We start from the raw sequence: 128,644 nt of genomic DNA on the forward strand, positions 1-128,644 counted from the left end.
TGTATTTGTCAAAACTCATTTTTCCATGCGTCATGAATACAAAGTGGGCACTTTTTGTGATATGTAACTTTGAGTTCGATAAAGTGGATTAGAAAAATGTGGAGAGGATAAAAAATGGCCTATAAATCCAACTGTGTTGAATAACAAAAGATAATAACAGTAGAGACTTTTAACTCATGTTTATATTAACTCAGAGGGTTGTTAGGGAATCCGGTATGCTTATATATAAGGTGATTACAACTGCTAGTGATACATAGGTGTTAGTAATTGATTATTATTATTAATTATCAAATTACATTCTAATTTTTGCTATCTGATAAACAACACGATAAGTTTGCATGGACACCAAAACTTAAAGTTTATTACACTAACCAAAATTTTGTACGAGCTTTTTAACACATATGCGTTGGTGTGTGAAAAACATATGAAAAAAGAGCTGAAAGCAGGGGTTCAGGGGGCGGAAATGACCGTGAGAACAAACATGCACTGTGACTCATGGGGCACCTGGGTGGCTCGGTTGGTTGAGCATCAGATTTCAGCTCAGGTCATGATCTCATGGTTCATGAGTGCAAGACTCGCGTTGGGCTCTCTGCTGTCAGCGCAAAGCCTGCTTCAGATCCTCTGTCTCCCTCTCTCTGAGCTTCCCCCACTTGCACACATGTTCTCTCTCTCTCTCTCTCTCTCTCTCAAAAATAAAAAAATAAACATCTTTAAAAAATCCACTGTGACTTGGAAATTAAAAGTACAAGAGACGAAAGAGAGAAGGACAAATGAGGGGTCCAAAATAAGCCATGTACAGTCTTAAAATTAAGACCAAGATTCCTTGCCCCCCTGGGACTGTTTCACACTTTCCCCCTAAGCATGCGCACAGCCCATAACAACACAGATGTCTTGGCAGAAACACAATCCCATTTATCGTAAGATTTTTTAAAGTCCCTCATACCCTTGTAACAGATGGGAATAACTCTCATCGCCTTGATTTCAGGGGATAAACTATCCTCCCCTCATCTTTTCTAGAGGCTCCATACGAAAAGGAAATTTCTTTGCCACATCGAGTCCGGAAACAACAACAACACGGCCCCCCCCCCAAAAAAAAAACCCCAAACAACAACAAAACTTCAGTGGATGGTGTTCATTGGTCCAGCCCTGTCACATGACCACCTGGACCAAGAGACAGGATATGGTGCATTCTCAAGGCCTCCCGTTTACTCACAAACCATCATCCTTTTTCAGGAAATCAGTATCTGTCACCAGCAAAAGGGAAGGGTTGTAGAACAACACATGGATGCTAAAGGACTTCTGAGCCACCCAGCCACACAAATCAGTGTCAAATGCAGGCTGTTTTTATTCAGACCTATGCTGCACTGCCCTCCGCTATTCAGAGCCTGCTTGGAATCTGGACTGATGCCACATTGCACATTCTGCTGGAGGGACAGCCATTTCTGTCCAGCCATCAGTCGATTAATAAGTAAATATTAGGCATCAACACCAGAAGAGCACTCGGACCCTGTGGGAGATGAAGAAATGGACAAGGTATTGTACTACAGTGTGTTCTCAGTAGAGCAGGGGATGTTGACCACCAGTAACTACCGTCTCAGGGCTAACTGAACACAGAAGGATAAGTCGCAAACATGGGGCAGCCGTGGGGAAGGGCCTTCATACAGCTATCTTTTTGATCTTTTGATATGCACACAGTCCTAGGAGGTGCATAGTTTAAGACAAAATTTTTTGTAATTTTATTTTTTTAATTTACATCCAAATTAGCATATAGCACAACAATGATTTCAGGAATAGATTCCTTAGTGCCCCTTACCCATTTAGCCCATCCCCCCCCCCCAAACCCCTCCAGCAACCCTCAGTTTGTTCTCCATATTTATGAGTCTCTTCTGTTTTGTCCCCCTCCCTGTTTTTATATTGTTTTTGTTTCCCTTCCCTTATGTTCATCTGTTCTGTGTCTTAAAGTCCTCATGTGAGGGAAGTCATATGATATTTGTCTTTCTCTGACTAATTTCACTTAGCATAATACCCTCTAGTTCTTTCCACGTAGTTGCAAATGGCAAGATTTCATTCTTTTTGATTGCCGAGTAATACTCCATTGTATATATACACCACTTCTTTATCCATTCATCCATCGATGGACATTTGGGCTCTTTCCATGCTTTGGCTATTGTTGATAGTGCTGCTATAAACATGGGGGTGCATGTGTCCCTTCGAAACAGCATACCTGTATCTCTTGGATAAATACCTAGTAGTGCAATTGCTGTGTCATAGGGTAGTTCTATTTTTAATTTTTTGAGGAACCTCCATCCTGTTTTCCAGAGTGGCTGCACCAGCTTGCATTCCCACCAGCAGTACAAAAGAGATCATCTTCCCTGCATCCTCGCCAACATCTGTCCTTGTCTGAGTTGTTCATGTTAGCCATTCTGACGGGTGTGAGGTGGTATCTCATTGTGGTTTTGATGTGTATTTCCCTGACGATGAGTGATGTTGAGCATTTTTTCATGTGTCTGTTGGCCATCTGGATCTCTTCTTTGGAGAAGTGTCTCTGCATGTCTTTTGCCCATTTCTTCACTGGATTATTTGTTTTTTGGCTGTTGAGTTTGATAAGTTCTTTATAGATTTTGGATACTAACCCTTTATCTGCTATATCGTTTGCAAATACCTTCTCCCATTCCTTCAGTTGCCTTTTAGTTTTGCTGATTGTTTCCTTCGCTGTACAGAAATTTTTACCTTGATGAGGTCCCCATAGTTCATTTTTGCTTTTGTTTCCCTTGCCTCCGGAGATGTATTGAGTAAGAAGTTGCTGCAACCAAGATCAAAGAGGTTTTTGCCAGCTTTCTCCTTGAGGATTTTGATGACTTCCTGTCTTACATTGAGGTCTTTCATTCATTTTGAGTTTATTTTTGTGTATGGTGTAAGAAAGTGGTCCGGATTCATTCTTCTGCATGTCGCTGTCCACTTTTCCCAGCACCACTTGCTGAAGAGACTGTCTTTATTCTATTGGATATTCTTTCCTGCTTTGTCAAAGATTAGTTGGCCATATGTTTGTGGGTCCATTTCTGGGTTCTCTATTCTGTTCCATTGATCTGAGTGTCTGTTCTTGTGCCAGTTCCATACTGTCTTGATGATTACAGCTTTGTAGTATAGCTTGAAGTCCAGGATTGTGATGCCTCCAGCTTTGGTTTTCTTTTTCAAGATTACTTTGGCTATTCAGGTTTTTTTCTGGTTCCATACAAATTTTAGGATTGGTTGTTCTATCTCTGTGAAGAAGGCTGGTGTTATTTTGATAGGGATTGCATTGAATATGTAGATTGCTTTGGGTAGTATTGACATTTTAACAATATTTGTTCTTATCCAGGAGCATGGAATCTTTTTCCATTTTTTTGTGTCTTCTTCAATTTCTTTCATACACTTTCTATAGTTTTCAGTGTATAGATTTTTCACCTCTTTGGTTAGATTTATTCCTAGGTATTTTATGGTTTTGGGTGCAACTGTAAATGGGATCGATTCCTTGATTTCTCTTTCTGTCGCTTCATTGTTGGTGTATAGGAATGCAACCGATTTCTGTGCATTGATTTTATATCCTGCAACTTTGCCAAATTCATTAATCAATTCTAGCAGTTTTTTTGGTGGAATCTTTAGGGTTTTCCATATAGAGTATCATGTCATCTGCGAAGAGTGAAAGTTTGACCTCCTCCTGGATGATTTGGATGCCTTTTATTTCTTGGTGTTGTCTGATTGCAAAGGCTAAGACTTCCAATACTATGTTGAATAACAGAGGCGAGAGTGGACACCCAAGTCTTGTTCCTGACCTTAGGGGAAAAGCTCTCAGTTTTTCCCCATTGAAGATGATGTTAGCATTGGGTCGTTCATATGTGGCTTTTATGATCTTGAAGTATGCTCCTTCTACCCCTACTTTCTTGAGGGTTTTTATCAAGAAAGGATGCTGTATTTTGTCAAATGTTTTCTTTGCATCTATTGAGAGGATCAGATGGTTCTTGTTCTTTCTTTTTATTGATGTGATGACCCACATTGATTGTTTTGCAGATATTGAATGAGTCCTGCATCCCAGGTATAAATCCCACTTGGTCGTGGGATAATTTTTTTAATGTATTGCTGGATCCGGTTGGCTAATACCTTGTTGAGAATTTTTGCGTCCATGTTCATCAGGGAAATTGGTCTATAGTTCTCCTTTTTAGTGGGGTCTCTGGTTTTGGAATCAAGGTAATGCTGGCTTAATAGAAAGAGTTGGGAAGTTTTCCTTCCATTTCTATTTTTTGGAACAGCTTCAAGAGGATAGGTGTGAACTCTTCCTTAAGTGTTTGGTACAATTCCCCTGGAAAGCCATCTGGCCCTGGACTCTTGTTTGGGGGGAGACAAATTTTTGATTACTAATTCAATTTCTTTGCTGGTTATGGGTCTGTTCAAATTTTCTATTTCTTCCTGTTTCAGTTTTGGTAGTGTATATATTTCTAGGAATTTGTCCATTTCTTCCAGATTGCCCATTTTATTGGCATATAATTGCTCATAATATTCTCTTATTATTGTTTTTATTTCTGCTGTGTTGGTTGTGATCTCTCCTCTTCCATTCTTGATTTTATTTATTTCCTTTTTCTTGTTGATCAAACTGGCTAGTGGTTTATCAATTTTGTTAATTCTTTCAAAGAACCAGCTTCTGGTTTCATTGATCTGTTCTCCTGTTTTTTGGGTTTTGATAGCATTAATTTCTGCTCTAATCCTTATTATTTCCTGTCTTCTGCTGGTTTGGGGTTTTATTTGCTGTTCTTTTTCCAGCTCTTTAATGCATAAAGTTAGGTTGTGTATCTGGGATCTTTCTTCCTTCTTTAGGAAGGCCTGGATTGCTATATACTTTCCTCTTACGACTGCCTTTCCCACGTCCCAGAGGTTTTGGGTTGTGGTATTATCATTTTCATTGGCTTCCATGAACTTTTTAATTTCCTCTTTAACTCCTTGCTTAAACCATTCATTCTTTAGTAGGATGTTCTTTAGTCTCCAAGTATTTGTTACCTTTCCAAATTTTTTCTTGTGGTTGATTTCAAGTTTCATAGCATTGTGGTCTGAAAATATGCACGGTATAACCTTGATCTTTTTGTGCTTGTTGAGGGCTGATTTGTGTCCCAGTATGTGGTCTATTCTTCAGAACGTTCCATGTGCACTGGAGAAGAATGTATATTCCTCTGCTTTCAGATGAAATGTTCTGAATATATCTGCTAAGTCCATCTGGTCCAGTGTGTCATTCAAAGCCATTGTTTCCTTGTTGATTTTTTGATTAGATGATCTGTCCATTGCTGTGAGTGGGGTGTTGAAGTCCCCTACTATTATGGTATTACTATCGATGAGTTTCTTTATGTTTGTGATTAACTGATTTATATATTTGGGTGCTTCCACATTTGGCTCATAAATGTTTATAACTGTTAGGTCTTCTTGGTGGATAGACCCCTTACTTATGATATAATGCCCTTCTTCATCTCTTGATACAGTCTTTATTTTAAAGTCTAGATTGTCTGATATAAGTATGGCTACTTCGGCTTTCTTTTGTTGACCATTAGCATGATAGATTGTTCTCCATCCCCTTTCTTTCAATCTGAAGGTGTCTTTAGTTCTAAAGTGGATCTCTTGTAAACAGCATATAGATTGATCTTATTTTCTTATCCATTCTGTTACCCAATGTCTTTTTATTGGAGCAGTTAGTCCATTGACATTTAGAGTACTGAAAGATATGAATTTATTGCCATTATGTTGCTTGTAGAGTTGGAGTTTCTGGGGTGTTTTCTGGTCCTTTCTAGTCTCTGTTGCTTTTGGTCTTTATTTGTATGGTTTTTTTTTTTCATTTTTTCTCCCCTCAGAGAGTCCCCCTTAAAATTTCTTGCAGGGCTGGTTTAGTGGTCACAAACTCCTTTAATTTTTGTTTGTCTGGGCATCTTTTTCTCTCTCCTTCTATTTTGAATGACAGCCTTGCTGGATAAAGAGTTCTTGGCTGCATATTTTTCTGATTCAACACATTGAATATATCCTGCCACTCCTTTCTGCCTGCCAAGTTTCTGTGGATAGGTCTGCTGCAAATCTGATCTGTCTTCCCTTGCAGGTTAAGGATTTTTTTTTCCCTTGCTGCTTTCATGATTCTCTCCTTGCCTGAGTATTTTGTGAATTTGACTTTGATATGCCTTGTTGATGGTCAGTATTTGTTGAATCTAATGGTAGTCCTGTGTTTCCTGGATTTTGATGTCTGTGTCTTTCCCCAGGTTAGGAAAGCTTTCCACTATGATTTGCTCACATAACCCTTCTACCCCTATTTCTCTCTCTTCCTCTTCTGGGACCACTATGTTTCTGATGTTGTTCCTTTTTAATGAGTCACTGATTTCTCTAATTCTTAAATTGTGCTCTTTTGCCTTAATCTCCCTCTTTTTTTCTGCTTCATTATTCTCCATAAGTTTTCCTCTATATCACTGATTTTCTGTGATGTCTCATCCATCCTTGCTGCTGTGGCATCCATTTGAGATTGCAGCTCAGTTACAACATTTTTTATTTCACCCTGACTAGCTTTTACTTCTTTTATCTCTGCAGAAAGGGATTCTAATGTATTTTTGACTCCAGCTAGTATTCTTATTGTCGTGATTCTAAATTCTGGTTTAGACATCTTGCTTGTATCTGTGTTGGTTAAGTCCCTGGCTGTCATCCTGCTCTTTCTTTTGGGGTGAATTCCTTCACTTTGTCATCTTGAAGGGAGAAAAGGAATTAATGAGGTAAAAAAATTAAAATAAAAAAATTAAAATTAAAATTAAAAAATTAAACACACACACACACACACACACTCACACAAAATCTAATAAATGATGCTAGATCCTAGGTGTGTTTTGGCCTGGGTGTAGAATGGGGCTTGATATATTGGAGAAAAAAGGGAAAGAAAAAAAGGAAATTGTTTGAAAATTTGAAAAATGAATACACTGAAGTAGACTAAAATGAAATTATGGAAGTAAAATAGAATTTGAAAAAATTTACACAAAAGTAAAAAATATAGTAGAAAAAAATTAAATAAAAATATTCTTAATAAAAATTGAAAATAAAAACGAATTTTTTCTCTTTCTGTATTCAAGAAAAAGAAAAGAAAAAGAGAAAAAAGAAAAAGAAAAAAGAGAGAAAGAAAAGTGAAGAGATGGACTGGTGAACAGACTGAAATACGACTGAAATTACTTTGTTTTCCCCTAGAAGTCAAACTATGAAGCGCTTTATAGTCCATAAACTAAGCAGGCGGTGAGACTTGTGTTCCTGAAGAGCGAGGTTGGCCCAGGTGGGCGGGGCTCAGTGTAACGGCTCCTCTCTCCACTAGATGGTGCTGCTAGCCTACTGGGGTGGATTGTTGTGGAGCTTGTAGGTGCGTATGCGCATGTACGGGACCAGTGAAAATGGCATAACCCAGGTACCCAATCTCTAATATCAGAACTCTGTTCTCCCAGATCAGCAATCGCGCACTGGTCCTTTGTCTTCGGCTTCCGTTCACCCCCTCCTTTTATACAGTCCGTGACCAAGCCCCAGGCAGCACCTCCCTCCTGAGTTTTGTCTCTGATGCAGCTGTTTTTCCTGACCCCTTACTTCTGAGGGACTGCGTCTTTGACCTGTTCTGCCCCTCTGAGGAGGGTCTGACCGAGCACTGGCCGGGTGCCGGCAGCCCCCTGGAATGTTTGCGGGTCTGTGCTGCTGCCGATGCCCAGAGACTGCGGCCAGGTGCCAGCCCGCCCCAGAAAAAGTTCACGACATAGTGTAGCAGCAGCATTTCAGGGATTATGGAATATCAGAACATACATCTGGCACCAGGCTTCACCTTAATGACCTTGTTCCAGCACCAGTGAATGTGGTTGTTCTCCCAGGTCCACTGGGGCCTTGCCTTTGGGGGCGCCACACAGCCTTTACCAGGTGTCCTCCTAGCAGGGGAACCGCCTCTCCCTGTGTGGCCTGAAAAACGCGGGACTCCATTCTGTTCCTGGGGATTCGCCTTTCCCACCAGAGCACCACCAGTATCAAGCTACAGAGTTGCAGACTCTGCACTCCCCCTGTTTACAGTCTTAATGGAATTTAAACCCTCTCCTTTCTCCCTTTCTCCCTTTTTAGTTCAGTCCCTGCAGCTGTTTCCACTTTTCCACTTTATCTCCAGCTGCTTTTGTGGGGGGAGGTGCTTTTCCCGTATTCTCCTTCCCACCCCCTTATCTCCGTCCTCTCTCTGCTCTCAAAAGCGGCTCCCTGCCCTCTGCGGCTTCTCTCTCCCCCAGTTCACCTCTCTGCGCCATGCACCTGCTGAGTTCTGTGGTTCAGGTTGTGCAGATTGTTGTGTGAATCCTCAGATCAGTTTTCTAGGTGTGCAGGATGGTTTAGTGTTGGTCTGGCTTTGTTTCATGGACGTGAGACACACAAAAAACTTCCATGCTGTTATGCCATCTTGGCTCCTCCCCTAGACAAAATTTTTGATAGGAATACGTGATGACAGGGAAAGCAGACAGGCAGACACGAGGTAATTTCAGGAAAGGCACAAAAATTACTCAGGAAGCTTTGAACGATGCGCAGGTTTCCTCTCTCCGGTTAATGTCAATTAATTGGTAGAGTCTGTTGAGTGCTGTCTTCAGAGGAATTCTCCAATTCTAACCAGACTTAGTGTGACGAGGTTCTGGGATCCATTATGTCTTTTATGGACAGGGTTTGGGAGGATGCTGCTAGAAAATAGGAGAGGGATAGTAGTAATAAATGAGGATGGAAGGGTAAGTCGAAGTCAGCATGTGAATTGCCAGAGAGCCTAGAAAGCTCATTAGACATTGTTTTCTCTAGTTGCTAGAGGTACCAAAAAAGAATTCCTATTCATTTGGCTTTGGATTACACCAAACTGTGGGACCTATCCATTCAAGTGTGTGAGACTCCCGTATCTCTAACAAGTGTCGGCCCATAGACTTCTTCTCTCTGCTCCTCCTTCTGGAAAATCTGAAGTTCAACATCACAGCAAGTGTGTGAAGAATGACTGTACTTGTCCCACAACCAGATGACTGCAGTCACACCAGAGGGAGGTGTCTTCTTCTCCTTGCAGCTCTCTGGGGGTCTCCATAAGCAAAGGGCCGAACAGCCCAGCATTGGGTCCTCCCTATAAATTTTCACCAACACAACTGTATGATAGAGATAGGGTCAATTGTTTCAATCATGCTCCCCCAGGAAGACAACTTGAAACTACCCAAAAGTCATGGCCACTACGGTCCTCAAAACAGTCCTGATGTGTGCAGATTCAGCCCGGACTGAAGAATACTATCTGTCAACAAATGGTAACTGATTGCCAAGGCTCTTCCTCTCCATGGTCTCTGTTTCATCCTCCGTGGAACAATACATTCTTCCTACTGCTGGCAGGCAAACCTCTACCATACAGACCCACAGTCTTTAGGTGAAACCCTTGGAGCCAAATATGATCCCATATGAAAGGTATCATGTGCCTCTGTGGCAACTCCATGAGCTCTTCCTGAGCAGAGGACCTGGCTGAGCCATGCCCTGACGCCTGACCCACAGAAACTCTGAGACAATAAATATGTGCCGCTTTAAGCCTCTAAATTAGTGGTAATTTGCTATGCAGCAATAGATAGGCCGGTTCAACAGGAAACTAGATATATGTGTCTGGAATTAGGAGGTTATGGTGAAGATACAAATTTGAAAACCATCAGTATACATGGGGCGCCTGGGTGGCGCAGTCGGTTAAGCGTCCGACTTCAGCCAGGTCACGATCTCGCGGTCCGTGAGTTCGAGCCCCGCGTCGGGCTCTGGGCTGATGGCTCGGAGCCTGGAGCCTGTTTCCGATTCTGTGTCTCCCTCTCTCTCTGCCCCTCCCCCGTTCATGCTCTGTCTCTCTCTGTCCCAAAAATAAATAAACATTGAAAAAAAAATTAAAAAAAAAAAAAAAGAAAACCATCAGTATACAGATGGCACATGTGGTGGCTATTGTCTACCTGCTCCAACCCCAACTGATTCTCCACCCTTCTCAGCCTTTCCCTGTGCCCCAGGAGGCTACTTACTACTGAGTATAACACACGGGCTTCCTTGGTTCAGCCAATGGGAAGCACCAGCAAGAGATCAGAAAGTAGGAGAGAGTGGTCAAAATATGTCTTACCCTGCTCCCTCCCAGCTCTGGGACGCACAGTCCTTACACTTGGATGAGAGTAGCTCCTGGTAGACCAGCAGTGCCATCTGGGAGGAGCTTCACCCTCCAACCCCCCACTCCTACCACGTGGGGGTTGGCCTTAGTAGGAATAGTGACAGTTCACCTATAGTAACAGCAGGGAAGGGATGGTTCACTTATAGTAACAAAAGGGACGAGAAGGTACATAGTTAAAGATGTTGGCAGGTGACAGATAGAGAGTTGGAACTTTGGAGAATTTCTCTTCTGATTGTTTCCATTGTCCTTCTTAAGGTCATCAGCTGACAATGAAGATGATGGAGAAGGTATCAGAGGCTTAAGGAAAGAAGAATTCACCAAACAGTCATGTAGGAACAACAGAGATGAATGGACTGGGGAGAGGTACTATTGTTGCCTGCAGCATTAAGGACTCTTTGAAGCTGTCAGTCATTTTTCTTCTTATTTATTTTTATTTTAGGGGTGGGGAGGGGCAGAGGGAGAGAGAGGGGGAGAATATCTTAAGCGGGCTCCATGCTCAGCGTGGAACCCGAAGTGGGGATCAATCTCATGACAGTGGGATCATGACCTGAGCTGAAATCAAGAGTCAGATGCCTAACTGCCTGAGCCACCCAGGCGCCCTGAAGCTGTCAGTCATTTAAAAAAAATTTTTTTTTCAACGTTTATTTATTTTGGGGACAGAGAGAGACAGAGCATGAACGGGGGAGGGGCAGAGAGAGAGGGAGACACAGAATCGGAAACAGGCTCCAGGCTCTGAGCCATCAGCCCAGAGCCCGACGCGGGGCTCGAACTCACGGAGCGCGAGATCGTGACCTGGCTGAAGTCGGACGCTTAACCGACTGCGCCACCCAGGCGCCCCTGTCAGTCATTTTTAAAGTGATACCGTTCAGTGATGTTATTCTCTAGTCATGTTCAGCTGTGAGGGAGCAGACACAAAATAAGCAGATTCAGAATTACCTATGGTTGAGGCCTGTCTGGGTATAGCAGACACTGCTGGTGACCTGTCTAGATCCCTGAAACTCTTTTTGTTGGTTTTTTTCCATCTGTCCATCCACCAGCTGGTGAAGGCGCCACTGCTAATAGCTCGACCAGCGACTTTGAGGCTTGTCCTTGGGTGAATGGAGCCACCTTACCCCGAGGTGCCTGATCAAGGGGGATCAAAGTTACAAGAGCCTCTCCTTCTTGTCTCAAGGTGATTCAGTCCCCATGTTACTCAAAGTCAAGATGAGACTTGACTTTATTATTTTTTTAACTTTATTTTTTTAATTTACATCCAAATTAGTTAGCATATAGTGCAACAAAGATTTCAGGAGTAGATTCCTTAATGCCCCTTACTCATTTAGCCCATCCCCCCTCCCACACTCCCTCCAGTAACCCTCTGTTTGTTCTCCATATTCAAGAGTCTCTTATGCTTTGTCCCCCTCCCTGTTTTTATATTCTTTTTGCTTCCCTTATGTTCATGTTTTGTATCTTAAAGACCTCATATGAGTGAAGTCACATGATATTTGTCTTTCCCTGACTAATTTTTCTTAGAGTAATACCCTCCAGCTCCATCCATGTAGTTGCAAATGGTAAAATTTCATTCTTTTTGCTTGCCGAGTAATACTCCATTGTGTATGTGTGTGTGTGTGTGTGTGTGTGTGTATATATATATCACTTCTTCTTTAACCATTCATCCATCGATGGGCATCTGGGCTCTTTCCATACTTTGGCTATTGTTGATAGTGCTGCTATAAACATGGGGGTGCATGTGTCCCTTCGAAACAGCATACCTGTATCTCTTGGATAAATACCTAGTAGTGCAATTGCTGCGTCATAGGGTAGTTCTATTTTTAATTTTTTGAGGAACCTCCATCCTGTTTTCCAGAGTGGCTGCACCAGCTTGCATTCCCACCAGCAGTACAAAAGAGATCCTCTTTCTCCGCATCCTCGCCAACATCTGTTGTTGCCTGAGTTGTTCATGTTAGCCATTCGGACAGGTGTGAGGTGGTATCTCATTGTGGCTTTGATGTGTATTTCCCTGATGATGAGTGATGTTGAGCATTTTTTCATGTGTTTGTTGGACATCTGGATGTCTTCTTTGGAGAATTGTCTATTCATGTCTTTTGCCCATTTGTTCACTGGGTTATTTGTTTTTTGGCTGTTGAGTTTGATAAGTTCTTTTAGATTTTGGATACTAATCCTTTGATATATCGTTTGCAAATATCTTCTCCCATTCCGTCAGTTGCTGATTGTTTCCTTCGCTGTGCAGAAGCTTTTTATTTTGATGAGGTCCCAATAGTTCATTTTGGCTTTTGTTTCCCTTGCCTCCGGAGACAGGTTGAGGAAGAAGTTGCTGCAGCCAAGATCAAAGAGGTTTTTGCCTGCTTTCTCCTCAAGGATTTTGATGACTTCCTGTCTTACATTGAGGTCTTTCATCCATTTTGAGTTTATTTTTGTGTATGGTGTAAGAAAGTGGTCCGGGTTCATTCTTCTTCATGTCGCTGTCCAGTTTTCCCAGCACCACTCGCTGAAGAGACTGTCTTTATTCCATTAGATATTCTTTCCTGCTTTGTCAAAGTTTAGTTGGCCATACATTTGTGGGTCCATTTCTGGGTTCTCCATTCTGTTCCATTGATATGAGTGTCTGTTTTTGTGTCAGAGACTTGACTTTACATGCAACCATTTCCATGCTCAGCTCTGCCCTTTTCTTTATTCTGCTTCCCCCATTCTTTCATGGTTTTTTTTGTGAGGACACTCCATTATCTAATCACTTGTGCAAGAATCCCCAGTTCAGGCTCCGCTCCTCAGAACAGCCCAGAGGATGCTACCTCTACCAAGGTGAAAAGGAATGAATGATGAGGGGAGTGTCAGCATGGTTGAGAAGCTCCATGGTGGCTGTCCTCTGCAAGCTGGAACTGGCAGTAGGAGATGCTGTTACAAAGCTGGGCTCTCTGGTTTCAAAAGGGATGATAGGATTTTGGAGTAGTAGAGGCCAGATGGCAGCATTAATCATCAATGACAAGATGACCTTAATCAACCATAACGGGCAGCAACATCAGAGTAGCAGCCAGGGGGGGTGCCTGACCTGAAGGAATCTATGGAGATGGAAAGTGGAGCACGGTATTCCTTGGGGCAATAAATATTTGCGGGCATCAAAGATATCACTTAATATACATAATAAAAAGAAATCAAGAGTGAATGAGCAGAAGGTTGAGGTCAGCCACCTCAACAGATTGTCATGATGCTTTATCCAGTTTTCAGACCTAAGCCAGGTCTCAGACCCAGAGCCCACCAATTGAAAAGGAGCTTGACAAGCCCATGCCAGGAGGACATCAGAGCAGAGGGGTGAGGCAGACCAGCAGAGCAAAATCAGAGCCTGCATGAGGAGGTGGTCCAAGCAGAATGCTGGCCCAGTGTGGTCAGATTATCAGTTATATGAGGGGGACTTCAGCAAATAAATATATTGAGCATAAAGGGAGTCAGATTTCTCATAGTTAGAAAAGGCAAATACAGGGAAACCTGTGAACCCTGTTGGGTTGGTGTTGCATTGGAATTGGAGGTGTAGGTGTAAGCTATTGTAAGCTAATATATTGCTAATAATATCACTATACATATATATACACATATGTAGATACAGAAATATCTATACTTATCTCTATGTATATGCACATATACACACATACATACATCCTAGGTCTGCCAAGTGGTGGCAGGATGTGGGGGCTGGAAACAGCAATATTCCAATAGATTTTAGTTTCTAAATGCCATTCTCCATTTAAAGGAAGTAAGTCTACTTAAAAAAATGGTTGATCCCAGGACTGAGGCAGGAAGAAAACAAAGATGACCTTGGAAAAGTCGTATTATTCTAGGAAGTAAGGAAGCACTCAAAGAATGACGGAGACATATAAAACAGACACAGAAATCAGGTTATGGGGACTCACGCAGGAAAAATCTGGAACAATATGAGCTTCAAAATAAGTGCTGATAGTACCAGATTATAACTCAATAAACAGTAGGAATCAGTGAGTCCACAATGACAAAAACATAGAAGTGAAAAAAAAATGGGAAACAGAAAAAGTGTTTCCTTATAGTAGAGTGCCAACTGAAAAAAGATAGATGGAAATCAACATCTGGCAACCATTGGAGTAATAGTTAAGGCAAGAAATCTCAATGGATGCTAAAACTAGAGGATTCAAATGGAATGAGGAATGGGATTTAGTATAACCTTAAAGTATTTCCTTGCAAAATCCATGCTATTTACAAAGGGAAAAAGAAGTAACTGTAAATGGAGAAACATGGCAGACACCATCTCGATCAAGTGGTCAAATTAATACCACCATTCATAGGACAAATCCACATCATGCAGGATTGCAACGAGAAGGATACAGCGTTGCTTCCGTGGTATTCTGACCAAAATGCATAACCCAGGGCTAATCATGAGGAAATAGTGGACACAACCATGTTGAGGAGTATTCTACGAAATGACTCACCTGTGATCTTCAAAAACATGTAGAAGTCATAAAAGCTGCAGACTGAAGGAGACCACAGAGACGTGACATGTGATCCTGGATTAGAGGCTAAAAAGGACATTCTTTATTTTTTTTTTTAATATTTTTTTGGGGGCGCCTGGGTGGCTCAGTCAGTTAAGCTGACCAACTTCAGCTCAGGTCATGATCTCATGGTCTGTGAGTTTGAGCCCCGCATTGGGCTCTGCACTGACAGCTCGGAGCCTGGAGCCTGCTTCCGATTCAGCGTCTCCCTCTCTCTCTGTCCTTCCCCCACTCACGCTCTCTCTCCCTCTCTCAAAAATAAATGAACATTAAAAAATTTTTTTAAATTTTTGAGAGAGAGAGAGAGAGAGAAAGGGAGAGGAAGAGAGAGAATCTTAAGCAGGCTCCATGCTCAGTGCTGAGCCCAATGCAGGACTCGATCCCACGACTGTGAGATCATGACCTGAGCCAAAATCAACTCAGATGCATGGGGTACCTGAGGGGTTCAGTGGGTTAAGTGCCCAACTCTTGATTTCGGCTCAGGTCATGATCCCAGGGTCATGGGATAGAGCCCCTGCATCTGACTCCTCGTTGAGCATGGAGCCTGCTTAAGATTCTCTCTCTCTCCCCCCCACCCTACTCTCCCCTGCTTGTGCACTGGTGTGCTCTCTCTCTCTCTCTCTAAAACTAAATTTTTAAAAAAAGAGGCAGATGCTTAATTCACTGAGCCACCCAGGTGACCCAAAAAAGGACATTCTTTTTTTTTTTTCAATGTTTATTCATTTTTTGAAAGAGAGAGAGAGACAGAGTGCAAACTCGGGAGGAACAGAAAGAGAGGGAGACACAGAATCCAGGGCAGGCTCCAAGCTCCAAGCTGTCAGCACAAAGCCCGATGCAGGGCTCGAACCCACAAACTGCAAGATCATGACCCAAGCTGAAGTCAGACGCTCAACCGACTGAGCCACCCAGGCGCCCCTAGAAAGGACATTGCTGATGAAACCTGAATGGGGTTTCTGGGAGAGGGTATACAAGATTTCTTTGTGCTATTCTTGCAACTTTTTGGTAAGCTTGAAATTGTTTCAAAATATAAAACCTCTGTAAAAAGCCATATCTTAATTTTTTTCAACGTTTTTTATTTATTTTGGGGACAGAGAGAGACAGAGCATGAACGGGGGAGGGGCAGAGAGAGAGGGAGACACAGAATCGGAAACAGGCTCCAGGCTCTGAGCCATCAGCCCAGAGCCCGACGCGGGGCTCGAACCCACGGACTGCAGGATCGTGACCTGGCTGAAGTCGGACGCTTAACCGACTGCGCCACCCAGGCGCCCCTTAATTTTTTTTTTTTTTTAAAGAAAGAAAGGCTGAGTCCCCTTGGGGAAGTGAAATACCACAGTTAAGTATGTAGAGTAGTGACTCCTCCAGTCCTTCCAAAGTAGTTGACTAACTGTCAGTACTGGGGATAGTACAATGTCTGGGTAAAGGAGAATGCCTGGATCTTTTGAGGGCTATTATGTACAGAGTCTGAGTTGACCCAGAAACCCAGGGAACCGAAGTGCCACGCTTGTCCCCTGTTAGAGAAGTAGCACATGGGAGTCAAGTTATAAATGGAATGCTAAGCCAGGTCTGTCTCACCGTGAACTCACAGAGTTCACAGACCAGCTGGTGGTCATCTCTCCAGCTCTTAAATATATATATGTATAACTGGAATGGTCTTCCTTAGCAGTTAGCAAAAGCCCCATGCTGGTTCCTTAACCTATGGAGTAAAAGCTATTGTGGATGAAAGATCATATAGTTTCAGAAGTCCCTGAAACTATACCTTTACTAGCCAAAAGAATAAAATTTTTAAAAGCTGCAATCCGGGGGAAATGGCAGAGAATGGTATTCCCTTCAAATACTTAAATGAGGCAGGAGAGCCTGGGTGGCTCAGTCGGCTGGGCCTCTGACTTCGGCTCAGGTCATGATCTCATGGTTCTTGAGTTCGAGCCCCACGTCGGGCTCTGTGCTCACAGCTCGGAGCCTGGAGCCTGCTTCAGATTCTGTGTCTCCCTCTCTCTCTGCCCCTCCCCTGCTCGCTCTCTCTCTCTCTCTCAAAAATACATAAACATTAAAAAAAAAACTTTTTAAATACTTAAATGATGCATTTAATCCACTAGTCTGGCCCCTGTACAAAGGAGATGAATATGGCGGACGACAGTGGACACTGACATCCACCAACTAGACGTGCCAAGGGCAGATGCCATGCTACGTTTGCTGTCTCTACCAGAACATAGTCACGTGGTCTCTGGTATATGGCATTGCTTTTGACCTGGCAAAGGCCTTATTTTTAATACCCATCAGGAAGGAGGACCAGAAGAAATTTGTTTCAGGGAGGATGCACAAGAGTATATACGACACTTACGCTCTCTGTCGCAAAATATTCAGAAGAGACATGAGCCACCTGGGCATTGCAGAAAATACCGTATTGGTCCATTATATTGATGCCATCATATTAATTTGACCTGCTGGTCAAGAAGTGACAAGTACTCTGGATATCTAGGAGATAAATATTTAAAAATTCAGGGCCCTGCCTGCCTTATCTGTGAAGTTTTCAGGGTTTGGTGGTTTTAGGCATGCTGGAACACCCCCTTCAAAGTCAAAGACAAGATATTGTACCTTACACCTCCTGCCCCCACGAAAGAAACGCAAGGCTGGCTAAGCCTCTTTGGGTTTTGGAAGCAGCACATTTCGCACTGGGGGATACCGCGCTGCCCCACGGTGATGTGGAAGGATGCCAGTGTTGAGGGTAACCTAAAGCCAGAAAGGGCCCCGTAGCGATTTCAATCTGCAGTATGTGTAACCCTGTCACTTGGGCCGTAGGGCCCACAGATCCCACGGTACTAGACGTATCTGTGGCAGGAAAAGAGGAACACTCATGCATTGCTGGAGGGAATGTAAGAGAGTGCAGCCACCGTGGAAAAGTTTGGCAGTTCCTCCAAATGCTAAACATAACGGTACCGTCTGACCCAGCAATTCCAGTCTTAGGAATATACCCAAAAGAAAGGAAAATACATGTCTACTCAAACACGTGCACAAACATTCACCGCAGCGTTATTCCTAATAGTGAAAAGGTGGAAACAACCTAAACCCGCGTCAGTTGATGAGTGGGCAAACAAAATGTATACCCATCCAATGGCCTATCATTTGGCAATAAAAACAAGGAGGTACTAAAACATGCTACGGCGTGGATGAATCTTGAAAACATTACATTCAGTGAAAGAAACCAGTCATAAGAGACCACGTATTATGTGATTCCGTTTATGTGAAATACCCAGAAGAGACGAATCCATAGAGACAGAAAGTAGACAAGTGGTTGCCTGGGGCTGGGGTGAAGGGAAAGGGAGAGGGGCAGAAATGGGGACTAGCTGCTAAAAGTACAGAGTTTCTTTCTGGGGCCATGAAATGTTCTAAAACTGGATTGTGGCTGGGGCGCCCAGGGGGCTCAGTCGGTTAAGCATCCGACTTTGGCTCAGGACATGATCTCGTGGTCCGTGGGTTGGAGCCCTGCTTTGTGCTCTCTGTGACTCCGTGCTGACAGTTCAGAGCCTGGAGTCTGTTTCGGATTCTGTCTCTCTGTCTCTCTCTCTCTCTCTCTCTCTCTCTCTCTGCCCTTCTCCCACTCACGTTCTGTCTCTCTCTCCCTCTCAAAAATAAAAACGCTAAAAGAAAAATATTAAAATTGGACTGTGGTGATATCTGCCCCTGCCCAACTGTGAATATACTAAAAGCCACTGAACTGTATACTTTGTATCACATGTTAATGCCCACCAGAGGGCACCCGCTGCAGAAGATGCATGAAATAACCAAGTGGACGGGATCCATTAGATAGATGCCTGCCAGCCTCTGTCCTTGGCCACCTGAATGTTGCTGAAGTGGGATCATGAGTGGAACAGCCATGGTGACAGAGTTGCAGGTTACGCCTGGGCCGTGGCAGCACCATATCCCTCTCACCAAGGTTGATCTGGCTACCGCTGCTTCTGATGTCCAATCCGTCAGCAACAAAGACCGAAACTCCAAAACTCCTGCCCCCCAAGGAGGCCAACAAGCAACCTGTTGACATGTGGGCTGTAACTGGAAGCTTCCATCCTGGAAATGGCAGCAATTCATCGTGACTAGGATTGACGCATATTCTACGTATTTCAGTTTGCCTTTCCTGCCTCCACCTGCACCGATATCCAAGGACTCACAGAGTCAGGGCCAGGACCAAGGTGAGGCAAGTGAAGCATCTGGAGTACAAAGGAGGGAGTGATATCCTAAAGTTCGCATACTAGGCACCCCTCTTGCCTCGCCCCAGTCCCATCCCTGCAGAGTATCTCATTTACCGGCATGAAAATACAGATAACATTGCTTTGGACCAAGGAACCCTATCAATGACCAAAGAAAAAAGCAGTGGGCGCGTGGAATCCCCTGCCCTTATCACACATCGGATTATCCCAGAGTGGCCAACCTGATACTGGTGAATTGGCCTCTTAAAGTTGCAGCTGAAGAGTCACATATTTTCAAACCAATGGCGGCTATAGGCAGAATGTCCTCCGTGGGTAGAATACTTGGGTCCAAGAATGAGGATATCGAAGTGAGAGTGGTCCCCCTTACCTTTACTCCCAGTGACCCACTTAAGGAATTGGTGCCTCCCATATCTACAGTTCTGGACTCTGGGAATCTAGAGGTCCCCAGAGGGAGCATGCTTATACCAGGGAACCGAGTAAGAGTCTCGTTGAACTTAAAATTATGGCTGCCTCCTAGACATTTTGAGTTCTTTGTGCCAGCACACCACCAGCCAGAGAAAGACACCATCATATTCCCAGGAGTAACTGGTCTTTATTATGAGGAGGTAGGGTTGCTACCACATACTGGGGGTAGAAAGGAATATGTTTGCCACTGGAGTGTCCCTTCTTACTCCTGTGCCAAGTTTAACTGTAAATGGGCAAAAGGTAGTAACCATGGCCTAATAAGAACATGATAAAAAGAGGTTCAGACCCGGAGTGTCTAAGTTACTCCACCAGTCAAGCCACCTGGACCGACAGAAATGCTAGAAGAGGGGCACCTGGGTGGCTCGGTCAGTTAAGCGGCCGACTCTCGATTGTGACTCAGGTCGTGATCTCACAGTAGCGGGATCAAGCCCCATGTTGGGCTCCACGCTGAACGCGGAGCTGCGGGGAGAATCCTGCTTGGGATTCTCTCTCCCCTTCTCTCTCTGCCCCTTCCCCACTCAAAATAAATAAGTAAACTTGAAAAAGAGAAATGCCAACAGAGGTAAAGAGAATCTGCCACGGGTGGTACAGAAAGGCGATGAGAAGTATTTGTGTAGCCTTGGGGCCAGCCCCAGAGCTGGGGGCTTGAAAGTCATCTTATATCCTGCAACTTTCACGACAGCTTGTGGCCATCCGGAATCCTGGAGAAGCTGAGACAAGGTGGAGAGAAGCAAGTGCCTCTAAGTGGTGCTGGGGCTGGCTGGGCAAAAGCAGATGCCGTTGGCGCCCCTGGGATCCCGTTTTCCAGTTTGCTATGCTTACCCCCCAGCTGCCAACTGAATTCCCGCTAACAGCTCACACTTGCTACTCCACCAGCCAGTTATCCTTGGCCGACTGAATGCACGTCACAGTTTACATTACCCCTGGTGCAGGCTGCCTATGACTAATGATCGCCCATTGTTGGGGGCGTACAGAAGCCCAGATCCCTTGGCTCAAGGTGGGACCACTGTGTGGTGCCATTTATACTCCAGAGCTCCCTGCAAGATGATGATGACAACCTTTGCTGACATCATACTCTGGGGCAGCTTCTTCTTCTTCCCTGACTGTCCTCGTCTCCTTACAGGTTCCTCCGGAATGCACAACTTCACGAATCATGTGCACAGGAATCCCCGCTTCTGGAGACCCTGACCTGAGATTGCAAAGGTGAGTTCAGTTTCAACGTGGGCACAAAACCGAAACGAAATCTAAACTGAAGTAATCACAAGTGCGATTTGAAGTCATCCTCTTGGGGCGCCTGGGTGGCGCAGTCGGTTGAGCGTCCGACTTCAGCCAGGTCATGATCTCGCGGTCCGTGAGTTCGAGCCCCGCGTCAGGCTCTGGGCTGATGGCTCAGAGCCTGGAGCCTGTTTCCGATTCTGTGTCTCCCTCTCTCTCTGCCCCTCCCCCGTTCATGCTCTGTCTCTCTCTGTCGCAAAAATAAATAAACGTTGAAAAAAAAAATTAAAAAAATTGAAGTCATCCTCTTGACCAGCGATTCCCAGACCTGGGATTGAAATCACATGGCAGATTTCTTCAAATGCCGTCGCCTGGGTCCTGTACAAGGCCTCCTTAACCAAAACTCCAGAAGTGTAACTGCAAAGTCTCAGTTTTCATGAAGGTCTCCTGGCAGGACTGGTTATTAAGGTTTTGGAGTCCATTAATTCAAACAGTTCATTTGTACTGATCTGTAGCGGATGGTTTTGATATACCTCTGTATGCACTTGTAGGATGTGCAAGATGAAACTTTGAGGCCTCTCCCAATAGTAGAAGTCTGTAATTCAGTTAACTGGTCATTACACATCAATATTCCTTAATAGAAACAAAAACTGACCTTGATTTTAAATCAAACGCAGGATGATTATTCACTACACATATAATTTAGTGTGAAATGTGACATAAAAATTTCTAAATATTGTACATTTCATTGATTACCATTTTACAAAATGCTAATGGTTCTTTTTACTATATACATTGGTATGCGTTACTGTATTTGGTCCTTACAGACTAGGTAACGCTGTGGTAATAAACACCACCAGAATCTCAGTGATGTAACACAGAAGAAGTTTATTTCCTTTTCTTAAAAAAAAAATTTTTTTTTAACGCTTATTTATCTTTGAGAGACAGTGAGAGACAGCATGAGCAGGGGAAGGGCAGAGAAAGAGAGAGACACAGAAACCAAAGCAGGTTCCAGGCTCTGAGCTGTCAGCACAGTGCCGGATGCGGGGCTTGAACTCACGAACTGCGAGATCATGACCTGAGCCCAAGTCAGACGCTTACCTGACTGAGCCACCCGGGTGCCCCAGTTTATTTCCTTTTCATACAAAGTCCACAACATGTCTGGGCACTTTCAGAGCCACTGTCCTCCAGGTCCACCACTCAGCAGTGCAGGAAACTTGCATCTTAAAATACTTCCCTTTCAACATGAGGCTTAGGGGTCACTGATGCTACAGAGACTTGCACTGGAGATTAAATGCTGTGGCCCTAAGGCAACCTCTGGCCATTTCCATTGATCACACAGATCATAACCTATTGGGCAGCATTAGTAATGTGATAAGTGCGAGAGCCAAGGCAGGGAAATCCCCAAGGCAGGGGAATGCTGCTGGATGCCCAGAATGAGGGAAGAACTGCCTATTGGGAAGGCTAGCAATGTCTACAACAGTTGTTAAATAAAATGCAGAAGAATCATGAACATGGAAAGAAAAAGAAAGAAATATATGTATATATATATTCCACCACTGCTATTGGGTTTAGGTTTGTTTCCCTTGAATCATTGGAAATACAAGTTCTGGGGCACCTGGGTGGCTTAGTCTGTTGAGCGTTCCATTCTTGATGTCGGCTCAGGTCATGATCCCATGGTTTGTGGGTTCAAGTCCTGAATCACGCTCTGCGCTGACAGAGCAGAACCTGCTTGGGATCCTCTCACTCCCTCTCCCTCTGCCCCCCTCCCCCAATACATAAATAAACTTAAAAAAAAATAAAAAGAAAACACAAGTTGTTTTGAATAATGTTTATTTTTTGTTTTATAATTGTGTACTCTCACTGTAGAATATTTTAAAAGTACATCAATATGTGCCAAAAAATTTTAAACCCTTGCAATCTCACCTCCAAAATATAGCATACGATTTTTTTTCTTTTCTTTCTTTTTTTTTTTTAATTTTTTTTCTTTTATTTTTTTTTTAAGTTTTTTTTTTTTTTTCAACGTTTATTTATTTTTGGGACAGAGACAGACAGAGCATGAACGGGGGAGGGGCAGAGAGAGAGGGAGACACAGAATCGGAAACAGGCTCCAGGCTCTGAGCCATCAGCCCAGAGCCCGACGCGGGGCTCGAACTCACGGACCGCGAGATCGTGACCTGGCTGAAGTCGGACGCTTAACCGACTGCGCCACCCAGGCGCCCCACTTTTTTTTTTTTTTTTTTTTTTTTTTTAAGCAGGCTTCACACCCAGTGTAGCCTGGGTTGAACTCACAACCCTGAGATCAAGACCTGAAATCAAGGGATGCCTGAGTGGCTCAGTTGGTTGAACATCTGACTCTTGATTTCAGCTCAGGTCAGGATCTCACAGTTCATAGGTTTGAGCCCTATGTCAGGTTCAGCACTGACAGGGTGGAGTCTGCTTGGGATTCTCACTCTGTATCTCTCTCTGCCCCTCTCTCACTCGCTCTTGTGCTCTCTCATAAATAACTAAATAACTAAATAACTAAATAAATAAAATATTTTTAAAAAAAAGACCTGAGTTGAGATCAAGAGTCAGAAGCTTAACTGACTGAGCCACCCAGATGTCCCATCCACATACAATTTTTAATCAAAATTGGAATCAGACTATTTACACTGATTTGTAATACGATTGTTCTCCTTATCAATACATATAAATTCAATTTTTAATTCCACTGTGCTAATGATCATCAATTGTGATTTCAGGCAAAGTACTTCTTTCTGGATCTCTGTCTCTAAAGTGGGGATATTATAAGAGATCATCTCTAAGTTGGTCTTCCAGATCTGGTGATTTGTGAATATATGCAGCTCCTGATGTCTGTATACCTTCCTCTCTCTCTCCTCTTCTCATATAACTAGGAAAATGAAGACCTTGAACCAGCCTCCCTCAGGTTCTACTTTCAGGACCCAGAATAACTTCCAAGCGTAGGGCTTCTGTCGGTCAGAACGATGCCCTGAGGCCTCAATTGCTCTCAACTGGATATACTAAATCTCCTTAGGGCCCTGAGTCCCTGGCCAAATCACTGTTAGAAATTTTTGCCAAACCAGATTACCATTACTTGGAATTGGTGAATCTCAGATAATCTCTGATTAGATAGGAGTATTGGGGCTTGTTTTCTCCCCACCCCTTACCCAATAAAATGTAAGCTCATAAAAGAAGGACTTTGTTTTGTTCGCAACTTGTACACCTGTCACTTAGGAAGTTTCTGGAACATAGTAAGTACACAATAAGTATTTGATCATTTGAATAAGTGAATCTAACCTTATCCCTACCCTTTTCTAGCAGTCCTAAGAAGGACTCTTGCGGGGCAACTGGGTGGCTCAGTCAGTTACGCGTCCGACTTCCACTCAGGTCATGAGCTCACCATTCGTGGGTTCGAGTCCCATGTCATGCTCTGTGCTGACAGCTTGGAGCCCGGATCCTGCTTTGGATTCTTTGTCTCTCTCTTTCTCTGCCCCTCCCCTGCTCATGCTCTGTCGCTTTCTCTCTCTCTCTCTCTCAAAAATAAATAAACACACACACAAAAAAAAACAAAAACAGAAGGACTCCTGCCACATGTGTTTCTACACCTGCAACAACGGAGAGAGATTATGTCCTAGAATAACCAATCCCACCGTTGCACTGAGAAACAGGCGTAACTGGAGGATAGCAGAGTGGATCTCAACACATCGGCTACCCCAACTGGTGGATACGTCAAATGGGCAAAAGTTGTCTCTGGGAGTGGACATACAACCTTCAGAAACAGTCACTATTCTATTTTTAGGCCGTATATTGCTTTACAGGACATGTATGCCCTTTTTAAAAATCTTACCTTGAGGGTTAGGCAGAGGCAAGATTCTAAATTCAGTATTTGTTGAACGCATGAGCCTTTCTGCAATTTTTACATAGGTCACCAGGGGGCGCACTTGTTGCTTAAATCATCTCCGTCATCTCTGGCTGGGGACCTGCAGAGTCTTAGGGTGACACCGGACTTGAGGAATTAAATAATCACAGATATTTAGGTCCTACAACAAAGGAACGATGCTACAAGTAAGATTACCTAGCAAGACAGATATCAGGGGCACATTACATCTACGGAGGAGGGTGGCTAGAAATCCTTCCTTTACCACCGATTAAATGCCCAGAGAGTCAGAGAGGAGCAAGTCAAAGACCTACTGCTGAGTATTATGGCTTCAAAGTGAAGAGGTATCAGGGTCTTGCTGACCCTGAAGGAGAGTCACAGAGACCTGCTGGTGCTGCCTTATTCTCTAAATCTCTGGCGGTCTCCTATGATGTTAGCGCTATAAGGAAAGGCAAGAGCGTTCAAGCATTTCCTCCAACCTTCCATTTTATAGGTGGGGAAACTGAAGCCCAGAGAAAAATAAATTTCTTACCCAAGGTGAAACGACTGTCTAATGGCAGAGCCAGAGTTAAAACTCAAGAGTTCATTTCACTGAGTATTTAATAGTTTGGCTGGGGAGGGGTGGTTCTTTAGCAATAACCTTTTGGATTCAGGAAAACCTAAACTCTACTGGTGATAAGACTGATCTTTTCAGAAGAGATTATTGATTTTGACATCTTTGCTCCAAAGAGGGAGAGAGAGAGAGAGAGAAGACAGGGAGGGAGGGATGATGGGAAGGGAAAGGAAAGGAAGGGAAAGGAGGGGTGAGAAGGGGAGGGCAAGGGAGGGGGAGGGGAGGAGCAGGGAGAGGAGAGGAGGAGAGGAGAGGGGAAGGGAAGGGAAGGGAGGGGAGAGATAGGAAGGGAAGGAAGGAGAGGGGATGGGAGAGAGAAGGGGAGGGGAGAAAAGGGAAGGGGAGAATAGGGGAGGGGAGAGGAGGGCAGGGCAGGGCAGGGAGACAAGAGTTTTCTGCTGGCCCTGTCTCCAGGCAGCCTCTGGTGCTGCTGTCTTCCTAGCAACTAAAGCTATGCTGCATTGTTTGAAGTACTCATTTTTTTTTTCAAAATCAAAAGATGAAGGATAAACTCCCAAAACAAAAGGCATTTTTCTTCTGAGGGCTTAGATAAATCATAATTCAAGGACCAAAGAGTCAAGGGTGAGCAATCCCTCAAAAACCACCTGCAGAACAATTATGCATTGTCAATAGCAGAACGCGTTTCCGAAGTGCCGACGTGGAGGGCCTTGGAATCGTCATATTCAAGGGCCTCACTTTACAAAAGAGGGACGTGTGGTTCACAGAGGGGAAGGGGTAGGGTCATAACTCAAACGCTTTCAGAGGCCAGGGAAATGAAGCCAGTTGGGGACAGACAAGAGACATTTTGGTCATGTCACAAAAAACACATCACTTTCCTCCTTAAGAAAATTACAGATGAAGGCTGTTGACAAGTGGCAAATAGCACACGCTCTGAGTAATGGGGAGAAGACTGGGGACTGCAGCAGGCTGGACATGCCCCCCTTCAGGGGAGCAGCTGCTCTCCAGCGCCACTGGTCACTGTCATGCAGGCACAGGAGGCTGAAGTTGCCAGATCTTCTGGTATTTTTTTTAAATATAGATTTGTACTGGAAATGTCTTAATCTTTTTTTTTTTTTTTAATGATGACAATTAGTTTGATTTAGTTGCAGTCCAAACAGAGCCCTTCTGGAATCTGGATTGAGCCACAAGTGTTTTTGGTGTGTGCCCTCTGGACTGGAGTACTATGGGATGGCAGGGAAGGGGCTTCTGGGAAGCCCCGTGCTCTGGGTTTAGCTCGGCCAACCACTTCCAGGAATAGCTTTTCTCTGGCCTCTGTTTTCTCATCTGAGATGTGAAGGGGATGAAGTAGGGGATTTCCAAGTTTATCTGGCAGTCTCTGGGTTTCTGAGTGGTCTTTACAGACGGAGGCTCTCACTTAGCAAGGCATTCTGGGTAGATCACAGGACCTGGAGGCAAAAGGTCCACACACGTCAATATTCCTCCCTGTCCCTGTTGTACTAGAACTTCAAACACCACACGTCTAAAACTGAGCTCTCGTGTCCCACACCCAAATGGCTCCCCAGCTAGCCTTTACCCACAATATAGAGTGCCGCACCTCACCTAGTTGCCCAAGTCAGAAACCCTGCCCTCATCCTAAAACCTTCCCTCACCGTCCACCGTCAGCCAACCAGCAAGCCCTGTCAATTCCACTTTTTTAACTGTCAACTCTGTTCACTTCCTTCCATCACCAGTGCCAACCTCCTAATCCAGGCAGCCATGCTTTTTCACCTGAATCACCCTAAAATTTTCTCCCTTCCGCCATTCTTATCTCTCCAGCCCATTCTTCATACTGGCAGTCAGAGTTGTCCTCATAAGACACAAGTTCCCAGCTTAAAATCCTTCTGTCGTTGCCCTCAAGACAAAAATCCAAACTCCTTAACACGAGCCGCTTCGTTTTGTTTTTTGTTTGTTTTGTTTTGTTTTTTCCGGGCTTGCTCATGCTCTAGACTCCTCTGGCCACTGCCCCAAATGCTCTGCCCTGGAATTGGTGAACTCCTGGAGAGAAAAACAAAACAAAACAAAACAAAACAAAACAAAACAAAACAAAACAAAACAAAACAAAACTGAGGCTTGTCAACCAAGGAGTTCCCAGAACCTAGCACAGTCCTGACCCCTGAGAGCCGCTTGCTGTTTGATGAAAGAAGGAGCCAATGGATGGATGAATGAGTAAACGGAGGGATGAATGAAGGAATGGATGGTGAATCGGCGAGTGAATATATGAATCCAAGGACTCCTCCACCTACTGTGTAACTCCAGAGCATATGCCCCCTCACTTTCCTTACCTGTAAAAATGCCTTATCTTACTTACAGGTGATTATCAGGAGCAAATTAGACAACAGGTGTAAATGACCTTTGGAACCTACAAAAGCAGAATGTAGACGTTAGTTGCTACATGCCTTCTCTGTGTTTCACTTTCCTAGCTCACTACCTACCTCAGTTCCCGCCTCATAGCCTTAAAGTATGAGTGAAATTCGCTAATGTATGTAACATGCTTTGAATAGTACCTGGCACTCTATAAATGACTAAGTGTTACTATGAAATGATGATACTGAGGAATAATCTATACAACCCTCTGAGGTGCCAGATGTAATGGACCTTTTTTGGCTGCTCTTTTGGTAACAGATGCCTGGTTTCCTCTTGGGTGAAGTCTGGAGAGGACTGTCAGTCAAGGTGTGCCCTCCTCTAGCCGGTGGGGTAAGTCTACAACCAGAACCCAGCCAATCAGATTCTCGCTTTCCCAGGACTTTGAGTCTTGAGTGGCAGGAAGGAAAGAACACCAAGTCAAGTGCATCTCCATGGTGACATCTGGATGTGACTGTGGAGACGTTCCAACCCTACAAACCTACAAACCTGACTCCCACCTTTCCAAGCATGGTCCTTCAGCCTTCTCTTCCATCCACAAGCTCCACCATGGTCTTCCAATAAACTCCCCTGTGCCTGTGTTAGCCAATAGTCACTTCTGTGGCTTGTTGCCAGAAAACCCTAGCCATCACTGCTCTGGGGTCAGGAGACAGATCAGCCATTAACACCCCGTGTGACCTCAGACAAGGAATTTCTCCTTACACTCAGTATACTCTTCCTAAGGTGGGGGGGGGTGGGTTCTTAACTGGCTGGCTATTACCAGCCAGTCAGCAGAACCATCTGGGGAACTTTCTTAAGATCAAACGTCACCCTTTCCTACTGAGTCAGACTTTAGGGGCGGGGGGTGGGGCACCCGAGAATCTATACTTTTTAAATAGATCTCCCAAATGATTCTGAGATGCAGCCAGCCTGGGAACCACTGGACTTGACATCCTCTGGGGATGAGAGCAGAGGGCCGGAATTCTCAGTGCTTCTCTGCTGCTGCTGCTGCTGCTGCTGCTGCTCTCTAGGATGCCACATTCAAGTCAAGTCCCATCACTCTCCCCAAGCAGAAGCCTCCTGTAGCTCCCAGCATATTAGAATGAGACCCAAATTCCCCCAGCCTCCTCTATCACATCATCTCTCCCTGGCCTCCCTGCTGTGCCTACAAGAGAAAGTTCTGCCTGGAAAGCTCTTCCCCTACTCTGCATGGTCAGCTCCTTCTTGTGACTCAGGTCTCTGCCCAAATGTGATTCTTCTGAGCAGCCTTCCCTGAACACCCAGTCAGAGGTGGCCCTCCCCCTGCCTTCACTCTCCATCACCTCGTCTCTTTTTCTTTTCCTTCATTGCTCTTACCACTATCCGAAATCATCCTTTTATTTGTTATTTCAACCCGGTCCATAGGCAGTGTGCTGCCACTAGAACGTACATTCCATGAGAGCAGGGAAGCTGTCTTGTTTTCTAACAGGGACCCAGCCTCTAGAATAGTGGCCAGCTCAGAGGAGGCCCTCTGTAAAACATTTGGCGAATGAATCTGCTTCCTAGGATCCCAGAGAGAGACAAAGTTCTGACTCCCACTCCTCCTGACACAAGTGTTTCTGATGTTTCTTCCTGGGATTGGCAGCCAGGTGTCCTTGGCCTTCACCTTGAGCTGACAGGCTGGTGTCTGCGGCTCCCAGAGGCTCGGCCCGGATCTGAGGCCAGCTCCTACAGCAAGATCACATCACACCCCAACCCGCATCCACCCCAGCAATTGGTCTCGGCTCAGCTTCTCCTCTGACAAACCTTGTTAACGTCCTTGGCTTTTCACTCTTCAGGCTTGCAGCCAGGAAATATGACTCCGGAGGTGAGCTCTTAGGAACACAAAGATGTCCTCTCCTTTTAAGTCAATTATTTCACACAAATGCCCCGCTTTTAATTTGCCCATCATCTCCATCCCCACAGCATTTGCTCCAAACCCCAAGTCCTTGGGAATGCTACTTGGAAACTATTCCCAGACCCCTAAATGAATTACCTTGACCAATTTAGATGTGGGATGATGCCCAGCTTTTGTCGAGAGACCTCATCAAAATCAGCTCCATGAATCTCATGTATGCATTTGCTTAACAATGACACTAAGGTCATTGGCCATGGGGTCCGTAAGAGTCTACCATCAGGAAAAGCTTCCTGAAGACTTGTTCTGAGAGCTTAGTGCTAGAGTTACCTTGAATTCTGTATGGAAATGAACAGGAGAAAAATAAAGAAGAAAAGAAAGGAGGAAGGAAGGAAAGAAAATATGAGCTAGAAAAAAAAAAGTGACCTACTTTGCCACTTTAGACATCTTGGTCTCTTTTTTCCTCTCTGAAATAATCATTCAAGCATTCAACAAAAATCTATCTATATAGCAGGCATTGTCTGTGATCCTTGGGATCTATCAAGTGTTCCAAACAGTCAACAGTGTCTGCCCATGTGGACCTTGTGTTCTAGTGGAAGAAGACGGACGATGAAACAGTGAGTACATTAAACAGTTAATCTGTCTAATTTAAAATTAAAATAAATAAAATTCTTAAATACAGGTATTAATAAAGAGTATATTAAAGAATACCTTATGGCATATCAAACATACAATTTGGTTTACAGATTACCCAGTATGTTAGAAGGTAAAATGTGCCATCCTTGAAGGAAAAGGTAAAGGGGTATGGGGGCAGCTGAAGCGGGAGGAAGAATCAGGCTCCGCTATTAAGGAGAGTGGTCAGGGTGAACCTCATCAAGGAGGTACGCCTGAGCTAAGACTTGAATGCTGGGAGGGCATTAGTTCCATGTGCTAACTATTTCCCTCTTTTTGACATCCAAGAAGATCAGAACAGGCTTTGAGGCTCCATCCCAGTACTCTAGAGGCCCCTATGGTCTGCACATTGGTGGTCTTTTGCCCCTTGGAGAGGCAGGACAGGACAGGGGTGAAGGGCATGAGTTCCAAAATCCAGCTAGATTCAAATATTGGTTCTACTGCTCACTAGCTACGTAGCTTGGAGCTTCATAGCCGATCTCCCTCGCCCTCAGTCTCCTATGCCTCAAAATGAAGACAATAGTAACACTGAGCTGACAGGGCTCTTTTAAGGATTAAATAAAATAATGTACACAAATTCCTTTGCACTCAGGAAGAGCTCGATAAGAATCAGCTGTAATTACCAAGGCTTGGTCTTCTCTCTCAAAGTTTATTTACATTTTCCTTGGTCCTGATTCTCCATCCTTATTGATATTTTAAAATTGTTTTATGGTTTCTGCTCCTGTGGTAAGCTACCTCAAATCCTTTGTGGATTGGGGTGGGTTATAAATAAGTAAGTAAATAAATAAAATCTGGATAGGGGAACATTTTCACTGAAGCAAAACATTTCATTATCAGTAGAGTGAATTCCAAGTGAGACCAAAAGCAAGAAATATTGACTCTAATCTCTAAGAGCCCATCAAAAACCACCAGGAAGACACTCTCTGGTTACTCAGACCATCTTTCTTTCCTCCTTCCCTCCTCTTTCGCAAACCTTTCTTCCTCCCTTCCTCCAGAGAGGGTAAATGAGTCACACAAAGTGACCCAATAAGCCTAAATCCTCCCAATGCCCCATCGACTTCATTGCCGTGGGACTCACAGAATTCTCCTTCTTCTCCATCAGAGAAGAGAAAGGAAATAGGTGGTCTCACTCTCCACGCCGATAGGGTTAAGACACAGACAGGTGCTGCTCAGGGCACAGAGTCAGACATCGGCCAGAATCTCACTCCAGCCATTAATTAGGGAGTACTGAGGCCATGGGGAAGCCCCTGGACCTCTCTGGGTCTCAGTTTCCCTGTTGGTAATAACAGTGCGTCCCTCCTAATGTACTCATGCACATGAAAGGGGTGAACACAGGGACATAACATGGAATATCTTGTTTTTAAAGCCTTTAATAAAAGTTAGACTTTCCTTCCTTAACTGCACCCTAGGGTACCCCTCGCTGGACAGTGGGAGTCTGAAACTCTACAACAGGAAGAGAATGCACAAGACAGAAACAAGGTAAGAAGACTAGTTTAGCTCTATCCCTATGTGATAGAAATGCCCTACGAGGAGCAAAAGAGATCATTTTTTGAGCCTCTACTAATTCGTAGGTATATTCATATAGGTATATATCATGCAAGTATATTATATATATCACCACAGTTCCTCACAGTAACCCTTTGAGATGAACATTGTCTTCTTTTTTTTTTTTTTAAATCTTTATTTATTTTTGAGAGAGAGACAGAGTGTGAGCAGGGGAGGAGCAGAGAGAGTGGGGGACACAGAATCTGAAACAGGCTCCAGGCCCCGAGCTGTCAGCACAGAGCCCGACGCGGGGCTCGAACTCATGAACCGTGAGATCATGACCTGAGCCAAAGTCGGACGCTCAACCAACTGAGCCACCCAGGCGCCCCAAGATGAACATTATTAATCACATCTGACAGCTAGGGCTGGGCTCGGAACCTAGAGCAACCAGCTGCAAATGTCTGGGAAGCAGCACTGGCCTTCTGGAGTTGTCTTTCTGAAGGGCAATGACTAGCCTCCACCACAGGACAACCCAAGCACCATTGACAGAAACCTGTGAGGTCCTGGCCCTGCTGGAGTGCCAAGCTTCTGTGACTCCTGAGCCGGGTTCAAAAAGAATCTGGGCCAGGCTGATCCTGCAGAGGCTCTCTGAGCCCTTTTCTTCCCCCACCCCCTCCATCAGCCCCCAGGGCCTTCACTGTTAAGGCACCCCTGCTCTATGAACTAGGGCTTTGGAATTAGCCAGATCTGAATTTGAAATACACACGCCCTCACATATCAACTGTGGGACCTTAGTCACTTATTCGTTCTGGTTCCTCTTCCGAAAATGGGGATATCAAAATGCCTGCCTCCCAAAGTTACCATGAAGATTAAATAGAGCAGCGCACTGAAAATACACAAAAGGGTGCCTAGAGCATACTAAGTGTTCGTTTACGGTCGCTGCTATTGTTCCATGGACGCCATCAGGGAGAATCAGCCTTATGCTGAAGGACAGAGAAGATGCTCTCGGAGGGAGAGCAAGTCCTTGAGCAGCAACTGACATGTCTACCCGCGCTTCCATACAGACCAACCATCACAGCCTGGTTATCAGACATTTGACCCTTCCCCTCACGCCACAGGCAACTACTTAAGGATAAGAAGGAGACCTAGCCTGCCTCTGTGCCCCTCCTAGGGAAAAAGACTAATCAAGATCCAGGCCTTCCAATCAATGCCTTTGTACACAAATATGTACCGATGGGAGAGATAAGAGACCCAGCCCTTTCCCAGGAGTTTCTAGTGTGCTTGGGGGGTGGGGGGTGGGGCGGGGGGAAAGACAAGGAACTGCTGTCACAGCAGACAGGAATGAGTACTGAGTATCCCTGGGGATATGAGTGAAGGCCCCATAGAGAAGGAGGTATTTGAACTGGACCTTATAAACTAGGTAAAATACAGGGGCATGGCTTTCCAGGCTGAAAGCACAGCATGAACAAAGGTTAGAAATGGGAAAAATATAGTTTGTTTAGAGAACAGAATTTCGGTGAGCCTGGATGACTGAAACGCCAAAGGACTGAGGTGAGAGCTGGAAATGAAGGGCCAGGGAGCCACAGGAAACACACAACAAAGGTCATGACTACCATGGAGAAAATAGGGGGAGTAGGCCTACAATTTAAAATAGGATGGTCACAGAAGGCCTCTTTGAGGCGACACATTGAAGAGGTAAAGGATCAAGCCATGTGACTACCTTAGAGGAAGTTTCCAGGCAGAGAAAATAGCCGTTCAAATGTCCAGAGGCCACAGAGTGGGTGCCATGTTGGTGATGCATTTAAAAAAGCCGGTGTGACTGGAATGGTGGGAAGTGAAGTTGGAGCTCAAAGGGAGCCAGATCTTGAGACGCCTTGCAGGCTGTTACAGGGGCTTTAGTTTTCGCCTGGATGAAATGAAGAGCCACTGTAGGATTTCCAGTGAAGGAGCAGACTTACGTTTTAAAAGGATGGCTCTGACTGCTGTGTAGAGAATCAACTGCAGGGGGCCAAGGGTGGAAGCAGGGAGACCAGTCAGGAGGCTATTGCAGAAATCCAGATGAAAGAGGATGGTGGCTGGAACCAGGGTAAGACCTGTGTGGTGGTGCGCCTCGGTTTCCCCATGTAGAAATGGAGCTTAGGATCCCGCTCTGCGTGCAGCCTGACGCCTCAAAAAGCCCCCATCTGGGTGGAACATCTGGAACCTCCGGCCAGCAGGGTGCCAGCCTGAGGAATGTGGGATTGTGGGGTGCGTGGGCAGCTCCTTGCGCATCCCGGCCCACGGTGCCCACGAGAAAGCCAAGACAGGTGCGCGCCCAGCGGCGAGCGTCAGGCGGGAGAGACCTGGTGGAGAACGGTCTTGCTCCCTAGAGACTGAAGAGGAAAGAGTGGGAAGGCAGGTGCCTCCTCCGAGCCCTGAAGCAGGTCCTGGGCACCCGGCGCCGTGTGCGCCCGGGTATGCAACCACTCTGTGCAGGTGTTGGCATCGTGCGGGCAACATCGGGGAGCGCCACCGCACCCTTTCCACGCATGCCCCCCCACCCCCCACGGCACTGACCCCTTTGTCTCGCTTTCCTCTACCCCCATCTGTCTGTACGTCCCGCATTGGGTTCGGTGCGCACGGCCCCGCTGGGGTCCCTCTGGCGGTCGCCGAATAGGCGCAGCCCGGGCCCGGGGCTCCCGTGAAGAGAAAATCATGAATGAAATGCATGCGGTTCTCCAGCTCCCCCGCCCTCCCTGTCCAGGCAACCTCCGCGCGGGGGCGGCGCGCACGGGGACTCCGAGCGGAGTAGGGGGGAGGGGGCTCCAGAGATCAGGGTCGGGGACTAGGGGTCCGAGATCCCGCCCCGCTTGGGCCCTGGGCGCTGCCGGAGCTCCCGCGCCCCGCCCGCCAGCCCCGCGGGCCCTGCGCAATTCCCGGGGAGAGGCGCCAGGCCGCCCGGGGGCGGGGCGGAGCCGGGGCTGGGGGGTGCCGAGCCGACCCGGCGGCTGCGCCGGCGACTCCGCAGCCCAAGCGCATTTCGTGGGGCGGCCGGGCTAGGGAGCGCGCACGGAGCGCGGGACGGAGCGCCGGGCGGACGGACCGACGGACGGACGCCCCCGCACACGCAGACGCACAGAGCTCGGCGCGGCCCCCGTCACACACACACACACACACACACACACACACACACACACACACACACACTCGCGCAGACACACACAGGAACACACGCAGACACACGCACACTCGCGCGCGCACATCCTCCCGCCAGCCTGCCCGCCCGCCCGCTCGCCGGCGCCCGGAGCCCGCTCTGGCCGGTAAGTGCGGCGCCTCCGTGGGCGCCTTTGTGTGGGGAGCCGGTAGGTGGAGGGCGTGGGGTCCCTCCCGGGCGGCCCCACGACCGAGACCTCCTCCAGTCCCCGGGGCTGAGAAGCCGGCGCCCGCCACCGCCACGCCCCCATGGGGCTCCCTGCGCCCCCGGACTGGGGGAGGGGGCCCCGCGCCGGGGAGGGGTCCCGCCGCTGGGTACCGGGGAGAGAGCAGCAGCCACTCCCCACGAAGCTCGTGCACGGCTCCCGGGAAGGATCGAGACGGTGGTCCCGGGTCCGAGCCTCGGCAACCGAGGCTGGTGCGCGGCTCTTGGCTGCATTGCCTCTCCAGGGTCTGAAGCCCCGGAGGGAGGCTGGAGATCGCAGCTAGCCTGCTGGCCTGTAAAACGCGGCTCCCAGCCTTCCCTTCGTTTCGCCTCCCCCGGACCAACCGTGTAGCTTAAACAACCCGCTCCCCACCCACCCCCAAAATAAGCGCCCAGCGCATTCCCCTCCCCCAGCATGCCCCTTTTTCCTAGATGAGGCCCAGGCTCCTGCAAAACCCGAGACTGTCCGAATCAGAGCCCTGAGAGGCTTACCTTAGTAAGGATCACTGGCTTAGAGGGTCGGGATCAGAAGAACCTTGGGAACTCATTTAATCCCCTCACTTTACAAATGGGGAAACTGAGGTCCAGTGAGGTGGCTTGACCAAGGTCACCAGAGAGTTAGTGACAAAGCCTGCATTCGAATCTAGGGTCTCTGGCTTTCATACTCATTTTCTTCCTACATAATTCAATCCTATACCCATTGAAGCCCCTGAACCCCAAAATTTATCTGAGCTTCTTTGTAATTCCAGCCCTGTCTCTACTTGGAGCGGTAGGTGCCATTCATTTGCTACCATCCTTATTGGGGGGACGGGGATGGGGGGGTGGAGGGGGAGGGTTGGCCTTTAGTTTGCCTCAGTCAGCCCCAAAGGAGAGCTCTCTCATGCAAGCAAACACTCCAGGTTTGGGATTTAATTTGGGAGAATGAAGCAGCTCCAGGCCAGAGATCAGATTCCATAGTGTTGGGTTCTCCCAGGGGTCACTGAGCTTGTGTCCTCAGTTGGACCAGTTGACGTGGCATTCAGGAGTCCACCCCTTCCCCCACCTTGACCTGACCATATGCCATCCCAGTCACTCTCTCCTCCTCCTTAAGGGCCTGGGTCTTCTACTCCAGCCGGGCCCTTTTCATCATCTCTTTGCAGAGGTCCCCAAGTCCTTGATGTCGGGCCACCCCTTCCTCCTTGATGTCTGTTCAGTATGGCCCTTGGTGTTGCTGACAAAGCTTTGGTGGAAGCTTGAGCTACAGCCTCACCAGGCTCAGGTGGTAACTCAGGGCAAGGCTCCCCTCAAGGGCAGCTGGGTGTCCCCAGAGCTGAGCCCGGTGCCTGGCGCAGACAGGGTGCCCCGAGAGGTACGTTGAAGGAGTGCAAGCTGGATGGTGAATGGATGAAGTCAGTCACTTTTGAGGAGATTTCGTTGAATGAGATGGTTGGCAAGGAGGGCAGTGTTCGGCTTCTGGGGGCCTGAGGCTCTCGTCTCAAGAGCTGCCTTCCTGAGTGGGGTGAGCAGCCTGGCACGGAGCAGAACCAGGATGACTAGGTGGCATAACTCCAAGGACCACCACCCACATTGTGGTCCACATGAATGGCTTTGTCCTCCAGAGCCGCCATTGACATATACTCTAAAATGAGTGGTACCCCTGGATGTTTGCCGAGCAGTGACTCCCACCCTGGGAGTGAGGAGATCTCGGTTCCAGGCCCAGGTTCTTCCTCACTGGCTGGACAGTTTCGGTAAATGCTCATCACCTCTCTGAGGGTCTCAGTTTCCCCATCTGAAAAATAAGATCACTGGATTGGAAATTTTCAGGATATCTTTTAGGTCTGAACTGTTGAAAGGGTGGGGTGGGGGAGGGGAGCACTTATTTATATAACTGCTGTGGGCCTGACTTTCCTCTTCTATTACTCTGTGAGGGAATAAAATGAGATGAGATAATTTATGTAGGGTACTTAGCGCAGTGCCTGGGGCACAGGAAAAGCTCCAGAATCGGTAGCTGTTAATACCATTAGGGCCCCAGCTTTGTGGATATACCCTCCACTTCTTCCCTCTTCGGATTGCCTGAGGATATGGGATTTTAGGGCCTCAGAGTCCCTCTGCCTCAGAAAATCCCTTCCCCACTGACCTATTCCTGGATTTAGGGCTCATCCAGCAAGAGACCTCCATGAAACCTCCCCGGGACAAGTCACACTTTTGTTTACCAGTGGTTTAGCTGCTGATCATGACCGAATTTAGTCATTTATTAGTGCCAAAGCTTTTTTTACGCTGTCACTTACATTTAATTCTCCTAACACACCCATGATAGTCATAGTGTGATTGTTCCCATTGCACGAATGGGGAAGTTAAGACTCAAGAGTTTAGTTTATCTAAGGGTGCATACTTTGTAAGTCTCAGACCCAGAGAGATGTGGGTCCAGCTCAGATCATCTGAACCCGGGTTCTGAACTCTTTCTTCTACATCTCATGTTGCCTGTGCTTTCTGACACCTGCCCCAAAAGAGAAACAGATGACCTTTGGGAAAGAGTTGAGAAGGATGCACTTTATATTCTTCCGGAAAATCGGGAACCGCTTCTTGGAGAAGCTGTGTAGCATTTGAGTTGGGTCTAAATGATGAGTACACTAGAAGAAAGAAGGGGAAGTATTTCAAGTATTGGAAGCAGCATGAGCAGGAAACAGGCAGTGGGGGCTTCTAAGGCACATGTAGAAACTGAAAGCGGTTCATTCCAACTGGAGCAAAAAGGAGAACCGAGGGGTTGTGAGACGGAAAGCTAGGTAGGAAGGTGGAGGCAGTTTCTGGGAGGATTGAATGCTGACCTAAGGGATTGGTCTTTAGTTTCTTTTTTTCTTAATTTTTTAAAATGTTTTTTTATTTTTGAGAGAGTGCAAGCAGGGCAGGGGCAGAGAGAGAGAGGGAGACAGAGAGCCCGAAGTAGGCTCTGTGCTGTCAGCGCAAAGCCCGATGTTGGGCTCGAACCCACGAACCGTGAGATCATGACCTGAGCTGCAGTTGCCATCCAGGCATCTGGTCTTTAGTTTCTGGGTAGGGGAGAGATGTGATCAAGCCTGGCCATGAGGAAACTCATCCTGGCTGCCCTGTGGAGAACAGACTGGAGGGGAGGACTTGCTGGGAGGGAGCCCAAGTAGGAAATAATGACAGTGGTCTAGGTGAGAGATAAGGGGGGGGGGTCGTTGTCAGAATGAAGAGAGAAAGGAGTTGATGCAGGAGGCCAGAGGGTCACCAAAATTGGCAGTTATGGGTGCTGGAGGGACGGAGGAATGAGAAGTGGTGGCAAGGTTTTGAGCCTGAGTGGGTAGGAATGTCATTCACAGAGCGAGCCCAGCAGGAGGAGGAATGGGGAAGCCTGAGTGGGGGCCATGGATCTGACGGGGAACCATAATGACTCCTGCAAAGCTGGCTCACTGAGTACCCCAGACTGTCAAGAGCCAGTTTGTTCATTCATTCATTCAGTCTCCAGATACATACAAACATCTGTTATGTGCCAGGTTGTTCTGGGCTCTGGGGATACATTGCTAGAAAAGATGAACTTCCTGCCCAAGCTCTACCAAGGGAGACAGAAAATAAAACATAAGTAAAGATATGACATTTCAGGGGGTGAGCTGTGCTCTGGAGAAAAATAAAACAGGGTGGGGAGGAGGAAGAGTGAAGGAAGACTTTTGCCTTTAGATAGAATTGCCTTTGGAGATAGTTGACCAAAGACCTAAAGGATGTGGGGAGACCAGGGGGAATAGCATTCTAAGAAGAGAAGATTGCAAGTGCAAAGGCCCTGGGGTAAGAATACCTTGGTGTTTTGAGGGGCTATAAGAGATAGGTGGAGAGGAAGTTTGGTAAGGGAAGAGGTAGGAGAGAGGGGCAGGGCCAGGTCCTGTAGATGTTTACAGGCCTGAGGAATAAGAAATCACAGTGTTAATGAGTCCCAAGAGAACCAGAGTCCTGTTCTCCTTGTATTCTTGATGACTAGCAGGCCGAGCGTGACACGCAGCAGTGGCTCACTAAATAGTTGTTGAATGAATGAATATTAGAAATGACCATTTATGTATGAAGCTTCATACCTCGGAACCATACGAACCCCTAAATAAAGATATTATGGCATAGTAAGCTGCAGTATGATCAAAATGATAACACTCAGATGATGTGAATGGGCTGTCATTCAAGTATGAGAAGTCCTCAGTTTGCAGATTTGTTCAAGAGCAAGCATCTTGGTGAAAATTTCTAACTTTGGGCTAATGTAGGGGATAAACTGTTCATGGCCAAATCTCCTTGTCACTGTGATGGCAAAAATAAAGACTCTAAATTTGTCCTTCCTTTGCATGGTGAGGTGCTTGTTGAAGTCATTAGAGAGGCTTCCACATGTCTGTCTTAAGAGTGGAAGTGTTCGTTCCCCTCTCCTGGAACTCTCTGGAAGCCACTCAGGGGGATTTGTGGATTTCATGTGGGTGTCAGTTCCAAAGATTGTATGTTTCATCATCTGCCTAAGGGTGTTGCCTGGCCTTAAAAAACGAATTGTATTGTAAAAATAACATGACCTTACTATAAAGCAAATGTAAGGTTAGCCATGGGTTTAGATGTCCCATTCTGTTTCTTCTAAAGATCAGTATTTTTTTTCTTCCTGCAGTTTGTTTTACATATTTTTTTAATTTAAATTCCGGCTAGTTAACGTAGTCTGAGTTTCAGGTGTACCATATAGTGATGCAGCACGTCCATACAATGCCAGGTGCTCCTCGTGAAAAGTGCAATCCTTAACCCCCCTCACCTGTTTCACCCACACCCCACGCCCCGCCCCTCCATTAACCGTCAGTTTGTTCTCTATCGTTAAGAGTCTGTTTCTTGGTTTGCCTCTCTCTAAAGGTCTGTATTTTTTAATAGATGAAATCAGCCCACATCTAATTGTAGTACATTGCAGTTTTCACTTAACATTGTATCATAACTTCTGTGTTCCATCATGATCTTCTTTTTAGCCTCAGTGGCTTTACTGTTTTTGCTTGACCATTTCCTCATCGGTCGATATAGAAGTGAACATCCTCAACCACAACTTTTCTGTCTCTGATTCTCAAGGCATCCATTTTAAGCATACTCAAGAGGGTAGATGATGGGACCAAGGGGGGTCTAAAGAGGGGCCCAAGGATAGGGGAAGGGGTGACTGTGGGAAAATGTGAGTTGATTTCATGGACACCAATGATGTGGCCCTGGGTCCTGGGGCAGAAAGAGAACAGGGGACACCAGAGCAAGAGCCAAGGAAAGGATGGATAGGGAGGTCATGAGTCAGGAGGCCAAAGTCAGTAGAGCATTGAGGGCATGACAGAGTGGTACCCAGCACCCTCCGATTCGAGACGGAGTCCCTCCAGCATTTTGTTGGTTCAGTTCGGGGTGCTTTTTTAAAATTATGAAGTCCATAAAGTTGGCTCTTTTAACCATTTGTGAGCATACGGTTCAGTGGGGTTACGTACATTCACAGTGTTATACAACCATCACCACTAACCATCTATAGAACTCTTTTCATCTTGCAAAACTGAAACTCTGTTCATGAAATAATAATTCCTCATTCCTTCCCAGCCTCTGGTAACCTGTATTCTACTTTCTTTCTCTGTGGATTCACCTGTTCTCGGTCCCTCATACAAGCGGAATCACGCAGTATTTTGCCCTTTTGTGTCTGGCTTATTTCACTTGGTGTGATGTTGTCAAGATTCCTCCATGTTGTAGCATGTGTCAAAATTTCCTTCTTTGTTAAGACTGAGTAATATTCCATTGTACATATATACCACATTTTGCGTCTCCATTCATCATCCATTGATGGGCACTGAGGTGGCCTCCAGCTTTCGGTTACCATGGACAGTGCTCCTATGACTATCGATGAACACGCACCTGAGCCCCTGCTTTCAGTTTTTTGGCTATGGACCTAGAAGTGGAGTTGCTGGATCGTATGGTTTAACTTTTTGAGAAGCCATGGGGGCTTTTATTAAAAAGGATTTTTGTGGGCCCACCATAAAAAAGGTCACTGAATGAAGTCTTAGGAGTTTGGAGTCTGGGAAGAAGCCATTAACATTTAAAAAGTAGATTTTTGGGGCCACCTGGGTGGCTTAGTTGTTGGGTGTCTGACTCTTGATTTTGGCTCAGGTCAGGATCTCATGGTTTGTGGGATAGAGCCCTGCATCCGGCTCTGCACTGACAGCGTGGAGCCTGCTTGGGATTCTCTCTCTCTTTCTCTCTGCCCCTCCCTTGCTCCCAATCTCTTTCTCTCTCTCTCTCTCAAAAATAAATAAACACTTGGGGCGCCTGGGTGGCTCAGTCAGTTAGGCATCCGATTTTGGCTCAGGTCACAATCTCACAGTTCATGAGTTTGAGCCCAGCGTCGGGCTCTGTGCTGACAGCTGGGAGCCTGGAGCTTGCTTTGGATTCTGTGTCTCTGTCTCTCTCCGCCCGTCCCCCACTTGCACTCTGTCTCTCTAAAAATAAGTAAACATTAAAAAAAGTTTCTTAATAAATAAATTAAAAAGTAGATTTTTGTGGATGCTGCATGGCCTTAAAGATAGCAGAGAGGAAAGAAGGCGAGAATCGAGTACAAATGAATCCAGCCTCCATTTCTGAAGAATTACTGTGATGTGGAGACATCGTGGGTGGAAAAGAAAGCTCTCAGGAGAGGTCTTAGTGGATGCAGTTCATTCATGCATGCAAGTATTTACTGTGCCAGGGAATCCACACGGCCACCAGGACCCTGCCCACAAGGAGCTTACAGCTCTTAGGTGTGCCAGAGAAGTAACCCGGTGATCGTGCTCCATACTGCTGTGTGCTATGATGATAATGATAAACACTGACTTTTTCTGAGTGCTCATATATTATCTCACTTAATCCTCATAACAGTTCAGTACAGAAGGTCTTTATTTCCCTCGGCTTACAGACTCCGAAGGCTTAAGGAACTTGCTAGGAACACACAGCAAGTCAGTGGCAGAGCCAGAATTCAGACCAAGGCAGTCGCTGTCCTCTCGTGTAGGGCCAGTGGCTGTGGGATCACAGGAGAGACACCTGCCCGGCATGGAGATCAGAGAAGGCTTCCTGAGGGAAGGGGTGAGGCAAGCATTTGAGTGTAAGTCAGCTGTGTCCTTCTTTTGCCCATGATGTCAGGAAATGGTTTTTTGTGGCAGCAGCGTCCCGCCCCACTGCCGGTGACCTGATCTCCCAGGGAGCCCCTCCTCCCTGAGACTCCATTTCAGGGGAAGATGATCATTCATCATCCGTGGTGCTTATCATGAGGCCCGGAGGCCAGACGGGGGGCATTTCCTTTTCCCTCTGACATCAGCTGTCTCTGACCACTCAGGTTGGCCTCCTTTCAGCCTCTTCTGGGTGGCCTCAGAGGGACATGCAGGGCCCCTCCTGGGCCTGAGCAGCTTCAGGACAGCAGGCTGAAGTTGACCAAACACAAAGCCCCAGAGTGGCAGTGCCGGTCATAGGTCATTCTCCGCCATTTCACTGCCCTGAGATGCCTGGACCTCATGGGCTCTCATCATGGCCAAAGCCCCATCTTCCCCAAACCCAGAAATGGGCAGTTCTCTCTGCTCTGTAAACCCCTGGTGCTGCCTGTGGCCTGCACCAATACTTCCCAGTAGGGCCCCTCTTGGCCTTTGAGTGGGAGAGCTCTTCATTGTGAAAGCATCCCTGGCCCCGTCCTCCAAATGTTGCCAGCGGCCCCCTCAGTCGTTGTGGCAACCAAGAGCGCTCACACGCATTTGTGAGATATATTTTATGGGGGGACCTTGGGTGGCTTGGTCGGTTAAGCGACCAACTCTTGGTTTCTGCTCAGGTCATGATTTCACGGTTCTTGGGTTCAAGCCCCACATCGGGCTCTGTGCTGATGGTGCGGAGCCTGCCTGGGATTCCCTTTCTTTCCCTCTCTCTCTCCCCCTCCTGTGTACTGTATCTCTCAGAATAAATGAATAAACTCAAAAAAAAAAAAAAGAGGGGCACCTGGGTGGCTCAGTCGGTTAAGCGTCCAACTTCGGCTCAGGTCACGATCTCGCGGTCCGTGATTTCAAGCCCTGCGTCGGGCTCTGGGCTGATGGCTCAGAGCCTGGAGCCTGCTTCCGATTCTGTGTCTCCCTCTCTCTCTGCCCCTCCCCCGTTCATGCTCTGTCTCTCTCTCTGTCTCAAAAATAAACGTTTAAAAAAAATTTTTTTTTTAAAAGATATATTTTATGAACAGGGAGACGTGCAGACCCTAAATGTTGCCTTCAGTGAGTCTTGACAACTGAATGAAGTTATGGAACCATCACCAGGATTAAGATGTGGCACATTTCCAGCAGCCCTGAAAGTTCCCTCTTTCTCCCTTCCAGTCAGTACCTGCCCTCGGAGGTTAACTGTTGTTCCTTGTTTTGTCATTCTGGATGTTTTATCTGTTCTTTTTTTTTTTTTTTAATTTTTAATGTTTATTTATTTTTGAGAGAGAGAGCTGGGGAGGGGCAGAGAGGGAGACAGAGGATCTGAAGCGGGCTCTGCTCTGACAGCTGCGAGCCCGAGGCGGGGCTTGAACTCACGAACCGTGAAATCATGTCCTGAGCTGAAGTTGGACACTCAACCTATTGAGCCAACCAGAACGGTTGTGTCTGTTCTCAATCTTCATATGAATCATATCATAGATGTGGTCTTTGGTGGAATACAGCAGTTTGGGGGATCCACCCATGGTGTTGCACCCCCAGCATCACTGACACGGATTTCTAAATGCCAGCTCCAGTGGCGATACCTGCCTCCATCCTACTGAGAATAAGCGACCTCCGGCTTTAAGTCCGTACGCCCTAGCCTGCTGCACACAGCCGTCTGCCGTGGCGTGTGAGTCCCCTCTGCTGCCCACTCTCCAGCTGCACCAAGGTGCCCTCTTTCTCCTGCCGCCCTGCTCTTTTCATCTCTCCTGGTCTTTGCCCCAGCAGTGTTCTCTGCCTGGAATGCCTTCCCCGCTGTTTGCCAAACTCCCACTTGTCCTGAAGATGCTCGTTGTCTTTCTGTGCAGCTTCCCAGACCCTCCCATTGTGCCCTCCTAGGCACTCCTGTAAGACAGCCTCAGTTGACATTTAGCACGTTAAAAAGAATTTTTTTTTTTTAATGTTTGTTTTTGAGAGAGAGAGAGACAGTGTGAGCGGGCAAGGGATAGAGAGCAAGGGAGACACAGAATCCAAAGCAGGCTCCAGGCTCTGAGCTGTCAGCACAGGGCCCGACGTGGGGCCTGAACTCACAAACTGTGAGATCATGACCTGAGCCATAGTTGGACGCTTCAGTGACTGAGCCACCCAGGTGCTCCTGACATTAGCACACTTTTGATTCGATGCTCTAGGCTGGAAGCTGGCTGAGGGCAGGGACTAAGTCTTAGACCCAACAGAACCTGAGAGTAAAGAAAAGGGTATACGATCACAGCAGGCTTTGTCTCAAGATTGTGTTGGAGGCAAACTGGATTCACAACAACTGTGCAAAACAAATCTCAGCCACCCTCTGAAGCTGATAAAGGAGACACGGTGAGACATCTCTGATTATAGATTATAAATGTAGAGTGAAACTCACCGCCAGTGAGGCAGAAACCTCCAGCCCTTCCGCAGAGGATCTAGCATCATGGGAAATGGCATCAGTGGGTTCAAAGTAGTGTAGCTCAGGGAGCCAGGGAAGAGACCAGAGTCAATCAGGGAAGGCTGCCTGGAGGAGGTCAAGTTCCAGCAGTTTTCAAAGAGTTACACAATCAGGGGATAATTCACCGAGAGCCTTAAAGCATGATCCAAAGCCGCCTAGATCCATCCTCTTGTGACCCTGGTCCTGAGTCTCACATGGCTGCCCTTCCCTTTCCTTTCACTTTTCACTCACTTCCTTCTTTTTCTCCCGCTTAGTCCCCCCTCCCTATCTTCCTTTCAAATCTGAGTGTACAAGGAAATGCTGGATGCACATTGCCCTGCCTCCCATCCCTCTTCCTCTGCTCTGGGCTCCCTGTCGTGGCCCAGATAGGAGGAAGCCTGTCCTTTGCCCCTTCTTAGCCTGGGCAACTCACGGAAGCCCAGGTTAAGGGCAGGAGAGCCAGGGAGCAGCCCAGGGTGGGGTGCAGGCTGTTGCCAGATTCCGAGTCACAAATCAAATCCTGGGAGAAGAATTTAGCCAGAGGAGAGGTCAGCGGGCCCTGGACTCACTGGAGAGGCTTCCTGAAGGAGGCATGGTGCTGAGGCAGGCCTTGGAAGGGCCCGAGGCCACAGCTCAGACAGGAGGAGCAGGGAGGCCTACGCAGGAAGGAGGAACAGGAGAGACAAAGGCTGAGAATCAAGAGTGAGCGTGGGAGGTGGGGCAGTTTTCATGGTGAAGGAGGATTTGGGGAATCCTGTGAAGTCAGCCTGCCAGCTCTTTGACCCACCTTCCCAAGGGTTTCTGGGGCTGACGAGGGGGACCTGGAAACAGCCCGGGGCTCTCCAGAGGGAAAAGGAGTCTGTTCTGCTGGAGAGGCCCTGCGTTGTTCTCATTAGCTCCAGAAACACCTGACAGAGCCCGAGGAAAAAGGAAACAGACCTTTGTAGCTGATGGCACCGCCTGGTACAAAGAGCTGGAGCGTCTCCTGTGCGGAGTTGACTTAGAGGGAGCCAGGAAATGAAGCTTTGAGCCAGGTCAGCCGTGATAACGAGGAGGATGTCTGCCTCGGGTGGCCTGGTACTTTCTGTACTTCAGTCACTCGCACTTTACCACCGCCCTGCAGCAGGCAGCTCTGTTGTTCCTGCGGCCCAGAGGAAGAAACTGAGGTTCAGAGAGGTTCAGACACTGGCCAGGGATCCCGTGGGGAGAAGGTGGCAAAGCGCAGAGCGTTTTCAGCCAGGTCTCTCTGCCTCTCAGTCCATCCTTCTTCCGAGTGCCACGATGGCTCTAAGGTGTGTGACCTCAGAATGGTCAGCAGTAGCACGAGGCGCTGAGAGGACTAATTATCCTTGGCCCAGGACCGGGCTCTGTCCCGTCTTCTCCATTGGCCATCTGAGCAGGACTAGAGTGACACTTACCTGCGCCCGTGTCGGTCCCTAACCCTTCCAGGTGCCGATTAGCTCCTGTACGAAGTGAGGTAACGATACCTCTTTCACCAGGTTGCTGCGAGGGTCCAATGAAAGAAAGCATTGGAAAGCACTTGGCGCATAGTAGGTATGCGGCTGATGTTTATTACATCTGAATTCAGGAGGTCCGACCCGCTTCCATCTAAACCTTGACTCCTGGTTCCATCTGGTCTCTTTCTTTCTCATTCCATTATACCCTCTGTAGTCTCTCCCGGCAAAGGAGCCTCGGACCCACCTGTTTCCAGATGCCGCCTCTGCCTTGCCTCTCTCAGGCCCTGCATCTGACTCTGTTTTCCTGAATCTTTCACCAAATCCTAAAGTACCAGGGTCTTCCCAGCCTGTGCTGTCACTGCTTGGGTCAGGCCTGAGCACAGTAGGGTTAAATCAGAGGCAGAGGTGGGGGGACTCTGGCCCTCACTGTGGGGTGTGGCAGGAACTGGAGTCCTCACTAGCTGCAGCGGGTGGGTGGGCGACGGGGGAAGGGGGGACAACCCTCCCTCACTCTGAACTCCGGCTCTCCCCTCTGGAAGTGCATACAGGCCCTCCGAGAAGTGGTTTTGTAAGTGATGAAGAACAAAGCAGATAACACACGGGACCATCATGGACGGTCCAGAGCAAGGCAGAGGCACAGCTAGTCCGGGCCAGGGGTGGGTGGGCATCAGGGACACCTAGGGCTGAAACCAGAGGTAGGTTAGATACCAGCAGCACAAAACCATTTGTGATCAGGGTGGATGTGGTGACCCGACACAGGCTAAGTGAGAATGCTGGTTCCAGGTGGGTTGGGGAGAGAGTCGCAAGAGTGGACAAGGCCTCAGTCCTAGAAGGCAAGCGACCAAGGCAGAGACTGCCTGCCAGGGCATCAGGCGAGAGGCCAGGTGCTGGGACCGGGCCAGGGTCAGAACCAGACAAGCAGCAGTGAGTGTGGTTAACGGCTCCCAACAACCATTAGATCCGCTAACTCTTCCGGAGGATACAGTGTGCCAGGCATTCCTCCAGGAGCTTTAGCGATGCTATTTCAAAGGTGAGAAAACTGAGGCACAGAGAGTTAGAGTAAAACTCCTGACCTCCTCCAAGACTGGCAGCATGACCCCTCACATTCATAGCTTGAAATCAGCCACCGTGGGATCATTTACACCAGGGAAATTGGCGAATGCCACTCATCAGGGCTTTGAAAATTCATTTATTTATTTATTTACTTTCCTGAGAACCAATTTATTAGCATAACACAAGACTTATTCTAGAGTCTCCGTGGACCTCAGCTACGTGGGGAAAGAGGGCTGTATTAACCAAGAAACAGGCAACACCTGACATGCAAGATGGTGGCAGCTGACGGTTTTGGGAGTTTACTGGGCCCCGTTCTAAGCATTTTCCGTGTATCTTGTATCAAAACTTCTGGGAGGATCAAAATTCACTTAATCTCCTTAAGAATCCTTTGAAGTACACTGGTTATTCCCATTTTACAGGTGAGAAGACTGAGGGCATAGGAAATTCAAGGATCTTGCCCAAGACTGGGCAGCTACTGAGGGATCTGGAGTTCATACTTGGGCAGTCCAATCCCAACGCCTGTATTTGTGTGTAAAGTTTATGTATTTATTTTGAGAGAGATGGAGCACTAGCAGGGGGAGGGGCAGGAAGGGGGAGAGAGAACCCCAAGCAGGCTCCACGCTGTTGATGCGGGGCTCCAACTCATGAACTGTGAGATCATGACCTGAGCTGAAACCAAGAGTCAGGCGGTTAACTGACTGAGCCATCCAGGAGCCCCTGTACTTTGTGTTTTTTAGTGAGCCATTTATTCATGCTCGGGGTCTAACCCGCTTTTAATTTATTTTTTCAAGAAACAGATCTTGAATATCTGCCTGGTGTCAGATAGAGTACAGGCACGGGAGACAGGGAGGTCCGTGTCCGAGGCCCTACGCTTAGTGGTTTAAATAAAGCCTGGGCCTCAGGTTGAGGCAAAGTGAGTTTGAAGCCTGGTTCTGCCACTTACCAACTGTGTGACCTTGAGCAATGACTCAGTCTCTTCAAGTCCCAGTCTCTCCGTGTGTAGGAGGAGGACGAGAACTGTGTCTAGTTGGTTGGGTTATACTGAGGAATCTGCACTCGTTGTAAAGCACAGGTTTGTGCACAGATACCCCGAGTGGGTTGGGGATGCGGGCACCAATAGATCAATTCTGAACAGAGACGTGAGAACCGAAGACGTGCCCAGTTCTTCCTAAGGGACTCAGGGACAGTTCTGCTGAAGAGATGGCGTTTGAACAGGATCTTAGAAGGGGCTTTCAGAGCTTTCCAAGCAGGGAAGGGAAAAGGGAGCTTTTCTAGTGAAGGGAAAAGTGTATTCCAAGGTGTTACAGGTAGGCGTGAGCATATAACTGAATGGAGATGCCAGAACACCGTCACAAGAGGTACGATCATTGCCTTCGCGCTGGTGATTGCCTGTTTTCCCCTTTAGTTTACAGCTAAACTCTGTAGCTGGGGCTGGGGAGGTGTCGAGAGAGGGCACAGAATGAGTGTTTTTCAGAGTGCTGGAAAACATGGTTAAACCAGATGACCTTTGAACTCTGAAATCTTCGACTGATTTTGGGGGGGGCGGGGGGGGCGCTCACCACACAAATAGGGCCACCCACAGCAGATACTAATCACCAGAACTGGACGTGGCCTCTGTCAGTAACTGGCTAGGGTGGGAACCGCCCCACACACCTAGAGATTGGGCCGCCTTTGCCAGGCTCCATGGACCAAGGCCTGGTTTCCCTGCTGCTGGGAGCGCCCTCTGCTGGTCCCTTGTCACTCCCCTCCATCCGCCTCATTAAATCCACCTTGACAGCCCTGAAATTGAACTCGACCTTAAGGAGAGGCCCTTCAAAGCCATTAAATTTGATTCTCTTGATTTTCAGTTGGCACTCCTGAGACTCAGAGGAAATGACTGGCCCAAAGTCACAAGGTGGTCTCGGACAAGAGCCCAGGGCTGCTGGGTCCTTGGCCAGTGAGTGCATTTGTTGCTTCCGTAATGGAACACGGCTGCCACCATCACCTACACTCTTCACCCAAACCAGTCTCTCTGGGCTGCTTCCTCACACGGGGAAACCTGAGGCCACAGGCCAGGGGAGGACTTCCGGTCACTCCCGTCATGGGGAAGGCACACAAAGCTAATGGCCCCTCAGAGTGAGCTCCTTCAGGGCCCTGGGCAGGAAGACAGGCATGCTAGGATCCACCCCTCTGGCTCCCTCACTGATTTGCCCACTGTGTGAGCCTGGAAGTCACTTGGCCCCCAAGCCTTAGTTTCTTCATCTGTAAAATGGGTTGCAGCCACATAGACCTATAATGAGGATTTTTTTTTTTAAAGAAAGTCTGCTGATGCGTTCGTGTCCACTCTCTTCCTGTTTTCAGAGCATTTTTTCAACAAAGGCTGAAAGCCAGAAGAGAAGAGAGCTTAGGAATATGGGCGGCGAGGGGCAGATCTGTCATTACTAGCTGTGTGGCCTGGGGCTGGTCACTTCACTTCTCTGAATCTCCATTTTTTCATCTAGAAAACACGGGTAATGAAAGTCTGTTCCTCCTAGGGCTGTTTGAAGAATTAAGGTCTGTCTCACCTCCCTAGAAAGAAGAGGAGGGAGATGGAAAACAAGAAGGAAGTGTTTCACAAATGAGCATCTCAGTCAGTGTCCCCGTCCCATGTCACTCTCCATTTTCACTCTCCCCTTGTCAGACAGAGTTTCTCTCCATCTCTTGTATGTGCCCTGATTTCTTTTAACTCCAGGCCTGTTCCCATGCCCTCCTTCTGCCTAGAACAGCCCATGTGCCCCTCTCACATTCCGTAGCCGTTGACCCCAGCTCCTCCTTCACATCCTAAATCCCTTCCAGGGAACCTCTCCTGATATCCCCGCCTCATTAGGGGCCTCACTGGTGCCCCCCCAGCACCCTGCACTTCTCCATCGGACTGGCCACCTATGTCACCATTGCCTTTGCTGACCTGCAGTCCCCCATTATGCCTTGAGCTACGGTTCATGCCATGGCCTGCACAGAGGAGCTGTTTAATAAACACTTGTTGAGCAAGCGAATGTTCTAGTCCCTGAATCTGACTCACACGAAAGATGGAAAACTTCATGTTGCCCGATCCCCTCCACAGGCTGGACCTCTCTAGCATCCACCTTCCCTTCCCTTCTGCCACACCCACACCCCTGTCTCCCACCAACAGAGCAGGATGGAGAAGTCATCATTTATCTGGGCACATCCCAAGCAGAGAACACTCAGACCCTGTGTTTGGGATCCAGAACACTCCAAGTTTGCAGTCTGCTCAGACGTGGGGACAGATGGCTGGACAGTGGACAGCTGGGCAGGGAGGGTAGGCAGCTTGGCAGGATGGAAATAGCAGTGAACTAAGCATTGGGAGCCCAGGGCTCAGAGCCTATCTGTTCCCCAAGTTCTCTGCACACATCAGTCTGAGTTCTTTGGTAACCAGCAACAGAAACTGACTCAGACATTTAGGCAGAAAGGTCTAACACAGAATAACAGGTAACAGACCTCTGGTCTTGGGCCCTCCTGTGGCAACGGATAAGCAGGGCACCAGGAGAAGAGAGTGGCGACTCCCGAGAGGACATTTGGACTTTCTAACTCTCTGAAAACAGCTGTCCACGCTGTGTGACGTGCCGCCAGGCACTTACCCTCTCTCGCCTCAGTCCCCCATCTGGGTGTTCTAAAGCTGGCTTCTCTCCGTTCACATCTCCAGTGTGCTTTTCTGCGGAGGAACTTCCTGCCTTGGCCCCCGATGGCGCCTTTCCCCATCCAGACACCTTGGGAATGAATTATGAGGAAGCCAGGTGAGTGATGTGTGTGGGCTTCCCTGCAGCTCAACCCGTTGAGGAGGACACGCCCTCTCCATGTGCATGCGCTGGGACGTGTGACTCATTTGCATGAATCAGTCAGCCCGATCATTTGTCTTCCATGAAAGTGGCATGTCCTTGGCCCATACGTGCTGAACACGCTGATGAACATCTCGATGGCATTATGGGCCGCTTTCTGATCATGGTCTGGCTGTCTTCTTCAGGCTGGGAAGATCCTAACTAGAGTCTGTCTTCCCAGAGCCCCCAAAGCCACTAACCCTAAGACACTGCCTTCCACTTGACCTCTAATGTGTCCAGCAATAGGCTCAGGCCCTGAACACCTGGGATGCAGAGGTGGCTGAGGGGGTGGGGATGCTCTTAAGTGACTGGAAAGCTGGTGGGGGGAGCAGATGCATAAACAGCTAACTATAGCAACAGAACAAAGTAAGAGGCAGAGAGAAGTAGTGAGCCAGGAGTGTGGGGGGGGGGGCCCGAGATGGGAGAGCTTGATTCCCCCCAGGAGATCAGGGACTGCTCCATGAAAGAAGTCATGTTGAGGATGAGTAAGACCTGGCAGGAGGGGAGAAGGAAACTTCAGGCTGAGGGAGGAGTGGGAACAAAGGCCTAGAAGTCGGAGTATACGGGGAATAGTGAGGTCTGGTGGTATCAGAGCTCTGGGAGGGTCATAGGAACTCCATGTTAACAGTGACAGGTGTCCCGGGGGCCCCGGAGCCCCAGGAGCATGAAGCCCAGGGTAGAGGCACATCTGCCTGCATTGGGTCCGGAGGTTGCTGGGGGCCCAGGAATCAGGCTTTACCATCCTAGCGCCGCCTGGCCCCTCACCCACCCAGGAAGAGGATGCAGCTCTGCCTCCCTCCCCAAACCTGTCAGCTATTTCTCTACACTAGTCCTGGGCAATGCTGGCATTTATTCCATGATACCTCCTATCGGCACCCACCCATCCCCCATCCCACCCCCACCCCCCCAGACAGAGGTGAGGTGCACCTGCCCCATCCCAGACAGGCCTCTGTTAGAATGCTGACTCACCCATCCCGCAGCAGGTACCTGTCCCGTGTCTCCCCCACCAGCCATGAGTTCCAGGAAGATGAGGTGGGCTGGTCCAGGTCCCATCTCCAGCATCCAGCAATGGTGGAATAGCTGTGGGGCACACGTTACCTTCACACACACGCACACACACACACGCACGTAAACAGAGGGCGGTGTTGCCACGCAGGCTGCGAGGGGTCTGACCACCTTATGTTATAGATGAGGCTTCAGGGGCCCAGGGTGAGAGAAGATTCCCCAAAGTCATAAGTGTGTTGGAGGCAGAGTTTAAAGGAGACGTTGGGTTCACAGCAGGCTGTTTGTGATAGCCAGGAGGTGGAAACAACCCTGATGTCGATTGCTTGATGGACGGATAAATAAAAGGTAGTGTATCCACACAGTCTCATGTTATTCAGCCATAAAAAGGAATGAAGTATTGATATGTGCTGCAACCTGGATGAACCTAGAAAACATGCTGAGTAAGAGAAGCCAGACACAAAAGACCACGTATTATATGATTCCATTTATATAAAATACCCAGAACAGGCTAATCTATAGGGACAGGAAGCAGATTAACGGGTGCCAGAGGCTGGGGGTGGGGAGGATGGGCGGGGGGGCTCCCTAATGGGTACGAGGTTTCCTTTTGGGGTGATGAAATTGCTCTGGAACTAGATAGCTGTGGTGGTTGTGCAACATTGTGACTATATTAAGTGCCACTGAATTGTACACTTCCAAATTGGCTAAAAGAGTGAATTTTATCTTATGTGTGTTTTACCATAATTTTAAAAAGGAGTCGATTGGGACTGGATCAGATACCACCGGCCAGGTCGGATGTCCCTTCCTCAACCACATGCTACTGGTCCCCTGTCCTATTATAGACCTCCCCTGCCCAGGCTAGGGGTGGGGGAGTCCATGGCACCTCTCGGGTCAAGGGAAGCCCCATGGTCAAGTGGAAGGCTGCCTCACCAGGAAGGCAGGATTCCTGGTGGTGAGGCCTGCTCCTTAGTCACGTGCCTCTGCCTGGGGCCTAGCCCCCATCACCTACCCATCCCGCTGACCATCTGGCTCCCAGCTAGTGCCCGATGTTTCTCACGTCTCAGACCTCTGTGTCTTACTCTTGCCGTCTGTGCCATGAAAGAAGTTCTTTCCCTCGTGACCCCTCTTCCATGTAGAAACATCCTTTAAAAAGAAAAAAAAAAAAAGTCTTATTTATTTGAGGGAGAGAGAACATGAGGAGGGGAGGGACAGAGAGAGGGAGGCAGAGAATCTGAAACAGGCTCTGTGCTGACAGCAGAGATCCCGATGCAGGGCTGGAACTCGTGAACCGTGAGCTCGTGACCTGAGCCAAAGTCGGACACTCAATCGACTGAGCCACCCAGGTGCCTCTAGAAGCATCCTTTAAGAACCTGCTGCTATCTTCCCCTTGCAGAAGACTGCCCCCCACACAGCCTGCCCCCTCACCGCAGGCCGGGCTCCCCAGGGTATCTAGTGAATAGGTCATCCTCGATTAAAGCAGGTGTGGGTGCGGTCGGTCGTGTTTGTGTGTGTGTCTCCCAGAGATGACTGGGAGCTCCGTTGGGAGGGGCCTGGCTTGTTCGTCACTGTATTCCTAGGACAGCTCTGGTGCCTTGCTCACAGGCCATGCTTGTTGAATGAGGCAGTGGCTTTGGGAAGGTTCTGTCCCCACCCAGTTACTCTCCATCAATGAAGGAAGGACAGGCTGGGTAATCTCTAAGTCCTTTTCTCTCTGGGGCTGTCTGGCTGTAAGGGCAGCGGTGCGGGGCCAGCCCAGCAAGTTGCCGCCTGTTGTCGCAGGAGGCCAGTTTTCTGCTCCTTTTGCCCAGCTCCTAGAAATGGAAGAGGAGAGAGAAGGAGCCTGCAGTAATCTTACTGCAAGCAGCTATTTCTGCTCTTGGCAGGGGTGGGGGGGGGGGGAGAGAGGGCAGTGTCCAGAGACTGGGCTTCTCCATCCTCCCTGAATGGACCATCTCTTCTCTTCAGAAATCTCATTAAAACCCTTCCCCGAACAGCCTAGCCACGCAGGCTCTGGCCGAGGTCGCCCGGAGTCCTTCAGCGACAAGGCCGAGCAGCGGGCTTTTGCTCCATTTTCCTCTACAGATGAGAGGTGCTACTCTTTCTGCTTTTCTGATTATGAAATTAGTCATTTTCTAGGAAGCTTATTTATAGAGTCCGCTGCATACATGCAGCCCTGAGCTATTCTGAACGCGGCTTGGGGCCTGGGAGGCTTAAGGTGTGAAAACAGCTGTGAGTCACACATGGGTCCCCTTCCAGAGGTTTCTAGATACCTTGGTTACCTTTCTGCACCCAGCCGGGAGCCAACCCTCATGCTCCTGGTGCTCTTTACTCTAAAGAGAGAAGAGCCTCAGGATCCCAATCCCCCTGGCCACCAGCTTGATATATTACCCGGACCGAGTCAGACCCGGATTCTGTGCTCCATTTTCCTTCTCTTCTGAATGAGGGGCTTTCTGGATGTGTGATTCTGTGCCTGCTCTGGACAACAGCTGTGGAGGGGGGTTCCAGGTGGCTTCACAAAGACCTGCCCACAAGGCAGCTCAGATAATGGCCGTGTTTGAGGTTCCTGATGGCTTTTTCCAAGAAGGTCAGGGCAACATACACTTACTCAACAAGTGATTATTTACTTATTTATTGAATGCCTATGATGAGCCAGACACTGTGCAAGACTTTGAAGACACAGTGGTGAATAAAACAGAAATGGTGGCCCCTGTCCTCATATAGCTTACAGTCTAACTAATGCTAATCTCATAATGGCATAACTTAAAATGAAATTTCAAACAGTGTCAAGTTCTAGGAGTAAAAAGTACCAGGAAGTAGAGCCGGGGCAGCTCTCTAGGCAGAGAGAAAAGCATGTGCAGAGGCCCTGTGGAGAAAAGAGCCTGTCCAGTGCAGCTTAAGTGCAGAGGACAAAGGGAAAAAGAGGGTATAAAATAAGGCTGGAGGGATAAATAGGGGTCAAATCATGCAAGACCTAGTAAAGCATGTTAAAGGATTTCTGTATTTTTTCTTAGTACAATACATTAATGTATTTTTTAAAAAGAAGCTTAGATGATAAAAGGTTGAGTTTTAAAACAGTTGATTCTAGCTCAGGCCTGCCCCATCCAGTTGTGCGGATTGTAAACTGCACAAACTATGAAGCCATATGTATTGGAACCATATGGAGAATGTTTTAGGGGCCAGCTTGAATGAATGCCAGAGACCAGTTAAAAGACTGCCAAAGTAATCTAGGCAAGAGAAGCTGGCTTGGACCAAGATGTAGGTGGTGGAGAGGAAGAAAAGTGAGAGATTCAGGAGACATGTAAAGGGCCTTGAAGATAGCTGCCTTCTCTCTGCAGGAGGGCCAGGCTCTGAGATTTGAGATTCTCAGAGACCCTGCCGGTCAGAATGAGGAAAAGATAACGCAATGCCAGTTGAGAGCAGAAGAAGTCAGAATGAAAGGGGTCACCTTTAACCCTGTCTGTCTATCCTTAATTGTTTCAGATCTGCAGCTGGGCCTGAAACTGGCCTCAGGACCAGTCCAAGAGTCAGGATTGCAGAAACAGTGGGCAGAGAGGCAGCTGACCTCTTGGACTTCATGGAAGTATTATACCGGCAGTGCTGTATTAAAGTTTCTTTTGGCTGCCAATTTCAGAAATCAGTTCACACTGGCTTAAGCTAAAATGTTGGAATTTATTGGAAGGATCCTGGGGCATCTCATGGTTTTGGCAGACGTGTTGCCCACTCAAGACTCAGGATGGGCAGAGATGGAGCGGCCCCAAGGCCCGCAGCATTAGCGGTTTTTAGGACTTTCTCTCCAGGGCACTGTAGCTGCCATGATTTAGAGCCAGCACCTGCAGACTCCAGCCCCCCCCCCCCCCCCGCCCCCGGAATGCATTTGAAAAACACAGGGGAGAGGATCTGATCGACCCAACCTAGTTGGTGTGTCTAGCCTTGATAAATCAGCTGCTGCCAGGGATCAGAACATGAAGGGCAGACAGCCGCTGGAGCCCATAGTTGATTTCAGGCCGTCCCCAGAGTAGGGGAACCCCTGCGAGCTGCACAGTTGCCCTCAGGGTATGTCTGCTCTACAGACACTTGATGAGGTCTAGCTGATCTCCAGTAACCTTTTCCCAGGTCACGGGTTAAAGGAGAAAAGCTAGGCCCCATGATAGGCTTGGAAAGTGCCCCAGTAGGCTAGAAAGAGGGCTCTCTGATGTCAGAAAGAAATAGAACATTTAGAATATGCAAAAAAATACGTATAGCTACGTTTTCTAGCGATTTCTGGAGAAGAGTTCTGCGGGCCACTGAGGCAGAAGGTCTTTGCAGGCCTCGAGGAGCTGGACGTAGACCGTGTGTTACCCACACCCCCCTTCTTGCTCACGTGTGGTTCAAACCCACAGGAGCTAGGAGGCAGAGCAGCACAACAGTGAGAGCCTAGCCTAGAGTCGTAGACTGTAATCTCATGCCCCACTCCGCCCTAGTGAGCTGTTGTGACCTTAGGCAAGTTACTGAACTTCTCTGAGCCTGTTGGTTGATCCCTCATCCATGCTGGAGATTTAGTGTGATAAATTTTGTAAGTGCCTGGCACATAGCAAGCCCTCCCTCCATGGCAGAGGTGATGGTGATGGTGATGGTTGTAGGGAATGCTACTGCTGATTATTCCACAGGGAAAATGCCTGCAGAATTCTGCTCCTGCCTCTGCAGCTTGTCCCTTCTGTAGGTCGGTCCTTCTGTTCGGGTCCCCCGCTGGGGTAGAGTTACTCAGAGGGACGCAGGGCAAGCCGGAAGCCTTTTTTGTCTTTGTTCAGGGTTTTGCCTTGATCCCTGTTCATCTCCCGTTCTCCATCTGCTGCAGGAGTGAGAGAGAGAAGCACCCTGCTGATGACTCCGAGGGAGGGGCCCTGGACATGTGCTGCAGCGAGAAGCTGCCGGGTGAGTCTTCCTGGCACCCAGGTGCCCCCAGAGTTCCGAATGCAGGGAGAGAGCCCCGGATGACACGGGCTGGAGAAGAGCCCGCTTAGCTGTGAACTTGCTCGAGAGGAGTGACTCAGCTGGTCACAAGGTCTCCGTTTAAATGAGGATTTGTTTTTCTAATCCCTGATGTCTTTCTGACCTGTTGTCATATGAAGCTGCTCTGGGCTCCCGTGGAGGGAAGAGCAGGCACTGAGGGTGTGCCGGGAGGGGTGGGGGGAAGGGTGAAGAGCTGGGGAGGCCAGGGCTGCTGGGGACGTGACCGCCGGCCGGCGGTGTGCGGGGCAGACTTCCGGAGGTAAGGTTAGGAAACACAGACAGGCTGAGTGTGGCATGAGCTGACGGTGGGGCAGGTGATGTGGAGAAACCACCCAGCGGCCCTGTTGACAGAGCTGGCTGCGAGTGTCAGCTTTGTGCCGCCCGAGTCTGGTTGATCGCGCTTGTGGGGAACCTGGGCCGCTGAACCACAGGCCCTTGCAGTCACCGCGGAGACACGACCGAGGCACTCTTGCCTGTGGGGTGGCAGCATGCGGACCAAGTACCCAGGCCATGGAAGGAATAAAGGAAAGGAGAATAGGAGGAGTTTTCAACATAGTGTTTTTTCTTTTTACGGAAGTCTTTTTTTTTCTTACTTACAACAAATATCCGTTGTAGGAATAATAGAAAATCTGACAAGTGATAAAAGTTATCATCATCCCGTAACACAGTACGTTTTCATCTTTTTTCCACACCAAACCTGTAGCTTGTCAGAAACCTCATGATCGGTGAGGAACCTTAGAGTGGAGTCTTCAGTGATACTCTTTAGGATGGACATTGAGAACAAGGAGGTATGACTCTGAAGCGATGATTCTTTACAATAGGTAGTTATTTTACTCACACCTTGAGCCAGTGGCCCAGCTTCTGGGGAAGCTTTCTCAGGCCTCCAGGTAAGGATTGAGCCCTTTGGTGCAGTTCATGCTGTGTCCAGGAGGGGGTGCCATTGCTCAAAACACTTTGGAAGGCCTGTTGAGATGGTCTAGGATGGGTGTCATCTTACAGGTGCCCTTTTGGGGACCCGAAACAGCTAGCTTGAAGAACAGAATTCTCCAGAGGGATATGAGAGCTGTCTGTGATTATATGAAAGGTTGTCTTTGTGGAGGGGGCAGCAGATTCGTACTGCGTGTCTTAAGCGGCTGGCATAAACCAGATACGGAGAAATTAAAGAGAGGCCTGCTGGCCCACGGGATGCAGAACTTTCTTCCTGACTCTGAAAGTGGTCCGGTCGTAGAGCTGGATAATTCAAGAGGAGGAAAATGAGTGTTCCATCACTGGAGGCATTCAAGTATTGTCTGGATAGACAGTGGAGAGGAAATTTCCACAATGGGTGGGAGGTCGAGATGACATCAAAAGTCCCTTTCAACTATTAAGCGTTCTGTGATTCAGATATGAGTCATAGAATTCAGAGATGATTGTACGACCGGGGATGGCCCGCTGGCTAGAAACAATCCACGGAAAATAGGACATGATGTATAGGAGTCCAGAAAGGAGCACAGTGTGAAGTGAAGGGCAGCGGCTTTGGCATTTGAGTCTGGCTTTAGGCTGTTTATGGACAAGTCCCTTACCCTTTGCTGGGCCTCTAGTCCTCATTTGCAAATGGAAACAACAGCGATACAAGTGTTTATCCTCACAGCGGTATATTTATCCTTACAGGGATTAAATAAATATAATCACACATTCATTCCACAAATGCTTTTTGAGCACCTACTGTGTGTCAGGTATTATCCTAGGTGCTAGGAATACAGTGGTGAATAAAACAGACTTGTCCTTGCCTGGCTGTGAGCCGCTTCTGGAAAATGGGGTGGAACCACAGGAGAGAGACTACAGTAATAAGAATAATAGGGTAAATTCCAATCCTCCCCAAAAGCCAGCAGCCGACTCAGAATGGAAGAGGAGTATTGGTCATCTCCTTTGGAGCCGGCACATTGCCTTCCTTATGATAGGCACTGTTCTAAATACTCTCATATGCACATCGCACGTGATCCTGTCCACTGCCCTAAGTAGTTCACATCATTTCCTGTCCCAACTTAGAGATGAGAGGACCAAGGCCCAGGGAAGTGAGAGTCTGTCCAAGGTCACATAGCTAGTGTTTGGTAGAGTGAGGGTTCACTTCATGCAGTCTCTTTCCAGAGCCCATGCCCCTGGCCACTTCCCCCATTCTGCCGCCATTGTCACTGTGGACACCCATCATTTTCTGGCACCCTGTGAACTGAAGCAGGAAGAGCAGGAAGGTGTGTCGGTCCCCAGGGAGGAGCCTGCAAGAGGTGGGCAGTGTCACTGTGCCTGCCTTATCTGCATTCTTCTGGAAAGCACTTCCTTCCAAGGGCTAGGCAAGTCATAGGCCCCTCTAGACTCTCATGATGCCATTGTGATTGGATTTTGCAATGATGTTTTGCAATGATGTTCTACCCTGCTTCCTCCATGAGACCATGAGTTCTTTGAAAGCAAATGCCTATCTGTTTCATCCTCCATGACCAGCCTTCATTCACTCATTTCTTCATTCATTGAATGACTGTTCGTTGAGCACCTGCCTGCACAGGGCACTCCTGTAAGCAGTAAAGATTCAACAGTGAACCAGACAGAAAATCTCCACACTCACAGGGCAGTGTTGTGTGCTGAGTAAGAGCAGGGACTCTGGACCTAGGCTTGATTCCACCACTTGCCCCTGGGATGATCATGGGCAAGCTATTTAACCTTTCTGTGCCTTGATTTTACAAAATTTAATCAAGAATACTGGGGTACCTGGGTGGCTCAGTCGGTTGAGCGACTGACTTTGGGGCTCAGGTCATGATCTCACAATTCACAGGTTCAAGCCCCGCATTGGGCTCTGTGCTGACAGCTCAGAGCCTGGAGCCTGTGTCTCCCTCTCTCTCGGCCCCTCCCCCACTCGCACTCTTATTCTCTCAAAAATAAACATTAAGAAAAATAAAATTAAAAAAAAGAATACTATTTACTACCATGCAGAGTTGTTGTAAGATCACATGAGTTAATGAAAAGCTCAGAACAGTACCTGGCACATAGCAAGTGAGCTATAGGCATCGCTATTTAGAGAAAGATAGACACTGAGTAACATAAATAAAATATTTAGCATGGCAGATAGTGGTAAGTGCTGTGGAGAAAATTAAAGCCAAGAAGGAGGCATGAGAAAGGACCTGGGGGGTGGTTTGGCATTGTAAGTAGGATGGTCCCAGAACCTGGTAAGAAGCAGACTTCCATAAATGCTCATCAGTCAGAACCACTGACCTGAGCAGCAACCTGGACATAAAAGGAGGGGGGCGGTTATAAAGGCTGAGAGAATCGGGGTGCAAGGCCTTCAGGGAATGAGCTCACGGGCATTGCAAGCAATTGCATAATGATGGGGTAAAAATACAGCCCTCCAGTAATCTGTTCCCCTCCCAGCTGGCTTCCTGCAGGGCGAGACGAGGTGGAGTGAGGGCTAGCCGTGCCTGCGTGGTGACTCACGTGTTCCCACACGCGCCGCCAGCAAGGGGCGGCATGGCCAACACGCCCGGCCACGGTCACCCGGACCTGAATCAGCACCAAGCAGGTCGCGGAGTCCTCCCAGATGGAGATTTCTGGGTGGAAACATCCTCAGGCATCGCCAGCACCCCCCGGCAGCCCGCAGCTGCCTCGGGACAGGCTCGCTCACCCACACCCCCCGGGGCACTGCCCGCCTGTGCTCACACGCTTGTCTTAGTGCTCACTTGTCCCAGCCCCGTGCTCGTGTGTGCACGTGCACATACCCACACGCAGCTCCCCGGGCACACGCCCCACCTCTCTCTGCCTCATGCAGCCCCACGGGCGCACACCCACTTGAAGCTCCCGCACCTGCGAGCCTCCTTCCTCTTGCGCACTTGGGATCTCTTGGCTCCATGGGGCCATCATCCAGACTGATCTGCCTGCTCCGTCATTCCCGCTTTAGGTCTCTTTCTCTTCCGCAGCCATGCCCCTTCTCATGTACACTTATAGACGAGCGGGCACACTCCTTCCCTACCATTCTCTACCCTTTGCCCAGGCCCTCAGCCGTGCACAGTCCCAGGCGCTGGTGTCCCCTCTCTGCTCCTCTGTGCGTGTGTGCACACACACACACGCGCGCGCTTTTTTCTTCTCCCTCACGCACACAGTCTTGCACACATGGTCACTCTCCTTTTCTTTTCTCTCACTCCCCTTTCCTTGCTCATTTACTTGCTCACATTTACCCAAACACATTTATACATTCAAACTCACACTATCCCAACCCCCCCCAACCATGTGTAGGTGTTCATATTTGCAAGAAACCAGCCAGCCCCGCTGATGCTGGGGCCTCCGCTCCTTCCCCAGCCGGCACCACTGCAGTCCCAGCCTGTCACCAGCAGCTTCCTTTGGGGTACGGGCTGGAGGAAGGAGGTGGATAAGGCCACCGTAGGTGCTAGTGATGGCATGACATCACCAGGTGTTGCTCGCACTGTCTCCAGGGGGCGGGCCCAGGGCTGGCCTGCTCCTGACATTTGTAGGGACCAAGGCCACACTGCAGAAGAGGCCCCTGGTGGCACACCACCCTCTGCTGAGTCCTGCTCTGCAAGGGCCCTTGTGTGGCATGTGGGCACATCAGTCTGTGGGTCCAAACATGGTCCACATGCCACCCCGATGCAGCCCTTCGGCCACCCCTCAAACCTAAAGGTACCCAAGCAGGAGGCCACGTCCAGCCGCAGGAGGGTCTACTGCACCTGTGCAGGCTTCAGGATGTTTGGTTAGAGAGTTCTAGTAGCCAGAGCATGGCCTGGAAGGGAAAGCGTGGGCACACCCACTGGGCCCTGTGGACTCCTTGCCCCATGGGGACTGGCATGGCCAGAGGGGAAGGGCCTCAGCCTGGGTCTGAGGACAGCTCTGCTTTTAGAAATAAGGTGCTCCCACAGCATCCCACAGCCGACAGCTGGCTGGAGCCATGACAGTCACCGCCACCCTGGGATTTAAGTGTGCCATGATTAACCGATTCTGTGCAAGGTTGTGAGTAGACCCTGAAGGCCTGAGTAGGCCGTTGCCCAGCTGGCCTCTTGGTGACTCTTGTACTGACTCCCACCTGAGTTCTAGTGCCTTAAAGGCTACCTTCTGCCCAGCCCTAGGTTCTAAATCATCGCGGGTATCAAGCTGACCCTCTTTGGAAGGGGACAATGTCTAGGTGTCAGCTAGAGGTCCACTGCCCATCCTGGGTGGCTTTTTATACAGTAAAGGGGATATCACTATTGAGGAAATCTTCATTACCCTAACCTGCAGTGACTGCCCCTGGCCATCACAGAGGGTCACATTATAGTTTTCACAGCTGTCCCATCATGACACAGACAAGGCCTTGGGCCAGAAACCAGGAAGAAGGGCCAATTGAAAAACCCTTTTATCGGGGCACCTTGGTGGCTCAGTCAATTAAGCATCCAACTTCAGCTCAGGTCATGATCTCATGGTTGGTGGGTTCGAGCCCCGCGTCAGGCTCTGTGCTGACGGCTCAGATCCTGGAGCCTGCTGCAGATTCTGTGTGCCTCCCTCTCACTCTGCCCTCCCCCACTCGCTCTGTCACTCTCTCAAAAATAAATACACATTTAAAAAAAATTTTTTTTTTTTTAAAGAAAAGCCCTTTTATCAATTTGACAAACTTTTATTGAGCATCCACTCCATACCCAAGGCTGTGCCAGGCCTTGGTGACCCAGTGAAGAGTGAGACAGACCCTGGTTCCTGCTTTCAAGGAGGAGGGCACCATGGAAGGGTGTACCAATAATGTAACCTTATCTTGGGGGGTCACGGAAGTCTTCCCAGAAGAAATGGCCTTTAAATTGTCACCTGAGGGGTGAGCAGGGGCCTGGTCCTGGTTCGTGTCTTTTGGGACCAGCTATCAAAGCATTTTAAGGAACAGATTAACCTCATAATGTCTCCCATCTCCTCACCCTTTTTCTCAGCAAAACCCCTCCGACTGGTACCTAGTATTGGTTCACACTGGTCTAGTAGGAAGTGCAGGAGCCCAGATAAACAAACATAGAGAAGACAGGCCTGGGGGGATATAGTTGTACTGCTGAGGGGTCTTGTGCCTGTCGACAGCAGCCTGGGTTCTGTTGGCTTTTATTTCTTTGTATAATTGGGGTTCTGTTTTCATCCAAAGTTTTTAATGCATTTGGGATTGTTTACCGGCTAGCGGTACAGTGAATCGTCTTTGTCTTGAGTCTTCAGAATGGAAACTAGAGAAGAAAAAAAAAAAAAACAAAACAAAAAACCCAGCATTTGGATGTGCTAAGAACCCTAATTGGAGAGCATTGTGTAATGATACCATTGTATTGGGAAAAGAAGTACCAACCCAGGTACTACTGATTAGTGATGGTATAGGGTAACTCTTCTCAGATACCAGGGCAGATATGGAGGGACGAACCCATGTAGCTGCGTCTTGGGATGCTGTGGGGAGGCAGACCAATCTGGGTTCGAATCTCAGCTCTGCCACTGACCAGCAGCGTCACCTCGGGTAAATTATCTGACTGCTTCGGGTTCCATATCCTTTACTCTAAAAGGAGATAGTACTGTGATGAGATCTTTACAGAGATCTTATGAGGGTTAAATAAGCTGATGCATGCTGAGTGCCCTGTAGATGCTAGCTTATAATGGTGGTGAGGATTGTTCCGGGATATGGAGTGTGAACAGAAAACCCTCCGCATATTCCCAAGGGCCCGGGCATCAAGCCCCCCGCCAGTCCTTCAGCCCTGGAATGGACAGTATAGCTTTGTGGGTCTTTCTTGACTCCCCGCCGCAGGCCTGAACCAGCACAGACACATGGGGCAGCGTTGTCTACTTGCAGAGTCAGGTGGGGAAAGGGGCCAGGGTTGCAGGGAGGGACAATCATCCATTTTCCTCCATCAGTATAGAAATGGTTCTGATATTCTTAGAGAGTTACCTGGATGTGTCATGTGACTGGAGTTTTCACAATGGGAAGAAAGGCTATCTGCCTCCACACAGGATATTGCTAAAGACCTTTCAAACAAATGGACATCTGTGGCATCCCTAAGATATGCAGTGACAGATGCTGGCCTCTTTCTCCTGGGCCTGGCCCAGGGACTCATCACTCCAGCTCCCGGGAAGTTCTTTATACCTTAAAAAAAAAAAAAAAATCTCGTCTTTTCATTTGAGCCCATTTCTTCTTTTCAAGTCCCAGCCTCTTGTTTTGCTTAATCTATTGCTATAGATTAATATATAGCTGTTTGCTATAATCTATTGCTATTTGCTTAATCTATAACAAATGGTCTCAAAGCTTTGTGGCTTAAAACCACAACCTCTTATTTGCTCATGATTCAGGGGGTCTTGGAGGTCCCAGCTGGGTGATTCTTCTGCTCATGTGTCTTCAACTGAGGTCACTCCCTCAGCTGTATTCACCTGGTGCTGGGCTGGGATAGAAGGGCCAAGAAAGCTTTTCTTACATGTCTGGCATCTCAGCGTGAATACCAGGAGGTAAGGATCGTTAGGGCACCTTGGAGGCTGTCTGCCATACTGCTTAAAAGTTGAACCCTTGAAATCCAAAGAGGCATATTCTAAGGATACGCCTCTATACAGAATGACTTATGAGGGAAAAAATCCACCCACAAAGAAAGAAAAAATACCAGAAAATATGTCAGAAGGAAACCAGTGCCTGTCTCGGCGTGGTAGGATTATGAGTGACTTGAGTTTCCTTTATGTTCTTATTAGGGTTCCCCCCCCCCATGTATTCCAAAATCATTTAAAAAATGATTAGCCACCCAAGAATATTAATTAATCCTTGCCAGGCAAGAGTGGTAGTTGGGGGTAGCGGAGGTTGTCTGGGGTGAGTCACCACCTCCCTCTAGGTTGGGTCGCTCAGCCTGGCGGGACCAGAATCTCAGGCTGACCCAACCCCAAGGGTCTTAATGGGGGCCAGTTAATCCTCTGGGGGCATCTGTGGAGACAGCCACTAGGCCCCGAAATCCCCCCTCCCTGGAGAAATCCAACAAAATGATTCAGATAATATGTTGGTGAATGAGCTCAGAGAGAAAGAGGCTCAGGGGTCTCCTTGGCAGTTGGCTTTGCTTCAGCCAAGTCCGTGAGCCCTGCCCCCTAAAGAGGGCATCGATTCCCAGGCAGCCAGAACCTGCCATGGGGCCAGAAGAGCAGTGTCCCTCTCTTCAGCCCTCCCAGGTCCAGGACCCAGACAAGATGACAGGCCTTCCTTCCTTCGGCCATTGTTCTTTCCCCGTTGGGCCTTGATCCAACTCACAACTCGGTGGTGGTTTTGTTTCATGTTTCCTTGGGGGAGGCAGGCAATGATCGCTTTAGGTATTAGCGTGTTGTCAGTCATACTCGTGGGTGCGCAGCCCCGTTATCCTCAGTGGTCTACAGGAGGCTCCTGTCTGGTTTTCTCCACTTATTCATTCTCTTTTTTTCTCCCACTGCATACTCCTCCCCGTAGTTAATGTGTTCAGCGTATGTTTTCCGCGTGTCTCTCTGTGTGCTCTTGCAGAATGGGCGGTGATATTTTGTGTGCGTGTGTTTTTAATCTGTATTCACTGGGTTGTGTTAGATCTCGTTCTGTCCACTCTGACCGCGCTGTTCCCAAGATCCATCGTGTGGTGCTGCATGTACTCTGACTCTTTGCCTCTAAGGACTGCACAGTACTCCCCAGCGTGTCCCCGGACACGGCCTGCCAGCTCCTCCAAGCGAAGGACATGGAGATCCCCCCACTTCTCCCACCCCTACCGCTGAGAGTGTGAGCGTACATGCTCCCTTAGGGACTGGGTGAGAATTTCTTGGAGCAGAACCACTGGTTTCCAGAACTGGCTTCCCAGGCCAGTTCCAGCAGAGGATCTGGAAGAAGCTAGAGAGGGAGAGCTAGGAATAAGGGGGTATGAGTGGAGGCTGGGGAGGTAAGCAGGGGCCAGCGCATGCTGGGCCTTTATTGTTGACCATGATAGAGTTTGGTCTTTATCCTAAGAACAAGGGGAAACCATTGAATTAAATTAAAGCAGGGACTCAGATTTGTTTTTTAAAAATGGGTGTGTGCCTTTAGCACTGGAAGGGCCCTTAAAGGCCCCTGGTCACACTCTTTGAATTTATAGAAGGCCTCAGAGGCCCTGGAGGCAGTGAGAAGCCCTGGGCCACATAGCTCGCTAGAGGCAGAGGTAGGACTGCCGTCGCGGCCTCTCGACACTTTACCAACATTGTGAGGCTCCCCGGTTGCAGGGGGCCACCCCAGGATGGCAGCCTCTAGAGGCTTGGGATTTGTGGACGCTGCTATCCTGAGAGTCTCCCTTCCTGCCACCTGGACTTTCCTGTACTTGCCAAAGAACCCCAAGCCAGGGCTCAGGCCTCTGCGGCCATAGGGCCTTAGGCCTCCGCCCTTCAGATAACCCACTGCCAGTGCCTGTGAAACTTCCCATGCTGGCTTCGCCAGCGAGCACAGAATTAGAGGGTTAGAGACACACGCGTCAATCCTCGTTCTGCCTCTGACTCTCTGAACCTCAGTTTCCTCAGCTGTGAAATGGGCGGTAGACTGACTCTCAAGTCTGTCCCTTCCTTGCCGTGCGTTTGTGTTTAAGCCTCAGGCACTTAGGACCTCTGGCACCCCGTCACCCCAGGGCCTCTCTGTCAGTTCTTTCAGTTCTCAGCGTGGGCAGCGGGGGGTGGCCCGCACCCACAGAGTTTCGTTGACCCTTTTCACCCTTGTACTTCTGGGCCCCCGCTCCAGAGAGGCACCAAGAACTGAGGCTTTGTTTGTAGCAACAAAGCTGTTTGCAATTTCACATAGAACCATTTCATTATATCCCATCGAAAGATTACTTGAGTTGTGTTTTGTTTTGAAAGCTTGTTAGCATTCTGGATTTAATGCACTGGCAGAGACAAAGATGCCCCCCTCCCTTCTGCCACCCTCAGTCCATGCCCACTCTCTCCACCAACCCCAGTTGCAGGCCTACAGCCTCACAGCTCCTGCCCTGGAGGGAGCAAGGCATCTATTGTCCTCCTGGGGGGCCCAGCAGGCAGAGATGAAAAGGAAGTCCTTACTGCTGCCCTTCCCTCCCTCTCCCTTCCCTTTCCCCTCTTCCTCCTCCTCCTCTCTAAATATTGCTACTGTTCATTCACCATGTGCCGGGCACCAGACTAAGCACTTGGCGTGTTTTACCTTATGGTATCCTCAAACTCCAACAGGCAAGTCTTACTATACCTGTTGTCCAGAGGAGAGATTAAGTCACTTACCGGAGGCCACAGAGGTAGCAAATGGCAAAGCCAGGCATCAAACCTAAGTTGGTGTGGCTCCAAAGCTTTTGCCACAAGCCGCTAGAAAAGCTGCCTCCCCAGAAACAAAGCCACTTTTGGGGGATGGGAGGAACTACAAGGTCAGGTCCTGGAGATATTTTTTGTTACTTAAATCTGCCTACTGAGAGCATCCGCTCATGGGTCCTATTCTCGCCTCTTAACACGCGCACTCCCCTAGCACAGTCTCTCAGGTGTCCGCAGACAGTCCTCAGCACCCCTGCCCACCCCCACCCCCGCCTCCCCTGCTCCAAACTGAACATCGAGGGAGACCTGAGTTCCCAGACCCCTGCCCCTCATCTACATCCCGATCCTGCTTTTCTCTGCCCACCCCGCCCTTAGAGCCCCTCCCACTCCCGACCCTGCCCCCATGCTGGGGTGTGATGGTGCTAATCTCCCCTCCATCCTGGGGTGGTCCCTGTCCCCTTCTGTCCTAGAATGGGCTGGAGCTCTTTCCCAGGCTGACTTCCCCTGACAGGCAGGAGGAAGAAACAGTGGAGGCCCAGGCAGAGGGCGGGCAACATGGGGTCTGGTCAGGAAGACAGATGTTGAAACACAGCCACCTGGGTCTGAGGCCTGGCTCTGCTCTTCACCAGCTGCGATGGCCTTGGGCAAGTCACTTGGCCTCCTGAATTCCTGGTGTCCTGTCTGTGAAAGAGGACAGTCCTCTCACCTATCTCATAGGCTGGTCATAAGGCCTGAACGGGTTGGTATTTGTAAAGCAGTCAGGGGGTGCTAGACGCTGTGCTTTGCTAGGCTGGTTAAGAGGAAGGACAAAATCGGGGTGCTTGGGTGGCTCAGTCGGTTAAGCATCCTACTTCAGCTCAGATCACGATCTCGTGCTCTGTGAGTTCAAGCCCCGCGTCGGGCTCTGGGCTGATGGTTCAGAGCCTGGAGCCTGCTTCTGATTCTGTGTCTCCCTCTCTCTCTGACCCTTCCCCGTTCATGCTCTGTCTCTCTCTGTCTCAAAAATAAATAAACATTAAAAAAAAAAAAAAAAAGAGGAAGGACAAAATTGAATTCTGTGGCTTGGAGGAAGCAGAGCTTGTATAGCCCAAACCTCACACCCACAGGCTTGCACTTTGTATTGATCTGAGAACCAGGGTCCCTAGCTTGAAGCAAGTCACTAAGGAAAGTTCTGGAGAATTCGGCATCAGACAGGAAGGAGAATAGTATAGCTGTCCACCCCCTCCTTTGTGGTACAAATTTCTCACCTTGCTTGAGGTGAGTTCTCAGAACATCAGCTTTAAAACCAGTCCCATACATAGGGTAGTTTGATTATCAAACTCTAGGGGGCCTAAGGTGCAGGTACCCTCTTGCTGCATTGGCCTGTGCGCTGAAGGTCAAGGTGGATGGTTTCTTTTCAGCAAATTTTCCAGAGCACCTAATGCGTCTTAATGCATTCACTGTCTCATTCTCAAGTTTCTCTCTCTCTCTCTCTCTCTCTCTCTCTCTCTCTCTCTCTCCCCCCGCAAGGCCTCAGGGTAGCTACTTTTTTTTTTTTTACATGACTGCTGTAGGTTTCCAGAGCAAGCGTCCAGAGAGAAGCAGCAGAAGCTGCGAGAACTTTTCTAACCTAGCCTCAATGGCCACTCATCACCTTCTGCCACATTCCCACCTTCAAGGCACTCATCTAATTCAGGGGGAAGGGACATAGACTCCACTCCCATCGATGGGAAGAATGTTGAGGAACTCACAGACATATTTGAAAACCACCACAGGAATCAAGTTACACGGAGGTTAAATGGCCTGCCTAAGTCACGTAGCTGATAAATGGTGAGCACCCATGTCCTATTCCAGAATCTTCTTAGGCCAAAATTGGTTTCCTTTTCCCAAGCCATCCTGCTTGCACTGCTGGGGAATGCAGCAGTGAACAAGACTTGGCCTTACCCTCAGCCAGCTTCCCATCTGGAGTACTTAACTCACTGCCAGCCCCAGTGCTTGTCATCTCACTACCTCCTTCTAAGGGTATGTCTGCCTTCTTGCTCGCTGATCAGCAGGACTCGTGCGGTAGACGTGTTATAGGGAGCCAGTGCAGACTTCCAGGACCCCACACCCACCATCAGTCTGCCTTTGCCCAGACAGGCTAGAATTTTTTTTTTCTTTTTTGCCAGGGCTCTTCTCACGCCCAGGAGTCCTGCTGGTCAGTGTTAGGATTGAGACATAAAACAGCCTCAAGAGCCTAGGACAGGTGCTTGGTGAATGTCAAATGAAAATGTTGTTTTGGGGAATCTTCTCACCCTCCACCACATCCCCTCTGACTCCTAGTTTGCCTTTCACACCCACCCCCCCCCCAAAAGACAGAAAACGGAGACCACCACTCTAGCCTCTCCCAGGGGGGACAGAGTCCATGGCAGTGCCCATGCCTTTTGAGGCCAGGTTGTCCCTCTCCCAGCCCAGGACGTCGCTGAGGAGTGTGATAGTTGTGGTGGCAGAAATAGCTGATTGGGCCTCTTCCTTCTAGACTCTTCCACCCCTTCTCTGTTCCCCTGGCAGCACCTACCTCCCTTGTTTCTACATTCAGGGCTTCCCCAAACAAAACCTCAGAATAGGCCTGAGTGGCCTGCCATGCCTCATCCTCTCGTGGTTTCCAGATCTTTCTGGGAAATAGCAGAAAGATCATGGGTCGCGGAGGTCCACAGACCTGGGTTCAAACCCCAGTTCTGCCACTTCCTGGCCCTGAGTGAGCCACTCCCCTTCTCCGTCCTGAGCTTCCTTGTCTGAAACTAGCAGACGAGACCAGATGCCCCTTGGGGGCTGTCAGGCTCTGACTGTCAGCAATTCCAAGAGCCTGCTCGAGACTGAGCGTGATGTTCTGTTGGTCAGGGCCCCCTGTGAGTATGTGGGCATGGCTGAGAAGTCACTCGTGGCCATGTTTGGGGAAGGAAGGAAAGCTGAATGGGACAGAACCTCCTTCGTCATGTAAACAGGAACAGGCTGAGCCAGCCTCCTGTTCCAGTTCCGGTGGGCTGGCAGCCGGAGTGCTCGAAGGATGAGTCACTGACAGCAGCAGCCTTGGGTTCTGGAGCTCAGGCGGCGCCAGCCCCAGGGCACATGGTAGCTGCAGAGTTGAATGGTGGGATTCAGGTGCTAGGTGACAGGAGAGCGATCAGAGGGCTTCCATAAGCCCGGGGTAAAATCCGAAGGCTGTTTGCTTGCAAGCCTTACCCAGGGGCCCCAGAGCTTTGGCCAGGGATACTGAGCCCCTGCCTTCCCGTGCTTCTTCCCTCCATACCGTGTGGCCATTGAGGATCCGTCAGGGGGGCTTGGGCACAAATGCTGCACCCCACCCCCTCCCCCATGCAGCTGGTTAGGGTTCAGGATTTTCCCCAGATGCAGGGACTCCCTCCCAGGCTCTCACCGCCTCTCTCTCCTTTGCTGCAGTGACCCTTCCTGATAAGCAGCGTGGCAAAACGGAAGGCTCGGTCTGTGTCAGGAGGCCCTGGGTTGGAATCTCAGGTCTTCACTGACTTGGGCGAGCCATTTGACCTCTGTAAGCCTCGATTTCCATGCCTGGAAAATCCCCTTCACCCTGCGCAAGAGGCAAGCCCGTGAGGAGCCCGATGTTAAATCACTGTCAGCAAGCTGCCTCTGAGTCAGGGTTTCATGCGTGGCAGAGCAGCTACCTCGCTGTGAACTATTGAAAAGCCAGCCCTTGACACAAGCGGCCGCCTCTCACCGACAAAACGGGGCCGATGTTGAGAATGTCTACCTCACGGGGCTGCCGAGGGAAGCAAGCCTGCCTGGTGAGGTGATGGTGTCGCGCCCAGAGCAGGATAGTGACTGGAAGGTGGGCAGGGCAAGAACAAGAGTGACCTCATCTCTAGGAGAGGGACCAGGAGCCGAAAAGACAAATGGGGCCAGGACCACGGTGGTCCTTGTTGGCCGGCGACTGCTTTTCGTTCACTGTTGTGTCCCCCGGAGCCCGGCCCGGGGTTTGGCAAAGTATACAGTTGGTGCTCAATAGGTGTGTGTGTTGGACTCATGGCTGAATGAACAGAGACTAAAAGAGAGATGAGTTCCCAGACCTGTTCTCCACCAAATTTTCCACTACTTTCTATCACAGACCTCTACTCCAACCCCGAGATCAGAGGTTCTTTACGTGACGTCTGTGGATCCTCTCCAAAATTATATGCAGAGTATTCTGTGTGTTTGGAAATGTACCTTCCTGGGGCGCCTGGGTGGCTCAGTTAAGCATCCACTCTTGATTTCAGCTCAGGTCACTTCATGGGATCGAGCCCCACTCGAGTCTAAGCCTGCTTGCAATTCTCTCTCTATGCGCCTCCCCCACTCTCGTTCTCTCTCTCTCTCTCTCTCTCTCTCTCTCTCTCTGTCTCAAAATAAACTTAAAAAACTGTATCTTCCTGAATTAAACATCCGCTTTCTGCCCAGAAAAACTTCTCAGTAAACTCTGCTCTGAAAGGTGAACGTCTCCCAGGTGCTGAGTGAATACCCATCAGTTGGATTCATCTGGCCCCCAGGACTTCCAGGTGCTCTCTGGATTTCAAAACAAAACAAAATAAAAACCAGCCTCACTTTTTCTCTTTGAGATGTGGATAGAGGGCCCAACCAGCCTGCAATTTTTTTTTAATGCTCCCCCCCTCCCCCCTCCAAGGTGCAAGGCAGTTAACCTGCCATCTTTTGTATGGAAAAGTGATGATCACGCGTCATCAGGGGGTTTGTCTTCTGAGTGCCTCTTACATGCTGGGTGGGTCACAGAGCTGTGTATATACTCTCTCACTCTCTTGTATCCCACCTTGTGCATTTAGGTGTGACAGTCAGGGCCCAGAACCTAGGAGTATTAACGAGGCCTCATGGTATCTGAACTCAGAGCAGTGATCTCTTTTTTAAAATGTCTCTTTCTCTATAAATAAATACATGTATCTGTGTACATGTATGTTTGTGTGTGTATGTGCATATATGTAGCTACATATCATTGCATCTATCTATTGGAAGAAATTTGTAGTACGTAAACAATGAAAAAAATCACCTTGTCACCTCCCCCTTCCAAAGGACTGTTGTTAACACCTGGCTTCGGTTGGTCCCACTTACCGCGTACAACATTTATTGAGCACTTACTGTGTGCCAGGGGTTTGCTGGGCCGCATGCTCCCCGAGCACTGTCACATGTTAACGTCTCATCTTACGGTGGGTATTTGCCACCTTCCTACACGCACGTTTATACTTGCTTAATTTTTAAGGCCAAGGAGATCATACTGTTTTGTCACCTTGCCTTTCTCCATGCCATCGAAATTTCTTTCCGTGATATTAAATATTCATTTACAGGATCTTTTGTAACAGCAGCATGTTTTATTGCAGGCGGGTTCCGTGCTTCCCAGACTGGGGTGCGTGTACCCCTGAGGGCAGAGCCACAGGATAAATTGTAGCACATTTTCCTGAAGGAGAAATTTGATTCGAAGCTTTGGGAGGGGAAAAAGCCCATTATTTTAATATCAAAACAAGTACAGATATACCGTAGTATAGAACACAGAGCACCCATGAATTTTAAAACAGCAAAAGCCCAACATTGCGTGTTCCTCTTATTCCACAAAGACCCATGGCCCCTCTCTGAGGATGGCAGAAACACCTGAGAAGCACCAAGTTCTAGGTCGAGCCCCTCTTTTTTGCAGAGAAGCAAACTGAGACACAGGGAGAAGAAGGGACTGCCCGAGGTCCACGGAGTGTGACTGCAGAGCCTAGCCAGGTGACCCTGTACCCCTCCCACCCTTCCGTATGGGGCATCACACTTCTGCATTTTCTGAGGGTGTGAAGGGAGACCTTGCCACTTGAGTCATCCAGCCTCTGCTTCTCAACAGAGGAAACTCTCGGCTTCCTGCATGATCCATCTCTTAGCAGAGGCTTTTCCTTTTTCACCTTGCTGGTCAGGATCTGAGCTGTCTGCTCATGTAGGTGGCCTCCATGGGCAAAAGTGGATAACCTTCAAAAGTAACTACACCAGCACTTTGATCTTCCACGAAATGCACTGGATGAGAGGCACGTATCCACTGGTCTGTTTCACCCATGAGACTGGGAGCCTGGCGACGGCAGGGGTTATGTGCTAACATTGTTACCATCATCTGACATTTATTGAACGCTGGCTGGACGCCAGGTGCCATGCGGAGTGTTTCATTTATAGTATTGACTCTCTTCATCATAGCTTCCCAAAGCAATACGTGGTTATCCCCATTTATCTGGTAAGAAAACTGAGTGGAAACTTAGCACTTGCCTACCATCATTCGCTCATTTGGTAAATATTTATTACAGACTTACATGCCAGGGCTTTGCTAGATGCTGTGGGCAGTCGTGATGAACAAAAAACCGACACCACTCCCACCCTCATGGAACTTACAGACAAGTGGGAGAGAGGATATTCAACAAATAATTTTACAAACCAAGGCCAGTGCCGTGTAGCCCGGAGCCCGTCTATATGCCTCAGTTTGAACCCACCTCAGCCACTTATTAGCTAAGTGACCTGGGGAGAGTCTTGGACCCTCTCTGGACCTCCTCTTCCTCGTCTATAAAATGAGGACAGCTGGCATACTGACTTCATACGAGTGCTGTGCAGAGTGAACGAATCCACATGTCTAAAGCACCCACAGCGGGGCCTTGCACATTCCACATGTGTCCTTGCTGGTGGTGGTTATGGAGAGGCACATGGTGCTAGGTAAATGTGACAGAGGAGGACCTACTGTAGGTGACATCTGATTGAGTTCTATAAGGTGAATAGGAGTTAACTTGGCAGCGTGTGGGGAGTGGGCAGGGGAGGGAAGCAGGATGCTGGAGGGATGTTCCGGGCAGAGGGAATAGCGTTGGCAAAGCACAGGGGGAGGCGTGGGGAGCGGGGCAGGTAGGTGAGCTCACCTGAGGCACTGCAAGGAGTGTGGCTGGAACACATACGTGGGGGGCCATACCAGGTCAGCATCTAGGAGGAGGGGCCTGTGATAGACACAAATACAGCCGCCACCAGGACCTGGGCCCTTGGCACCACACCGTCGATCCGGGCCATGGAAGACGCTCAGGACGTGTCCAGTGAGCGAGCAAGCACACGGCCAGAAAAACCGTTGGCCTCACCTGATCTTGGCTGTGGGTGTTCTATTAATCACCCGACTAGAAAAGGGGTCCATCGTCCTATTGACGCAGGGCTGTATGGACAGCCCCATCCCCACCGCCAAGCTGTCACACACCCACTTTGCTAGTCCCTCTCTTCTTGGCAGTAGATTAAACCAGGTGGGTTCAAAGGAGGGCGTCCAACATCTGGGACTCCCTAACGTGGGTGCTGACAGAATCCCAAATTTCAGCCGGCGCCTCAGACGTAAGCCAGTGGTGATCACACGTTCATAGTAGCAGAGCCCCGTGTTGAAATTATCTGAGAGGAAACACCAGGGCTCCCTAAAGCAGGAGGAAATCCAAGGGTTGAGCTGAACCTCCGTCTCCCGGGTGTGGAAACAAAGCCCAGAGAGGGGGTGACTCTCCAAGGGTCACACAGCCAGGGACAGACCCAGGACTAGACCTTTGATACCAATTCTGCTACCCCAAGATTTTCCTCCACACCCCACGGTGTGGCCTTGAGGTGGCGAAGGGCCGCGTGGCTGTGATCTTGCCCGGGGTCCAGCCTCCAGCCTCAGCCAGGGGGCACAGACCCCAAAAGACACGAATCCGGAGGGCGGGCGTGGGAGGGCTGTTCAGGGTCACGGCCTGGTTACGCCGTGTCTTTTTCTTCCTCTCTCTCTCTCTCTTTTAATTGAGTGTGAGGTGGTTGTTTTTTGTTTCCTTAAGAAATGGAAAAGAACGGAGCTGCATAAACACGGCGATGCTAACTCCCTGAAAAACCTCCTGCCATTTTAACTCTGTTACTGGAGAAATAAAAGAGAAATAATTTGTCCACCCACACTTAGCTCTTTCTGACGAAGGTAGGTGAATATTGCTTTGCTAATCGAGGGTGACGGCTGGAAGTGGAGCCACGCTGACTGATCCCAGATTGAGCGGAAGCCACAGCAACCCCAGAAGGAGCGGCCCGCCGTGGGTCGGCAGGACCCGAGTCACCGGGCGCGTGTCCCGCCTTCCACAGGTCTCCCCCAGCCGGTAGTGATGGAGGCGCTGGACCAGGCCGAAGGGCTCGCGGACTCTCCGAGAGAAATGCCACCGCCCCCACCGCCTTCACAGCCCTCAGAGCCAGCTCAGAAGCCACCACCTCGAGGCGTCGGGAGCCACTCCCTCCCTGTCAGGAACAGCCTGTGCCTGTTGGCTGCCTCCCAGTTCCTGGTAAGGATATCACAGGCCTTACAAGGGCCTGACTGAGGGCAGGTGGAGGGACGGCCCCCCCGCGTCCTCCCCAGGATGGCCACCTGGGGATCGTGGGAGGTGAGGGGCCTTCTCAGTGTCCCACAGTGACTCCAAGCCCTCGGGCTGGTGTGTACAGGAGGCTGGAGGTCTCAGCTACAGCCTCAGCAGCTAAGACCCTCACAGCCTGCCTTCCCTAACCCGAGAAGCAGGACTTGAGGCTTCCCCAGCAGCCAGGCCTGCAGGGGTCTCTCTGAGAATTTCCCATCTATGGAGATACAACTCTGGGAAACTTTTCTTTTTACGTGGGTACCTGGTGGGGGTCCCTTCTGGGAAGGGTTTTATCTTGGCTCCCTCCAGTCAGTTTTTCTCCAGGGAGAGTCCTGAGGCCTGCTCTGCGCACACAGTACCTGGGCTCTTCCCTGAGCTCTGTAGTCTGGACCTTGGGGGGGCCAGGTTGAGGCTGCAGGTGAGCTCTGCAGGGGGACTATGGGGGCCAGGAGCCCAGGGTCCAAACTCAGTCCGCTCCCCCTGGCTGCCCCAGCTTGCCTGCGGGGTGCTCTGGCTCAGCGGCTATGGCCCCATCTGGTCACAGAATGCCACAGACCTCATCTCCTCCTTGCTCACACTCCCGGAACAGCTGGGACCCATGGTGAGTAAGCTCCAGGGAGCTCCAAGGTAGGAGGGAGCGACTGGGGACCTCTAGCCCCACCAACCCCTGGATGGGGCTTCTCCGAGTTCAGAAGATACTTCCATGCCCCTGAGACCCATCTCCCTGCTCCCCACCCAGACCTGGTCAGAAGCTTTCAGAGCCTCAGTTCTGTCGCTGCCGGAATGAATGAGAACTTGGCCCCCCCGCCACCACCACCCTGTGGTGACTGTCTGTCTCATGTTCCCCAGGCCTGGCTGGGCATTGGGACCTGGGAAGTCCCCAATCTGCTGCTGGTTACTCTGTCTGTGATCCTCATTACCACCCTGGTAAGGTACCTCCTGGCCTGACCTCCGTGCACCCCTCCTCTGACCCCGAGGCCCAGTACCCCCCCAGCTCCCACTTGATTTCCGAGCTAGATGTTTCAGGTCGGGGCAAGGACAGGGTATCTGTGCCCTTCCACTGGTGAGCCCAGCCTGGGTTGAGGGACACCTTCTTCTTGAAGATGGGTTTGCGATGTTCTAAGCTGAGGGAAGGACTAAAGCCAGAGAAGACTGGTGTAGGAGCCCCACACCCCACCGAGAAGACCTCAGTCCACAAGAAACTGAGGGTTGGGGGAGGGTGGGGGCAGGGAGTCGGGTGGGGACTGGAAACTCCCATCTAGGTGAAGGGCGGTGCTATGCAGACGGCTCCCAGGAGAGCAGGGCTGCTCTAGACTCATTGAGGGCAGGGGACTCCATCTCATGGACACCCCGTCACTCAGGGGCCAGCTGACACGGCCCCAGGTCCACGATGCTGTGTCTTCCCAACTAGGTGTGGCACCTCCTGAGGGCTCCCCCAGAGCCACCCGCCCCACCGCGCCCTGAGGATAGACGCCAGTCCGTGAGCCGCCAGCCTTCCTTCACCTACTCCGAGTGGATGGAAGAGAAGGTCGAGGATGACTTCCTAGACCTGGACCCTGTCCCTGAGACTCCTGTGTTTGACTTCGTGATGGACATCAAGCCGGAGGCCGACCCTGCCTCACTCACCGTCAAGTCCATGGGTCTACAGGAAAGGTGGGAGGGGTGGAGAAGGGGTGGGCTCTATGGGCTTTTGAGCTCTCAGCTCCCCATCAGAAGGGCAGACACCTGACTCTGACTCCCAGGGCCCAGGATAGAGCTGGCCTCTTAGTTTAGCCAGTGTAGACACATGCTCGTCAGGTCTGATTCCTATAGATCAGAGTGCCCCAAGGTAAATGCTGAGAAGTGCCGTTAGTGCACACGAGCGCATAGGCACATACAGGTGTATGTGTGTGCATGCTCACACATACGCTGCCGTGCTCAAGTAAGTTCGGGTAGGTTCCCTTATTACAGGACTTGTCAGGGCCTGTAACACGCTTGCGTTCATTGTAAATCAGCAAGCGGGTAGCGTGTGGCATTCCTCAAAGTCTGCTGACCACTCTGCTTTTGTAGAATGTCCCAGAGTATTCCCCAGAACATACTTCGGGAGGTGTCAGCACCTTTTCAGAGTCTCGTTGGGTAAGCTGGATCACACCAGGTTTGAGTTCTCCACATGATATCTTGGAAGAAGCCCTGGACGAGGAGTCAGAAAACCTAGCTTTTAGTTTCGGCTCTGCGATTCCCTTACTGTGTGAGCTTGGGCAGTTCTTGTCCCCTCTCTGGGACTCGCTTTCCCTTTCTATGTGGTCAGCGCCCTTCGACTGTTCTGTTGACGCTTTAGACACCGAATGGGGTAGAGCCTGTCCAGTGCAGACATCTTTGCTGCTGCTATGCAGCCCCGGGACTCCGTCTTCCCCCGACAGCCAAGGGGCCTGGCCTCTCCTGGTTGAGATTTCCATGACTCATGGCCAGCGTCAGCCAGGACTGGCGGGACCAAGGCCATGATGTGGAGGGTAGAGCATCGCTTCCCTGCTCTAGTCAGGTGCCCTCTCTCATGAGCTTTCTGGGGCCACAGGGCTGGGCACTGCCTCTGGGCAGTGACAGAAGAGAGTCCAGGGAGGGCTGTGTTGAGGCCGCCTTGGATGGAACCTCTGGAACCGGGGCCCCAAGCTCCCCACCTCAGTTAGCATCTCCATTGCAGGAGGCAGGAGACGGGGGATCAGGCCTAAGCCCCGGAGCTGAGACTCATGCTGTTCCCGTCAGGGGCGCTGTCACCCTCCCACTCCTCCCGCTGCCACCCTTGATCTCTCCCTCCCCACCTCACCACCCCTGAGACTCACTCCCCCTTTCCCGGTCCTTCCAGGAGGGGCTCCAATGTCTCCCTGACCCTGGACATGTGCACACCAGGCTGCAATGAGGAGGGCTTCGGCTATCTCATGTCCCCACGTGAGGAGTCAGCCCGCGAGTACCTGCTCAGCGCCTCCCGTGTCCTGCAGGCCAAGGAGCTTCACGAGAAGGCCCTGGACCCCTTCCTGCTGCAGGCAGAATTCTTTGTGAGTCCTCCCGTGCCAGTCACGCCACTCTGGGTAGACCTTTCTGCTCACACCGATCACAAACCTAGCAAGGCAGTGGTGGGGGTGCCCAGAACCCAGCATCTGATAGATTTGTTATTTCCTTATCAGCTCTCCCACCATCTTGGGCGAGCTGCTTCCCCTCTGAGCCTCCGTTTCCTCACCTGGAAAATGCGGGTAGAAATCATAGGAATGTTGCAAGGATGAAAGACATGGCTAATGTGTGCAGAGGGCTCCGCTGGGTGACTGGTGCTCGGTGGCGTCCCCAAGTCCTCACTGCCCACTGCGGTGCTTTGAAAGTCAAAGAATGCCTTCCTTCTGGCTTCCTGTTTTCCCTCCCTTCGCCCGGCTGACATCACCAAGCGTCGTTCATCCTCTGACATCCCTCCAGTCACCCCGTCCCCCTCTAGACCCTTTGCAGCAGCCTGGTCCAGCTGCCTCCTGTGGGATTTTGAGGTGCCCGATAAATGACATTTACCTGCTTTACCTGCCTGAGCCCTCAACCAGTCATCAGCTAAGACGTAATGACAGTGTCTCCTTTATTTTCGTTGATGAAGGCAAAGTGTGAAATGAGGCTTAGGTGCGTCGTAATAGTGAGCTTTCTAATACTGACCCCCAGAATTTGCAGATTTTCTACCCACCCCAGGTGGTGCGCCCCACACCCCATGGGGGCCATCCCTATGTTTGTTTCTCTGCAGGAGGGTCCCCAAAGGAGGAGGAAGGAAGGGCTTGGGTCCAAAAGCTGATTCCTCACTCAAACCTACCCATCCGGTAACTCACCAGTATGGGCAGGAATAGGAAAGAGGCCTCGAGTATTCGGGGAAAGTCCAGAGGGACGGGGAAGCCATGAACCTCCCTCAGCTCCCCTTGCCCAGGCCACCTTGTCTCCTACCTGGACTGGATGGCCGTTTCCTCTGTGAAAACCGCAGTCACTCTCCGACCCACTGCTCCACATTCTCCAGGGCTGGGCATCGCCTGTCTTACCCGAGTTGGGCTAGCCCAGCCTCTTTGTTCAGCCCTATGCCCCCCACCCCTAGAGCGACTGTCCACTTCAAACTGGACCACCACCTCCCCCTACCCCCGGGCTTCTCCTCCCATGCCTGTACTCACATCATTGCCCCACTGGATGCTTCCAGAAAGCCTTCCTTAACCACCCGAGCCTCAGTTCTGCTCTGTGTCCCCCATCATCACCTCCCCTTGAAGAAGGGGTTTGAATCCTCTCTGGTGTTTCCTGTTCAGTAAATTGTTGTTGATTTTGCCCAGAGAGAAAAGAACATGGCCTGCACATTCACTCCGTGGGCACTTTTGGACACATTGGTTTTGGTTTTGGTTGTTTTTTTGTTTTTTTCGATTCTCACAGTAACCCAAGAAAGTGAATCTTTCTCAATACTTAAAGCCCATACTTACTATGTCCAAAAACTGTGGACACTGTGAAACTACGTGTAGTCAGGCGCTGAGCAGCGGGGTCAGATGGAAGGGGGGGGGGTGGTGAAGAAGCCCGAGGCACTGGGGAGTCATCCCGGAGAACAGTGGGGAGGGGCCAAGAGGTGAACTTACAGCCTAGGAACTGTTTGGACAGGTGGAGAGGGGTGGGATCAGGGCTCCCGACTAGCAGAGTCAGAAGGCACGCTGGGAGCTCAGACCTGGAGCGGGATGGAGAGGGACGTATTTGCAGCACAGAAGAGACCTGCCTGTAACTAGAGAGCGGGTCACTGAGAACAGCCCGCGGTAAACAAAGACCAGATGCAAGGCGACCTCACATGCCAGGTGGAGAAGTATGAACTTGGGGCTCTCGACACAGAGCATGATTGGGAGGTGGAAACATATCCTTGAGAGCTCAGAAGGAGGCTCTTTTCCCGGGGAGAATCGGGGAAGGCTTCTTGGAGGAGATGGCATTTAAGGTGGACAGGACAGAGGATGGGGTGGATGTTGACCACAAAGAGTGCGCACTGCCTGAGCTCCTGCGGTGGGGACGCCCTGGGTGGGAACCCGGATCCGTGAAGCCATTCAGGTTGGCTGCAGCGCAGGGAGTGTGATTGGTCAGGTCCCTGGTTCTCTCCTTGTTCTTTGTTCAGCAGCCATTAATTGAGTGTCTACTATGTGCCAGGTTGGCCCTTGATCGACTATAATAATAACATTTATTATTTACTCACTACGTGCCAGGTGCTATTCTAAATGCTTTTTATGCGCAGTGACTCATTTAATACTAAATGTTTACCGAATGAAGGCATGCACTCATGCAAACGTCTGGACTAGAAGTTAGGGGCACACCGGTGCCTGGATTCAAACGTCTGTGAGAGCCAGCCCACAGCTGCTAACTCCCCCGTGTCCTCATCTTGCAGGAAATCCCCATGAACTTTGTGGATCCGAAGGAGTATGACATCCCTGGGCTGGTGCGGAAGAACCGGTACAAAACCATCCTTCCCAGTGAGTACTCGCTGCCCCAGAAGGTGAGGGCAGGCTCACCCTCACCTGGGTGCCCCTTGCCCTGAGCTAGGCCTTCAGGGTCACGAGAAGGAGGGAAGGAGGGTTAGGGGGTACCGAGTGCTGGGAAAGTCTCCCTGCTCAGGGCAGAGGTTAGTTCTTTCCTTCACCCTTACCCTGGCTGTGCCTGGCTCTGGAAACCCAGAGAGAAAGAGTGAAGGTCGTAAGAGCTCCTAGACGGTGCGTGGTGACTGGAGAGTATTTTCACCCTCTTTTATCTCTTCAGAGTGGGCAGATTTTGAAGGGAGGAAATGGGGGCTCCGAGAGGTTGATTGGCTCATCCACAGTCACGCAGCCAGGAAGTTTCAAACTGGGCCTCCTTGACCCCGGAACTGGGCTCTTTGGTCTACCTTGAGTTGACTTTGTTCTGGTTGTGAGTCCTCTCACAGGAAGAGCCGCCCCACAAGGGAATGAGCTGCCTGTCAGAGAGCGAGCTCCACATCACTCAGGGTGTGCAAGTGAAGTTGCATGGTCAGTGCCCTGGCAGGTCTGAGAGGGACAGTTAGACCAGGTGACCGAATGTTCCTCTTTCAGCCTGGGGTGTCATTTTTGGATAACTTTCATCAAGCCCCTGTCTGCCTGTCACCCCTGCCAAGTTCAGGCCCCAGGCCCCAAGGCTGGCTTAGGGGGTGACGTGTTGGAAGTGAGTCCCCACCAACCCACTCCGCTCAGTTGGTGGAGTAACGAGGCTTTAAAAAAGCAGTTTTCCCATCAGCATCTCCAACAACATGTAAGATGTCATGACTTATTTTTAACTTTTAAAATATCGACTTGTGGTTGCTATGGTTACACAGTCTCTAGGTAGTTCCGGTTAAACAAAGCACCATTTAAGGCCAGGATGCATTATTCAGGGCTGCTCACCTCGTCCCTCATCTTGCCACCCTCCAACCAGGCAGCCCCGCGTGAGGGGAGGGGCTCGGGGACCCCAGAACTGGGGGCTTTGCTGGCCACTCGGAATGACCCCTGGGGGAGGCTGGGAGCCCGGCCATCGCTCCAGCGGTCCCCACTGGATTGCTGAGAGGCCCTGGGCCACTTCCACCATGCTCTGAGCCTGCACGCCCTGGAGCTCAACAGAGAATCCTCTGTGGCCAGCAAGAATTGACCCTGTGCCTCAGAGCCCGGGATCCGCGCGGGGGTGTGTGTGACAGAGGACACGTCAGGCTTGGCAGAGGCCCACCAGATCCAGGACACCCGGAGGCTTGTTCTCTCATTCGTTTGGCCCACATTTGCTGAGCCCCTACCCCAGGGGATGAGAATTCAGGCATGAATGAGACACAGGGAGTTCACAGTCTAATGGAAGAAACAGATCCGTGGACAGTTACTAGGGCAAAGTGACCGGTAACCCAGCTGGCAGCACTGAGGACAAGATACAGGGGAGCGCTTTCTGTCCGTTTGCCACTGTGTCCCAAGTACCAAAATAGTGCCTGACACATAGCAGACATTCTGCTCCTGTTTGAATGAGGGAGGGAGGGAGGGAGGGAGGGAGGGAGGGAGGGAGGGAGGGAGGGGTGGGAAGGATAGAAGGAAAGGAGGGAGGAAGGGAGGAAGAGAGGGAGGGAGGAAGGAAGGAAATCTCGTATCAGCTCTCCCTGGCCATCCTCACTGCCAAATGACTCTATGGGGTTCAGGGCTTGTATGTTGCCCAATTCCAGGGGTGCCATTTACATGGACTTCACTGACATAATGCCCCTGGAGTTGGGCTGGGCAATCATCTCCTGGCTGGTCTCCCCTCCTGTCCATCATCTACCATTGTCCCTGAAATGGTGCAAAGCAGACATCCAGTCATGTCATTCTTCTCCTTTACCCTGTCCTTGCCACCTTTATAATCCTCCGGTTTAGGTCCAGCCTTATAAGCATGGTTTATAAGACCCTTTGTCATTTGGTTCCTCACCACCTCATGTCACCACCCCCCGCCTGGCCCCGTGCATTGGCATCAGACAGAATGGTGTTCCCTACCCCTGCTCCTACAGGGCCTTCAGACCCAGCCTGGGTGCTTTCGGACCACACGCTGCTTGTCTGCCTGCCTGGCACTTGGGGGCAGGGACCGTGTCCTGTTTGTCGGGGAGTCCCTACCCTCCAGCACAGTGCCAGGCGCGGAGGCAGTATTCAGTGGGGTCAGTAGAACCATTCCCGTTCCCACAGTGGTTCTTCTTCAACGCCAGAGGCCCTGGTGGCTGGTCAAAGAGGGGTGTGTCCACTTCTAGCACCTAATCTGGGCAGGCAGGGAGGTGACCCCTCAGCACTCCCCGCTCCTCTCTTCTGCTGGCCACCCAGAGTCTCCTTCATGGACCCTCCCTCCTCCACCCCTAACCTCTCTGTGCCCCTGTCCACAAGGGGCCCCCACCCCCAGATCACCTGCCAGGACTTCCGGGCATGGGAGGGAGGAGAACTCGCCTCCCCATAAAAGGTCCGGAGAACGGAGGCTTGTGAGGGTCACCTCCTGTTTCTCCTACCAGGTCTGGGATCCTCTCGACCTGTTAACCTACAGGGAAACTTGTAATAATGGCAGCGATCACAGCCACGTGCTATGCGATACAGTGCGTGCTGGGCTAAGTTACTGGCCTGAGGACACCTGGATACCATTCACTCCTTTTATTTTTACAAGACCATCGGGGCCATGACGGAAGGGATGTCTCCGGTTCACAGACGCGGCACAGGGGAACTAAGGCATTCGTGCCCGTTGACACTCGTAGCAAGTCACAGAGCCAGGACCTGGACCCCACCCTCTGGCTCCCCTGTGCTGCCTCGGAGAGCCCCAGACTGTATGCCGGATGTGCCTGTAGTTCAGCCTGTAGTTTCTCGGGAGAGAAACCGAAGCCCGGAGAAGGGCTAAGACAGTGAGCTGGTGACAGAGCCAGACCAGAGGCCAGGGCCCCGGGCCCCCAGCCAACTCCCTGCCCGCCTCACATGGCCTCCCCGTCCCAGTCCCAGCCTCTGCTGGCTGACAGAATAGTCAGTTCAGGGAGGCTGTAGCTGAAACAAAACAGATTCTACTCCAAGAAGAGGAGCAGGAGGTTGTGAGAATCTGCAGCTGTGGGATTTGACACGGGAATAGACTGGGAGAAAAAGGAAAAAGCCCTCCGTGCACACGTGCACCTGCTGCTAAGACCCTACCATTTCATCCATCCCTGGGCTCTCCCTTGGCTCTCTACCCCCAGATCTTAATAGCTCTTTATAAAGCACTTGACGGTTTACCTCGCACTTTCACAGCTGTTTTCTCGTTTAGCTTCCCAGTAACGCTGGGAAGTGGGCGTGTCTACCCCCCGTATTACAGATAGGAAAGTCGAGGCTTAGGAAGGACGTGTGCTTTTCAAGCACACTGACAGCACGTCAGTGACCGTGCGTACCCAAACTCTGCCACCCCTGCCGACCAGGATGTGCACTGTAGGTAATTCCTTTTCTGGACTTAGCTCACTCCTCTCCAGAACATGACGCACAGTGAGCCCGGGGCAGCTTAAGGGACACAGGCAGGGGGCAGGCAATGATGCTATGGAGGTGGAGACCCAGGGTCACGGAGACGGGCCTGTGTTTTGCTAGTGGGTAGGCGAAGGAGGAACTTCAGGAGTCCCAGGAAAAATGTGGGTGCCCGGAAGCGGGCCAGATAAGGTGAGCCCTGCACTAGAGGGGTGCTGCTTCTGTCAAATATCAGCCTCACCTGTCTCCCCCCCTCCACACCCCAGACCCCCACAGCAGAGTATGTCTGACCTCGCCAGACCCCGATGACCCTCTGAGTTCCTACATCAACGCCAACTACATCCGGGTACGTAGCCCCATCCCAGCGACCTCTGCCTGAAAGGGAGGCCCAAGCCAACAGGATCTGACCTCCAGGCTTGCCCTTAAGCCAGCATGGCTCCTGCCAGCCCCCTGGGAAGGGCCTGAGTGTGGGGACTGGGCCCAGGGAGCGCTGCATCCGACCCTGATAGCCTGGACTTGGCTGGCCACAGGGCTACGGTGGGGAGGAGAAGGTGTACATTGCCACGCAGGGACCCATCGTCAGCACGGTCAGCGACTTCTGGCGCATGGTGTGGCAGGAGCAGACACCCATCATCGTCATGATCACCAACATCGAGGAGATGAATGAGGTAGGCACCCCGTGCCGCTGCCGGGCGTCTGCTGCTTTGTGCCCTCGGCTGAGCATCTTGTTTCCGTATGAATCCTTACAACAGTCTCGTGAGGGTGGTAGTGTTCACGCCACCGCCAAGGGGAGGAAATGGGAGGCTGAGCGAGGTTAAGTCCAGGCCCTGCCCTCTCCACCTGCCCGGCCTATGCTCTGATCGGGTCCTGCCTCCCTGCCCGCTGGGGCCCACTCCGGCTACTTCTTTACCCACAGTAGCTCATTTAAGCGAATCCCCATAGAGTGCTTCAGAGTGGGCATCACTTCCGGTTTCCAGATGAGGAAACTGAGGCTCAAAAAAGGGAAGTAACGTACAGGTTATGAAGCTGAGGTTTGAACTGCCGTCTAACTGCGAACCTGTTGTCCTTTTATGTCCTGCCCTGCTGGCCCTGGTGGGGCACTGGGGAAACCGGGTGGGGAACTGGGAGTGTATTGCAGCCTGGTCTGGGCCCCTGCAGAAGTGCACTGAGTATTGGCCGGAGGAGCAGGTGATGTACGACGGAGTGGAGATCACTGTGCAGAAAGTCATTCATACCGAGGATTACCGGCTGCGACTCATCTCCCTCAGGGTGAGGCCAGGGACTGGGCTGGGCCGGACTGGGCCAGACTGGGAGGATGGGGGACAGGACCATGACCGGGGGCCTCCACAGATAACGGGGTCTGTAGCTGAAATCCGGGCCTCTGTCACTCTCAGGATGTACTGATAAACAGGGATGAGGGAGGGGTGAATGGACTTGGGGGCCAGAGGCAGGACCAGATATCAGTTGTATTTTATGCTCTTGGGCTCTCTCTCTGTCTACACTGTCATTCATGATGCCTTCCAACTCTGCTTCAGATACACTCAAGTCCAGAACTGCCTGGGTAAGAGATCTCCAAACAACCTCCAGTCCTTAGAATTGAAGGTCCGTTAGAACTTTGAGATCCTGTAGTATTCAATCTGTCCACCAGAGGGCAGACACTTCTTGCTGCGTTTGGGTTGCATAGGAAAGTCACGGTTACACAAAAAGGGAGGAAAAAAAAAAGGAAGACATACAAAATGTGAGCAATACAAAACAGCCCAAAAGAGTGGGGGGGAGGTATCCTCCCACCCTGAAGTGGTGCTTCTTCTAGGCTCAGCATAAGAGAGGAGATTGTTCCTCTGGAATCCTCTGGATTGGGTAGAGCCCAATGTAATAACCCCAAAGGCTGGGAGAGGTGAGCCAAGTGCCAGGAAGCTTTCTGCTTCCCCAGAAAGAGAGGCTGAGGTGAGATGAGGGCCGCCTCATTGTCACACTGCCATGGGGAGTATTTACTTTTGTCCATGAGTCCATGAGTCTCTACAAGAAGCCTCCCTACGCCTGGTTCTGGGTGGGTACTGGGAACACAGACTGTCCAAAGCCTGGACTCTCTCCTAAAGGAGCACCCCTAATGGTAAGTACCAGGCTAGAGATTGGCAAGAACATAGAAGAAGGCCACTCCATTAGCCAGGGTGTTCAGGGAGGGCTTCCTGGAAGTGGTGGTGCTGAATGGAGTTGGCAGGATGAGTAGGAGTTGACTAGGGGCAAACAAGGGAGAAAACATTCCAGGCAGAGAAAAAAGTTAAAAAGAAAGGCACGGAAGATGGAATAGCTCTGTGTGTGTGTGTGTGTGTGTGTGGGTGTGGGTGTGTGTGTGCGCACGCGCGCGCACGCGTGCACGCACAGCAGAGGTTTTATGTACAAACCATCTGGAGTGCAGAAGCACTCCAGATTGAGTACTACCCGTGTTCAGGGGTAGGAGACCGGCCTGGAGGGCTAGGTCCTATACGGTGTGTCTCATTTGCCAGACTGAAGACTAAGGAGAGTGGGTTTTATTCAGAGAGCAACAAGGGCCGTTGGAGAGTTCTGAGCAGGAGAGCAGCGTGTCCAGATCTGTGCTGCACACGACCACGTTTGGCCACTGTGGGGATAGAGCAGTCAGGGGGGAGGGAGAGACGGTGGAGACACGATAAAGGGCGAAGCGGAGGTGGAGCTGGTGGAGAGGCAAGAACACTGACAAGACTTGGGGGTGGTGGCAGGCGAAGCGTAGTGACGTGAGCGGGAGAGCCCCCAGGCTCCGGGTCATGAGACTGAGGGGTGACCCGGCTGTTTAAGATAAGGGAGCAGAGGACAGGATCGGATTGGAGAGGGACCCTCTGCCTCTCTTGGAGGACCCTGGAGTTGTTGGGGCAGAACGGACCAGGGAAGACCAGTTGTCACTGAGCAGCTTCCACTACCAAGCTGGCTGTGGGTCTCTGATGCCACTGAGCAGTACGAGCAGCACGGTGTAGGTGGCAGAGGCCGTGGGTCCCATGCCGGGGTCTCCCCACTGTGTTCTCGCTGCTCCCTTCCCAACTTTGGGCTACGTTGGGGACTCTAAGAGTTCACATGTATCTGGGGTGGGTCTCTGTCTCCTGGACAGAGCGGGACCGAAGAGCGAGGCCTGAAGCATTACTGGTTCACGTCCTGGCCCGACCAGAAGACCCCAGACCGGGCCCCCCCACTCCTGCACCTGGTGCGGGAGGTGGAGGAGGCCGCCCGGCAGGAGGGGCCCCGCTGCGCCCCCATCGTCGTCCACTGCAGGTGGGTCCTCCCAGCCACCCACCAGGGCAGGGCAGCCTCCCTGCTCCCCACGCCGGTCCGTTCCTTACCCCAGCATCCCCTCTGCCCTCAGTGCAGGGATTGGGAGGACGGGCTGCTTCATCGCCACCAGCATCTGCTGCCAGCAGCTGCGGCAGGAGGGAGTGGTGGACATCCTTAAGACCACGTGCCAGCTCCGTCAGGACAGGTCGGCCCGTGCACAGGGGTGGGGGCGCATGGGGAGAGACTGAGGCACGCGTGGGGTGCGGGGCAGGAGGACCCACGGCACATGGATGTGCTGGAGGATGGGGAGTGGAGGACACAGATGGGGAGAGGAGCTGGATCCAGACAGCTGCTGGCCGGATGAGGAGGGGAAAGGAACCCAGCTGGGGAGGGGGGAGGGGGGAGGGGTGGTGGGGCACGTCCTCTCTGTCCCTGCTGTGTGCGCCAGAGCTCGGCGGGACAGGAAGGAGCAGAGGGACGTGGCTGGCAAGGGTTGACCCCTCCGCGCTACAGAAAGACCAGGCCCCTCGCGAATGATGGGCAGTCGTGGGTTTGGGGGCGCCCTCCCGCAGCCCGTCGTCTCTCAACCATCCCGTCTCCGCTGTGCATCTCTGCCCGCAGGGGCGGCATGATCCAGACATGTGAGCAATACCAGTTTGTACACCATGTCATGAGCCTCTACGAGAAGCAGCTGTCACGCCAGTCCCCAGAGTGACTGCGCTCCTGCCCCGAGGTCCTCTGGGCACCGCCCAACCTGAGTCTGGGCCCTCCCCCCGGTTACACGCGGGGCCCTGCCTCGGGTCCCCGCCTGCCCCCCGTCCCTGCCCCTCCTGCTTCCTTCTCTCTAGTCTGTTCCTTCCTCCTCCCTCCTCCGGCAGCCTTGGCCTGGCCCCTGCTCCCCAACATAGCTCTTCCTACTGTACATACTGGGGACTGGGGCAGGGTGGGAGAGGGATGTGCCAGGCCAGGCCTGGGGCCCCGGGGCCTGACCCATGCCATGCAGACCTGGGGCCTCAGTTTTTAATGATAGTTCCATTGCTACTTGATCCAAAACGTTTCTGTGCCGCAAGCGTCCCGCTGTAGCGTGTCTGTCTGTCCGTCCATCTCTGCTGTCTGTACCGGACACTGTGTCTCCTCGGCCCGGGGAAAGGGGTGATGAGCTCCAGCCCCACAGTAGCCCAGGCAGAGGCGCCTGCCCTGGGCCCCCACCCCCACTTCCCACCCGGCAGATTGCATTTTGCCCCAGTTACTGAGCTCGGGATGGGGAGCGCCTGAGGAATGGGCCGAGAGATCTCAGTTGGGCGAGAGGTCTCTGGGTTGGGGTGGGGGGAGTATCACAGCCAGGATGACCTGTTGGTGTCAGATGCCTTCAGGAGGCAGTGACCAGCCTGTGAGGCATTGAGGAAGCAGGGGACGGAGGGGGGCTGTGAACCCAGAGGACCTGAGCCCTGGTGGGGGGTGGGAGAAGGGGGAGCTCTGAGGGTGGGGTGGGGTCTGGGCCCCAGATCCGTGTGGAACACTTTTCTGTGTCACCGTGGGAAAGCCTTCCCAGAAGTCTCGCTGCGTGTAGCTCTGCGTGTGTTCCTGTGTCCATGCGTGTGTTGAGAGCCCGTCAGTCGGGCGTGCATGACTCTTGGCAACATGTGTTATCTTGGAGCCACGTGTTTTTATTGCTGACTTTAAATATTTATTCCACGGCAGACAGAGACATTTGGTGTCTTTTTATAATTTGCTCGTGGTCATTGAATAGAGCAATAAACGGAGCATTTTGAGCAAAACTAGCCTCCTGCGTCCGTATAATTGCCTCTCCCCTCCCTGCCTCCCTGTAATCCGGTCTTTGTGCATCCTCTACACACACACACACACACACACACACACTCAAGGTCCCTAGCGCCTGGTCTCTGTGCACCCTCTATGCACACGCTCACACAACACACACACACACACACACACGCACACACACACAGGCAGAGACACACCCTCCAGCTCCCTAGTGCCCCCTGTGGAGATTGGAAGTATGGGCCAAATCCATTTGATTTTGGCAGGGTCTCCTGCACCCTCACCTCCAACCCATCCAGGAGGCCTGGACTATGAGGAGCCTAAAGGCCAGGTATGGGAGGCTTCCAGAGAAGGCAAAGTGTCTGGAAGGCCACCAGCTCCGACAGATGGGCCAGAGAGGCCAAGGCTCGGGCAGGGAGACTTTCAGGTCACACCCAGGCTCCTCCCTGTAGGCCAGCCCACTTATCCCATGGGCCCTACAGGTCCCAATAGCAGCTGCAACCTGGACGTTTCCCTTATAAGGCCTGGGCTGACAGTAGCCTCCCCCCCAGAGCACCCAGGGACTCTGCCCCAGGGCTCAGATCCTGAGCCACCCGGACACTCCTGCTCTATTCTTACCCCTGCCCTCAGGGATGCAGCAAAAGTAGCTGTGATGCTGCTGCTGGCAGGCGGGGGTCACTCCAGGGCATGGGAGGATCCAGGGCAGGGCTGCTGACCGACCAGTGAGTCCTTACAAAGCACCAGAACCTCATGTGTGTTGGTAGACTGTCCCAAGCGTGCAGACAATAAGGAAAGAACGGGGAGGGGCTTTGAACAGCTGGGATGCAGGTCCCAGAGCGGGGGATGGGCATGCTCTCCAGCCATCCTCCAACAGGAGGGTAGGCCCTCTTACCCTCTACCTGGATTAGAGAAGGATTGAGCTATAGGAGTGGGAAGGGGGAGGGGAGCTAACATGTCTGTCTCCTCCTCCAGGGTGGCCCTGTGAGGCCACTTAAGCCGTGCAGGCACCACACATAGAGTCCAACATGAACGGTGCCCCCTGGATGATTGCGAAGTGGCAGACTTCCCTGACTCCGGCCCCACTGGACTGTGCACACATGTACATATGTGTATGTATGTGCGTGTGCGCACACACACGCTACCCTGAGCCCCTCAGCTCAGCGAGGTCCCGCCCACCAGCAGTGAGAACCAGAACCTCTGGCGAAAGAGAACAGGAAAAGTAAGCCTGGACCACCACCCTCAGTCTCCTGCCCACACGCCTGGTCCCCAGCATTTCCTCCAGCCTTGGCTCCAGCCTTACTTCCCCCCTCCGCTCCCCCACCAGAGCAGCGTGCCAATCTAGCTGGGGCAGCTGTGGAGGCTCAGTAAGGGATCGCCCCCAAGGGGCCAGACATTTAAGGGACCGGTGACTCCACTGTTGGGACAAAAGGAGACTTGCCCGCCTACAGCCCAGGCATAGCTGCACCCCCAAAGCCCTGGACACAGCATTCAAGGGTTAGGAGGGACAGGTCACGCAAAGGTAAGGCTCCCCTCTTTCTTCAAGAAGGGTGCAGAACCTGCTACCTTCGGAGCCCAGAGCAGGACAGTCAGAGTAAGCTAACTCGTGTGAGTTCGCTCCTTGTGTGTGTGTGGTGGGGGGGGGGGGGGGGGGGGGTCCCAGGTAGAAACTACAGGTGGGTAATCGCACGAAGGAAACTTTATTTGCAGCAAATGAGATCGTGGGGAAAATCTTCCAAAGTCGTGACTCCCTGAACGAGGGTGAGTAGGTTTCTTTTATTTAGGATGAACATTTAGATGGGGAGCCATGTCGTCGCATGTACAGGCGAGCAGAAGGTCAACGCCTGTTCCTTAAGGAAACATGCCCATAGATACATTGTAACGTAAATGAGGCTGAGGCTCGTTGGGTGGAGATTTTAGTATCATGAGGAGGTAAAGGTAACGGTAGGCCACGCCAGGGTCCGTCTGCACAGGTGTGAGTCAGGGTAGGTGTTAAGCTTAAACTGGTCTGGGTGGTCTGGGCCACCAGAGCTCCTGTCCAGGCAGTTGTTACTGCTTGGGGTTGTTTCAGTTTCCATCACAGGATATTTTTCCCCGCAGGTCTTTTGCCTGAGTTAAGAGATAAGCTGGAAATAAGTCATACAGAGAAAGATACCATATGTTTTCACCCTTATGTGGATCCTGAGAAAGTTAACAGAAGACCATGGGGGAGGGGGAGAAAAAAAAAGAGAGAGGGAGGGAGGCAAACCATAAGAGACTCTTAAAAACAGAATAAACTCAGGGTTGATGGGGGGTGGGAGGGAGGGGAGGGTGGGTGGGTGATGGGCATTGAGGAGGGCACCTGTTGGGATGAACACTGGGTGTTGTATGGAAACAAATTTGACAATAAATTTCGTATTAAAAATAAAGAAAGAAGAGTTTAAGGAAGAATGTGGGACAAAGGTCAGTGGAACCATGCAGGTGAGCAGTAAAGGTCAGCTCTTGGGGTCTAGCTGGTGACAGTCTCAGAACTCAGAGGTGGAAATAGGCCAGGCAGAGATACGGGGGGTGGGGGAGATAAAGTTGAGCCTCCACCTTCCTGCCCAGAACAAGGCCCTTTTCAGAAGGGCAGTGGACTGGGAATCAGGAGGCCGGGATTCCAGGCTGAGTGACCTTTGACAGGTTATTTCTCGCAGACATCAGTTTCCTCACACACAAAGTGTAGGTGGAAAACTGCCGTGCTGGTTAAACAAAAATGGTAGGAACATCCATTCTTGGAAATACTGTGTAGTTGTTAGAACGAGGAGAGCCCTCATGAACCCATACGGAGAGATCTCCAAGGTGGATTCCGTGAAAGAGAAAGGGCGGAATAGTGAATAGTGTGTACCTGAAGTGTAAAGAGGGGACGAGGACAAAAACATACGTGTCTCTGCATGAAGGAGCTCCAGAAGGAGCTGAGCGACCACGGGTGGTTGGGTGGTTCGTGTTGGGGGAGGGCCGGGAGATGGGGGCTCAGGAGGGGGCCTCTTCATATGGATGTGGATGTTGTTTCACTTATTAACGATGAGATCGAATTACTGATTTTTTTTAAAGAAAAAAAATGAAAGAAAACCTCAGCCTCTGTCTTTATCGAGTCACAAGTGAAAGCAGGGCTGCAGACACACACTCTCATCTATCCGTCTTAGCATTCCAATGATGCCAGGGGTCCCCAGGGCACAGGAGGAAAATCCCCAGCTTCCTTCCAAGGCCCACTGCAGTATGGCTTAGTCAGGAAGTTCCTTCTTAGGTCTGACTTCATTGCCTCCTGATGAGACAGCTAACACTGCCTCCCTAGTTCCATGTAGCTATGAATACGAATCCCCAGCTCCCCCTGGGTAAATCTCAGCCCTACCATTCTCTCCCCCTGAGAACTTGGAATGGTTTGCGATTACTTGGTGGGTGACAGGCCCACTGGCCCTTGTAACCAGCCTGGGAAGGCGAGATACAATGGGAAGAAAAGACAGGCCGGAGAGAAGCTTGCTGCCCTACTTCTCCTCATTCTCTCCTGTGCACAGTCGTCTCCCCTTGTGTTCACCTGCCCCGTGTCTTCCCCCCACCACACACACACACACACACACACACACACACACAGAAGAGCAACTCTGGATCTCCCTCCTAGGCCCTTCCTTCATGGCCTCATCCTCTCCCTGGTCCTCCCAGGTGAGTGCCCACGCCTGCTGTCACCATGACGACCATTCACCACGAGCAGATGCTGCAGGAGCACGTGTCCATGGAGTTCTCCAGCTCCACCACCCACGTGCAGACCTTCTCCCAGACAACCAGGATCGTGGGAGGCAAGTAGAGTGGATGGGAGGGGAAATCGGGAAAGGGCAGCCTTTCTTTCTCCAGATCCAGCCTCTGGGCGGCGACGGGGCGAGGGGCGGGGGTGGGCGCTCAGCCGTTATGAGTTCTGGGCCCCTCAGGAGCCCAATATACAAAGGACAACCCTCTCCTAACCTGTGCTTCTAATCTGTACTTTGATAAAGCTTCAGCCAGTGGGATGCTTACCCATAGATCCGATCTCCAGGAAAACAGCTTAGGAAAGTCAGTCACATGCATGTGTGTGAGTGATTGATGAACTTAATTGCTTGAGGAGATCAGAGCCCGAAGCAAATGGATGTATCTCTGATGGCAGAATTTCAGACATGGAGGAAGCTAGGGAAGTAGCTACCTTATCTAGATGTGAGTAATGCTGACCCTGCTCCACTTCAGAAATAGGAGATTTGGAGCTGCCAGTGGAGAGGATGAAGACATAAACAAGTGACCTAAGCTTCCAGGCTCTCAACCCTTGGGGACCGGACTTGGGGGAAAACAGATCCAAGGGAAAGCTGAGAAATGGTCTCAGAGCAGAACAGATTGTTTCAGTCATGTCTCTAGTGAAAAGAGATTAAAAGATGGCCAGAGGCCAAAGTATCCAATATCCCCTCCCAGTCACTGCCCCCTCCCTCAAAGTCCTGGAGGGACAGAGTCCCTCAAAGTCCTCGTGCACAGAGGTCAGGGCCAGATGAACACTCTATCCCAACCACTCCTGGTCAGTGAGGCCAGGCAAGTGGAACAGCTGGGGCTCAAGACCAGAAGTTGCAAACTTACGTGATGATAGCAGTGATTCTCAACCCCGGCTGCATATTCGATTGGCTTTAGTGTAGCGGGGAGCAAGGAAGGGGAATGAAAAAAAAAATAGCGATACATAAGTCTCACCCAGCTGCTAAATCAGGTGTATGGGTATGTGTGTATGTGTGTGTGTGTGTGTTTCAAGCTCTCCAGAGATTCTAGCATGTAGCCAGAGTTTAAAACCACTGGCCATCAGGGTCCAGGCACGGAATATAAATGCAGAAAAAATGACCGAAGTGAACTGCAGAGCACATCCCCCACCTCAAGGGGCAGCCGCTATTCACTGCCCCCGATCGTTGCCATATGGGGGGTATGAGCTCCATGTTGAGAATCCAGAAATGTGAATTTTTATGTGAAATCTCTCATTCTTTAGATGTAGGGCTACTTTTTGTTTGACCATTGTAGAGATTAAACATCTGCAGGTTATGGGCAGCCTGCACACTGCTTGTTTGACACTTCTGATGGCTACTTAAAAGTGCGTCGGAACACGTTTTTCTCATCTCAGTCTTTCAGGCTAGTGGGGATAATAAAAGCACCTACTTCGCTGGAGTATTGTGAGGATTAAATAACATAACCTCTGAACTGTGTTTAGCACGGTTCCTGACAAAAGGAACGCGCTCTGTGAATCAGAGACATTGTTTTTAACTGTCAACTCACTAGCCAACAAGACGGTCTGTAGTTTATACTGAAAAAACTTTTCATTTTCCAAACATAAAATTACATGACTGCATTGAATATGCTCTCTCAGATAAGGAGATTCCCACCCATAGCCCCTCTAGGCTGGGAATGTTTCCTGTCCCTCGCTCAAGAATCACTGCTCCTCCCATAGCAATGAATGCTAAACCACAGAAGGGCTAAGGGAAGGCAGACAGCAGAATTCAACTAAGCCACCGGGCCCCTCTTAAGGCTGCTGGGGGACTAGGATTTCCAGGAGAGAAGCCCAAGAGGCCAAGAAACCCCCATCAAAATAAATCTCCTTTTTAAAAAAGAAAAAGGTTGGAAAAAAAGAAAAAGAAAAGAAAAGAATTGGGACCCGGTAACGTGGCCCGATAAACGTGATTGACCAGAGGCCTGGAAGAGGAGTTCGCTCCCCCTGGTGGCTGAAACGTGCCATAACACAACGACCGACTGACGAAAGGTCCTCCTTTTCTGGCCAAAGTCCCCGCGCGGCCCTAAAATGCTCCACCGTCCCCTCAAGAAAAGGTCAATCCTCCAGTCTTGGGCCCATTCTGACCTCTCGCCTGTCGCCACAGAGGAAGTCGTGACAAGGAAGTCCTCGAGCACTGTAGAGTTCTTCAGCTTGGTGACTCGGAGTACTGACATCCCTGCAGGCGAGAGCGTCCCCGAGTTCGTGGAGAAGCCTCACCCGGTCACCGCGCCCGAGGGTGTGTCGCTCCCCGTGTGTCCCCAAGCCCCTGGCTGCTTTCTGTTCTTCTCCCGGTGCCCCAATCAGCACCACGACCCCACTGTCCCCCAGTAATGCAAACACTGGCGGCCCCAGGCCCAGGGGCGCTCCCCTGCCGGGGTGGACATGAGACCCCTGGGAGGAGGCAGGGTCCGAAGGTCCGACCTGGAGGCTAAGAGGTGTACTTGTGTCCCGTGCCCACTGCAGGGGATAAAGCTGTGTTCCGAGCCCGGGTGCAGGGGAACCCCAAACCCAACATCTCCTGGAAGAGGGAGAGCGGCATCCCCATCAAGGAGTCGGCCAAGATGTTCTACGACAGCATCAACAAGGAGCACGTGCTGAAGGTGCGGGGACCCGAGCCAGAGAGCCAATTACGGACGAGGCCAGAGGCAGGGACCCCAGGGCATGCCGCCGGCCCCATCACGGACAAGAGAGCCACAACTGAACGAACCAAGAAGGGCCATGGGGAAAGAAGCTGTCGTTGCCCTAGAGGAGGGGCAGGATAAGAGAGGCCGAATCAGGAGCTGGGGTGTTGCTAGAGTGGGCAGGAGACCAAAATTAGGGGTGAGGCAAAGCAGAGCTAGGGCAAAGCCAAGGAGGGGCAGGAGACCCATCTCTTCCAGAAGGTGAGAGAGCCAAAAGGGAAGGGAGGCCAAGGCTATGGGCGTGGCTAGAAGGGGGCGTAGCCGTAGTGGGTGGAGCCAGGTTAAATCGGGGCAGCCAGGCACCAAGGGAGGAACTGATCCTAGCGATGGGGTGAAGGTCAGGGTTCCTGGGCTCTTCAGGGGACACTTCTAGAAGACTCTGGCCAAGAGCTGATCATCCTTAGATCTAACCAGCTTCTGCAACTTCTGGTTCCAGACGCTTGAGGAAAAGGAGAGATGGGTCATGGGGAAACGTGTCCCAATTGGTCCTGCGAGGACATACCATTGTGAAGGGCAAAAAGCCTCTCCTCTCCCCACCATACAGAATGTTCCTTCTCCCAGTGGCCCCATTACTGGACCCTTATTCCCACTTAGTACACACAGGCTGCCCCAAGGTCCCCCTACTGGCCACCGCGTTCACAAATTCATTCATTCCGAGACCCCACTGGGCTGTGAGTGCCATGTTGCAGATACCAACATTCACCGGTTTCCTCAGCCTAATTCACCGGTTTCCTCAGGCTCAGTCCAGCACCTGTACAAAGGAGTAAATATGTGTTAAAGGAAGGAACACTCAGTCTAGTGGCAGAAACTGCACACAGTTACAACTCAGAGGAAATCCCTGTCGTCTAGCTCACACCCAAGAGGAAGAATCCTGTGAAGAATCAGGCTACAAACACACACACTCACACTGATGGCTCCCTGGAACCTCCACATCATAGAGGCTGCTCAGTCCTCCACACATATACCCACACTCAGCCCCACTCCCCCTCCCCCCCAAAACGCCCTCCTTGCCCTCCTCACAGAAAGTCTCCCTGGGGTCCTCCTCACTCCCCCACTAATGGCTTGACTCTGATCCAGCTGGAGCCACTGACCTCCGGTGACTCTGACAACTACAAGTGCATTGCAAGCAATGACCATGCAGATGCCATCTACACTGTGTCCTTGCTGGTGACAGAAGGTGAGCCAGCTCCCTCTTCCTGGTCTTTCTTTGTTTTGTAGGGATCAGACTCCTCTGTCTGACCCTGTCCCCTTTTCTGTCTTCAGGTCATGAAAAAATGGATTTCAAAAAGATGTTGAAGAAGAGGTGAGGCTGGGAGGCTCCTCTCCCCAGGGTACTGTCCCTCCACCCTCCAGGCCAGAACTTCTCAAAGGCCTTTGGGGCCCTGAGTTAATGGCCCAGGCTCCAAGAACCCATGAATTAGGGAAGGGAATCTCAAGGTTAGGAGAGCCTCCCTCTGTCTTCAGAGGGAGGTGCTGAGCCCATGCTTGGTACCCACCCCCTCCCAGGGGACTCCCTGCTCCCAAGAAGAAGCAGAAGAAGGGGATAGGTGAGAAAGAGATGCTGGAGATTTTGTCCAAGGTACCCAAGAAGGACTTTGAGAAGGTCTGCATGGAGTATGGTTTCACTGATTTCCGGGGGCTGCTCAAGAAGCTCAAAGAGATGAAGAAAGTGGAGGTGGAGGTCAGTGACCATAGAGGGGCAGGGGTCTGCAGGCAGGGGTCTGGGTCTCTCCGAAAGTGCTGGTGCCTGTGTGTCTCCCAGTGGCAAGGTCTCTCCACCCTGTCCACACATGCTCAAAGGCAAGAGCAAGAAAGGATCTCTACTTCTCTCCCCACTACACCCAAATGTGTTTGCATAGACTTTGGAGTAGGATAGACCTGGGTTCAAGTCCCACTTCTACTGCCTTATTAACTGTGTGAACTGCCCCTCAGTTTCTCATTTGCAAAATGAAATTTCTACTTTCCTCTTTCATATGTTTTTGTGTTGTCATCATGCATTCACTCAACCGACTCACAATTATTGAGCATCTACACTGGAATTAGAGGACTTAGGTAATGGGCCCAGGTCCATGGTGACTATTCCATGAATGGAGTTCCTTTCTCATGGTCCATGGTGACTATTCCATGAATGGAGTTCCTTTCTCATGGTCCATCATATCTGTCTGCCCCTAAATCTTGCAGGCAGGTAGTGGCAGGAGGTTGGGGGAGGCACAGATGTCCAATCAGCCTAGTCATTTCTCCCCAAACCTTTAAGGAGCTCCTCCAGAATTGGGTTAACAGACTGGACAGGCCCCAGATGTCCCTGACACCCGCCATTTTATTATCACAATCTCACAGACCATCCGGATTCTGAAGCCCCTGGAAGACATAGAGACCAAGATTGACACCACTGTGGTCTTTGACTGCATCATGGAGCTGAAGGACCCCAATGTCAAGATGATATGGATGAAGGTGGGGAGGGGACACCTAGGCAGGGCCTGCCCTGGCAATATCATTTCCTCTCTGCACCTCCTCCCTTCACAGACACTCTCATTATCCGTCAACCAGGTCCCTCTTCTATTCCAGCAAGAGGCTGATGCCTCCTGGGATGATTGAAACTGACTGGGAGCTGGGCTCTATTCTTAGCTGTTTCATCACTTTGCTGTTTGATTTGAGACACTTACTTTCCTTTCTCCATGCCTCAGTCTATCCATCTGAAAAGGATGAGTTAGGTAGTCCTGAAGATAACATTAAGAGTTCAGGTCTCAAAGGAGGCAGGGACCCAGGGTCCCGCTTAGCTAGATGATGTGGCTAAAGAGATCTCGGGGGCCTCTGGTGTGTCTGAGGATCTTAGAGAGGCAGACGTCGTACCCTCCAGCTCAGGCTGGCCTTGGGGAATGGGGACCTCTGGAAGCCTCCTCCTAAACTCCTCCCTCAGCTTTTCTACCCATTTCATGAGACAGGATAATGAGCCACTGAGGATCCAGTACTCCCTAGGCAAGTATGATGTGAAGCAGATAGGCACCAAGTACATGCTGGTTATTACCAATGTGAACATGAACGACGCAGGAACCTACAGCCTGTCCGTGGGTGACAAGAAGATGAGAGCAGAGCTCACAGTGCTGGGTATGAATGTGGGCATGAGGGGGAACAAGGAAGATGCTGTCAGATCAGGGGAGGAATTGCCAGGGATGTGGGAGAGAGGACGGCGGGGCCATGCAGGAGAGGACTGCATGGGGATGGACATTAACGGAGGAGGGAAACATGGGGCACAAGGGAGAGAATGAGACAGTAAGTGCCATGGGGGCAGTGTAGCATCATGGTTAAGTACACAGTCTCCAGAGTTAGACTGCTGGGGTTCAGATCCCAGCTTCTGTCACTTAGAAGCTTGTGATTTGGGACAAGTTATTTCACTTCTGTTTGCCTCAGTTTCCCCATATGTAAAATGAGAAATCATAGTAAAATCTATCTATATGGGAATTGGATGCATCCTATGTGCACACTGGCTGGAAGAGTGCCTGGCACATATCTGAAACTACATAAGTGCCTTTTAAAATTGCTGTGTTAACGTTACTGGGGAGGAGACCATATGACCATCGTGGGAGGGGACTCCAGGATTCACAAGCAGACCGAAAGGAAGGATGCTTTCCCCAATTGTGGGCTATAGGAGGCCAGTGACCCCTGAGTCTTCATGTCCCCTCCATCACCCCACCCCTCAGGAGGGACCAGGGCTGCAGCCCAACGACTGCCCCTCCTACTCATCCACAGATGAGCCGCTGAAGTTCTTGGGAGAGATGACACCAATGAAGGTGACAGAGCGCCAGACAGCTGTTTTTGAGATCCGCCTTTCCAAGAAAGTGCCCAACTTTGTGTGGAAGTTCAATGGGAAGGAGCTGAAGAGGGATGAAAAGTATGAAATCACAGTGTCTGAGGATGGTCTGACCCACACACTTAAGATTAAGGATGCCAGACTCAGTGATGCCGGCGAGTTCTCTGCTGAGGCGGGGGACCTGGTACAGAAAGCCCAGCTCACTATTGACCGTGAGTGGTTGGGCCAGAGCTTGAGGGGTGGGCCTCATGCCACAGCCACCTCCATGCGGGCAGTCATCCATCTATCCACCCATCCACCCATCCATCCATCCATCCATCCATCCATCTCTCCTTGCAAAGCCCTGTGATGGGTTCTAGAAAGACAGAGGGTTCTCTCCTCCACTAACTCCTAGTGTAGTGGAGGAGGCACCAAATGGACTTGGAACATAAGTTCTTAAGCAGGAAGTCAAGACTGGGGTCTTACTACCAGCTGGGAGATCATGGGTCAGGAAATTATTAGCCTTTCCAGCTCTAACCTTATATGTTATAGCACATCACTGTTAACCACTTGCATTCCTACATTAGAATTCGTTTGGAGAGTTACACGTGAGGCATGTCACACGTGGGAACCACACTTGACTCCTGTAACGTGGAATCATCATGGCTGTGATGGTGGGAGACACAGAGGCTGTGGGCACCCAAAGAAGGAGCACCACTTAGTGATGTCAGAAAGGATGTGATGAGGTGATGGCCAAGTCTTGCCAAGAACCAAAAGGAGTTCATATTTCAGCAAATGGGGATGAAGACAGGAAATTCTCAGCAGAGGGAACAGCAGGTGTATAAAGGCCCAGACACCAGAAAGACAAGGCAATTATGGCTGGAGTTCCAAAGGGCCACGAGAGATATTGACTGCAGTGCTGTGAGGGGGTAAACTGTTATCCCATTTTACATATGAAGAAACTGAGACCCAGAGAGTGAATGCATTGCATACAGTCAGCCAGCAAGTAAGGGGCAGAGCTGGGACTCTCTCTGCCGGTTACCTCTGTGGGTCACGTGTTGCACACAACACATTCAATGCCACAAGTCCCTGTGTTTCTGGGACCAAAAAGAGGAGTAGGGCAGCATGTAGCTGCAGAAAGGGATGTAGGGGGTTGGATGCAGATCCAAGTCTATCTGTCCACAGGCATCCCCATCAAGTTTGTGAGAACCCTAAAGAACGTACGTGTGAAAGAGAGGAGCCGTGCCTGCCTTGAGTGTGAGCTGACCTCCAAGGACGTGACGCTGTACTGGAAGAAGGATGGGCGGCTGCTGGAGCGCAGCACCAAGTACAGCATGAGCCATGAGGGCAAGCGAGCAGAGCTGGTCATTGAGGACGCACAGCTCAGTGACAGTGGCGAGTACACCGTGGTGGCCATGCAGGACGGAGACCCCACTGAATACTACAGTACTGCTGTGGTCACCGTGGAGGGTACGTGCTCACCCTGTCAGCTCCCACTGACCAATCTCCCCAGTCCTGGTGGTTCCCTGCCATGGACACTGATCAGCCCCCTACTGACTCCAGCCTCCTCAAATTCATGGTCAGTTTCTACTTCCCAGTCTAATCACCCCCATCTACCAAATTCTGACCCTCTCTGACCTCCCAGGCCCTGAACATCTTTACCTCCTAGACCCTGGTCATACCCCATGTCTGGAACCCTATCCAAAATCCCTTGACTTTATCCATCCTTCACTTCCAGACTCTGACCATCCCCAGCAGCCTTGATCATCTGATCCTCCTTGACCTTGACCAGCCCCTGCTCACTAATCCTGATCAGTCCCCACTGACCCTGACCACCCTCAACTCCTAAAAACCCTGGGCATCCCACAGTCTAGCATAACCCCAACTAACCATCCCAACTCCTCTACCCATCTACACTCCCACCATCTATTCTTCTTCTTCAACTGAGCATCCCAAGTCCCCAGGGACCATCTTCCGATGAGCAGGCCCCCATTAACCATTTCCCAATGCTAATTGGACTTTTCCCCAACCTCCCACCTACTTGCTCCAGTTCCCTCCCTGACCATTCTCCTATCGCCCATTGACCATTTCCAAATCTCCTGCTCATCATAAATTATTTTGACAGACATGGCACCCCAGCCCCTTCCCATGGCCATCACCACCAGCCATTTTCACGTGAGTTCCTTTCACCCAGCACCTGCTCCCTTTCTCCCCCAGAGCGTCTGGCCACGGTGAAGAGCGGCATGTCCGACGTGCATGCGGCCACCGGGAGCCCAGCTGAACTGTGCGTCGTGCTGAACGACGAGAAGGTGGAGGGCGTGTGGCTCAAGGATGGCAAGGAGGTCCGAGGCAAGGGCTAGAGAAGGGGGCCAAGGAGGAAGGGGTGGACTGGCCATACATTCGCACTCATGGCCGCCCCTTGCCCCTCGCCCCCCCAGATCACGGACTTGCCCGGCGTGCAGATCGTGAAGCAGGGTGCAGTGCACAAGCTCATCTTCCCCAGTATGGGCCCGGAGCACGAGGGCAAGTACACCTTCCGGGCCAAGGGCGCAGAGAGCGAGGCCTCCGTATTCATTGCAGGTAAGGTCACTGCCCGCTGTAGGCAAGACTCAACCCCTCCGGGCCAGCCCACGTGCTCAGGGCTCCTCCCCCACCCCCATGGGATCTCCTCCACCCCTCATCGCCCCACCCCCCACTCCTACCGGGTGAGCCTGCCCTACCGCCGCCCCCCCCCCCCCCCCCCACGCAGATCCACCTACCATCGACCCGTCGGTGCTGGAGGCGCTGGCCGCGCACCCCGTGACTGTGAAGGTGGGCCACACGGCAAACATCAAGGTGCCCTTCCGGGCGAAGCCGCTGCCCAAAGTGACGTGGTACAAGGACGGCATGGAGGTGACAGAAGAGGAACGCGTGTCCATGGAGCGCGGGGAAGACCAGGCGCTGCTCACCATCTCCAACTGCGTGCGTGAGGACAGTGGCCTCGTTCTGCTCAAGCTCAAGAATGACTATGGCACAGCCACAGCCACTCTGCACCTCAGCGTGCTGGGTGAGGGCTGGCCCCCGCTGGGCTGAGCTGAGGGCATCTGCTGCTCTGCGCTCAGGGCGGGAGGCAGGCTGGGGATGGGAGCTCGAGCTGGGGGTTGAGAATGGCATCCGAGTGCTGGCTTTGCACCGGAAGCCCGCTTTCTAAGTTCCTCACTAGGCGGCCTTGGGCAAGCGGATGAACCTACGGAAGCCTCCATTTCTCATTTGCCATGGGGTGATTTGGGGCTGGTTTTGGTTTTTGTTGTTGTTGTGTCAGGAGTTTTGTTTTCAGTATCTATTTCAAGTGAATTTAAAGCACATAGGGCGCACAGCACATAGCAGACCTTCCAGTGTTACTGACTTGGAGATGAGGACATGGTTGCAAATAAGGTAGAAATGAAGTGAAAGAGGGGCATTTAGGGATAGAAGCGGGGTTGGTGCGTGAGTTTTGGGGTTGGAAGTGACATGAAGTGAGGGTGGGTGAATGGGGTTGAGGACAAAATGAAGCTGGAAAGATGGAAGGGGGTAAGAATGGGGTTGGGGATGGGTTGGAATACAAGAGATGAGGAGCTGACCTTAGTGAGCTCATGGTCAACATGCAACACACACACACACACACACACACACACGCCCATGCCATCAAGCTGTGGAGTGAGAAGGTTTGGGTTTTGACTCAATTCAACAGCATGACTGAACCCCTCTTCTGTGTTCTCAGCTCTGAGGATACAGGGATGGAAGTATTCCAGCTGTTTCTCAACCCAAAAGGGATGAAAACTGGCCAACGTGTAATTATAACATAAGATGAACTATAATATCACAAAGCACTGGAGTTCTGGAAGCTGCGAGGAGGGGGAGATCTTGTGTGGAAGGGGACAAGGGGTGAATCAGCTGAGACAGGGGTTCCCCGGGTCCCCAGTCCACCTATTCCTAGGCAAGTGAGAGTCTCAGGTGGCCAAAGATCAAACCCTTTGGGCAAGTCTTACAAGGAGGCACAGTGAACACAGAGAAGGGCAAGGGAAGTCTATGCCCCAGTTTGGTGGACCTCTGGCAAGTGGGATAAAGCCTTCCCGGTCCCTGTTGTGATGCTATCTTCTGTCCTCAGACCGTCCGAAACCTCCCCAGGGCCGGGTGGAATTTCTGGAACTCTCGGGTAATTGTGTGCACATGAAGTGGAAGGCCCCCAAAGACAACGGTGGGCGGCCTGTGACCCAGTTCATAGTGGAACGGAGGATGGTCGGCAAGAAGTCCTGGATTAAGATAGGCGAGGTGGACAGCAAACTCACGAAATTTGCCACCAACAAGGTAGAAGAGGGAAAAGCCTACCAGTTTCGTATCCTGGCGGTTAATTCAGAAGGAGTGAGCGACCCTCTGGAAACAGATGAAGTGTTTGCAGGAAATCCCATTGGTCAGTGAGATAGCCCTATGCTCAGTGGGAAACTCAGGGGTTGGGATGGAGGCCTTCGGCCAGTGAGGGATGCTAGTCTGTGGGGAATTCTGTGGGGTCGCCTCTGTGGCTATCCGATGAGACAGATGGAATCCGGAGTACGAGCAGAACATTATCTTGGGTAGGAATTCTCTACTTTTCCCAGTCAGATCACATGCACAACACATCCCCTGTGTGTATGTCCAGAACTGCATTCAGTTGCAGGGAAATGACTCCACTTGTTTCTCCATTCCAGAAATCACCCCAAATTCAAGTGAGAGTAGTGTTACTTTAGAGATAACCTTGAATCTGTTCTAACTTTTCCCCCAAAGAAGCCCCTTGAAAACATGGGTATTTGAATTATGAAAGCTAATTAACTTCTGGCGACACCCCTCCCAACTAGTCTCCATGTGTCCATGTGTCCAGACAGTACATTAGGAACTGTGGCTTTGGGGATGACAAGGGTCGAAAGAACCAAGTTGGCGATTCTCAATCTGGGCTCAACAGAATCACCTGATTGATGTCTTTAAAAACATGCTCATGCCTGGCTTCCACCCCCCTGGCCAATTACATTAAACTCTCTGGAGGTAAAACCCAGACATTAGTTAAGAATCATTGGTTTAAGGTGTTTTGTTTTGTTTTGTTTTGTTTTGTTTTTTTAAGGAGGGAGCCAGAGATCAACATGGGGTGGGAAATGTCTACATGCTCCCCCTTCTAACCTCTGCCCTCTGTCTCCCACAGAGCCCCCTGGTCTTGCCTCCCAGCCTCAAGTGACTGATGTGACCAAAGACAGCATGACCATCACATGGAATGCCCCTACCCAGGATGGGGGAGCCCCAGTGCTCGGCTACATTGTGGAGCGGAGGAAGAAAGGCAGTAGCCTCTGGGTGCCGGTCAACAAGGAGCCCATCCAAGGTGAGGTCCTAGGGAGAGAGGCTCAGGAGGACCAAGAGAGGCTTTGCTGGGTGGACCTGTGTACTTCTGCTGCCCTGAACATACTCTGTTTCCCAACTCCTTTGAGGATTTTCGTAGCATCCCGCCACCCCCTAATCCATGCCCTCTCACCCTATGGTCTCCCATCTCATGGACCCCCTGGCCTCAGGACCCCTCAAACTCCCATTTCAGATACCAAGTGCACTGTGGATGGTCTCCTGGAAGACACAGAATATGAATTCCGAGTTATAGCTGTGAATAAGGCAGGCCCTGGACAGCCCAGTATGGCATCCAGCTCAGTGGTAGCCAAGGACCCTGTCAGTGAGTATGGGGTGCCAAACCCCAGCACGTAGTAGAATTATCTGATGCAAGGTAGACAGCCGCTTTCTTCTCTGGGAAAGCCTAACAGGATGACCCCTCCACACAGTCTCCACTCTGTGGGAGCTGCCAGCCTAATAGAGGGACAGGATTCACACATAAGAGAAAACCAACAAATAAAGATTGGGCAGGGTGGGAAAAAAGTTATCAAACTTTGAGCATTTCTGGTTAGGCGAGGTGGTAGAGGCAGGTCTGAGGATTGGGTAGGGGGATAGTATAGTGTGGATGGTCGGGAGGGGGCTGAGGTTGGGAGATGAGATGGGGGTACCGCACACGAATGGAGGCGGTGGAGATGGTTGGGCTAAATTAGGGTGGAGTTTAGAACACAAGGAAACTGATGGGGCGCCTGGGTGGCTCCGTCAGTTGAGTGACTGACTCTCGGTTTGGGCTCGGCTCATGATCTCGCGGTTCATGAGTTCGAGCCCCGCGTGGGGTCCCACGGCTGACAGCGCGGGGCCTGTTTGGGATTCTCTCTCTCTGCCTCCCCCCTGCTCTCGCTGTCTCTGTCTCTCTCAAAATGAATAACCTTAAAAAAAATAGAATAGAAGGAAATTGAGGCTGTAGGGTATGTTGAATTTGGAGGGTAGTGACTTCAAGGGTGAAAGTGTTGAGCCAGTGAGAGAATTGAACTTGGAGGTTGTTGAGTGCGCAAGGTTGGCCTTGAAGGTGTGAACTGGGCGTCAGAGGAAGAAGTGCTGACAGCTAGGTTTTAGGGGTACCGGGTGTGGGAATGGGCACGGGGATGAGTGCGGATGAGCTGGGAGACTGACTGGATGTCTCTGCCACCCAGAGCCCCCAGGCCTGGTGCAGGGTCTGCATGTGTCTGATTCCTCCAACTCCAGTATCTCCCTGGCCTGGCGGGAGCCTGCAGAGGGAGACCCACCTTCTGGCTACATCCTTGAGATGCGGGCCGAAGACACTAAGGAGTGGTCCAAGTGCACAAAGATCCCCATCTCAGGCACCTGCTACACAGTGGGAGGCCTCACCGAGAGGCAGAAATACTTCTTCCGCATCCGGGCTGTGAATGAGGCTGGGGTTGGGGAGCCTGTGGAACTGGATGAGGGGGTTCGTGCCATGCCACCACCAGGTGAGGACGCAGAGAGAGCTGCGGTTTAGGCCTCAACATCCCAGCTCCATACCTTCCTCCCTAGGACCTCATCCCACAGGGGAAAACTGGGTGATGCTATGGGCAAGAAGTCGTCCATACTTGTGCCTGGACAGAGCCAGGCGTGACCCGCCCCCACCAAAAAAACCCCACTCATTGTATGCTAAATAGTATTTACTGTGTGCCAAGAGAGGTGTTGGAAATACAGAAACAACTAAGACACAGGACCTGCCCTAGAGTCTTACATACTAACAGGGGAAGACAGACAAGGGACAAATAAATGCTTCACAGTGTTGGGGCTGCTAACGGTCTGTATGGGTTCTAACAAGAGCATGGAGGAGAGGTTGGGAAAGGCTCTGGATGGGGAGGTTTAAAGCTGAGTCTTCCAGAGAGAGAGAGGTCCATGGCCCCACCTTGGTCTCTTCCCTCTCAGCTGCCCCCAAGTTTGATCTCAGTGCCCGACTGAAGAGTCACATGGTGGTTCGTGCTGGGACAGCCCTCTGCATCCATGCTGCCTTCTCTGTGAGTTGTTCCAGATCCTGGCCCCCAGATGCCCACCGAGATGGCTGCTGTAGCTATCAGAGTCTCTGTCTCGGCCCCTCGCCAGAACCCTGGCACTAGAGCCTGGCAGGAGAATTCTCAACAGTGGGAGCCCCAAATATCACCTGGGTGACCCCAGTGCCATCTCCTGTCACCACACAGGGCTCACCACCACCTAACGTGATCTGGCAGAAAGACGGCATCCCCACCAAGGGCAGGGAAACCATCATCAAGGGCAAAAACCATTCTCAGTTCCTCATCAACAGCACCAAGCGCTCTGATTCAGGGGTGTACCGCATCTTGCTCCAGAATGAGTTTGGAGAGGCATCCTATGACATCCACGTGCGTGTGGCAGGTATGACAGTAGGCAGAGGCCTTGGGGAGGTATCCTTGCACACACTCCAAAATATAACTCCCCACTGCTGCTCGAGTTCCTATCACTGTCAAGCCAGGCCTTAAGGTAGTGAAGTCTTGTCTGGCACCACAAAACAAGACTTTATTGGCCTTTGCCTTAATGGGGAGGTTTCTTTCCGCTTTTTCTCAATGCCCTGAAGCCCTAGAGGCATTGAACTAGGACCAAATCCTTGTTTCAGTTTCCGCACGCATATCTGATGAGCTTTGAGGCATATGCAGAGGACGGATGGCAGAGAGAGAGCAGAAAATGAGTGGGAATCAGGAGGGATAGATGGAAATGAGTCCATTAATAATTGCAGTGGCCTCATAGTAGTGAGGGCTAGAAGCTTTATAATAAAGCCTTAAACTCCCTAGGGATGAAGGGGTAAACTTTTATTGAATAGTCACTATGTGCCAAGCACTTTACTCAGCATTTCTGTGATAGTTATTGTGAGCCCTATTCTGCAAACGAGGAAACAAACCGGTCTCAAAAAAAGATAAGTGACTTGCCCAAGTTCACAGGGCTGGTAAATGGCAGAGCTATGCCTCAGAAATAGTTCTTTCTGACTCCAAAATACCAGCGGCCTGAGACTCAAAGAAGGGACATTCCCCGTCTCATCTTCCATGGGGCTTGGCAGGTGGCTGTGGTGGGGCATAATTCTTCAGGCCCCCGAGGGTGGCTGTTGGACCTTGTGGTTGTTCCAGATTTTCCGCGGCCGCCCACAAACCTACAGCTGTTTGAGGAGGTCCCCAACACGGTGACTCTGACCTGGAACCACAGCCCTGACGTGCAGGAGGATAGTGAGGCCCACTACGTCATCATGAAGCGGGATGCCAGCAGCCCCACCTGGTTCACAGCAGCGGAGCGCGTCTTCAGCAACAAGTACACGGTGACCGGGTTACTCCCTGGCAGGAAGTACTACTTCCGAGTAGTGGCCCGGAACGAAATCGGTGACAGTGACCCACTCGACTCCAAGGATACCTGGCTCATCGTCAAGGACAAGAGTGAGTCAGGAAACTCGGGGGTTTGGGTTATATCCCTGATGGCAGGGATGACATAGGGATTGCCAGGGGTACCCGGGGTTTGAGGTAAAATCTGAGAACCACTGAGGCGGAAAAGGCTAACGTCAGGGATGCTGGGAAGAGAAGTAGTGATCCAGAAGCCTAGAGGAGGAACTACCTTGTACGTACTCTGAGGGGGTGGAGGTGGGGGGGCGCCCTTGGGGGTGGGGATGACAGTGGAGGTGGGGGCGCCCTTGGGGACGGGGAGGACAGGGGCGGGCCGGCTGTTTAGAGCTGAGACGTGGTCCCCTGAGCCAATGGGTCACGGGGATGAGGGCTGGGGATGATGTCCAGGAACCCTGGAGGGAAGGGGCTAGGGGTGGAGATAGCGTCAGGAAACTGGAAATGAAGAGCTAAATGGAGACTAGCAGAGACCACGGAGGCTGACCTGATGCTGGAAAAGCTCGGATGGAAGTTAACAGCTCGGTCGGGAAGCTGACAGCTGGAAAGAAGTTAGGACCCCTGGGTCTGGAAAAGCGTGAAATCCCACGCACTGGGTTTTGATAGTGGAGCCCTGGAATGACAAGGGAGTGGGAGGGTGGCTGAATGGAACCTCGGGTGCCGGCGTAAGGTCAGGGCCCCAGAGTTGAGAGGGCGTGGGAATGTAGCCCAGGCCTGGGGGGCTCCGGGGAGCCTTCGAGCTCTCAGCGGGCGGGCATTGGCCGGGGTCCCAGGCGCGCTCACAGCCCACCGCGTCCCGCCCGCGCAGTCGAGGACCTGAGCGCCAAGCTGAAGCCGTATGAGCAGAAGGACTGGCGCCACGCACCGCGCTTCCTGATCCCACTCAAGCCGCACACGGTGCTGCGCGGCCAGGACTGCACCATGACGTGCGCCTTCCTTGGGAACCCGCGGCCCACGGTGACCCTCTACAAGGGCGACGTCAACATCACGGCCAACTCCAAGTTCTGGTACAACTCCACCAGCGGGGTGTGCACGATCGTCATCCCCACCTGCACGCTCAAGGACAGCGGGGAGTACAGCGTGCTGGTGGAGAACGAGCTGGGCAAGGACCGCAGCAGCTGCGCGCTCACGGTCTACGGTGAGGGCACCCGCAGAGCACGCCTGGGGGCGGGGAGGCGGCCCTGCGTCCCATCTGGGCCAGAGGCGCAGGATGGCCGTCTCGGGGGTGCATTTTTTCATTTACTCTGCCAACAGGTGGTGTAAACATTTCACCAACGGGCCGTACTCGGTGCCTCTCGATGTCATTTGTTACATGTCTGGAGCCTCCAGGCTTGGGAGTTTGCAATCCCTCGGTAGACTGTAGTTTGCAACGCTTAGTGGGCCTAGACTTGCCTTTGAAAAAGTTACTGGTGATCGGGCCTAACCCAGACTGGCCAGGCACAATTTCCGTGGCCAGGTTCTAGAAGGAATTTTTATGTTTACGAGATTTTACAAGTGATTCTGATGTGCGACCAAGATTGAAAGCTCCTGGTCTAGGATAAGGACAGGTGGGAAGCACCAATGGGAGGACGGGACGGAACCTAGTGGAGACCCTTCCTCTGCACAGGTGTGCCACACCTCTACCCAACGTGTGTACGTGCAGGGGAAGTGTTTTCTCTTCCTACACACTCTTTTCACAACCACACAGCTAGTAGCAGGACCTCTCCCAATGCAGAGCTGACCTGCCCTGCTCCCTTTTACTTAAACTCCCTAACTCTCCCATGATCTTCTGGAGGAAACCCCAAGCAGCAAGGCTCCCCACACTGTCTCCCCTGTCCCCCACATCTACTTTTCCAGCCTCATCCTCTGCCGCTCCCTGAACCCTCCGCGGCGGTCCTCTGGTGTCCTGCTGTAAGTCCCGTTCCTCAGGGAAAGACCACATCCTGTCGCTCTGTCTCTCAAGTACTCAGCTAGGTATCTGGCCCTGAGATGATGCCTCCAGGGCGGCTGCTGAACTGTGTGACAGAACTGGGCCAGGGAAGGCACTGTGGGAGACATCCAGCTTTCATTCCACAGCTAGAGAAATCCCTGACAGCTTAATTCTGGTTGTAAGCACGTGGGCCCACGGCCCTGGCTCCACTACCGTCCAGCCATGTGACCTTGGCAAACCACTCTGAGCCTGTTTTCTAATCTACTTCTTGGGGGCTGTCTTGAGGCTTAAATGAGATAGTGCACAGAAGTGACTGGCACAATGCCTGGCAAATATTGAGTTCTGAATAACTGGCAGCTCTTGGCCCCACACGCTCAGCTGACCTTGGGAGACGGGGGCCTTAACTGCAAGTCCAGCAATTTGGAGTTTCCCTTCCCCCTAGCAACACTGACAAATACTTGCTTTGCTCTTTCAGACAAGGATGACAAGTCAATTCTAGCGTCAGTCACCGAGAGTCTGCAGAAGAAGTCCAAGCACCTTATGTGATCTCCGGCCCAGCCCAGGCATCAGGAGGATGTTGTTATAGGTGGTTTCTGGGCCTATCCTGTGTGTGTCCCCAGTGACGGCGGCCCAGTTCGCTCCCTGGTGCTTGTCAGTGAAGTCATGGGACAATAAACTGACTAAGCTCACCCCTGCCTGTTCCTGAGGTTGGCATGGAGCAGGGACCAAGGATATGGGCTTGGGAGTGGATGGGGATACAGAGGACACACACCCCCAGAGCTTAGTCCAAACCCACCCGCATTGGGGGTGACCAGCCGCTTTTTGGCTGGGCCTTGGCTTGCCTTCCCCTCCTCTGCAGCGACATCGCACCCTCCCCTCCCCTCAGGGCAGGGGAGGACGCATCTTATAGGCTTCATTCTTCTCCGTCCTCCCCCCTTCACCCCCCCCCCAGCACTTCTTCACCAGGTAGATCTGCCCTCAAGAGTTCTGGGGTTTGAAGGGATCAGGGCCTTGCTTCTTTAGTGTCTAGAGTTCCTGGTATTTGGGAATTAATGCTTCTCAAAGCTAGAAACGATTGGTCATCCAGCTCACTAGGTCTCATACTTAGGTTTTACTGCAGAATCTTCCCAATTAAAAAAAAAATTGTAAGAAACTACTGGACTCCAAACAAGGATGGGGGGGGGTGGGGGTTGTCTCTGGGCCACTCTCTTCTACTTATCCTTTTCCTGTCTCCCATCAGGTATCTCTGTAAAAATCCTAGTCTGAAAATCACTAATTCACCCACCACCCACACGGGGCTGAGCCTCCTCTATCCTGTCCCCACGACTCTACAACCCTTTTACTAATGGCATATTCACCACCACCCAAGGCTTTCCTCTCTGCTTCTGGGTCAGAGCACTGCCCATTAAGATGCAAATGCCCCTGGAACAGGGTGACACATTATTTTGCCAGAGCTTCCCATCTAAAGTACAAATCAGCTAATCTAATCTTACTCCTCCCCACTGTTTAATGGAGCCCAGAGTTCAAGGAGAGAGGAAACACTTGAAGGGAATCTGGATCATTTTGGAACAGGCAGTAGGTCCGGGAGGAGGCGGGCAGCAGTAGAGGGCACTGGGTCACTAAGAGTCAGCAAAGGTGCTAGGTGTCCGTGCACAGGGGAATGCATCAAAGACAAAATCGGATGGTGGCAAATACTGCCCATCCCCCACCCTCCTGAATTATATCCACACCCATACACGTGACCAGGGAAGGGAGACCCACTCCAAAAGGCACCATGTCACCAGAGCCAGGGAGCCAGCCTGGCGCCAAGATGCACTGGCCAGCACTGTGACCCAGGCTGTAAGGACATCCAGGGCCCCTGGCACCATGCCCCCACCCCTTTCTCTCCAGGACAGGCACACGCCACACAAGCAGACAAGCAGAGCAGCCAGTGGCCCTTGGTTTTTATTTTTTTCACATGAACAGCAAAGGATGGCGTTGTCCCATCCTTGCTCCTTTTGCATTGAATGTGCCTTAGGTCTTATGACCCTAGAATGTCATTGGAGCCCTCTCCTCTTGCTCCCAGTGCAGAAGGGGCAGAGAAGAAAGCACTGATGGTGGTGGGATGGGGTCCCAGCTCTCTAAGCCAGGCTCAGCACCCCCTCAGCAACTCCCTGAGGCCCTCTCCCTATAAGACTTAGACAGCAGGACAGAGACAGATGGCACAGAAAGACCCAGACAGTCTGGGAGACAGACCACACACACACACACACACACACACACACACACACACAGAAATTCACACGCACAGACACACATACAGGCTGGCCCCTTCCTTTGGTATAGTTCACCCTAACCCTGGGGATAGGGTCTAAAGGTGGCGGTGGTGGTGGTGGGCCTGAGCTCTGGACTGGCCTCTGAGAGAGATGGGACCAACTTGAATCATTGATAGCCCAAGCTCCTAGGCCAGTGAAGTCCCCAGTCTTCCCCACCTGGGCAGACACCCCTTCACCTTCCCACCCACCACTTAGAAACGGAGATAGTTCAAGTAACAAGGATAGATGAGGGAAAGAAAGATTCCATTCTCATCCAGTCTTCTCACCTAGGGGCCTGTGAAACGGGTTTCAAGCCCTGGGTTTGGGTCATCTCAGGTCAGATTTCTCCCCTCTTCACTCGACTCTTGTGCAGATCAGAAAGAATGGGAGTGGGGTGAGTCAGACTCTTCCATCTAGAAGCGGGGGGAGGTCAAGACGCTGAGCACCATTGCCCTCTGGAGGGGCTTTGACAGCCCCTATGGGGTTAGAGGTGGGGAGATGTCTAATTCTGGCTCCAGCAAGGAGAATTAGGCTGGCTCTTTTTATCTGTAAGCATTGTTCTGGAACACCAACTTTGCTAGAGAGATCCTTTTCCTGCTTACCCCCCTTCAAACGTGTACATTTCCCCAGTGGTATCTACTCTCCAGGTCAGTCCTGCAGCCATCCTGACTCAGTTCTTGCAGGTTCTGGACCCCTCCCCCAGGAGGAGAGAGGGGTAACCACACCCTGGCTTCTCAATTGGCCTTGCTCAGTCTGTAGTCTTCCACTGGCTCCCGGCTCTCAACAGCTGACAAGGCGATGAGCATCTGGGCAGCATAGTAGGTGGACATGATGAGTGCCCGCGAGTAGGGCACAGGGAAGCAGAACTTGTTGAGGGCGATGGTCAGGTCTGAGATGATAAAGAGCAGTGCACCACTGCCTGCTGCCAGCTCAGTCCAGCGCCAGGCTGCCCCAACCAGCCGTAGTCCTGCCATAGCCCGCCAGCCCATGAAACTGATAAGGGCCACATAGACCCCCACCAGGTAGGTGAAGGCACCTGAGAGGCCTGGGTAGAGAAGAGCATAGCACAGGCCCGACAGCACTGCCATCACCAGACCTGTCCGAAGAGCCAGTGGCCGCATGCCAAAGGCCGAGGCGTAGAGCATGTGGGTCACAGCAAACATCAGCAGACCTGGGAGTGAGAGGGGATGAGGGGATGCTGAGGGCAGGCTCGGATGAGTAATGAGAGACATGGGGTGGGGGGGGGGAGTGCTTAGGATAACCCAGGAACTTTGTTTGGGGTGTATCAGGGGTGGGAAGAAATCCACAAAGGTAAAGATACCACCCCCTCCCCTGAGGAACTCCAGAGCCGATCACCAGATCCTCTGTAAGGCAATCCTCCAATAAGGGTCCCACGGTCTTTGGCCTCACAACCCCTCAGATGCCCCATATTCTTGTTCAAAAGCTCCCTCTCCCAAATCCTTGGCCACCTAAGACCCTCTAGCGCCCAACCCCAGGATTCCTCCCAAACAGCTACTATGGCAACTGACCGTGCACAAAGTAGCCCTGGTCTTGCCAGATGAGGAAGGCATCACCTAGAGCGGAGAAGACGAGCCCCACAAAGATGCGGGTGGCACTGGGGTGGGTCAGCAGGAATCCTAGGCCATGGGCCAGAAGGAAGAGCCAGAGGCAGAAGATGGGCAGGCACTTGATGAGGGCGCTGACCCACGATGGGCTGGACGAGGGCAGCCAGAGCACAAAATACACGCAGGTGGCCTTGAAGAAGGGCACCAGCTTGGGTCCCTCACTCTTCACCTGGAGGACATAGGACAAGGGCAGCACTCAGCACTTACGAGCTCAGAAGATCACAGAGGTGTTCAGAGCCGGCACCCTCAGCCCAGACGTATACCCCAGAGCCAGGCCCACCTTCCAAGTAGGGAGGGTTGACACGCAGAAATTCAGTCTGGCCTGTCCCAACTAGCCAGCAGAGTGTAAACATGCCCATCATCACCCTGAAGCTTAATTGATTAGGAAGGGGAGGGGCTCCACTTTCCTGCTGCCCACATCCACTCTTGGCCCTAGGGCAGGACCAGAATGGTCACTCACTGAGCAGAAAACAGGTCTTGGGACAAAGTCCCCTCCCGTAGGCCAATGCTTCTCCTTTCCTGGCCCCTCCCTGTCCCTCCAAAACCCCTTTAACCCGTCTCTGCCACCATCAGCCACCAGCTGTCTGGAATGGAGTGAAGTCAGCAGGAAACCACAGAGACGCCACAACTAGCCGCCTTGTGATCTTCTGCAGTGGGGCCAGGGCACAGGCTTAGGGCCCTGGCAACACCGGGTGAGTGCCAGCAATGTGTGAGGGTGGGCACCTCAGCCCCCACAGGCTCTTTCTTGGCCAGCCTGCTCCTCAGCCTCCACTCCAGCTGCCCCTAAAGGTACCAGCCTAAAGGTACCAAGAAGGGCAAGGAGAGGAGACACGGATGCTGGCTAGAGAAGGATTTCAGGGATTGGAGAGTTGCAGGGGGTTGTCTGTCGGTCAGTCTCATTTCTCTGAGAACAAGAGCAACTCAAGAGCTCATGAGAAAGAGGCAGGAAGCGGGGGAGGAGTTCTCTTTCCAGCTTTTGCGCTGGAGCCAGCAGACTGGCTGGGAGGAGATGTGGAACTGAGAGGGGGGAAGTAACAGCAGCTGACTTGGCCTCAGACGGATCAGGGGGGAGGGCCACTAAAGAAAGGTGTGTCTAAGGCCACTGCAGGTACTCTCCAAGCTAGGGAGGGGGGCTACTGCAGATATCCTCAATCTGTGACACCCTGAAGCTCCTTTGCTTGGGCTTCTGGTACAGGGTCTCTGTGGATGGTTCAGAACGGTTGAGGTTCCCTGTATACCCACATTCTGCCCAAAATGATTGTGCCTCTGGCTGGGTGAGCTGTCCAGCACAAGGCTCTGGGAACACACTGACTTCCAGACTGCCAGTTACCTGACGGCTGATCGGACTGTGATGAAGGAGGTTGGGAAGAGGTAGATGGGTAGGTCCAAGGTCCAAGCCTGCCCTTGCTCTGAGGGGAGTGAGAGCAGGGAGAAAAGATGACTAAGTCCCTTCCTATGGAGATCTCCCCCCATCCAGGCTCGTCAGGGCAGGCGCATGGGCGGAGGAGGAGACTGGAGGAGATGGACAGCCACACAGTCCCCAGTTCTCCCCATCAACCACCAGCCTGCCCTTAGAAGCATCAAGGTCTGCTCCATACCCGTCCCCCAGCCCCATGTGTCCTATGAGGAGAAACAGGCAGTAGTAGCTGGCGAGACTTTGACAATCATAGAGAATCCAACACTAGAAGAGGAAGGGTGGGGAAAAGAGACAAACGTTCGAGTTGAGAAAGTCTGAATGGGAAGCAATGTCAAGAGAGAAGGACCCCTCTTCCTCCAGCACATTACCAATGCTGCTTGGACTCAGGGACATCCCCTCCCCCGCCCCAGACTTGTTTATGAGATAAGGAACCGAGGGAACAGATTTGGGCCAGGATTCCCAGGAGGGCCCAGTCACCCTCCTGCCCTCCCCGCCCTCTCCCACGCCCTCTCCCACGCCTCCCTGTGGTCTGCCCACGCAGAACCGCCGGCCAGCTGCTGTCCTCTACCTCTCCCCGGCAACCAGCCCGCCGACCCGCGTCAGACACACAGACATCAACAAAGTCACGCTTCCGAGTCACATGCCCACTGTTTTCCTCCCTCCGGCGGGCGGGCGGGCAGGGGCTGTGTGGAGGAGGGGCGCCGCGGGTCCAGGGAGCGGTGGGGGGGGGGGGGGGGCCTTGACAGCGCCCACCTCCCTCCCGGGGACGCCGACCGCCGCGAGATCCCTGCCCCTTCCACGGCCCCCGGCGGCCTGGCCTGCCGCAGCCCAGTCCCCAGGCCGGTGGGCGCCGGACACTGGCTCGCTCGCTCGCGCACTCACCACAGTGACTGGGGACACCATGGCGGCGGCGGCGGCGGCAGCGGCTGGCACTCCGCTCCGGGCTGCAGCGGCCAGGACGCGCCCGCGGCCAGGTGAGTAGGCGAAGACGTAACAAAGCCCGGGGTGACGGACAGTACCTCCCGCTCGCCGGGCCGGGCGCTTGGGTTTCTGTCTGCGATCCCCACGACGTCATAGCACCCACGGCCAATGAGCGGCCTGGAGTCGGGGGGCGGGGCGCTAGAGACCCCGCCCCTCTGGGAACCTGTGCCAGGGCATCCCAGAACGTGACCGTGACCCCCCAGGCCCTGGACGAGGACCGAGCTTGACTGAGAGACAAACACATTCCTGTAGTGTACACGCGGCCACACACATCTTCTCCTAACCCTGGGGATACAAGGCGATTCCCTCCCGTCTTTAAACATGCAGCACACACGGACATAGTTACGATTAGACCCACAACCTTCACTGCATACCCACACATGTCTACAGGACACACAATGGGCAGGGTACACACAGTCTTCAAGCTGAAAAGAGACACTCAAATAGGTACACAGCAGCCCATAGACTCGTAGTCCTAACGTATATACAAACATGTACAGAATCACAATTACCTTTAGGCATCATACAAGTACTCAGACACAAACCCAGAAACCGCATTTGGACTCCCATCCCTCATGGTAAAAACAGGGACACATATACAGGCACGCAGCAGCCTCCGGAGCACCGATACTTAATTGCTCTTGGGCACACGCCTCTCATAGCTCAGAGAAGACAGTAACATGAGAACATACCAGAATGACTTGACAGGCAGACCTGAGCATACTTAGGGACCCGAAGGAGTATACTAACTTTCTCAAAAATCCGGCTTAAGCAAATTTAATGTCTGTATTACACAGACTAAAGGTACACAGGCACATTTGGAACCAAGTCTCATCAGAATCATGGGAATTACATGGGTGGACAGGTATGCAAATGGACTGAAATCTAGTCCCAGTTTTGCCACTTGCATGCTGTGTGATTGGTAAATCACTTCCCCTCTCTGGCTTTGATTTCCTTATATATAAGATGAATGCATAATCTGTAAGTTTCCTCCCAAGCCCAACGTGTTGTGTAGCATGGGGACGAGCGGGCTGTTGGTGTCAGGAAATACAAGTCCAAGAGGCTTCCTGAAGACAGAGATTTCAGATACTGCTTAAAGTATGACCGGGGGTCTTTGACCTGCAGTAGGAGGGAAGTAGCTGTGTGCCAGGCTTTGGGGACTCGGGTTGGGTGGGAGGGAGTAAGCAGCCCTAATTAGCCCTAATTAGTAGCCAACAAGGAGTTTTAAACATCCTGGGATGACACTAAGGCCCTAGTGCTGGACCCCAACCTCATGCTGGGCCAGGAGAAGCCTATAGGCTACCTTCTGTGAGCCTCCCACAATGGGCCTCTTTCTCTTTTGGGACCTGCCCAGCTTTCCCCAAAGCCTGTGCTGACCTGACACCCACTTGGAGTGGGGAGGAGCCCTCTTTCAGTGATGGAATTGACAACCAGCGATTCAGAGCCAGGGGCAATAGGGTGAGAATCAAGACTTGAGATTGGGGGTCACCCACAGCCTTCCCCCATCCCCTCCAGGCCCCTTCTGCATAGAGCCTCAGTGGGCAGTGAACTCTGCCTGCCCTGCTTTATCCACAGTCAGGGTCTGTGGGGAGACCTACCTTACCAGAACGGGAAACTAGAATTGCTGCCCTGGGGACTTGGTGCAGCGCGAGCGCGCACACACACACACACACACACACACACACTCCTTCCTGCAGTGTCCTGCCTAGGAAAAAGATTGGATTGAGAGTTACCAATACTGTACTTAGTGCTAGTGATTTACTAGCTGTGTAAATCTCTGTGACTCCCTAGCTGTGTAACTGGGCACATCATTCCATCTTTGGAGCCTGTGTTTCCTCATCAGAAAATGGAGAAATAGGGCTAGAAGATATGGGCAGACATTTCAGTTTTCCAGCTAAACCCTTTATTGTCACCTAAGGGATAGTTCTCAGAGCATGGCTGAGTCAGGGCACTTTTCGTTTTTCTTCATGTTAGTTTCCCTGTGATAAACATGAGAGAATGGGACTATAAAAGTGGTTCTTAACGAGCGAGACCTGTCAAAATTACTTGGGAAACTTTTTAAAAACGTACATACCCTTGTCCTACCCCGGACCTACTAATTGAGTGGCACAGATCTTAATAAGCTTGGATACCCAAATACCCAATTACATAAGACCTAGAAATGTCATCTGCAGGGCCTGAGCCAATGCTTGATTACTCCATGGGCAATAATCGTATATATGGGTCACATGCAAAGCAGGGGCATATCCCCCAATGCTGGTTATTCTCTGTCCTCTCACTACCCAGTTCCATTCTCAGCCCTTCTCTACCCTACCCCTGGAAACTGACCTCTATGAACTGTATTTCCAGGTCTCACTTGCCCTCTGGCTTCTGACTGAGCTTGGCTCATGAGAGTCAGAGGCAGATCTGAAGGTGGAAGGAAAGCATGGATGGGGTTCCCCCTCACCAGCTTGCTGGGCTGAGCTGAAGTTCTGGCAATGGCTGTGCTTCTCCATGGCTACACGTCCAGGCTCCTGCGCTGGACCTCAGACTTAGGGATGGCAACCTCTCTCTGCTGTTGCTGGTCTTAGGTAAGTGCCTCTCCAGCCTTAACTGTTTTCCTTAACCCTGCCCACATCTCTGCTAAGAGTCATTACATTCTCTTCTGTTGTATTTTTTTTAATGTTTATTTTTGAGAAAGAGAGAGACAGACCATGAGCGGGGGAAGGGCAGAGAGAGAGGGAGACAGAATTCAAAGCAGGTTCCAGCCTCTGAGCTATCAGTGCAGAACCCAAGGCAGGGCTTTAACTCATGAACTGTGAGATCATGACCTGAGCTGAAGTTGGACGCTTAACTGACTGAGCCACCCAGGCACCCCTCTTCTGTTGTATTCTTGAGTGTACAAGCACCTGGACTGATACAGTTGCCAACAAAGCAAAGGTGATGCCCCCTTCCCAAAAAGAAGGAGCTTATGCAATTTCATGTCTATGGATAAGACTTCTTGTTTGTTTCAAAAATAAAAGTTTAGGGGCACCTAGGTGGCTCAGTCGGTTAAGCATCTGACTTTTTAAAAAATTTTTTAAACGTTTTTATTTATTTTTGCGACAGAGAGAGACAGAGCATGAGGAGGGGAGGGGCAGAGAGAGAGGGAGACACAGAATCTGAAGTGGGCTCCAGGCTCTGAGCTGTCAGCACAGAGCCCGATGTGGGCTCGAACCCACAGACCGTGAGATCATGTCCTGAGCCGAAGTCGGACGCTTAACCGACTGAGCCACCCAGGCGCCCCAAGAATCTGACTCTTGATCTCAGCTCAGGTCTTGATCTTCAGGCCACGAGTTGGGCTCTGCACTGGGCGTGAAGCCTACTTAAGGAAATAAATTAATTGGCACGCCTGGGTGGCTCAGTCGGTTGAGCGTCCAACTTTGGCTCAGGTCATGATCTCTCAGTCTGTGAGTTCGGGCCCCACGCCAGGCTCTGTGCTGACGGCTCAGAGCCTGGAGCCTGCTTCGGATTCTGTGTCTCCCTCTCTCTCTGCCCCTCCCCCGTTCATGCTCTGTCTCTCTCTGTCAAAAATAAATAAACATTAAAAAAATTTTAAAGAAAATAAATTAAATAAAATTTTATTGGGGCGCCTGGGTGGCGCAGTCGGTTAAGCGTCCAACTTCAGCCAGGTCACGATCTTGCGGTCCGTGAGTTCAAGCCCCGCGTCAGTCTCTGGGCTGATGGCTCGGAGACTGGAGCCTGTTTCTGATTCTGTGTCTCCCTCTCTCTCTGCCCCTCCCCCGTTCATGCTCTGTCTCTCTCTGTTCCAAAAATAAATAAACGTTGAAAAAAAAATTAAAAAAAAATTTTATTTTACAGTTTAGTGTTTTTGTGTTGAATTGCGTATTACAGGGAACAGAAAGTGGGATAGGGGCCTGAAATCAGGCATCCCTTCCTTTCTGTACCCAAAATGACCTGTTAGCATGGTCTTTTCCTCACAATTTTGTAACTTTTTTCTTTACTTGTCTATCTCCCCTGTAAGAGTGTAAGTCCATTCACCCATTCATTCATCCATCCAACAAATGTTTGCTGGGCTGCAAGTATGTACGATCCACTATTTAGATGCTGGGGGCTAAAAACTGCAGTAAGATATAGGTTCTGTTCTTGTAGAGCACACAGTTCAGTTCAGGCAGGCAAGTAAATGATTATTATGTAGTGTGGCAATTGAAATAATTTAGGTATAAAGGTATGTTTTAGGTGACATTAGAAAGATGTCAGAATCACTCGTTGTGCCTGGAGGCATTGAGGAACTGGGGCTAACTCCAAAAGGTTGAATTGGTCTTTACTGAGTAAACATCAATGGAAATAACGTTCTAGGCAAAGGCAATGGCACATGAACATAGGAGCCCAAAAGACACACTGAACTCTAGGAAATGCCTGTAGTACTGGCATAAGCTGGAAAAGTGGAAAGAGTGAGCCTGTAGAAGTAAGCATGATCCAGGTCACAAAGGATAGGGATATTCTGCTAAAGAGTTTGGTCTCGATCTATAGGTGACAGTAAGCTAGGTGTCTTCTGTCCCTTAGCTTCTCTGATTGTTCCCAGCTCTTACACACCAGAAACATGGATAACGCATAGAAATGGTGACCAACCATCATTCTGGGCTAGCCTCGCTTTCTCCTGTGGGGCTTAGCTAACCCAGTAGCTCTGATTCCTGTGGTTTTGCAACAGGATACTTTGTGCTCACCTGGCTGACTCCACGTGGCATTGTCATCCAGCTCTAAATTGTTTACCTTTTAGCCAACTCTCAGAGCCACCCTACCAAATCCCATCCCACTCCTGTCCCACCTGTGAATCTAGGGAAGAAAATTAGATACCAGTGAAGAGGCATTCAGGAGGGTGTGACAAGTTCAGAAGTTCTGATAACACTGTGGGGTCATTGGTGAGTTGTTAGAAGCAAGTTGAATGTGTGTCAGCCAAGTGCATATTTGGGAGGACCTGGATACAAATCTGGGGCTCAGGACCAAGGTGAAGATAGGGATATAGATTTGGAATTCATAGCCATACTGAAGATGTGTGGATGTGATTAACCAGGGAGAGGTCTTGAGAGAGTAGAGAAGACGGACCAGACCAAGCCCCGAGGGACCTGATATTTAAGAGGGGAAAAAAAGGAGAACCAGAAAAGAAACAAACACGCAGGTGAAAAGATATGCTGAGGATGTATCTGGCTGTACCCAGATACACCCATGGCCAAGTACACTCACAAGGAAAGAGACAGACACACCCAGACACAGATGATATGCGGATTTGTGTTTGGACACCTCCTTCTAGGACACATGGCAGATGGTAGTTCTGCTTCCCCATTGTGGTAGGTCAAAAGCTTTGAAGACAGAGGACAATGACTCATCTCCATTCCTGACTGGGTGGTTCATCAACTCATGGTCTGTATGAGGTTCAACTCCCCCAATCCCAGCCCAGGGCATTCGTACAGGTCCTTCTCTGCTTACAGGAGTCAGCCTAGGAATACAAAATCCCAGTGTTGGGGCGCCTGGGTGGCTCAGTCAGTTGGGCATCCGACTTCAGCTCAGGTCACAATCTCGCGGTCTGTGAGTTCGAGCCCCGCGTCGGGCTCTGGGCTGATGGCTCAAGAGCCTGGAGCCTGCTTCCAATTCTGTGTTTCCCTCTCTCTCTGCCCCTCCCCCGTTCATGCTCTGTCTCTCCCTGTCTCAAAAATAAATAAACGTTAAAAAAAAATTAAAAAAAACAAACAAACAAAATCCCGGTGTCACCCTTCCTGTGAAGACATCCATTCCAGAATGCCTCTGTCATGCTGGAGCCCACGTGGGCCTGGCAGGTGAGCCCTGGAGTTGCTGGTGTAGCCCATGATGCAGGGTCTGCTCCTGGAGCCTTTAGAAAAAAGACAAAGATTTTAGCAGGACTCATCTTTCCAGTCACTCAAGGCTAAATTTTTTTTTTACATTTTTTTTACATTTATTTATTTTTGAGAGACAGAGAGAGACAGTGTGAGCAGGGGAGGGGCAGAGAGAGAGAGGGAGACACAGAATCAGAAGCAGGGTCCAGGCTCCGAGCTGTCAGCACAGAGCCTGATGTGGGGCCTGAACTCACAGACCGCGAGATCATGATCTGAGCCGAAGTCTGACGCCCAACTGACTGAGCCACCCAGGTGCCCCACTCAGGGCTAAATTTTAATGCTGTCTTGAGATAGTATGTGGGTCAGTGTCCCTAAGGACATTCTGAGATCTTTGGTTGACTTCTGGTCTTGGGGACAGATACAGCTGGGTTTTTACTCCTCTTTCCTTTCCTTTGTCTGTTGACAAGGGCATCATGAGGCCTTGACACCTAAGTGGATTTCTCTGACTGTAAAGCTACCAAACCAAGGGTCTCCTAATGTGGTTCAATACCAGAGATGCCCCAGGAGGGATCCCTGATTTCAATGGGGTGTATGGGATTGGATGACCTCTAACACCCAAGCTTCTAGAGTCCCTAGCTCTGTGAAGTTCAAATGTTTTAGTCAGTCCTACATTGGGGTCACCCAAGTTCAGCTGTCTCACCAACCTCAGTCCATCACCTTCCCTCTCCATCCAGACCCTACGCTCTCAGGGTTGTTTTTTTTTGTGTTGTTCCTTCTTCCTTGTTGGGATGTTAATATGAGGAAGTAGAAACAAGAAAGGAGAACTATCTGGGGTTTGAGCAAGAGGATAGTCTTTGAAAAAAAAAACACAAAAACCCTAGATGATCCCACTCATTAAGCCCCAGAACCCTGAGTGAGTAATTATCCCCTTAACACCAGTGCCTGAGGAACAGTCTTAGGGTAACAGGCCAGAGCAGACCCTCCTGTCTCTTCCTCTCAAAGACCCCATCTTCCCAAACAGATGATGTCCCCTGCCCAGGCCCTTCTTCTGTTACCCAACTCAGATACAACCATTCATTCATGTAACTGGTATTTACTAACCACTTACAATGGGCCAGGCCGTATCTGGGACACAGACATGAACAAAACAGACCTTCCCTGTCCTCATGGAGTTCACAGTCTAGGGGGAACGGCCAACGTAATGACCATGGCCTCAGCTTCCCATTTCCATGCTGCCTCCTCTCCTCAGATCTCCCTAGACCAGAAAATTGGGCAGGGACAACAGTGACTGGTTGGACTTTCTCCAGGGGATTCCTCCTAATGGGACCAGGGCAAAGGCAGCGAGGTTGAGGCACCCCGCGCAGGGGCCAGGAGAATTATTTGTGTTACCTCAGCCCTCTCCAAACCCTTTTCTATTCCAGCTCGGCTTCCTGCCCCCCATCAGGACAAGAGAGGGCTTTGGGAGCATGTTGTGCTCATATATTACAATAGGGTTTAGACTGCAAAACAAAAGAGCTAGAATTGTGCCCATGCCCCTCTTCCCACCCCCGACCGTAATGGCTCCCGACCCCCACCCCCCACCCCACTTAGCCAGGCTCAGAAAGGGAGGGAAGGCAGCAGTCAAGTGGGGATGCTGAGCAGTTCTCCCATCCCTGAAAAATCTGCCCATTCTTCTCCGTTACTAACACAGACACACACGGACACATACATATCCCACTGGGCAACAATATCCAAAACTCCATTGTGCAGAGAAGTGTTATGAGTGATCTCCACTTGCTGCAGGATGAGCCAGGGAAACAGGCTCACACTGTAGAAGGAAGACTACATTAAAATCGGCAGTGCCACATTTAAGGATTTCCAGAACAAGTCTAATTTAAGAAAAAAGGACACTGAACCAGGGTTGCCAATTTTTTATTTTGCCGCGTAAAGACTAAAAAAGGGAAAACAAATGCTATCACCATCACTTTGTAAAGGAAAAAAAACAAAACAAAACATTTTAACCCTAAAATAAGAAAAAGAAAATCTCAGAATGGAGGCCAATCCTTTAAATAGACTTCAGCTTAGTGAACAGGGCCGTATTACTTATATTTTTCCCATTTCTTCTAGGCCAGCAGCAGGCATTTGGGCACCATGAAGAATGAGGCACAGAGAGAGAGAGAGAGAGAGAGAGAGAGAGAGGGGCACTGGCCACGGCAGTGTGGATGTCATAGAAGCAGCTCTGGAGGGCAGCAGCACCACCCAGTTTCTCTTGGGCACATGGTTTAATCTTTCTGAGTCTCCATTTCCTTTGGAGAAATGAGTAGCTCCCTTGGAGAGTTTTTGTGGGAGTTTAATGAGAAAAGTAAATAAGGTACCTGATCTGAATAAGTGCTCGGTATATAGTGCTTACCCTCCTCTGGGGGACGCGGGGGGGGGGGCATTTATCTGCCTGCAGTGACTTAGGCAACAGTCTTTTCCGAACACAAGTGGGACTTCTCAACATTCCCAAGCTTTGCAGTGCATCAGAGTCACTTGGGAAGCTTATTAAACATACAGATGACGGAACTTCACGCAGGAGTTCTGCCTCAGTAGCTTTGGGGTGGGGCTCCGGCATCCGTGTTTTAATGGGCTCCCCAAAGGATTCATATGCACACTGAAGTTTGAGCACCTCTGTGCTGGATACAAGCATAGAAATCAATAAATAGCTGCGGGAACTCGTGATGAAAGAGGCACCAAAGAAAGGGTTAACCGAAGGGTAACTTAACACTACCCACAGCCGCAGCCGCAGGTGTCTGAGAAGGTTTCCCAGGGCTTGGAGACTAAGCCAGGTCTACCAGGCAGAACAGTGGATATGTGCAAAGACATAAAGGTGGGACAGAGTGTGACTAGGTACGTCTGGGGCATAGGGTGCCAGGGCGGGTGGTGGGAAATGACGCAGGAAGAGGTGTGTGTCTGGGCACTGGATTGTGGCGGGCCTGCACTGCCAAGAAGTTTCAAATCATGATCAAGTCCAGGGAGAGCCGTGAAGATTTGCAGATGGGGGTGAACGAACAGATTTTCACTGTAGAAAGCTCATTTTTTGAAAGCAACCAGTGTGGAGAGTGGGATGGCACTGTCAATACTGGGGGCAAAGAGAACAATCAGGAAGCTGTCCTAGTAGCTCAGGAGAAAGTTGGAAAAGATGTAAGTCGGAGTAGTGGCAGTAGAGGGTTGAGAGATGATTGTTTTAAATGTTTATATTTGAGAGAGGGAGGAGGGAGAGAGAGAATGAGAGAGAGAGAGCACATGTGCACATGAGCGAGTGAGGGACAGAGAGAGGGAGAGTCAGAGGATCCAAACCAGGCTCTGTGCTGAGAGCAGAGAGCCCGATGACAGGCTCAGACTCATGAACCATGAGATCATGACCTGAGCTGAAGTCAGATGCTTAACCGACTGAGCCACCCAGGTGCCCCAATGAGGAATCTTCTAAGACTGTGGACGTAGGCGCTTGGAGATAAAGTGCTTAGCTGGCCTTACATCTTGGATAACGAAAAGCATGGAGAATACTGATGTATCAGTTACCGTAAAGTTTCTGTTAAACCTATATTTATTTATATCCTGTCATTATAAACTTGAGTTTTTTGTTTACTATCAAATGACTTTTATAATAGACATGGTTTCAAGGATTGCTGACTAACAACCTTGAGACCATAAATATATTTATAGGAAACTACTTTTGTTACAATGTTTGTGCTGTGAAACTGGGCTATTTACTCAAAGTTATATACTGTGTTTATCCTAAGACTTTGAATTCACCCCCCAACTTGTGATAATTATCTCCCTATGACTTCTCTACCTTATGATTCTGTAACTTTACGAATAAAGGTGACCGAACATGTTTATTAGCAGCCTTTGGTATTTGCCCTTTTCACACCTGTATCAATTTGTTCTTTGTTTGTTTGTTTGTAATAATATTCCATTTACGGCCGCGCTACCATTTGTTTATCCACTCACTTATGGAGAGATGGTTTGTTGTTGTTGTTGTCGTTTTTAAAGTTAATTTATGTTTGAGAGAAAGAGAGTGTGCGTGAGCAGGAGAAGGGCAGAGAGAGAGAGAGAGGCACAGATGATCTGAAACAGGGGCTCCGCGCTGAGATCATGACCTGAGCTGAAGTCAGACGCTCAACCCACTGAGCCACCCAGGCGCCCCTCAATTTGTCCTTTCGTAGATGTCATCTCAATTTAAAATCATGAGCGTAATTAATTGGACCTGCTGATCTTCTCCCCAACTAGACTAGAAGTCCCATAAGACTTGAGACCGCGCCTGGTTCTGGCCATCGTTGTACCATCAGTTTTTAACATAGAGCCTGGCACATAGTAGGTTCTCAAAAATACTTGCTGGATAAATGAAGGAATGAATGTTTGAGTATACATGCCATATAGCCCGTCGGGGTCCCATGGAGGGAGGAGAATTAGAAATGATGAAGGTCAGGGGGAAATGATGAAGAGAGAGAAGGGGAAGGACTGGATATTGTGGCCAGAGGGAAAAAGTCCACAGTTAATGAGGCGGTGACGTTGTTGACAAGAATGGAGATGATTAGGGGCACCCGGGTGGCTCAGTCAGTCAAGCATCCAACTTCTGCTCAGGTCATGATCTCACGGTTCGTGAGTGCGAGCTCTGTGCCAACAGCTCAGAGCCTGGAGCCTGCTTTGGATTCTGTGTCTCCCTCTCTCTCTGTGCCCTTCCCCAACTCCTGCTCTGTCTCTGTCTCTCTCAAAAATGAATAAACATTAAAAAAAAAAAAAAGAATAGAGACGATTGTAAAGTAATGGTTCTCAAACAGTGTCCCTGCAGGACTCCAGGGATTCCTAAATGTTCTGTGAGCTGGCCTGAAAGTGGTTTCGTACCACTAAAATAAAATAATCCTGGGCTTGTTCTTAACTGTAATTTTCTCAAATTAAAATTTCAGGTATTTTTGTTAAATTTTAAGTCCTGCTGTCTATTATCATACAAAGACCTAGCATATAGTGGCACATTATGTAACACATAGTTAAAAAATTAATACATCCACACTTCGGAAAGTCGACAAATAATAAGCTGACAGTCTTTTTTTTTTAAATTTTTTTAATGCTTATTTATTTTTGAGACAGAGAGAGACAGAGCATGAACGGGGGAGGGGCAGAGAGAGAGGGAGACACAGAATCGGAAACAGGCTCCAGGCTCCGAGCCATCAGCCCAGAGCCCGACGCGGGGCTCGAACTCACGGACCGCGAGATCGTGACCTGAGCTGAAGTCGGACGCTTAACCGACTGAGCCACCCAGGCGCCCCGCTGACAGTCTGTTTGAAAATACCTGGGGAAGAGGTTTGCAGATAGAAGGATTTGTTTTGAGGTGCTAGGGGTAGGGAGACCCCATACTACAGCTCTTCCTAAAACATCTTAGGACTGTGTTGTGGGAGTGCCCAAATATAATGTTGTCCCAAGAATGTCTGCATCTGGCCAGAGGAGAAAGGTCAGCTCTTTTGGTGGCCACATTGCCCTACCTGCTTGGGCTGAACTTGTTGTTAATTAAATCCAAAATATTTTCTCCCAGTCTTTGACTTTGCAACTTTTCCCCTCAAATCCAGGGCTTGGCCTTTCTCCTATTATGTTTAATCTCTGTTAGATTCCATGGGGCGCCTTGGTGGCGCAGTCGGTTAAGCGTCCGACTTCAGCCAGGTCACGATCTCGCGGTCCGTGAGTTCGAGCCCCGCGTCGGGCTCTGGGCTGATGGCTCAGAGCCTGGAGCCTGTTTCCGATTCTGTGTCTCCCTCTCTCTCTGCCCCTCCCCCGTTCATGCTCTGTCTCTCTCTGTCCCAAAAATAAATAAACGTTGAAAAAAAAAAAAAAAAAAAAAGATTCCTGCCCGTGAAAGCTTCGTGGATCTAGATTCTGGCAATAAGTTCCATAGGTCCTGTCCATCCCCTCTGCCGTGGGCGGAATTGTATGCCTCTCCAAGTTTTTATAATGAAGCCCTAACCCCCAATGTGATGGTATTTGGAGATGGGGCCTTTGGGAGGTAATTAGGGTTGGGTGAGGTCATGAGGGTAAGGCTATCATGGTGGGATTAGTGCCCTCATAAGAGACGCCAGAGAGGTTGTCCTCTCTCTCTGCCATGTTGAAGACACAGCTAGAAGACAACAGGCTGCAAGCCAGGAAGAGAGTACTCAGCAGAACCCAACTGTGCTGGCACCCTAACCTCAG

At 50.6% G+C, this 128,644-nt stretch overlaps 3 protein-coding genes and 2 long non-coding RNA genes across 7 annotated transcripts; 2 read left to right on the forward strand and 3 right to left on the reverse strand.

Annotated features, from left to right (window-relative positions):
- Positions 1 to 26,155: 26,155 nt before the first annotated feature.
- LOC147576607 (uncharacterized) lies at positions 26,156 to 33,970 on the reverse strand. The gene is made up of 4 exons (XR_015240962.1): positions 33,410 to 33,970; positions 29,436 to 29,632; positions 27,364 to 27,440; positions 26,156 to 27,076 (listed from the first exon to the last, which is right to left on the reverse strand). It is a non-coding gene; the product is annotated as an uncharacterized LOC147576607 (long non-coding RNA).
- A 652-nt stretch (positions 33,971 to 34,622) lies between these two features.
- On the forward strand, positions 34,623 to 89,386 carry PTPN5 (protein tyrosine phosphatase non-receptor type 5). 3 transcript variants are annotated; one of them, XM_086677824.1, is made up of 15 exons: positions 34,623 to 34,750; positions 50,629 to 50,719; positions 56,637 to 56,713; positions 75,119 to 75,312; positions 75,875 to 75,982; positions 76,231 to 76,308; positions 76,793 to 77,034; positions 78,221 to 78,410; positions 80,771 to 80,855; positions 84,593 to 84,672; positions 84,857 to 84,994; positions 85,485 to 85,595; positions 87,445 to 87,605; positions 87,697 to 87,810; positions 88,227 to 89,386. In XM_086677824.1, exons 2-15 carry the CDS (start codon positions 50,700 to 50,702, stop codon positions 88,318 to 88,320), a joined length of 1,692 nt encoding a protein of 563 aa, XP_086533950.1. In that variant the 5' UTR covers positions 34,623 to 34,750; positions 50,629 to 50,699; the 3' UTR covers positions 88,321 to 89,386. The 3 variants fall into 3 exon arrangements, with proteins under 3 accessions (XP_086533950.1, XP_086533951.1, XP_086533952.1); XM_086677825.1 differs by lacking the exon at positions 50,629 to 50,719 and having other exon boundaries at positions 34,732 to 34,750; XM_086677826.1 differs by lacking the exons at positions 34,623 to 34,750; positions 75,875 to 75,982; positions 76,231 to 76,308.
- A 3,683-nt stretch (positions 89,387 to 93,069) lies between these two features.
- IGSF22 (immunoglobulin superfamily member 22) lies at positions 93,070 to 111,159 on the forward strand. The gene is made up of 22 exons (XM_025929110.2): positions 93,070 to 93,193; positions 95,264 to 95,395; positions 95,623 to 95,759; positions 96,918 to 97,017; positions 97,104 to 97,143; positions 97,347 to 97,521; positions 98,178 to 98,291; positions 98,783 to 98,945; positions 99,588 to 99,860; positions 100,813 to 101,097; positions 101,845 to 101,969; positions 102,066 to 102,207; positions 102,377 to 102,673; positions 103,754 to 104,056; positions 104,816 to 104,989; positions 105,200 to 105,328; positions 106,176 to 106,472; positions 106,924 to 107,012; positions 107,193 to 107,385; positions 108,129 to 108,428; positions 109,195 to 109,524; positions 110,771 to 111,159. Exons 1-22 carry the CDS (start codon positions 93,085 to 93,087, stop codon positions 110,839 to 110,841), a joined length of 3,978 nt encoding a protein of 1,325 aa, XP_025784895.1. The 5' UTR covers positions 93,070 to 93,084; the 3' UTR covers positions 110,842 to 111,159.
- LOC147576608 (uncharacterized) lies at positions 94,687 to 102,251 on the reverse strand. Its single transcript, XR_015240963.1, has 2 exons — positions 101,825 to 102,251; positions 94,687 to 96,591 (listed from the first exon to the last, which is right to left on the reverse strand). It is a non-coding gene; the product is annotated as an uncharacterized LOC147576608 (long non-coding RNA).
- A 1,062-nt stretch (positions 111,160 to 112,221) lies between the features above and the next one.
- On the reverse strand, positions 112,222 to 116,640 carry TMEM86A (transmembrane protein 86A). Its single transcript, XM_086677829.1, has 3 exons — positions 116,514 to 116,640; positions 114,119 to 114,383; positions 112,222 to 113,760 (listed from the first exon to the last, which is right to left on the reverse strand). Exons 1-3 carry the CDS (start codon positions 116,532 to 116,534, stop codon positions 113,324 to 113,326), a joined length of 723 nt encoding a protein of 240 aa, XP_086533955.1. The 5' UTR covers positions 116,535 to 116,640; the 3' UTR covers positions 112,222 to 113,323.
- Positions 116,641 to 128,644: the final 12,004 nt, after the last annotated feature.

The sequence above is a fragment of the Puma concolor genome, chromosome D1 (genome assembly GCF_028749965.1).
Source record: "Puma concolor isolate L17-30 chromosome D1, mPumCon1.1.hap2, whole genome shotgun sequence".
Taxonomy (NCBI): Eukaryota; Metazoa; Chordata; class Mammalia; order Carnivora; family Felidae; genus Puma; species Puma concolor.

Excerpts from the sequence above, each read along its gene's own strand:
- PTPN5 (XM_086677824.1), top strand. The coding sequence starts at position 50,700 with ATGAATTATGAGGAAGCCAG. Across the intron at positions 56,714-75,118 it reads CTGCAGCGAGAAGCTGCCGG|GTCTCCCCCAGCCGGTAGTG; the intron begins GTGAGTCTTCCT and ends CGCCTTCCACAG. Across the intron at positions 77,035-78,220 it reads TCCATGGGTCTACAGGAAAG|GAGGGGCTCCAATGTCTCCC; the intron begins GTGGGAGGGGTG and ends CGGTCCTTCCAG.
- TMEM86A (XM_086677829.1), bottom strand. The coding sequence starts at position 116,534 with ATGGTGTCCCCAGTCACTGTG. Across the intron at positions 114,384-116,513 it reads TGGTGTCCCCAGTCACTGTG|GTGAAGAGTGAGGGACCCAA; the intron begins GTGAGTGCGCGA and ends TATGTCCTCCAG. Across the intron at positions 113,761-114,118 it reads CCAGGGCTACTTTGTGCACG|GTCTGCTGATGTTTGCTGTG; the intron begins GTCAGTTGCCAT and ends TCTCACTCCCAG.
- IGSF22 (XM_025929110.2), top strand. The coding sequence starts at position 93,085 with ATGACGACCATTCACCACGAGCAGATGCTGCAGGAGCACGTGTCCATG. Across the intron at positions 102,208-102,376 it reads GGCCTCCGTATTCATTGCAG|ATCCACCTACCATCGACCCG; the intron begins GTAAGGTCACTG and ends CCCCCCACGCAG. Across the intron at positions 106,473-106,923 it reads TCGTGCCATGCCACCACCAG|CTGCCCCCAAGTTTGATCTC; the intron begins GTGAGGACGCAG and ends CTTCCCTCTCAG.